This window comes from Nomascus leucogenys, chromosome 19 (assembly GCF_006542625.1).
Source record: "Nomascus leucogenys isolate Asia chromosome 19, Asia_NLE_v1, whole genome shotgun sequence".
Classification (NCBI taxonomy): domain Eukaryota; kingdom Metazoa; phylum Chordata; class Mammalia; order Primates; family Hylobatidae; genus Nomascus; species Nomascus leucogenys.
In genome coordinates this window covers 31209957-31349739 of record NC_044399.1, presented here as the reverse complement: position 1 = coordinate 31349739, position 139783 = coordinate 31209957, and the positions used below count along the sequence as shown (strand labels likewise).

The window sequence follows — 139783 nt, the reverse complement described above, 5'->3', positions numbered from 1 at the left end:
GTTCTGGAATTAACATTTCTAAGCAGAATATGTCACTGCCAATTGTGGTCTCACTGTAGAGAAAAGTGGGTTCTTGCTCCACTAAAGTTTCCTTTCCCCTGAACCATTATTATTATTTTTTGAGACAGAGTCTTGCTCCATCGCCCAGGCTGGAGTGCAGTGGCGTGATCTCGGCTCACTACAAGCTCCGCCTCCCAGGTTCATGCCATTCTCCTGCCTCAGCCTCCTGAGAAGCTGGGACTACAGGTACCCGCCACCATGCCTGGCTAATTTTTTGCATTTTTAGTAGACGGGGTTTCATCGTGTTAGCCAGGATGGTCTTGATCTCCTGACCTCGTGATCCACCCACCTCAGCCTCCCAAAGTGCTCGGATTACAGGCGTGAGCCACCACGCCCAGCCCTGAACCATTATTTTATCTATTTTTTCTTGAATGGCTTCTTAAAATTTTTTTTTAAAGAATGCTGCAATGCATGGAAGCACATAATTCAAAAGGATTCACTCACTCACACACAAAAAACCCTGGAGATCTGCAGAGGGGCCCCTCAGTCTTCAGAACTGATCAATGCACACGTGAGGAAATGGTCTACATAAGGGACCTGAAAAGTTGCCTAAAATTCAGGGCATAGGGCCGGAGCGATGGCTCACGCCTGTAATCTTAGCACTTTGGGAGGCCAAGGCAGGTGGATCACCTAAGGTCAGGAGTTCGAGACCAGCCTGGCCAACATGGCGAAACCCCCATCTCTACTAAAAATACAAAAATTAGCTGGGCGTGGTGGCATGCACCTGTAATCCCAGCTACTTGGAGGCTGAGGCAGGAGAACCACTTGAACCCAGGAGGCAGAGGTTGCAGTGAGCCGAGAAGGCGCCACATCACTCAAGCATGGGTCAAAGAGCAAGACTCAGTCTCAGGGAAAAAAAAAAAAAAAAAAAAGAATTTCAGGACATAAGTCTTCTCTGGCTTCCCTGCTTCTGAAAACAAACTCGGTTATAGTGCAGGGGCTGAAAGTCTGAGATTCAGCTGTGAATGGCTCTCATGAATAAAAAATCATTTCTATACTCCATCTACAAATAGAAAATGACATGGAAGCACATGTCAAGTGGTGGAGATGGGTGGAGGCCAAATACCTCAATGTCTTTTGCTAATTAGTAAAGCACCAACTTTTTATTATTTTTTTGAGGCTGGGTCTCGCTGTCACCCAGGCTGGAGTGCAGTGACATGATCTCGGCTCACTGCAACCTCCACCTCTTGGGTTCAAGTGATTCTCCCACCTCAGCCTCCTAAGTAGCTGGGGTCCAACTGATTTATATGTACTTTTATACTTAATATCTTTGTGAATATATCCTAAATGCCTTGAGTTGAGTTTATATCTATAAATTCTAGGAGGTGGTATTATTAGATCACAGGCAATGTAAATTTGCATGGTTTTTGCTTTGTACTGTCATTTGATTTTCAAAAAAGGCACTAGTAATTTACAGTGCTTGGCAATGAATGTATACTTAAAACAACTTCACCTCCACCTCTTCAGCACTGTCATTATGCTCCTTTACCAGATGCAAAATGGCATTTCAAAATCATATCAATTTTCATGTTTCTAAGACAGTAGGATACATTCCCCTTCACATATCCAACCCCTTTGTGGGTTATTTCCATCCTTTTACCCATTTGTCTATAGAAGGTAATCTTGATATAGTATAGACATTAATTAACATTTAATATAAACATCTCAGTTTATTTTACTGACTTCCTTCAAATTTTATTATTTTTATAGAATCGTATCAATTCTTTAAAAAATTAAAAGGTTGAAAATGTTGGCCGGGCACAGTGGCTCACGCCTGTAATCCCAGCATTTTGGGAGGCCGAGGTGGGTGGATCATGAGGTCAGGAGATCGAGACCATCCTGGCTAACAAGGTGAAACCCCATCTCTACTAAAAATACAAAAAATTAGCCGGGCGTGGTGGCGGGTGCCTGTAGTCCCAGCTACTCGGGAGGCTGAGGCAGGAGAATGGCGTGAACCCGGGAGGCGGCGCTTGCAGTGAGCTGAGATCGTGCCACTGCACTCCAGCCTGGGTGACAGAGCGACAGTCCATCTCAAAAAAAAAGAAAAAGTTGTTTTTTTCTACAATGGCTTCTATTTTTTAAAAAGAATACTGCAATTCATGGTAGGATTCACTCACACAAAGAAAACCCAAATACTGAAGAAAATCATGTTTCCTTATATGACATTTATTAGACAAAAACCAAATGTGCTATTTTTAGTCCATTCTCCAAATAACTTAGACACAAATCTACCTTGTCTTACACTAGAAAACTGAATTTAAAAAATTAGCTGGCATCAACATGGTAATAAATTATGTAATTCTCTCTCAAATTCTTATCTCAAGAGTTTTCTATAGGTTATATCCAAACAGAATCAAATTAACACTGTGTTTTTCTGTAAAACATAATTCATAGTTTTTGCTTTTGTTTTCTGAGACAGAGTGTCGCTCTGTCACCCAGGCTGGAGTGCAATGGTGAAGTCTCAGCTCACTGCAACCTCCGCCTCCCAAGTTCAAGCAATTCTCCTGCCTCAGCTTCCCAAGTAGCTGGGATTACAGGCACTCGCCACCAGGCCTGGCTAATTTTTCTATTTTTAGTAGAGATGAGGTTTCACCATGTTATCCAGGCTGGTCTCGAACTCCTGACTTCAACTGATCCCTCTGCCTTGGCCTCCCAATGTGCTGGGATTACAGGCATGAGCCACCGCGCCTGGCCGAATTAATGGGATTTCTGAAGATCAAATGTAATGAACATTATTTGAATTATTTCAGCAGATAGATTCTAATATTAAACTCATTTTAAAGATGAGGAAGTCAGGTTTAAAACTTTATAATTTGCCAGCCAGGCGCAGTGGCTCACGTCTGTAATCCCAGTACTTTGGGAGGCCAAGGAGGGCGGATCACCTGAAGTCAGGAGTTCGAGACCAGCCTGACCAAGATGGAGAAACCTGCCTCTACTAAAAATACAAAACTAGCCAGGCATGGTGGTGCATGCCTGTAATCCCAGCTACTCAGGAGGCTGAGACAGGAGAATGGCTTGAACCCGGGAAGCGGTGGTTGCAGTGAGCCGAGATCGTGCCGTTGCACTCCAGCCTGGGCAACAAGAGCAAAAGTCCGTCTCAAAAAAAAAAAAAAAAACCAAATAACTTTATTATTTGCCTAAAATCATCTACTTATTAAGTAGTGAAGCCAGAATTTGACGTCAGACAGTCTTGCACTAGAGTTTGGGCTCTTTCTTGACCACTCGCTAGTAAAGAATTACATTACAGATGGAATTATGTACAGGTTCTATGTGACCCTAATCCCAATCTCTAGGATCAGAACTGCAAAAGAAAAGCACAAGGCCAGGCGCAGTGGCTCATGCCTGTAATCCCAGCACTTTGGGAGGCTGAGGTGGGCGGATCACATGAAGCCAGGAGTTCGAAACCAGCCTGACCAAGATGGAGAAACCCTGTCTCTACTAAAAATACAAAATTAGCCAGGTGTTGATGGTGCAAGCCTGTAATCCTAGCTACTCGGGAGGCTGAGGCAGGAGAATCGCTTGAACTCAGGAGGCGGAAGTTGCAGTGAGCCGAGATTGTGCCATTGCACTCCAGCCTGGGCAACAAGAGTGGAAACTCCATCTCAAAAAAAACCAAAAACCAAAAAACTTTATTATTTGCCTAAAATCATCTACTTATTAAGTAGCAAAGCCAGAATTTGAAGTCAGGCAGTCTTGCACTAGAGTTTGGGCTCTTTCTTAACCACTCGCTAGTAAAGAATTACATTACAGATGGAATTATGTACAGGTTCTATGTGACCCTAATCCCAATCTCTAGGATCAGAACTGCAAAAGAAAAGCACAAGGCCAGGCGCAGTGGCTCATGCCTGTAATCCCAGCACTTTGGGAGGCCAAGGTGGGCGGATCACCTGAAATCAGGAGTTTGAGACCAGCCTGGCCACCATGGTGAAACCCCGTCTCTACTAAAAATAGAAAAATTAGCTGGGCGTGGTGGCGGGCACCTGTAATCCCAGTTACTCGGGAGGCTGAGACTGGAGAATCGCTTGAGCCCAGGAAGCAGAGGTTGCAGTGAGCTGAGATTGCGCCATTGCACTCCAGCCTGGGCGACAAGAGAGAAACTCTGTCTCAAAAAAGAAAAAAAAAAGAAATGCACGAACACCAGAAAGAAAATACATTTCAGAGTTTAAGATCTTAAAATGTAAAATGGAATGAAAGTTTAAAAGTAAAATAAAACAAAACAAGCTTTCTTGGTAGCTGGGGAGGAAGGAATAAATGGTATCTTTGAGAAAAATGATTTATTTAAGAAGGATAATTTATTTGGGCATTGATAATAGGGAGACCACAAAACGACTATTAATCCAAAAAATCATTTCTACGTATATCTTTGGAAAAGTCTCTAATAGTCTCATGTTAAAAAAAAAAAAAAAAAAAAAGGCCAGGCACGGTGGCTCACATCTGTAATCCTAGCACTTTGGGAGGTTGAGGCGGGCGGATCACAAGGTCAGGAGTTCAAGACCAGCCTGGCCAACATGGTGAAACCCAGTCTCTACTAAAAATACAAAAATTAGCCAGGCCTGGGCTATTGTAATCCCAGCTACTCAGGAGGCTGAGGCAGGAGAATTGCTTCAACCCAGAAGATGGAGGGTGCAGTGAGCCGAGATCGTACCACTGTACTCCAGCCTGGGCAAGAGAGCAAAAGAGCAAAACTCCATCTGGGGGTGTGGGGCAGGAAGAAGCTGGCCGGGCGTGGTGGCTTACTCCTGTAATACCAGCAATTTGGGAGGCTGAGATGGGCAGAACACTTCAGCTCAGGAGTTCAAGACCAGCCTAGACAACATGGCGAGACCCTGTCTCTATTTAAAAAAAGAAAACAAAAAACAAAACCTCTCAAGTTTTTCAAATCAAGCACTAAAAGACCCCCCATTAACTTGTGTCCTGTTAAATTATTTTTATTATTTTACTGTGGTAGAATACACATAAAATGTACTATCTTAAGTGTACAGTTCAAGTATTAAACACATTCATAGCATTATCAACCATCACCACTACCTCCAGAATTTTTTTCATCTTGTAAAACTGAAACTCTAGACCCAGAAACAGTAACTCCCCATTTCCCCTTCTCCCAGCCCCTGGCAATCACCATTCTACTTTCTCCACGGTTTTGACTACCTAATTATCTCATATAAATCGAATTATATATTTGTCTTTTTGTGTCTGGCTTATTTCACTCAGCATAATGTGTTCAAGGTTTATCCACGTTATAGCATGTGTCAGAATTTCCTTCCTTTGGCCGGGCGCGGTGGCTCACGCCTGTAATCCCAGCACTTTGGGAGGCCGAGGCAGGCAGATCATGAGGTCAGGAGATTGAGACCATCCTGGCTAACACTGTGAAACCCCCTCTCTACTAAAAATACAAAAAATTAGCCGGGCGTGGTGGCGGGCGCCTGTAGTCCCAGCTACTCAGGAGGCTGAGGAAGGAGAACAGCGTGAACCCGGGAGGCAGAGCTTGCAGTGAGCTGAGATCGCGCCATGCACTCCAGCCTGGGTGACAGAGCGAGACTCCGTCTCAAAAATAAATAAATAAATTAAAAGAATTTCCTTCCTTTTTAAGGCTGAATAATATATTCCATAGTATGTACATACCACGTTTTGTTTATCCATTCATCTGTTGACAGACAGCTGGGTTGTCTACAACTTTGGCCACTGTGAATAATGCTGTTATGAACACAGGTGTACAAATCATTCAATTCGTTTTTTTTTTTGTTTTGTTTTGTTTTTTTGAGGCAGAATCTTGCCTCGTCACCCAGGCTGTAGTGCAGTGGCATGATCTCGGCTCAATGAAACCTCCGCCTCCCAGGTTCAAGTGATTCTCCTGCCTCAGCCTCTCAAGTAGCCAGGATTATAGGCATGCGCCACCATACCTGGCTAATTATTCAGTTCTTTTGTTTTAATATCCAGAAGTGGAATTGCTCCATCATATGGGAATTTTTAATTGGTTGAGGAACATTATCCTGTTTTCCACAGTGGCTAATTTTTTTGCATTTTTAGTAGAAGCAGGGTTTCACCTTGTTGGCCAGGCTGGTCTCGAACTCCTGACCTCAGGTGATCCGTCTGCCTCAACCTCCCAAAATGCTGGGATTACAGGCGTGAGCCACTGCGCCTGGGCGAAAAGTGATTCTTAACCTTGAATTTTGTGAAACTAAGCAAGCAATGGACTAGAAGGCAAGAGATTCTAATCCCAGAATGTAATCCATGCACTTCAGGAATAAGTTCTTTCCATATCCTAATTTCTGAAACAAATGAAGAATATCAAGTTAGATGATTTCTAAAATCTCTTCCATTAACATTTGATGAAAACTATCTGAGTAAAATTCACCAAACTGACAAATTATGTGGAACTCAAAAGTCTAGGGATAGGAAAAAAGTAAAGTAACAGCAGTAAAATTAAACAATGTAACAAGATGTCAAAATTTTAAAAAGGCACTTCCCAAACGATCATTTCAGAAAATTTGCTGTTGGACTAAACTAAAAAATTTCAATATTGACTCACTGCAATGCCAAAGTAGGTATTAACAATCTAGGCATCCTAGCTCATGAGCTGAGCAATCCACTAAGAATCGTGCTAGTGACTCATACCCCTGAACGCGACTGCTTTATGTGCAGAGACCAGGAATCAATTAAAGGGTTTACAATGAAGTGTTGTTTAACTGGAACGTTTTAAGTGGAAGTTAATTCCACATGAGTGATAATAGATGTTTAATAACTAGCTAGTGACAATTTCTAAGCAAAAGCATTACAGCAGCTAAGTAGCAAATAGTAATCTATGTGCTACAAACATGAAAACAACTTGTTTTCAAAAGAGCTCTTGGCTATGAATATTTGAAAAACCTAAAATATAATTTGTGGTGAATCAAATTATAAAACCTCATGGAGAGAGAATAGTTTGAGATCTTGGCTGTATCAACCAATGAGGAAACAAAAGGCACCATTGTGGGTTGAAGTGCCAATTTTCGCTGGCAAAAAGCCATTCTATTTGAATGTAAGAGCCTTCAGGAACCAGCTGGAGAAGTATGAGGAACCTGAGATAGGGATAATATATTCATTCACAACATATCCTAAGTGGAATTGTCTTCATGCAAAGAGGACGATATTGGAACATTTGTCCAAAACAGCCTAAGATTAGGTCAAACCAACTGTTCCGAACAATGCTCAGTCTAGAAAAATGAACATGACTACGACAAAAATAAATGTATGATTTTCCAATATGACTATGTTTACAATACAAAATTTCTTTTAAAAAACCCAACCCATACCATCGGCTGGGTGCGGTGGCTCATGCCTGTAATCCCAGCACTTTGGGAGGCTGAGGCAGGCGGATCACCTGAGGTCAGGAGTTCGAGACCAGCCTGACCAACATTGGCGAAATCCTGTCTCTACTAAAAATACAAAATTAGTGGGCATGGTGGCGCATGCCTGTAATCCCAGCTACTCGGGAGGCTGATGCAGGAGAATCACTTGAACCTGGGAGGTGGAGGTTGCAGTCAGCCAAGATCGCGCCATTGCACTCCAGCCTGGGCAACAAGAGGGAAACTCCGTCTCAAAAAAACAAAAACAAAAACAAAAAAACACCCATACCATCATACACCAATAGTGTCATCTGGTACGACTTTTCTGGAAGGCATCTTGGCAATAGTTATCAAGAACTTTAAAGTGCTTAAATCCTTAGATCAATAATTCCACATTTAGTAATTTGCCCTAAACAAATACAGGGCATTTATTATAAGAAACATATAATTAGGCCGGGTGTGTGGCTCACACCTGTAATCCTAGCACTTTGGGAGGCCGAGGCAGGTGGATCACGAGGTCAGGAGATCAAGACCATCCTGGCTAACACTGTGAAACCCTGTCTCTGCTAAAAATACAAAAAATTAGCCGGGCGTGGTGGCGGGCGCCTGTAGTCCCAGCTATTTGGGAGGCTGAGCTTGCAGTGAGCTGAGATCGTGCCACTGCACTCCAGCCTGGGTGACAGAGCAAGACTCCGTTTCCAAAAAAAAAGAAACATATAATTTATGGTATAATCTCCATAATGGAATATTGTACAACCATTATGGGGGGAATTGGGAGGGAGTAACTGCTAATGGGTATCAGGTTTGTTTCTGACGGAATAAAAATATTCTAAAATATTCTAAAATTACGGTGTGTTGGCTCACGCCTATAATCCCAGCACTTTGGGAGGCCGAGGCGGGTGGATCACTTGAGGTCAGGAGTTCAAGACCAACCTGGCCAACGTGGTGAAACCCCATCTCTACTAAAAATATAAAAAATTAGCTGGGCGTGGTGGCAGGCACCTGTAATCTCAGCTACTGGGGAGGCTGAGGCAGGAGAATCGCCTGAAACCGGGAGGTAGAGGTTGCAGTGAACCAAGATCACGCCATTGCACTCCAGCCTGGGCAACAAGAGCGAAACTCCATTTCAAAAAACAAAAGAGTCCAGCCTCAGCAAATTGTGTGATAGAGCCACTTAATAAAATAGAGTACACTGAAGAAAGTCTAGGTGTGGGGCCAAGATGAAAAGCTCACTTTGGACAACGCAATTCAAATTACCTCCTCTGAGTATCTCTGTGGAGATGTTGAACAGGCAGCCAGGATAAAAAAAGAGGTCCGGCTACAGATAAAAATGTGGCAGTATTCAAAATATATATGGTAACCGAAGCCACAGAATGGATAATTTCTGGAAGGAAAATTTTGAATCCAAATAAACACCTACTCTGGATGGGCAATTAGGAATTCCAAGTCCAAGAATGACTCAAGGGGAATTCCTAAAAATAGAGTCCAGCTCTAATTTACTTTGAACGTTCCCAAAAGGAATGTTATAACTCATTAGTTAATAATAAATTAAGCCAAAACTGATAAATACTACAAACATGTGAATGAAAATAATCTCTATAACTATTTGGGAGTTGAATATAGTTTAGAGATTAGTTGAATATAGTTTAGAGATTAGAGGATAAGAATAGGGGTGTGTGAAGTTTATCCCATTTATATAGAGGAAAAACATCAAAACTTACTCTGAAACCCTATGCATTTCTTTCCCTCTTTTTTTTTTTTTTTTTTTTTTTTTAAGATGGAGTCTTGCTCTGTTACCAGGCTTCAGTGCAGTGGTGTGATCTTGGCTTACTGCAAACTCCACCTCCCGGGTTCAAGTGATTCTCCTGTCTCAGTCTCCCGAGTAGCTGGGACTACAGGTGTGTGCCACCAGGCCCAGCTAATTTTTGTATTTTTAGTAGAGACAGGGTTTCACGGTGTTAGCCAGGATGATCTCAAGCTCCTGATCTCATGAGCTGCCCACTTCGGCCTCCCAAAGTGATGGGATTACAAGGCGTGAGCCACTGTGCCTGGCCCTCTTTTCTTTTTTCGAGATGGAGTCTTGCTCTGTTGCCAGGCTGGAGTGCAGTGGCACAATCTCAGCTCACTGCAACCTCTGCCTCCCGGGTTCAAGCGATTCCCCTGCCTCAGCCTCCAGAGTAGTTGGGATTACAGGTGCGCGCCACTATGCCCGGCTAATTTTTTGTATTTTAGTAGAGACAGGGTTTCACCATGTAGGCCAGGATGGTCTCGAACTCCTGACCTTGTGATCCGCCTGCCTCGGCCTACCAAAGTGCTGGGATTACAGGTGTGAGCCACCGCACCCGGCCTCTTTTCTTTTTTCAAATAGAGATTGTCCCACTCTGTTGACCAGGGTGGAGTGCATCGTGTGATGACAACTCACTGTAGCCTTCAACTTCTGGGCTCAAAAAATCCTCCTGCCTCATCCTCCTGAGTAGCTGAAACCACAGGTGTATGCCACCACATCCAGCTAACTTTCAAATTACTTTTTGCAGAGACAGGACCCTCACTATGTTGCCCAGGGTGGTCTCAAACTCCTGGGCTCAAGGTATCCTCTAGCCTCAGCCTCCGAAAGTGCTCGGATTACATGTGTGCCACTGCACTCCAGAATGGGTGACAGAGTGAGGCTCTGTCTCAAAAAAAATAATAATAATAAAATAAATAAAATAAAATCAGTCAAATTAGCCAGGCGTGGCAGCATGCGCCTGTAGTCCCAATTACTTGGGAGGCTGAGGCAGGAGAATTGCTTGAACCTGGGAGGCAGAGGTTGCAGTGAGCTGAGATTGCACCACTGCAACTCCAGCCTGGATGCCAGAATGAGACTGTTGTCTTAAAAAAAAAAAAATTAGTCAAGTGCAATAGTGAGAAGGGGGGAAAGAAAGAGTTCAACTATTTTTTTTAATCAAGTGCTTATATGTTTTGGGGAAGAAAAAAAAAAAAAACGTTGGGAGCCAGGTGCCTTGGCCTGTAATCCCCGTATTTGAGAGGCCAAGAGGACTACTTGAGCCCAGGAGTTCAAGACCAGCCTGGGTAACAAAACAAGACCTTGTCACTACAAAAAAAAATTTTTAATTAACTGGGCGTGGTGGCGGTGTGGGCCTGTGGTCACAGCTACTAGGGATGCTGCGGTGGAAGGATCGCTTGAGAGCACCACTACACTTTAGCCTGAGCTACAGAACAAGACTCTGTCTCAATTACAAAAAAAAAGGCTGGGCACAGTGGCTCACACCTGTAATCCCAGCACTTTGGGAGACCGAGGCAGGTGGATCACCTGAGGTCAGGAGACCAGCCTGACCAACATGGAGAAACCCCGTCTCTACTAATACAAAATTAGCCGGGCATGGTGGTGCATGCCTGTAATCCCAGCTACTTGGGAGGCTGAGGCAAGAGAATCTTGAACCTGGGGTGCAGAGGTTGCGGTGAGCCGAGATCGCGCCACTGCACTCCAGCCTGGGCAACAGGAGCAAAACTCCGTCTCAAAAAAATAAAAAGGGCCAGACACAGTGGGTCACGCCTGTAATCCCAGCACTTTGAGAGGCTGAGGTGACCTGAGGTCAGGAGTTCGAGACCAGCCTAGCCAACATGGTGAAACCCTTTCTCTACTAAAAATACAAAAATCAGCTGGGCATGGTGGTGCACGCCTATAATCCCAGCTTCTCTCGAGGCTGAGGCAGGAGAATTGCTTGAACCTGGGAGGCGGAGGTTGCAATGAGCCAAGATCGTGCCACTGCACTCCACTGTGGGTGAGAGTGAGACTTAGTCTCAAAAGAAAAAAAAAAAAAAAAGTTGAATGACTTAACGGGCACCAGAAAGCTTTTGTCCAGATTGTGCTGGTATTACATGCAATATAGCCTCAAAGAACAAAGTTTCAACTGAGAGCTGGAGAAGAATTCATTTACCAGAATACTTCATTTCTTTCTTTTTGAGACAGAGTCTCGCTCTCTCGCCCAGGCTGTAGAGCAGTGATGCGATCTCGGCTAACTGCAACCTCCACCTCCCAGGTTCAAGCCATTCTCCTGCCTCAGCCTCCCGAGTAGCTGGGATTACAGACGCCTGCCACCACGCCCAGCTAATTGTTTGTATTTTTAGTAGAGATGGGGTTTCACCGTGTTGGCCAGGCTGGTCTTGAACTCCTGACCTCAAGTGATCCACCCACCTCGGCCTCCCAAAGTGCTGGGATTATAAGCATGAGCCACTACTCCTGGCCCCATTTCATTTCTTTAGAAGTAAAATGCTGACCATGGCTAACACGATGGTCCCTACTACAAATACAAAACATTAGCTGGACGTGGTGGTGGACGCCTGTAGTCCCAGTTACTCAGGAGGCTGAGGCAGGAGAATGGCATGAACCCAGGAGGTGGAGCTTGTGGTGAGCAGAGATCACACCACTGTACTCCAGCCTGGGCAACAGAGCAAGACTCCGTCTCAAAAAAAAAAAAAAAAAAGTAAAATGCTATCTGCAAAGAGATCATCATATCCTTGTTTTAGGAAAACTCTTTGGGCAACATATTCCACAGATCTGAAAGACAAACCTTTATTGCCAAGGAGTGCTCTCAGCCAACTACAGTACTTGTAAAATTCAAGAATGTATAACTGTATGCCAGCCAGTACTAACAGGTCATTCACTCTTTAGAGTTGCAGAAAATAGCAATGCTCAAATGCCCAGCTAGTTTTTTGTATTTAAAATTTTTTGTATTAAATCTTAAAAAATATTTTAAAAAATACATTTTACTAGGTTATTATTTCAACACAAGCTGAACTCATCAGCTGTAGTATAGTAGTATGTTGAAAAACAACTGTTGCCACTCAGCTGATATTAACAGCTCAGAACTGTTTTCTATGTCTAAATTTCAGGTTAATGATATCAGCCAAAATCTATCTTCTCATACCTATTCTCAAAGGAATGGTCTTACAAAAATAATAATCTGGTCGAGTGTGGTGGCTCACGCCTGTAATCCCAGCACTTTGGGAGGCAGAGGCAGGCGGATCACCTAAGGTCAAGAGTTGGAGACCAGCCTGACCAACATGGTGAAACCCCGTCTCTACTAAAAAATACAAAATTAGCTGGGCATGGTGGGGCATTCCTGTAATCCCAGCTACTTGGGAGGCTGAGACACGAGAATCGCTTGAACCCGGGAGGCAGAGGTTGCAGTGAGACAAGATAGCACCGTTGCAGTGAGACAAGATAGCACCATTGCACTCCAGCCTGGGCAACAAGAGCTAAATTCCATCTCAAAAAAAAAAAAAAAAACCCTACTTTTTCTTTGCCTAAATTTTTATCAAATATTTTGAACAGGAGCCACATGTATTTCTACATTACAAGAAAAGCCTAAGTTCAGAAATAAGTAATCATACTCCCTAGTCAAACTTAACTATAGGAAGGAAGGACAGGACAGGACAGGAAAGGAGGGGAAAAAAGAAATTAGCTGGGTATACTCAGGAGGCTGAGGCAGGAGGATGGCTGGAGCCCAGAAATTTGAGGCTGCAGTGTACTACGACAGCCTGGGCAACATAGCCATGTCTTTGGAAAAAAAAAAAGGATGGCTGGGCGCAGTGGCTCACGCCTGTAAATCCCAGGCTGAAGCGGGCGGATCATGAGGTCAGGAGATCGAGACCATCCTGGCTAACATGATGAAACCCCATCTCTGCCAAAAATACAAAAAAAAATTAGCCGGGCATGGTGGCGGGTGCCTGTAGTCCCAGCCACTGCACTCTAGCCTGGGCGACAGAGCAAGACTCCATCTCAAAAAAAAAGGAAAAGAAAAAAGAACACACCTCACCAATTTTGAAAGGTGAACAAACAGCAAATAAAGCAATAGTTTTTTGGAACTCATCACTTTGCATTGAATTAGGCATGAAACAAACACTAAGCATTTGTTAAGAGAATGATGCTCTGGATTTAAATTATATATCCTGTATTCTAAGATGCTCATTACTGAATTGATAGGCAAGCCTGGACCTGGGGGGAAGTGGACTAATCAGAAACAGAACCCTGCATTCTTTCCCTTTGGCTGACTTATACAAATATAAGAATAAAATTTAACTGACAAAGGATAACAGCATTTATAAGTAAGATTGTTATGTTGGAGATACGTTAACTTAAGTCCTTTGGATTAAAGGCTAAAACTCAATTTTACCTTCATGAATTGATTAGAGAGAAAATTACCAGGTCCTTTGCTCCTTTTTTAAGAGAACTGTGGTGGCTACCTGGTAGAAAACAATTCTTAAGTCACACAACCTCAAAAGTTAAAAGTGCTGACTGTTGAAGAGGTTGTTTGAAATGCTTTGGAAAAATGCACAACAGTTTAAGTAGTAAATAATATTAAGCCATTACAAATCAGGACAAATATTAACAGACCTTCCATATAACTTCTATGTATCTCTTCAATACGCCCTTTGCCGACAGCACTCTGGGCACAAAAATCTGGGGAAAACTAAGATCTGTTTATTGGAGCTTTTTACCTTCTACCCAGAAAAGTTAGTGTTTCTTTAATTCTGCTATTACACAGTACTTAAGACATTCAAAGCAACTGCAGTGATACAACTCTATGCTAAGTTTTTTTTTAAATCAGTAAACTTAACCTACAACTCACAATATTTTAATCAGGAGCTCTGGAAGTAAGGGTATTTTTCTGTTTTTTTTCCATACCCTCTGAGGTTGAAATTTTTTTGCTCTTTTACTCTGAATAATACCTAAACCCTCTCTAGGGAGAGAAATATTTTATTCCTAAATGACATTATTAACGCATTTTTCTACAGATATTAACGTACTGGAGATATGCTGTTTCCTGCTTATCAGGAAATTAAAATCCCTTTCATTTATGTAGTTTGATTTTTTTATAGCACTTTCACATATATTCACTTGAACGTGTACACGATACAAACATATAACAAATTTAGACTTATCAGGCATACAAGATAACCCTCAGCCTGAACTTATTCAAACTTAACTTACTCGATTTCACATCGTCTTGATGCTAACAAAATTAAGCATGAGCATAATGAAATCGGTATCACTGCCAGTTCTCAATGAACAAAAAGAAAACCAAATTCGCCCACTTCGCAAAGGAAAAGTACTCCCAATCGGACAATCGCAAAAAAAAGAAAAAAATCTAAACCATACATTCACGTATATCTTTTCAACTCAGAGCTCCAAACGCAGCCGCCCACAATCACAGCGGTAGCGCCTACTCTTAATTTTGAAGCTAGAGACTTAAGGAAACACACACACACACACACACACACACACACACACACACACAAACACACACACAAAACAGTTCTCTAAAGTTTGACAAAGTGGGGGAAAAGTCATTTTAAGTAAAGACAACGAGTTAATCAGGAGGCGATGAGCCCAGTCCTTCCGCCCCGCTTTCCCGCTTCCAGCCGTCCAACGAACCCTCCTCTAACCCCTGGGAGGCAGGAGTTCCAGCGCGGAAATGCAGAAAGCCTCAGACGAGCCCGCACGCCGCCTGAAACGCAGGGACCGAGGTCGGGAAGACAAAGAGCAGCCCGCGAAGAGCCCGGGCGGCGAGGGGCGGCCCGGCTCCGCCCTGCGCCCCTAACTGCCCGGGTAGTTGTCGGCACCGCCGGGGCGCCGCCGAGTGCGCGCCGCTTCTGCCCGGGCTCCCCGACCGTCCCCCGACCCCTCCGCGGCCCAGGACACCCCCGAGCCGTTTCCCTCCCGATTTGGGAGCCGCATGCCTGTGGACAAAGAGGGAGGGTGCGCCGGGGGCAGTGGCAGGACGCGGGCCGGCGACGCCCCTCCGGACTCGGCGGGAACCCCTCGGCGGCGCCCCCCTCCTCCCCCCGCTCCGGCCGCGCTCCTCCCCGGACCTCCGGAGGTCCTCCTAGGCCCCTCTCTGGGATCCCCACGAGTTCTCCCGCCTCCCCCTGGGACCCCGCCCCTGGCCCGCTTCTCCTCAGCCGGCCCTGCGGCCGCCCCTCACCCGGCGGCGGGTTCCCCCGGAGCCGCCTCCTCCGCCGGGCCTCGGCCCGTCCCGCCGGTCGCGGCCTCATGTGTCCAGCGTCGCCATCGCCTTCACCCTCGCCTCTCCTCCACCTCCTCCGCCGCTGCTGCCTTCGCCTCAGTCTCCAGCCGAGGCAGAAGCCGCTCCCGCCGCCGCCGCCGCCGCCGCCTCCCTCTCCCGCTCCCGCCGCCGCGACCCGCGGGAAGGCGCCTGCGCACTGCGCGCTGCGGTGGGGGCGGGGGCGTCCCGCCGCGGCCCGGGAGCGGGGGGCACGCGGCACGTGGCGCTCGAGTGGGAGGGGGCGCCCCGGGACGCGCGGGAAGCTACGCGAGCGCCAACTTTCCGCGGTCGAGTCCTCGCCGCGCTCTCGGATAGTCCGGGACGCGGCGGAGGCGCGGCGCGCGTAGGAGTCACCCGCGTGGAGTCTGGACCCCGGGTGGGCGCAGACTTCGCTCCGGACAGTTCATTCCTCCAAGCTGATTTTCGGGCGAGAGTCCCCTGCCAGCCGCGCCTCAGTATGAGCGAGCCGCTAACGGCGCCGTGGGTTCTCGCCTTACCTGGGTATCCTGGGTTGGTTTAGCGGGCCCAGAGTTGTCTTCTGCGCGCTCCGCCGAGGCCTTGGTCCATTGTAGCACGGGATGCTAATGTCTCCTCCTAGGTTCTGCTCTACAATTCCTCGAGGATCTGGCGGGCCCTGCGTCGATCTAGCTACCCTAGCGTCTTTGAGTCGGGGCTCTTAGCAGTGCTCTAGATACTTTTCAGGTCCTGAACTTCTCGGATTAGCAAGACCCTAATAGGCTATTTCCTCTTAACTCTTTGCATCCCAGCAGGATCCCATTCAGAGGACTTGGGAAAATTTTTCATGCATAGGAATCCCCAGTTTTAAAATGCCCAGTAGGAAACCGAAAATTCTCCAAATGCTTTAAGTAGAGTGAGACTTTGGGTAATAAAGGAAGGCATAGTAAAGAGATGGGCGACCTCTGGAATTATCTCATCTGAGCATCAGAATGCCGATGGATAGGCTTTTATTATTTTGCCCTTTCGACCAGAGGGGAAATTAAGCGCTAACAAGTGAGGTTACTTGCTGCAAGTCAAACTCCCCCACCCAAAGCCAAGCCCTAAGGGGTAGCCCCACAGTGGAAAACTTGAAGGCTAGGCATCTAATGCACTGACCAGTTTTGTGTGGCCAGTATGTTTTCCAAAAATATGAATTAGTTACCAAAATATTAAAATCCAGATTTCTGGCCTCCCTAAAAAGTCAAAACGTGCTTACTTTGAGCTTCTCTTTTCACATGGCAGCTCCTCTTGAGTCACCTTGTCCGGGTAGACAATGTCCCCACTCAGCTGCTTAAATCATTTCATGACCTGCTTGGCCTCGGAGCATTTAAGTACTTCTCCCTGTGATTGCTGTAGTCTGTCCCCACGCCTTATCACATTGCCTCTCTACAGATGTATTTAAAATGACAAGTGTGGGATGGGCGCGGTGGCTCACGCCTGTAATTCCAGCACTTTGGGAGGCCTAGGCAGGCGGATTGCTTGAGCCCAGGGGTTCCAGACCAACCTGGGCAATATGGCAAAACCCTCATCTCTACAAAAAATACAAAAATTAGCCGGGTGTGGTGACGCGCACCTGTGATCCTAGCTACTCCAAGCATGAGGTGGGAGGATCGCTTGAGCCCGGGAGGTCAAGGCTGCAGTAAGCTGAGATCGCGCCACTGCACTCCAGCCTGAGCGACAGAGTGAGACCCTGTCTCAAAAAAATAAGTGAAAAAAATAAAATGACCAGGGTGAAAACTCTGAAAATACCTGGAAATAATAAATAACATGTAACTAAAATAACACAGGAAACATCATTGTACCTGTTGAATAAAATATTAAAATTCTCACAGCCTGCAACTGTAAACTAGTACAAATAACTTTTTTTTTTTTTGAGGGAGAGTCTCGCTCTATCGCCAGGGTGGAGTGCAGTGGCGCCATCTAGGCTCACTGCAAGCTCCACCTCCCCGGTTCAAGCGATTCTCCTGCCTCAGCCTCCTGAGTGGCTACAGGCGCGCGCAACCACGCCCAGCTAATTTTTGTATTTTTAGTAGAGACAGGGTTTCACTATGTTGGCCAGGATGGTCTCGATCTCCTGCCCTTGTGATCCGCCCGCCTAGGCCTCCCAAAGTGCTGGGATTACAGGCATGAGCCACCGTGCCCGGCCTAAATCACTTTGTTGTTGCTTTTGCAACAGAGTCTCACTCTGTTGCCCAGGCTGGAGTGCAGTAGGGTGATCTCGGCTCACTGCGATGTCCGCCTCCCAGGTTCAAAAGATTCTACTACCTCAGCCTCTGGAGTAGCTGGGAATACAGGCGCCCCGCCACCATGCCTGACTAATTTTTGTATTTTTAGTAGAAACGGGGTTTCACCATGTTGGCCAGGCTGGTCTCGAATCCTGACCTCAAGTGATCTGCCCGCCTTGGCCTCCCAAAGAGCTGGGATTACAGACATGAGCCACCGCGCCCAGCGGACTTTGCAAAACTGGCAATATCTACTGTTGAGGCTCAGAAAATGATATCCCAGGGCGTGGTGGCTGTAGTCCCAGCTACTCAGGAAACTGCAGTGGGCTATGATTATGCCACTACACTCCAGCCTGGAAGACAGAGCCAGACTCCGTCTCTTTAAAAAAGAAAGAAAGAAAACAATATCCCAAAGTATGGAGCTTTGGCATGCTGAGTGCTTTGAACTAAAGGAGACTGGAAGTCCTCAGAAGCAAAGTCTCTCTCTGACCTTCTCCTGCCCTCCTGTCTCCCGCCCCTTTCTCCCCTGAAGCGAGTCATAGAAATAAAAATTCCTCTTCCCTAAGGCAGGTCATAGAAACTAGAACCCCTCTCCCCCAAAGCAAGCCATAAAACCAGAAAGGTCACTCTCCCCCTTCTCTCTTCCCCCTTGAAGACCCTCATTCCAGAGGAACCAGGAAGGAATACCCTGGAGGAAGGAATGTTACACTGGAAAGCCAAGAAGAATTTGAACCGACAAGCCTTGTTGGGTTCCCCGCTCAGTCTGTTAAATTAGATCATACCCCTTTTGTCTGATCACATTCTGCTTGTCCATTCTGCATTGAACCTAAGCATAAAAACCGACAATTGTCCTTGGGTATTGAGGGTTTGTGTGTGTGTGTGTGTGTGTGTGTGTGTGTGTGAGAGAGAGAGAGAGAGAGACAGGGTCTCTCTCCATCACCCAGGCTGGAGTGCAGTGGCATGATCTTGGCTCACTGCAACCTCCGCCTCCCAGGTTCAACTGATTCTCATGCCTCAGCCTCTCAAGCAGCTGGGACTACAGGCGCACACCACCACGCCTGGCTAATTTTTTTTGTATTTTTAGTAGAGACTGGTTTTCACTATGTTGGCGAGGCTGGTCTTGAACTCCTGACCTCATGATCCACCTGCCTTGGCCCCCCAAAGTGCTGGGATTACAGGTGTGAGCCACCACACTCGGCCCTTTGAGGTCTTCATTTCCGAAGGCTCTTGTGTTACATAAAACTTTGGTTAAATAACTTGGTTATGCCCTTCTCTTGTTAATCTGGCTTTTGTTACAGGAGTGTCAGCTGTGATCCTTATGATGGATGAGGAAATGTATCACACCTTTCTGCCACTACACTACTGAAGCTGAACCTATGAATACACTATGACTTTGGAATTCCATGGCAATTCCACAAAAATGTGTACAAATGTTCACCAAAATACTTGTACTAGAGTATTCATAGCAGCACTATTTATAATACGTCAAAAAACTAGAAACTACCCAAAATGCCTGTCAACGGTAGAATGGCTCGATAAACTGTGTTACGTTCACCTAATAGTACATTATACTGCAATGAAAATGAATAATCTACATTTACACACAAGATGGATCTCACACAGTTTCCATTTACAAAAACTTCAAAAACAGACAAAACTGGCCAGGTGCTGTGGCTCACGCCTGTTATCTCAGCGCTTAGGGAGGCCAAGGTGGGCAGATCACTTGAGCTCAGTAGTTCAAGACCAGCCATGGCAACATGGCAAAACCTTACCTCTACAAAAAGTACAAAAATTAGCCAGGCATGGTGGCACGTGCCTGGAGTCTCAGCTACTCCAGAGGCTGAGGTGGTGAGGTGGGAAGATCACTTGAACCTGGGAAAGTTAAGGCTGCAGTGAGCTGTGATTGCGCCACTGAACCACTGCACCACTGCACTCCAGCCTGGGTGACAGAGCAAGACAGTGTTTTAAAAAAAAAAACCACAGGCAAAACTAATCCATGCCATTAGAAGTAGGGCCAGGTGCAGTGGCTCATGCTTGTAATCCAAGCACTCTGGGAGGCCGAGGCGACCAGATCACCTAAGGTCAGGAGTTCGAGACCAGCCTGGCTAACATGGTGAAAACCCATTTCTACTAAAAATACAAAAAATTAGATGGGCGTGGTGGCGCACGCCTGTAATCCCAGCTACTCAGGAGGCTGAGGCAGGAGAATTGCTTGAACCCGGGAGGGCAGAGGTTGCAGTGAGCTGAGATCGTGCCATTGCACTCCAGCTTGGGGCAACAAGAGTGAAACTCAAAAAAAAAAAAAAAAAAAAAAAGAAGAAGTAAGGCGCAGTGGCTCACGCCTATAATCCCAGCACTAAATGCCATCTCTACTAAAAATACAAAAATTAGCTGGGCGTGGTGGCACATGCCTGTAATCCCAGCTACTCGGGAGGCTGAGAAGAGAATTGCTTGAACCAGGGAGTCGGAGGTTGCAGTGAGCGGAGATTGTGCCACTGCACTCCAGCCTGGGTATAGAGCAAGGCTGCGTCTCAAAAAAAGAAGTAAGGCCAGTGGGCTGGGTGCAGTGGCTCACGCCTATGATCCCAGCACTTTGGGAGGGTGGGGCAGGTAGATCACCTGAGGTCAGAAGTTTGAGACCAGCCTGGCTAACATGGTGAAACCCCATTTCTACTAAAAATACAAAAAATTAGCCGGGCGTGGTGGTGTGAGCCTGTAATCCCTGCTACTTGGGAGGCTGAGTTGGAGGTTGCAGTGAGCTGAGATTGCGCCACTGCACTCCAGCCTGGGGACAGAGCAAGACTTGGTCTCAAAAAAAAAATAAAATTAGAAGTAAGGATAGTAGACTGGGCGCAGTGCCTCACACCTGTAATCCCAGCATTTTGGGAGGATGAGGCAGGTGGATCACCTGAGGTCAGGAGTTCGAGACCAGCCTGACCAATCTGGTGAAACTCTGTCTCTACTAAAAATACAAAAATTAGCTGGGCATGATGGCATGCACCAGTGAGAACTGCTTGAACCCAGGAGGCGGAGGTTGCAGTGAGCCAAGCTCCCACCACTGCACTCCAGCCTGGGTGACAGAGCAAGACTCTGTCTCAAAAAAAAAAAAAAAAAAAAAGAAGGAAGGATAGTGGTTACTTGGCAGGCAGGATAGTTACTGGAAAGGAGCATGAGGGGTTTTTGAGGGGCTGGCCCTGTTCTGTTGAAACTGCCTTTGCAAAAATCATGACAGTGAGAAAAATCTGACACAGGCTGGGGATGGTGGCTCATTTTGGGAGGCTGAGGTGGAGGATCACCTAAGGTCAGGAGTTCGAGACCAGCCTGGACAACATGGTGAAACCCTGTCTCTACTAAAAATACAAAAAAAGGCCGGGTGCAGTGGCTCACGCCTGTAATCCCAGCACTTTGGGAGGCTGAGGCAGGTGGATCACCTGAGGTCAGGAGTTCAAGACCAGCCTGGCCAACGTGGTGAAACCCCATCTCTACTAAAAATACAAAAAATTAGCCGGGCGTGGTGGTGGGCGCCTGTAATCTCAGCTACTCAGGAGGCCGAGGCAGGAGAATTGCTTGAACCCAGGAGGTGGAGGTTGCAGTGAGCCAAGATTGCGCCATTGCACTCCAGCCTGGGTGACAGAGCAAGACTCTGTCTTAAATAAATAAAATAAAATAAAATAAAATAAAATAAAATAAAATAAAATAAAAAAGTAGCCAGGAGTGGTTGCACATGCCTGTAATCCCAGCTACTTGGCACGAGAGTCGCTTGAACCCAGGAGGTGGAGGTTGCAGTGAGCAAAGATCTCGCCACTGCACTCTAGCCTGGGCAAGAGAGAGAGACTGTCCCAAAAAACAACAACAAAAAGAAAAATCTGACACAGGAAAATTATAGCAGTGAAAGAGATCTGACCTAACCGACTCCATCTTACTTTTAACCTCCAAGCTGCCCTTGTTCATTCCTGGGAATAGGCTGACTTCTCCATGGGACGAACTGACTTTATAATTTAATTTGGAAACAAAGATGATAACAGTTCCTTCCCAAAATAAATCCCCTCTGCCTGGGGACCACAATGCCTTTGTAAAACTAGCAAATCAGCTATAAATTAGGGGCCAGGCCGGTGGCTCACACCTGTAGTCGGAGCACTTTGGGAGGCCGAGGCAGTCGGATCACCTGAGGTCAGGAGTTCAAGACCAGCCTGACCAACATGGAGAAACCCTGCCTCTACTGAAAATACAAAAAAAATTAGCTGGGCATGGTGGTGCATGCGTATAATCCCAGCTACCCGGGAGGCTGAGGCAGGAGAATCGACTGAACCCAGGAGGCAGAGGTTGCCGAGATCACATCATTGCACTCCAGCCTGGGCAACAAGAGTGAAACTCCATCTCAAAAAAAAAAAAAAAAAAAGATTAGAAATTAGGGCTCAGGAGTCATGCAGCCAGAGGCCATAAGATCCCTAACCTCAGCCGGGCACGGTGGCTCATGCCTGTAATCCCAGCACTTTGGGAGGCCGAGGTGGGTGGATCACGAGGTCAGGAGATCGAGACCATCCTGGCTAACAAGGTGAAACCCCATCTCTACTAAAAATACAAAAAATTAGCCGGGCATGGTGGCGGGCGCCTGTGGTCCCAGCTACTCGGGAGGCTGAGGCAGGAGAATGGTGTAAACCCGGGAGGTGGAGCTTGCTGTGAGCCAAGATGGCACCACTGCACTCCAGCCTGGGTGACAGAGCGAGACTCTGTCTCAAAAAAAAAAAAAAAGATTCCTAACCTCTCCAATTGCTCCTTTGCTCCTATGGATGACATTACTATTATAAAACCCAATATTGGCCAGCATGGTGGCTCATGCCTGTAATCCCAACGCTTTGAGAGGGTAGGGTGAGTGGAGCACATGGGCCCAGGAGTTCGAGACCAGCTTGGGCAATATGGTGAAACGCTGTTTTTACTAAAAAAAAAAAGTAGCTGGGCGTGGTGACACACATCTGTAGTCCCAGATACTTGGGAGGCAGAGCAGGGAGGATCTGCTAAGCCCAGGGAGGCTGAGGCTGCAGTGAGCCATGATCACACCACTGTACTCCCGCCTGGGCGACAGAGTGACAGCCTGTCTCAAAAAAAAAATAAAAAAATCCTGAGATTGGTATATTTTTTCAGATCCTGCATTCTGAGGCACCAGCTGGTGCCACCCAGATCAGTAAACTGGCTCAACTAGTTCTGGATGCCACCCAGGAATGGAAGACAGCTTCAACCCCCTATGATTTCATCCCCAACCCAACCATCAGCATTCCCCACTCCCTAGCCCCCTGCCCACCAAATTATCCTTAAAAAACCCTAGTCTCTGAATTTTGGGGGAGACTGATTCAAGTAATAAACTCCAGTCTCTCGTGTAGCCACCTCTACATTCATTAAACTCTTTCTCTATTGGGAAAACCTGCTGTTTGCAGTGCATCAGCTTTTCTGGGTAGCAGGCAAGATGAACTCTTCGGGCAGTTCACTGTTCTTGAGCTGGGAGCTGAATACGCAGGTGTGTTCAGTTAGTACATTGACCTGCATACTTGGTTGATTTGTTTTTTCTTTTTCTTCTTTTTTTTTTTGAGATGGAGTCTCATTCTGTCGCCCAGGTTGGAGTGCAATGGCGCAATCTCAGCTCACTGCAACCTCCGCCTCCCAGGTTCAAGCTATTATCCTGCCTCGGGCTCCTGAGTAGCTGGGGGCTACAGGTGCGCACCACCACACCTGACTAATTTTTGTATTTTTAGTAGACGGGGTTTCGCCATGTTGGCCAGGATGGTCTCAAACTCCCGACCTCAGGTAATCCATCTGCCTCAGCCTCCCAGAGTGATGGGATTACAGGCGTGAGCCACCGAGCCTGGCCTCTTTGTTTTCTTGAGACAGAGTCTCACTGTGTCACCCAGGCTGGAGTGCAGTGGCACCATCCCGGATCACTGCAACCTCCACCTCCCAGGTTCAACTGATTCTCCTGTCTTAGCCTCCTGAGTAGCTTGATTACAGCTGTGTGCCACCACATCCGGCTAATTTTTCTATTTTTAGTAAATACAGGGTTTCACGATGTTGGCCAGAGGTGATCTTCCCCCTGCCCCACCGCTGCCCCCCCTCCCAAAGTGCTAGGATTACATGAATGAGCCACCACGCCTGGCTGAGCTGCATACTTTTGATAGTGTGCTTTTCTGTAGCATATTAAGACAAATGAAAACCTTTAGGCCGGGCATGGTGGCTCATGACTGTAATCCCAGCACTTTGGGAGGCCGAGGCGGGCAGATCACAAGGTCAGGAGATTGAGACCATCCTGGCTAACACGGTGAAACCCCGTCTCTACTAAAAATACAAAAAAATTAGCCGAGCGTGGTGGCGGACGCCTGTAGTCCCAGTTACTCGGGAGGCTGAGGCAGGAGAATGGCGTGAACCCGGGAGGCAGAGCTTGCAGTGAGCCAGCCTGGGTGGCAGAGCGAGACTCCGTCTCAAAAAAAAAAAAAAAAAAAAAGAAAACCTTTAAGGTCAGGCACAAGGCGGTTGTATCACATGAGCTCAGGAGTTCAAGACCAGCCTGGCCAACACAGCAAAACCCTGTCTATTAAAAATACAAAAAAGTTAGCCAGGCATGGTGGTGCATGCCTGTAGTCTCAGCTACTCGGGAGGCTGAGGCAGGAGAATGGCTTGAACCCAGGAGGCAGAGGTTGGTTGCAATGAGCCGAGATCACACCACTGCACTCCAGCCTGGCAACAGAGGGAGACTCTATCTCAAAAAAAAACCTTTAAAATGGTTATTAAAACATTTGATTTTATATATATATATATATACACACACACACATACACACATATATGTGTATATATATAAAACTATAAATATATAAATGTATTTTTATATATACAAATGTTCATTAGGTATTATTTTCCTATAGATTCATGAATGAATCTGGAAGGGAAAACTCCCCATCTTTTATTGTTGCCTATTTCTTTTTTCTTTTTCTTTTTGTTTTCTTTGAGACAGGGTCTCACTCTGCTGCCCAGGCTGGAGTGCAGCAGCATGATCACAGCTCACCACAGCCTCAACCACCTAGGCTCAAGTGATCCTCCCACCTCAGCCTTCTGAGTAGCTGGAACTACAGGCATGCGCCACCATGCCCGGCTAATTTTTTTTATTTTTAGTAGAGACAAGGTCTCCCTATGTTGCCCAGGCTGGTCTCGAACTCCTGAGCTCAGTCAATCCTGCCTCCCCCTCCCAAAATGCATTGCCTGTTCTTTCTTCCTAGAGACTGGGAACAATACATTCATTTACTTTTCCTTTTTTTTTTTTTTTTTTTTTGAGACAGAGTCTCACTCTGTCGCCCAGGCTGGAATGCAGTGGCGCAATCTCGGCTCACTGCAAGCTCTGCCTCCCGGGTTCACGCCATTCTCCTGCCTCAGCCTCCTGAGTAACTGGGACTACAGGTGCCCGCCACCACGCCTGGCTAATTTTTTATATTTTTAGTAGAGACGGGGTTTCACCGTGTTAGCCAGGATGGTCTCGATTTCCTGACCTCCTTGGCCTCCCAAAGTGCTGGGATTACAGGCGTGAGCCACCGCACCAGGCAATACATTTACTTTCTAATTTGTTACCTTATTACCGAGCCACCAAGCCTGCAGCTCTGTCTCTCTTCTGATAGAGCAACATTTCTTTTTTTCTTTTTTTTTGAGATGGAGTTTTGCTCTTGTTGCCCAGGCTGGAGTGCAATAGCGTGATCGAGGCTCACTGCAACCTCCACCTTCTGGGTTTAGGCGATTCTCCTGCCTCAGCCTCCCGAACAGCTGGGATTACAGGCACGAGCCACCACGCCCACTAATTTTGTATTTTTAGTAGAGACAGGATTTCGCCATGTTGGCCAGGCTGGTTTCGAACTCCTGACCTCAGATGATCCACCCGCCTCAGCCTCCCAAAGTGTTGGGATTACAGGCGTGAGCCACCATGTCTGGCCACTTGTAGATACTTTAAAAAACAAGTAGGCTTGGCCAGGTGCGGTGGCTCACGCCTATAATCCCAGCACTTTGGGAGGCTGAGGTGGGCGGATCACAAGGTCAGGAGATCGAGACCATCCTGGCCAACATGGTGAAACTCCGTCTCTACTAAAAATACAAAACATTAGCCGGGCGCAGTGGCGGGCGCCTGTAGTCTCAGCTACTCGGGAGGCTGAGGCAGGAGAATGGCGTGAACCCGGGAGGCAGAGCTTGCAGTGAGCCGAGATGGTGCCACTGCACTCCAGCCTGGGCGACAGAGCCAGACTCCATCTCAGAAAAAAAAAAAAAAAGGCTGGCCACGGTGGCTCACACTTATAATCTCAGCACTTTGGGAGGCCAAAGTGGGAGGATTGCTTAAGCCCAGGAGTTTGAGACCAGCCTGGGCAACATAGTGAAACCCTGTCTCTACAAAAAATGTAAAAATGAACAGGTGTGGTGGCCTGCACCTGTAGTCCCAACTACTTGGGAGGATCGCTTGAGCACAGGAAGTTGAGGCTGCACTCTAGCCTAGGCAACAGAGCAGAGCAACTCCCTGTCTCAAAAACAAACAAACAAACAAAAAACCCAAAAAAACCCCCCAAACCGAAAATATAACCTAAAGCTCTTGTCTTCTAGTCAAGACTTCTTTCTCTCCTCTACCACCTTGGCAGCTAGTGATTTCCTTTAATCCCACTACTCGTGGGGAAACTGAGGTCAGAATTCCAGGCTAGAGGCTCTTGGGCCCAGGCATTCGCCAGGATATGGGGCAAACCAGGGTGTCTGCTACAATGTGAGCTCCCTGAAGGCACGGGCACTGCGTCCCAGCTCCTGGAACAGAGGCCAGCAAACTGTAGGTACTTAGGAAGTATATGCTGAGTGATTAAGTGAATGAAGTCTCACCATTCCTAGAACAAGAAAGACCACTGCTGGAGGGAAGGGGAAAAAAGCTGTAAGTTTCAAACAGGGAAATGGATCTCATTTCCAGCCTTTGGCAGAGAGTGGTACAGCTGGGTGCTGTGAGAACCACATCACTTTTAATCCACATGGGGCTCAGGCAGGAAAGGATCAAAACCCAATTTGAGAACTTGAGAGTCGCCCTGGGGCTCTGTGGTTTGGGAACAGTAGGGTCAATCTGAAGGCTGCAATGTGTCACTATTTCCATTACACACTTTCCAGGGTCCCCACTTAGCTGGTAAACTCAGAGCAGATTCTTCTGTCTTGGAAGATGGAAAGAGGCCCAGAGAGGTAAATTTTTTTTGTTTTTTTGAGATGGAGTCTCGCTCTGTCACCCAGTCTGGAGTGCAATGGCAGATCTCGGCTCACTGCAACCTCCGCCTCCCGGGTTCAAGCGATTCTCCTGCCTCAGACTCCTGAGTAGCTGGGATTATAGGTGCACACTGCCACACTTGGCTAATTTTTTGTATTTTCAGTAGAGACGGGGTTTCACCGTGTTCTCCAGGCTGGTCTCAAACTCCTGAGCTCAGGCAATCCACCCGCCTCAGCTTCCCAAAGTGCTAAGATAACAGGCGTGAGCCACTGAGCCCGGCCCAGAAAAAGTTTCGAGAATGCTGCTTGTTGGGAACAGGGAGTCCTGCCTGCCCCAGACTGGATAGTAAGAATTGTTAAAGAAGTTATTGATTACTCTTGCCGGGCACAGTGCCTCACACCTGTAATCCCAGCACTCTGGGAGGCCGAGGTGGGTGGATCACGAGGTCAGGAGTTCAAGACCAGTCTGTCCAATATAGTGAAACCCCATCTCTGCTAAAAATTGAAAAAAATTAGCCGGGTGTGGTGGTATGCACCTGTAATCCCAGCTACTTGGAAGGCTGAGGCAGGAGAATCACGTGAACCCAGGAGGCGGAGGTTGCAGTGAACTGAGATCACGCCACTGCACTCCCACCTGGGTGACAGTGTGAGACTCTATCTCAAAAAAAAAAAAAAAAAAAAAAGAGAAGTTATTGATTACTCCTGCTAATGGGAGAGAGGTATTAGTGGTATTAGTGGGAAACACCACCCTCCCTCTCCACTAATCCCAGCAGTTTCAGTTAACCTGTGGGACACATTATACTGCTTCTCCCTGCCCCTGCCCACAGGGATGTTGACTGAACCAGATTTTTTTGTTGTCAAAAAAGTTCTTTTGGCCAGGTGTGGTGGCTCATGCCTGTAATCCCAGCACTTTGGGAGGCCAAGCCGGGTGGATCACCTGAGATCAGGAGTTCAAGACCACCCTGGCCAACATGGTGACCGTCTCTACCCAAAAAGACAAAAACTAGCTGGGTAGTCTCAGCTACCTGGGAGGCTGAGGCAGGATAATTGCTTGAAGCCGGGAGGCGGAGGTTGCAGTGAGCACCACTGCACTCCAGCCTGGGCGACAGTGAGACTCTGTCTTGGAAAAAAAAAAATTAAATTAAAAAATATGTGAAGTCTTCTCAGAAAGATTAGTGGATACCAAAGGTACTTTCTGGCTTCAGGCCTGTGGCCCTTGGGGCTGTCCTTGGACAAATGCTAGGAGGTCCTTGGAACTCAATGCCTGTTTATAAAAGGGTGGGTGGTGGGGGGTGGGGGTGTTACAGACTGCCTCCACCAGGAAGCGGCCTCAGCCTAGCCATATTATCTGGAAACTTTCACTGCCTGTTCCTGTTACTCCACTCCTTACCCTTCAAGTGCCCCAGACACAACTATATCCCCTAATGTTTTCTCCCAGCCTTTCAACCTCGTTTCTTCCCATTCCAACCCCAACTGGGAGCATCCTCTGTCCCTAGTCTAGTTTATTCTCCATCATGCCCTCACTTACAGCTCCCATTAGCTCAAGGCAAAAGCTGCGTGTCCCTCCCCTCCCAGTCACTGGCTCCCTTGGGCTATAAATAGCATAGCTGTGCCTTAGATCGTGTTGAGAGCTTCAAGACTTAGTCCCCCTTCCCCCCATCCCTTCCCCTTTAACACAACAGGGAGAACAAGCCTAAAGCTTCCAGTTGGGGTGGGCAAGCCCAAGAAGGAGGGGGTCTGGGGGAAGGGAATGAAAAAAGCTGTGCTGAATTCGGAACCACACAGAATATGGTAACTTTGCCATCTGTTGTCAGGGACTCTCCGCTTTTTCCCCAGCCTGCTACCCATTCCCTGCCACTTGCTCCTGGAGGAAGAGGAACAGCAGGAGTTAGCAGAATTCTAACAATTCTCTTTTAACCCTTGCGATCATCCTATGGCCAGGTGCTACCTTGATTTTACCAACGAAGCCAAAGACTCTAAGAGATTAAATGGCATAACCCAATATTTAGAGTGGTTGGTCTGTGGGCTAACTGATCCCACGTCTGACTTTGGCCTACACTAAGTTTGTCCGCATCATTGATTTAGGCCCCTCTAAATCAGAATTTCTATTGATGTGACCTGATTTGGAAGAAAAAGAGGTCTACTAAACAAATTACTAATGTAGCAATGCATAAATGGAAAACATTAAAGACTCGGCATGTTCACAAAAATGATGCTATCATAATTTTATCTTATCTGTTTACTAAAGTAGGACTCTACAAAAATCTGTTCCTTTAAGTTTTTTTTAGTTACTGTATGTTCTCAGAAGTTTTTGAAATACAAAGCAATTTGACTTCTTCTATTTCAAGACTTCCCCTCCACTTTACATTCTCTCAAGTTAGTCCTGAGTAGTGAGTTAGAAGTCTGGTCTTTTTTCTGTCGCTTACTGTTGGGCAAAATGCTTAATGGAGCCCCAGGTTTTTGCCTGTGAAGTGGGGATAATAATAGCACCTACCTCATTGCTATCGTGAGAATTAATCTACACAAAGGAGGCCAGGCATGGTGGCTCACGCCTATAATCCCAGCACTTTGGGAGGCCGAGGTGGGTGGATCACTTTGAGGCCAGGAGTTGGACACCAGCCTAGCCAACAGGGTGAAACCTCATCTTTACTAAAAATACAAAAATTAGCCAGGTGTGGTGGCGCGTGCCTGTAATCCCAGCTACTCAGGAAGCTGAGGCTGGAGGATCCCTTGAGCCCAGGAGTTCGAGGCTGCAGTGTGCTTTGATTACCACCGCACTCCAGCCTGGGTGACAGAGTGAGACTCTGTCTCAAAACAAAACAAAACAAAACAAAAACAAAGCAATTAGCACACTGCTTGGCCCATAGAAGGTGCTCAGTAAATCATAGTAATTATTATTATTTCTCAGCTCCGGGCTGAGATGCTGTGGGAACATCACCATCATTTCAATAGGGAGAAGCTGAACTTCATTATCCATGGTTTGGCTCCTGTTCTTCAAAGGACTTGGAGCTGATCCTGTTTCCTGCCTTGTCTTATCCAGACATTTTCATCCCCCTTCTTCTGGCCTAGACCAGTAAGGGAATATACCGTCCATCTCCTGAGAATTCAGGCCACTGCTGGAACCTGGAGAGGCAGCAAAGGAGGGTGTGTGTGAAAGGCTGGGAGGAGAGTTCCCATGGACACTGGGGACATGTGAAGGCCCTGGGGAGTTGCTGTGACCCTGGGTCTCTGCCTAGAGCAGTGAATGCTGGGGAGAGAAAAGGACATCAGCTGCCGAACAAATTTCCAGTGCTGCAAAGCCCCTTTAGGATAAACACACAGGGCTGAGTAATCTAGGGAAGGAACAAAGGCCTGGGATGGAGTGGGATCTCCCTAGCACACCCTATCTTTTTCCATTTGCTTAGCACATACTTTTTCTTCTCCTAAACAAGGGTGCCAGGATATACTAGCATTCCTAAGCTTCAGTACTTATCTGGAAAGGGTTTCCATTTAACCAGCCCCCTGGAGGTTAGCATTGCAGTTAGGAGTGCAAACACTGGAGCCAGCCTGACCTGGGTTCAGATGACAAAACTGCTCAGGTAAGTCATTAAGCCTCTCTGAAGCTCCATTCGTCTGTGAACAAACTGCTACTTACCATATAGAATAGCTGAGAGTTTTGAAATATGCTGAGTACAGGGCTGGGCACGGTGGCTTATGCCTGTAATCCCAGCACTTTGGGAGGCCGAGATGGGCGGATCACCTGAGGTCAGGAGTTGGAGACCAGCCTGGCCAACATGACGAAACCCCATCTCTACTAAAAACACAAAAATTAGCCGGGCGTGGTGGCAGGCGCCTATAATCCCAGCTACTCAGGAGGCTGAAGCAGGACGATCACTTGAACCCGGGAGGCGGAGATTGCAGTGAACTGAGATCGTGCCATTGCACTCCAGCCTGGGCAACAAGAGTGAAACTCCATCTCAAAAAAAAAAAGAAAAAAAAAAGAAATATACTGAGTACAGAAGAACCCTAATCCTGGTCCTGTCATCCCTGCAACCTGAGTGAGCATCACTCCATAGGTAGTATAAAGAGTTCTGGAAGCTGGGCCCTGTAGCTTCCACCTATAATCCCAGCACTTTGGGAGGCCAGTTCTGAGACCAGCCAGGGTGACATGGTGAAACTATCCCTACCAAAAATACAAAAATGAGCCAAGTGTGGTGGTATGTGCCTGTGGTCCCAGCTATTTAGGAGGCTGAGATGGGAGGGTTGCTTGGGCTGGGAGTTTGAGGCTGCAGTGAACCAAGATCACACAGCCTGGGTGACAGAGGGAGACCCTAGCTCAAAAACAAAACAAAACAAAAAACCCCAAAAACTGGCTGGGTGTGGTGGCTCATGCTTGTAATCCCAGCACTTTGGGAGGCTGAGCCAGGTGGATCACAAAGTCAGGATTTCAAGACCAACCCGGCCAACATGGTGAAACCCTGCCTGTACTAAAAATTTAAAAATTAGCTGGGTATAGTGGCACATGCCTGTAATCCCAGCTACTTGGGAGGCTGAGGCAGGAGAATCACTTGAACCTGGGAGCGGAGGTTACAGTGAGCCGAGATCGTGCCACTGCACTCCAGCCTGGGTGACAGAGCAAGACTGCGTCTCGGGAGAAGAAAAAAAAAAAAAAAATCCCAAACCAAAAGACAGCCCAGAGAGTCTGTCTCTCACAACTAGGGTATTTTATTTACATCCCACATTGTTCACAAGAGTATCTGAGGGAGTGTAACTTGGGGGACCCAGGCTTTCTGCTCATCCTTGTTCCTGTATCTCCATCTCCGTTCTCCTCCTCAAGCCTGTCTCTGATCCAGCCACTTAATTCCATGGGAATTAGAAGACTGAATCTAGTTAGGGGCTCCCCTCCATTTGGTCTTTCCTTACTTTCCAGTGCCTGGAGCTCTGGCTTGGGACTCAGCGGATTGGGGGTTAAGACCGATCCCCTGTCCTTTCCCCTCCCCTCTCCATCCCTGACTTCAAAGTTTTCAAAAGCCCAAGTCACTGCTTCCCTGACCCCATAGTGGCAGCTCCATCTCAGCTTTTGGTCGGTTCAAAACAGCAGACACTGAGCCCTGGCCTGGCTGCTCGTTCTCCTCGTTCTAGCCATCTCCTAGGGTAAGCACCAGCATGCCAACGACCTGGGGGGCCACCAGTCCTTGCTCCTCCAGGAGAGGAGGGCTAACTAGGATAGAAGCTGACTCAAGGGCAGGCACAGTGGTTCATGCCTGTAATCCCAGGACTTTGGGAGGCTGAGGTGGGCAGATCGCCTGAGCCCAGGAGTTCAAGATTGGCTGGGTGACATGGCAAAACTGTCTCTACAAAAAATACAAAAATTAGCTGGGTGTCGTAGCATGAACCTGTAGTCCCAGCTACTTGAGAGGCTGAGGTGGAAGGACTGCTTGAGTCTGGAGGGTCAAGGCTGCAGTGATTGACACTGCACTCCAGCCTGAGTGACAAAGTGAGACCCTGCCTAAAAAAAAAAAAAAGATAAGAAAAAGAAAAGAGAGTTTGCCCTATGGTTAGGCTTAGAAGGCATCCCATTGGACAGGGCACAGTGGCTCACACCTGTAATCCCTGCACTTTGGGAGGCTGAGGTGGGTGGATCAAGAGGTCAGGAGTTCAAGACCAGCCTGGCTATCAGGGTGAGACCCTGTCTCTACTAAAAAAATACAAAAAATTAGCTGGGCATGGTGCACACCTGTAATCCTAGCTACTTGGGAGGCTGAGGCAGAATTGCTTGAACCAGGACCCAGGAGGCGGAGGTTGCAGTGAGCCGAGATGGCACCACTGCACTCCAGCCTGGGCTACAGAGTGAGACTCCGTCTCAAAAAAAAAAAAAAAAAAAAAAAAGAAGGCATCCCATTGGCAGCACCCGTTTCCAGCCCAGGGATGAAGGTAGTCAGTTGGTAATTGTGAAGAACCTGCCTGGAAAGAGATGGACCTGGAAAAACGGGAGCAGCTCAGGAACCAGAATGTGTTCCTTTAGTACTCATGTGCAAAATATATGCTAAATTACATGCAAATCAATGTCCAATCATTATAATCTCTGGCAATTTGGTAACTAATGCTGTGACACTATCTGGTCTAGGACGGTTCTGGCTCCCTGGGGCCAGATCCTGCTCTGTAGCTCCCACAGGAGAAACCATCACAGACCAAAGGCCAGCGGGGGCCCCAACACTCAAGGACTGTTTCTCCCACCACCATCTGTGGATTTTTCCAGCTGTTTTTCTTGGCCCAAGGATCACACCCATAGGGATGCAGATGGGGGAACGGGAAACTGAGAAAGCGGTGAAGACAGAATGAGCTGGGGAAGAGGCAGATGGTAGGAAAGGGAGACGGAGAAACGGCACTAGTGGCCCGGGCACCTGAGATGGGATACCTGGGAGGGACATCTTTTCAAGTAGAGGCTGTGTTGGGGCATGGTGAGAGAGGGTCTTAGCAGGTAACCTTCCTTTCCTCTCCAGACTGAGGAATCAGAGTTCTGATTGTGGAGTGCCTCTCTCTAGGACAGGGCTGCAGCATAGGAGTCTCAGCTGCTTACATCCAGGTCCAGGATTATGTCTGCTAACAGACGCTGGTGGGTACCACCTGACGACGAAGACAGTGTGTCTGAGAAGTTCCTGAGGAAGACTCGGGAATCTCCGCTGGTACCTATAGGTAAGTGAATAAAGGAATGGGGTGCGAGTAGGAGGCCTTCTCTGAGCAGTCATGTCTCCTGGTACCCTCCAAAGAGAATGAAGCAGAGGTCAGAAAACTCAAGTGGTCCTACTCACGGAAGAAGGGAAACAACAGCAAGGGTTCCAAGGGCAAACCCTTACAATGAAATCAGGACGTCTGGATGGGTGGAGGTGGCGGCCAACTGAGTACATGGGATATGAGGAACCTGGAGCACCAACACTGAAGTGCGAAGGGTCAGAGGAACACCTTGGGGTCCCCCAGGGCTTCCTTCCTGATGGCCCTGGTAGAGGAGGAAAACAGCTGTACCAGGAGGTGGGAGCCAGCAGTGTGGCTGGAGAAGGGCCCAGGGCGGAGCAAATTGGTGGGGAGGGGCTGTGTCGTGGTGATCAGCTATTTGTATATGGTTATACATATGCAGGAGGGGTGTCACTGGAGGGAGGCAGCCACTTTGAAAATGCCATTGAAGGGCAACAACTCAATATATATATATATATATATATATATATATATTTTTTTTTTTTTTTTGAGATGGAGTTTCACTCTTGTTGCCCAGGCTGGACTGCAATGGCACAATCTCGGCTCACCACAACCCCTGCCTCCTGGGTTCAAGTGATTCTCCTGCATCAGCCTCCTGAGTAGTTGGGATTACAGGCATGCACCACCACGCCCGTCTAATTTTGTATTTTTAGTAGAGACGGGGTTTCTCGATATTGGTCAGGCTGGTCTCAAACTCCCAACCTCAGGTGATCCACCTGCCTTGGTCTCCCAAAAGTGCTGGGATTACAGGCGTGAGCCACCACGCCCCGGCAACAATTCAATATTCTAATGATCCCCCTAGGTCCCCCACAACTCTCCCCCACCACCACCAGATGCTGCATAAAACCAGCTGTTTATCCAGGAGCCCAGCCTGCCTGGCAAGGTATCTCTCATCAGGGGAGTGCTGTGCATTGTGGCTGTGGCCCAGGGGCTGTGTTCTCTGCCCACAGGCTTAGGAGGCTGCTTGGTGGTAGCAGCATACAGGATTTACCGGCTGAGGTCTCGTGGTTCCACCAAGATGTCCATACACCTGATTCACACCCGAGTGGCAGCGCAGGCCTGTGCAGTGGGTGCAATCATGCTAGGTGAGTAGCTTTGTGGGGTCGCAGGAGAATGAGGGCAAAACCGATCATGCAGTTTGTAGGTCTTTAAGTCCCAACAGTTAAAAGTACTGTGCTTGGCTGGGTGCAGTGGTTCACGCCTGTAATCCCAACACTTTGGGAGGCCGAGGCGGGCAGATCATGAGGTCTGGAGAGCAAGACCATCCTGGCCAACATGGTGAAACCCCGTATCTACTAAAAATACAAAAATTAGCTGGGCGTGGCAGCAGGTGCCTATAGTCCCAGCTAACTCCGGAGGCTGAGGCAGGAGAATTGCTTGAACTTGGGAGGTGGAGGCTGCAGTGGGCTGCGATCCGCCACTGCACTCCAGCCCGGGTGACAGAGTGAGACTCCGTCTCAAAAAAAAAAAAAAAGAAAAGGACTGTGACTTAAGTTCCTGTTCTGGGCTCCACATCACATCCTTGGTGAAGCCCCTATACTGAGCCATCTTCCCTGTTTAGGCTCCTGTCCCAGGCCTATGGGGACAGTGTCTCATGACAGTTTGCCCTAGGGGTGAGAAAAATCATGCAACAGAACATATGTTGAATTTCTCTTCCTCTTGAGATTAAAAAGCAGACAGCCACTTGCTAACTGTGTGACAGTGGACAAATCTTTCTCACTAAGCCTCAGTTTCCTGATGTGTAACATGACAATAACCACCCCTGGCTTGCCTACCTTGCAGGCTGCTGTGAGGTTTCTCAGATACACAATACATGTGAAAGTGTTCTGTGAACTGTCAGATAGGTGGTTTCCCCAGGCTGTGTGGTCAGATGCTTGAAGCAGCTGTTCGGACCTGGGGCAGAAAAATGAGCGGGAAGCTGGACTCTCAAGGGAGCAGCTACAGGTGAACCCCTGGGATGCCTGAGAGAGCCAGAGGACAGGTGAAGGGGTTGATGCCAAAGGGCATTATTTCTTTTCTCTCACACAGGTGCTGTGTACACAATGTACAGTGATTATGTCAAGAGGATGGCACAGGATGCTGGAGAGAAGTAGGACTCCTATAAGAGCCGGGGATGTCCGACTCCCCTAAATCAATCTCTGGTACATTCCTAATAAAGCAGTTTTGAGGAAAATCAACAGACTCTTTTTCACTGGGGGAGAACAGAGTAAGGGACTGGCGGTAGCTGGGGAGAGGACTTGGAGTAAATGGCTGGAAATCAAAGTGCTCTGGCCCCCTACTCCAGGGCAAGGGAGATTCTTAGGGGAGGCAGCAGTTTCCTGAGGAGGTGGTGGGGTAGACCTCTGATCCCATGAACCCAACAACTCCCAAGCCATCTTAGGTCCCACCCAGAAGCAGCATGGAGTGGGAGCAAGGGGGCAATAATGGGGCCTTGGCGCTCATGGGAACGCTGAATTAAAAGGCAGGCGGCTTCCCTGGGGACCCAGGCAGGAAGGAGGCTGCAGCTGGAAGCACAGGCAGTGAAGCCTCTTGGGAGATGACATATATTCACAGTGTAAGCACCAGACGGGGCAGGGGAGACGAGGATGAAAGGAGCAGAGCAAGACAGAGGTCAGAATGTTCTGTTCACTTGCAAACCATGGCTAAGGTCAAACTTGTAGAAAATAAAATCCCATGTAAATCCCAAAGATAGTGCCCCTTGGGGTTTCATCCCCTTCTCTTTCTGTGAGCCCAAGCTCCTCTCTTTTCCTTGGGAATGGAGCCTGGCAGAGGCCACAGAAGGAAGCAGGAGGCCAAATGCTCCTCTCTCACGGGGGCTCTGGGTTGGAGGTTGGTGAGTTGTTCAAGATGGCAACAGCAGCTTCCAGACTCTGACAACACGAAGGCCACGTCATACGAGGTCTCAGCTTCAAGTACAGGAGTTGCAGCCCACTGTAGGGAGCAAAACCTCCCAGGAGTCCATGCACTCACATGGGGTAATTGAGTACAACATCCTGTTTGGCAAGTTCCAGCAACATAGGATCATCGAAGAATTTGCTGATGCTGACATCTTCACTGAGGCCCTGCAGGGAATGGGGCAAATACAAGAAAGCCCGAGGTGGTCGCAGACTGAGCGAGGAGACTATCCAAGACCTGTGCTCAGTGGGGAGGCTAGTGGTGGCTGGAATGTAGGTGGTGGTGTTTCAGGAGCCCTGCCTTTAGGGTACTATCACATGGGAGGATAAGGCTCTCCTTTCCCAACGAGATTGGGGCCCAGGTCTGGTTGCCTAAGGAGTATACAGATCATATCTCTACATTGGAAAAGTGTCCCTTAGGAAAAGGGGCCAAAAGAAAGAGAGAGAGATCCTGCTTCTGAGAGTCCTGGGGGGTTGAGGGATGGCAATAGGCCCAAGGGAGACATACCTTCCTACGGCGGGTTTTGATCATGAATTCCCGGGCCAGGTGAGGAGCTGGCTGTGGCTCCAGGGGGCGGATGACAATGCTCTTGTCCAGAGGATCACCAGGCACAATCTAAAAGGCAAAGGAATTTCAGATGGCCCAGGCAGAATTCTCAGAAGATTCAGGCCCAGAAGCAGGACTCTTCTTATTTATTTTCTTCTTAAATTTATTACTTATTATTATTTTTTTGAGACGGAGTTTTGCTCTTGTCTCCCAGGCCCGAGTACAATGGCATGATCTTGGCTCAACGCAACCTCCACCTCCCGGGTTCAAGCGATTCTCCTGCCTCAGCCTCTCGAGTAGCTGGGATTACAGCATGCACCAACACACCCAGCTAATTTTGTATTTTTAGTACAGATGGGGTTTCTCCATGTTGGTCAAGCTGGTCTCAAACTCCTGACCTCAGGTGACCTGCCCGCCTCAGCCTCCCAAAGTGCTGGGATTACAGGTGTGAACCACCATAGCCAGCCCTATTATTTCTTTTTTTTTTTTTTTTTAAACTGAGAGACACAGATTCAAGTTGCCCTGAATATATGCTCCCCAGAGGAGGACTCTTCTCCAGGATGCTGTACACCTCACTTAGGGCTTGGAAAGGGATCAGGACAGAAGGGGATGAGGCTTGCAGAGGTGGGAAGCCAAGTCCGCCAGCCTGCATTGCTTTCTCACCTGCCAGTGGTGGAAGACAGACAGAGAAAAGGCTTGTCCCTGGGTGTGAGTCCGGAGATCAGTCTCAAAGCCAAAAGAGTCGATGGCTGGGATAAAAGCTTTGATGGTGTACAGAGGAGAGCCTGGGATGGGTGCATCCTGAGTCACGTGCCCCCTGAGACAGAAAAAGAAAGGCTGAGCCTCTAGTCACACACAGGCCAAAAGCCAAGAAGCAATCCAGCATTTGCTGTTCCCAAATGCATTCCAGCCCAGAGTTACCATCAAAGAAAGAGTAACCAAGAATGTTCTACAAAAAGCAGAAAAGGCTCAGGGCTCTCAGTATAATTCCCTGTGGAAGTCAAAGTGGCAGCAACCTCTGGGCAGAGGACAGGAGTGGGACGGTGAAGGGACAAGGGCCCAAAGACATTCCCATCACTGATTTGCCTCAGCACTGCCTCCAACAGCTCTGTGAGGACGGGATCCCAAAAGAAATGTCAGTATGTCAGTTTTTTTGTCGCCCAGGCTGGAGTGCAGTGGCGCCATCTCGGCTCACTGCAAGCTCCACCTCCCGGGTTCACGCCATTCTCCTGCCTCAGCCTCCTGAGTAGCTGGGACTACAGGCGCCCGCCACCACGCTCGGCTAATTTTTTGTATTTTTAGTAGAGACAGGGTTTCACTGTATTAGCCATGGTGGAGAAATGTCAAATTTTAATCTGCAGAAAAGCTGGGGCTTGCCTTCCTCCGTTCCTACTTCCTTCTGGATAATCAGCTCACGGGGTTTCCTGAGTGAGGAGGGTAGAGGAGGCCAACCTCTCCTCCCTGCAGGAGCCGATGTGACTCCTGTTCTGCTCTTGCTCTCACCACTCTCCCTAATATGCCTGGGGCTGCTCACCTGCGCCTGGCCAGGACGGTATAAACTGCAGAGACGCAATCTGCAGGGGCCTGGACCTCTACAAAGTAGTAAGGCTCCATCAGACGAGGAGTAGCCTGCAGCAGAGCAAGAAGAAAGGCCCCTCAGCTTGGGGAAGGCTGGGGGCCTATAGTCCCACTTGCTCCTTCACTTAGTCCCCTGTCCAGTGAAGCAGATGGTCCCCTACCGCCCCATTCTCTTACCATGAGGAAGGCAGAGTAGACAACTCTCCTGGCTGTGGGGATAATCTGGCCCCCGCCCCGGTGCAGGGGCTCCTGGGCAACCACTGCATCCAGGATCTTAAACTTGACATTCCGAATCACTGTAAAGGAGGTGGAGGGAGTGACTGGGGAGAGGTTCTGGGCCTGTCATGGGGCCATGGCGGAGTAGCAGTCTCCTGCAACACTGCAGCTGTCTTGCAGTCATGAAAGACATGGTACAGAAATCACATGGGAGGTGGGCGTTCTAACTGAATGAGCAAGGCCCATGGCAGAGGTCAGAAGTTAAGCGTATGTTCTTAGTGTTTGCTTCAGGCCATGCGCAGACTTAGAGCTTTCCTAGAAGTTTATTTCCTTCTTCTGCACATATTTACATTTTTGTGGATGTAGAATAAATTCCAGAATTGTACATTTGGTCCATGAAGCCCAATCAGGTCTATAAACCACTCCAATCTCATCATCCTCTTGATATCTCTTCTCAAATACATCCAACACCAAACCCTTCTCAGAAATGAGGAGCAAATGACAGTTTAGAAATGACTTAAATTTCCAGGTTATACCACCAGGATAAGGAAGGAGAAGGGAAGAAGCTGGCCCAGGACATGGGATGGTCCTGTGTACCCCAAGCTGCTTCTCCTGCCGGGTCCTAAAGATGGTGAGCCCATCCCACCCATATGCCTGGCTGCAAGAACCCTCGAGGACTGGGGTGGGGGAGTGCTGGTGGACTTACATTCATCACAGAGGGGGCCCTCCCTGGTTCCCCACTGGAAACCTTGAACGATGCTGTCCTTCACTGAGCCAAGAAGAGCCTTGTCCACCTACAGAGAAACATGAGGCCTCCTTAGCAGTCGCCCTGGCAACAGCTGAAGCATTTAGAGGGAGAAGACAGATGTGCCTGTAAGGGGATACTGTCCTTCAGCAGAGGACACAAGATACTTTTGGGAAAAGAACACTTTGTAGTTTCTTCCACTCCAGAGGTTAGAGACCGCCACCCAGTTCCCATCAGTTCTGCTGTACCTCGGAGGGCAGAGTATCATCCACCAGAATGTTGGGGCCGGTCGCATCAGGGCCAAAAGCCCAGATGGAACGGGCAGCCAGCAGATCCCAATCGTACTTGGTCTGGAAGAACTCTCCCAGCTTCTTCCTGGGGAAAGGAGGAGACAATGGAGCTGTTGGCCAGCTCTGTGATTGCTGGTCCTGGAGCCACAGACCCTCCCTTCCTGGAAGACAGTCACTTCATCCTACCCACTGTGCCCAGAACAAGAGCAAAGGCAAAGACATAAATGCTTCCCAGAAAGATGTGTGCTCTTAGAGACCCGGCAGGTAAACTGTGGCATCCCTGCCTCCTTTTGACCCTGGCGTCAGAGCCCTGTTCTCACCTGTTCCACGTAATCTGGACCACCTCATTCTCTATGTCCTCTGCCAGGCCCTTCTCAAGAGGCTCAGCAATCATGGTGATCTTGTTCCTGGTCAGAATGGAAATGGGTGGTGAGGACGGCTAACAGAACAGAAGAGGCATTCCTAAGAAAATGATAACAAGATGGACAGCTGAGGAAGTGACATCAGTGAAAGCCACAGGGGCCAAGTGTGGTGGTTCAGACCTTTAATCCCAGCACTTTGAGAGGCCAAGGCGGGAGGATCACTTAAGCCTGGGAATTTGAGGCTGCAAAAAGTGGAGTGCTCACACCACTGCACTCCAATCTGGGTGATACAGCAATACAATGCCTCTTAAAAACAAACAGCCGGAGGTGGTGGCTCACCCCTGTAATCCTGGCATTTTGGGAGGCCGAGGTGGGCGGATCACGAGGTCAGAAGATCAAGCCTATCCTGGCCAACATGGTGAAACCCATCTCTACTAAAATACAAAAAATTAGCCGGGCGTGGTGGCATGCACTGGCGCGTGCCTGTAATCACAACTACTCAGGTTCAGGCAAGGGAACCACTTGAACCCGGAAGGCAGAGGTTGCAGTGAGCCGAGATTGTGCCACTGCACTTCAGCCTGGTGACTGTGCAAGACTCCATCTCAAAAACAAAACAGAACAACAACAAAAAAAAACCAACCAAATAAACAAACAGAGCCTGGGCAACAAAGCAAGAGACCCCATCTCTATAAAAAATTAGCCAGCCAGGCATGATGGCTCACACCTGTAATCCCAATACTTTGGGAGGCTGAGGCAGGCAGATCATGAGATCAGGAGTTCGAGACCAGCCTGGCCAACACAGTGAAACCCCATCTCTATTAAAAATACAAAAATTAGCTGGGTGTGGTGGCACTCACTCCCTGTAGTCCTAGCTGCTTGGGAGGCTGAGGCAGGGGAATTGCTTGGACCCAGGAGGCAGAAGTTCCAGTGAGCCGAGATTGAGCCACTGCACTCCAGCCTGGGCTACAGAGACTCTGTCTCAAAAGAAAAAAAAAAAAAAAAAAAGCCAGGTGTGATTAGCACACCTGTAGTCCCAGCTACTTGGGAGGCTAACTAAGGCAGGAGGATCACTTGAGCTTGGGAGGTTGAGGCTGCAGTGACTCATGGTGGCACCACTGTACTCCAGCCTGGGTGACGAAGTGAGACCCTGTCTCAAAAAAATAAAAAAATAAAAAAAAAGTAAAGCCACAGTATCAGGGGCAAGGTAGACCAAAAAGGGCAAAGGGCTCATCTTTCTTTCATTTCAATCTACTGGTCTTTATAAAAGTAAGGTTTAAGCTGGGCGTGGTGGCTCATGCCTGTAATCCCAGCACTTTGGGAGGCTGAGGCGGGTGGACTGCCTGAGGTCAGGGGTTTGAGACCAGCCTGGGCAACATGGCGAAACCCCATCTCTACTAAAAATACAAAAAATTAGCCGGGTGTGGTGGTGCGTGCCTGTAATCCCTGCTACTGGGGAAGCTGAGGCACAAGAATTGCTTGAACCTGGGAGGCAGCGGCTACAGTGAGGTGAGATCGTGCCACTGTACTCCAGCCTGAACGACAGAGCGAGACTCTGTCTTAAAAAAAAAAAAAAAAGTAAGGTTTAAGCTGGGCGTGGTGGCTCACACCTGTAATCCCAACACTTTGGGAGGCCAAGGTGGTAGGAACACTTGAGCCCAAGAGTCCAAGATCAGTCTGGACAACAAAAAAATAAAAAAATTAACAGATGGCCTGGTGTGTGCCCATAATCCTAGCTGCTTGGGAGGATTGCTTAAGCCCAGCAAGTTGAGGCTGCACTCCAGCATGTGTCAAAAACAAAAAACAAAAAACAAAAAGTGAGTAAGGTTTGGAGTAAACTTTTAAGATAGTCATTTTATAGAGACAAAGTGGCAGTTATGAAACTCCTCTTGGGAATACCCAAGGCAAATAATCCCATGTCATTGTGTTCAAAGGCAGAAGGGCTGAGAGGGCTGGAGTGAAACTCAAGTATTGTAAGCACCCCCCACTCTGAGCTGTAGAGGTCTCTATGTGCATAGTGCTCACGGTGGGGGTGGAGGTGGAAGATAAAGGAGAGAGAGTGTCCAGGAGGGTGCAGTCCCGGGGACACTGTGCTCCCAACTTACTTCTTATTTGGCGTTTCAGCAAAGCACTTGAGGGAGGATGTTTCCACCACCGTCTCACAAAACGTTACAACTGGGTCAGCCACCTAGGAAACAGAAAATAAATTACTGAAGCGAGGTCTAATTTTGTTGGAAGGGCAACCATTTACCTAAGGGAATTCAGAAGCTCCCTTGACACTACCTCTATGAAAATCCCAACTGCCTTAATCAGCACAAGTGACAAGTACAACAGCATGTTAAAAGAGCTGTCCAAACCATCACCAAAAAGCCCGAGAAAACTGAACTGTAGTAAAGAAATTAGATTCCTGAGCCAAGAGTAAGTGGGGTATCAAACTAGGGCCTTAATTCTAGTCTTCAAAGGTAGCTCTCAGCATCCGTTCGGCCATCCACCACCATTCACTGAACAACCCCTACGGGTCTGACAGAGCTGGTGCTAGAGACCCACTGGCGTGCACCCATGCCATTCTCAACCCACAGCATCTGAGTGAAGCTCTGCCCTGAAGCCCCAACATCGTCTGCTGCCCAGGAAACCTAGTGTTTTCTTTTTTTTTTTTTTTTTTGAGATGGAGTCTTGCTCTGTTGCCCAGGCTGGAGTGCAGTGGCATGATCTCGGCTCACTGCAAGCTCTGCCTCCCAGGTTCACGCCATTCTCCTGCCTCAGCCTCTCCGAGTAGCTGGGACTACAGGCGCCCGCCACCACGCCCGGCTAATTTTTTTGTATTTTTTAGTAGAGATGGGGTTTCACCGTGGTCTCGATCTCCTGACCTCGTGATCCGCCCGCCTCGGCCTCCCAAAGTGCTGGGATTACAAGAGTGAGCCACCGCGCCCGGCCAAAACCTAGTGTTTTCTATGACACCAATCCTTCCTCCTTCCTAGATACATCAGTAGAGGAGTCTAAGAAGGGTACTGAGGGTCTCCACAGGGCCTTGGAGAAAATACATCTCAACTAGGACAAGGAGGCCAAGCAACACATGGTTTGAGGGGCTACATCAAGGCTTGACAAAGAATCTGGGAGACAGTCCCCACTCTCTCCTTGAAACCACCCACTCTGAGACCTAATCACCACCCATGGGTTAATTGTTTAATTGTGCAATTATTTCCCTAACAAAGGACCAAGAATAACTTTGGCTTGGGAGCCTTTATTTTCTTTTTCCTTTTTTTTTTTTTTTTTTTTTTGAGACAGAGTCTTGCCCTATCACCCAGGCTTGAGTGCAATGGTACGATCTTGGCTCACTGCAACCTCTGCCACCCGGTTTCAAACAATTATCCTGTCCCAGCCTCCCGAGTAGCTGGGATTACAGGTGCCCACCACCATGTCTGGCTAATTTTTGTATTTTTAGTAGAGACGGAGTTTCACCATGTTGGTCAGGCTGGTCTTGAACTCCTGACCTCAAGCAATCCAACCGCCTTGGCCTTTCAAAGTGTTGGGGTTACAGGCGTGAGCCACCGTGCTCGGCCTGTTTTATTATTTTTCAATGCATTTATTTTTTGAGACAGGGTCTTGCTCTGTCACCCATGCTAGAGTGCTGTGGCATGATCATAGCTCACTGCAGCCTCGAACTGCTGGGCTCAAGCAATCCTCCTGCTTCAGCCTCCAGAGGAGCTGGGACTACAGGTGCAAGCCACCACACCTGACTAATTTTTATTTTTTAGTTTTTTGAGACACGGTATGACTCCATCTCAAAAAGGAGAGCAATGGCACAATCATTGCTCATTGCAGCCATGACCTAGGCTCAGGTTGGGGAGCAATGGCACAATCACAGTTCATTGCAGCCTTGACCTTCTAGGCTCAGGTGATCCTCCCACCTAAGCCCCCCAGTAGCTGGACTACAAGTACATGCCACTGCACTGGGCCAGTTTGTAGAGACAAGGTTTCACTATGTTGTCCAGATTGGTCTCAAACTGGGCTCAAGCAATCTTCTCACCTCAGTCTCCCAAAGTGCTGCGATTACAGGAATGGACCACCACGCCCAGCCTGGCTAATTTTTTTATTTTAATTTTTGTAAGGACAGTGTCTCACTTTGTTGCTCAGGTTGGTCTTGAATTCCTGGCTATAAGCAATCCTCCTACCTCGGCCTCCCAAAGTGCTGGGAGTGAGCCACCAAGCACGGCTGAGCCTTGATTTTAAACGTATGACACGGCAGAAGGGGGCAAACCAGTTCTCAAAAACCTTCCCATATAAGGAGCAACAAATCATGGTTTTCACAAACACATGTACTCTCTCTTCCCTTGGAGCTTCCCAGGAATTCAAGGATTTGGTCACTTGTGAAAGTCTGGACCGTGAACCCAGCTCCTAGCCAGAGATACTGCTCTACCTTGATGTCTATCTCCGAGTACATCTTCCGCAAATCATGCATCACACAGTCCAGGTAGAGCTCCCCGGTGCCCAGGATCACATGCTCACCAGACTCCTCCACCTGAAACACAACAGGCAGTCACAGCCTGGATTCTCTTATGCCAGCAAAAGCACATACAAACAAAATCAAGGCCAGAGCAGACAAGAAGGTGCCTATCAGAAACAGCTACTACTTAGCATCTGTTCCAGCCTCTTCAAGAAGGTTCAGTGAGGAGCATCTGCCTATGAGTGGGTCCTCAAGGTACCAGGACCACTCAGCATGGTGCTACTAGGTGTGAAGTCAATGATTTAATTCCCATCTTAATGATTTAGGTCAAACTCTACCCTATATCCATGGACATAAGCTAGCCCTTTAGCCCTCCTGGCCTGCTACCTGGAAAGGTACACTGGCAGGCTCATAGTGTACAAGGATCAGAGTAACAACTCACTTTTCCTTCTCTTCTCGAGAAAATCAATTCAAGGTATACTCGTTAAGAAATGTATTTTTTCTAGATAAAGACATCTGGGGAACACAAATACACACACACACACACACACACACACACACACCCCTTGTCCTGTACCCCCCACCACTGCCCCCTCCTGCACAAGTCTTGTTTTACCACACACACACACACACACACACACACACACACACGTCTTGTTCTGCCTTCACATGACAGCCATAGGCTGGGCTTGCTCCTGACACAGGTTCCTGGAAGCAGCAGATCACGAACACCTGATGGATGTGAAGCGGTGTGCAGCTCTGCCCATTCAGCTGGGGACAGTGGGGCTTGGCAGCTGCTGCAGGCCATGGGCATACCTTGGTGGTGAGGGATGGATAGCTCTTGTTGACCTTGCGCAGGCCATCAAGCATCTTGGGCAGCTCTGAGGGGTTGACTGGCTCCACAGCAATCTTGATAACAGATGTGGTATTGAACTTCAAGGGCCGGAAAATCTGAGCCTGAGATCCAAAGCACAACGGATTGAGGGCAACTGGCATGAGCAGGCACAGAAAGTGCAGAGGTATGAGACGAGAAGAGGACTCGCTTAGGATCAGACCATGTATTCCCCAACCAGGAGCCTGGTGCTGAGTGGGGGTAACCTGAAGGGCCATTTCTTCCCAGGTATTCTGGCAGAACAAAGAGAGGAGGAAAAGAATAAAAGGCACCCGTCCTAATTCCTCGTATCTGAACTGAGTACAGGGAGAATCCAGCAGGGTCACATCTAGAAGGCTAAGCCTGAAACTAGGACATGGCAATGACTCTGGATTAGTCTCCTGTTTGTGCTCATGTGTGTCCCTGGGACCATCTAGCTTAAGCCAACCCAGTTGGTCTCTTCAGAAACTCTACCTCCTCATTGCCTCGGGGTTCGGTTATGGTTGCTGTCTTCACAATTGGTTGATCAACACCTTCAATCAGAACCCAGTTGCCAGCAGGAACACGGTTCACCTCGATATGGTACCTGAAGCAATGTCCAATAAGCAGCAGTGAAACTTAGGCAGAGCATTCATTCCCTAATTTTTTTTTTTTTTTTTTTGAGACAGGATCTCACTTTGTTACCAGGCTGGAGTGCAATGGCACAATCTTGGCTCACTGCAGCCTCAAACTTCCAAGGTTCCAGTGACCCTTCTGCATCAGCCCCCTAAGTAGCTGGGACTACAGGCACGCACTACCATGCCCAACTAATTTTTGTATTTTTTGTAGAGACGGAGTTTTTTCATGTTGTCTAGGCTGGTCTTGAACTCCTGAGCCCATGCGATCCTCCTGCCTCAGCCTTCCAAAGTGCTAGGATTACAGGTGTGAGCCACCACATCCGGCCTATTCCACAAAAATTTACTGAGTACTTGCTGCATGCCAAGAGCATGCACACACACACACACACACAACCTTGTCCTGTACCCCCCACCACTGCCCCCTCCTGCACAAGTCTTGTTTTACCACACACACACACACACACGTCTTGTTCTGCCTTCACATGACAGCCATAGGCTGGGCTTGCTCCTGACACAGGTTCCTGGAAGCAGCAGATCACGAACACCTGATGGATGTGAATGTATAAAAACATATACATTCTAGCAGGGTAGAGATACAGTAAACAATCATTATCCACACACGTATGTGGTTACAAACCGATGGGCATTATGAAAGAAAAGTACAAGGTATTTCTGTGAGGACATAACAGGAAAATCTTATTCCAATTGCAGGCTCATGGTAAAAAGCTGCCCAAGGTGTCGATTGTAAGGGGCTAGCAAAAGCATCACAGAAGGCCGGGCGTGGTGGCTCAGCCTATAATCCCAGTGCTTTGGGAGGCTGAGGCAGGTGGGTGGATCACCTGAGGTCAACATGGTGAAACCTATCTCTACTAAAAATACAAAAAATTAGCCGGACGTGGTGGTGCACACCTATAACCCTGGCTACTCAGGAGGCTGAGGCAGGAGAATTGCTTGAATCCGGGAGGCAGAGGTTGCAGTGAGCCACAATCACGCCATTGCACTCCAGCCTGGATGAGAGAGAGAAAAAAAGAAAAACAAAAACAAAACAAAAAAAACGGCTGGGAGCGGTGGCTCATGCCTGTAATCCTAGCACTTTGGGAGGCTGAGGCAGGTGGATCACGAGATCAGGAGATCGAGACCATCCTGGCTAATACGGTGAAACCCATCTCTACTAAAAATACAAAAAAATTAGCTGGGCATGGTGGCGGGTGCCTGTAGTCCCAGCTACTTGGGAGGCTGAGAAAGCAGAATGGCGTGAACCCAGGAGGTGGAGCATGCAGTAAGCCGAGATCACAGGCACAGCACTCCAGCTTGGGCGACAGAGTGAGACTCCATCTCAAAAAAAAAAAGCATCACAGAAAATTTCAACTTTCCCAGCTCTTCAATATTCTGCCTTTTGGCATTTAGGGTGGATTTGACAAAAGGGGCCACCATTGAGGCAGAGTAGCCACCTTAGGCAACATGAATGCCTTGGTTTAACTTGTCAACTGGGAAACCAAACTCATAAACTGACAAGTAGCCCAGAGGCCCAAGCTAAGTTTGACTCTGCAGATTGGGATGCTACAAGGGATCCAGTGAAGCCTTCTCTCTTGGTCAAAGAGTAGACAGTGGAGTTGGAGAACAATTTCTTTTGGGAAGAAACACAAAGATTATGACTTAAGGAACACAGGAGAGGAAATGAAAAGAGGATTAAGATGAGTAACAATGGAAATCCTGCTACAAAAGTTCATACAAGCTTCATGCTTTCCAAAGGGCTTTAAGATGGCGTGTGGTGGCTCACACCTGTAATCCAACACTTTTGAGAGGCTGAGGTGGGAGGATCACTTGAGCCCAGGAGTTGGAGACCAGTCTGGGCAATATAGTGAGACACTGCCTCTACAAAAAATTTAAAAATTAGCCAGACATGGTGGTGTGTGCTTGTAGTTCCAGCTACTCGGGAGGCTGAGGTGGAAGGACTGCTTGAGCCCAACAGGCGGAGGTTGCAGTGAGCTGACATTGTGCCACTGTACTCTGGCCTTGGAGACAGAGTGAGACCCTGTCTCAAAACAAACAAACAAATAGGGCTAAAAAAAAAAAAGTTCACATGAGTGAACTGGCAATGGCAGTTGCAATGGCAAAGCTTCTGGCACTATTCCAACAGTAGCTACCTTTGGCCCCAGCAAACCTGGGACAGGAAGAACTAGAAGTCAATAGCCCTGCGGAGGGAGAGTCACTTTATCCCCTCTTGCACAGAGCCTTGCAACTACTTCCAAGGAGGATCACTCCTTCCAGCTCCATGGGGGCAGCCCCTGGATAGACACCAAGGCATACCCCTGGGGCTCTGGCTGGCAGTACCTGGCCACAGAAATCCAAAGGCGGCCCACGGTGCATATCTGGGAGTCTTCCTCATCCTCCAGGGTGTAGTTCTCCCCCAGTACCTTCACAGGCTGCCCAGCATGAATGGTGCCACTCAGCACCCGGCCAAAGGCGTGAAACTGGACTCCATCATCTGTGCTGTACATCTTAGTAGTGTGGCACATCAGGGGGCCCTGGAAGAGGGGACAGGATGCAGCTTCAACCACATCTACGCTCCGGGGAAGTACTACTCCCCGCCATCTTCCTTGACAGCAAGGACATGAGCTCTGTGAGGAGCTAGAGAAAGATGAGGCAGTCTCATCTCCAAACTATGTTCTACCCCATCCCTCTAAGGAGGATGAATAGGAGACATCGCAGAGCAAAAAATAGTCTCCTCTTTTTTTGGGGGGGAGGAGAAGGGCATTGAGCAAGAGACATAGATTTAGATGGCAGACCGGCACTACTGACAAAATTACTTACTGTCCCAAATTTCCTCTTAAGATGTAAGTCAATTCCAACTGGCTGTGTATTTATGATAAGAAACTAGACGGCCTAAGAAATGGCTGGGAAAGATGTTTTTAAAAGCCAGGACTGACAAGATTAGCTACCATTTGTTGAATCTTTAGTATCTGCCAGGCAACATGCTGAACACAACCGTAACACTTCCTTAATCTTATTTAAATCTCATAACAACCACTCACATTTTATTATGCTTGTGTTATAGACCAAGGCCTTGAGGCTCAGGAAATGTGAGTAATGTTCCCAAGGTCATAGCACTAGCGGTTGCAACATCAGGCTCTGCATTCAGGCCTGACTGTGCTCATGGGGATGGGGAGGCAAGGGTGGGAAAGTGGGCATTACTCCTGTGACCAGAAATCAGTATCCCCACACAGGAAGGGGAAAAAAAACTCAGAGAACCGGGGAGCCATGTGCCCTTACATCAGGGTCACAGTCACTCATAGCCTCGCCGAGGTCGGAGTCCACACCGCCGGTGTAGGTGTGCTCAATCTTGGGTTTGGCGCCCACCTTTGGAGAAGGGATATGCTGCACACACATGTCCACAAAGCCTGTGGATGGAGAAGAGAAAGCCATTACTACATGCCTTCCCAGGGAGCACGAGCAGGAGTTACTGAACCATTCACAATGGTCAGAAAGCTCAAAGTGCGGGGACTGATTGTTAGCTCTGAAAGCTCTGGCACTATAGATAGTGATAGCCTGCTTCCTGGGAATGTGCTGCTAAAAGATTTGGAGTCACCCTGATGCCAGAAAAGAGCAAGAAGCAGGTATCAGCGGTACAGGTTCCTTGGAACTCAGCTGACAAAAAGTTTAAAGTACATCGGTCTATGAACTTTTATTGGCTATACGCATTTACATGGAACGAAATAAGCACCCCATCTAACATCTACTTAAAACAATTCCTGACCTGACTCCCACTGAGAAACACTGCATGCATCTCTATTCAATAAGTTACTCCGTTTTCCGAACACATTAATAAACCACACAAGAGGGAGACCCCATGAGCACATTGGGATAGGCCTGTCTGCCTTCAATGATATCTGGTGTGTCAGACTGATGGGCAGACCAAAATAAACTATTAAAACTACGTACCTTGGGGGCCCAGACACCTAATTCCCACCAGACTTAGAATCAGAGACTGCTGAGAAGACCCTCAGCCATCACCCTTTCCACTTCCCTGATTTTACAGATAACAAATCAGAGTCATGAAGAATTAGGTGGCTGGCCCAGGGTCATCTCATGGAATGGACAGGGCAGGATCGAGACAGACTCAGGTGGTTTTTTTCAACCAGTCCAGCGTCCTTCTGCTGTATCACGTGCCTTCTGTGTAACTAACCAAGTCTCCCAAGTCCTAGCCTAGCGCTTTTTGCACCATTTCACACCACCCAAGCATCCACCTTCCCGGCTGCCCCCTGGAAAATATACCAGAACCACAGAGCCTGACTCCCCATCTCATTTACTTGAACACTCCTCCTGGCAGGAAAATGTAATTCCTTTTGGTTCCCAAGACAGAATGTGTGCCATAATCCACTAAGGAAAGCAGCTAGAAAAAAACACCAGTGTTTTGTATCTCAATCTGTGGTTTGTTGAAAAGATCCTCAGATTTCTGACCTCCATCGCTGGGTGAGGAAAAATTGCTGTGATACCTGTGGCAGGGCACGAGGATGACAGAGTTAAGGGGCCACGAGCACGTTATTACCTGTGAACTCGCCAAAGAACTTTTTGCAGACCAGCCTGAGCAAGGGGCGGATGTTCAGCTTCAGCTCCTCCTTCGTCAGGTGGATGCCAAGCTCGTCTAGGGTCCGTGGGAGGCTGGTGTCCACGTCACCTACAACCTGTGAGGGTGTAAGACACCATGTCAGCTGTAGTGAGAGCCTGAGCATAGTGCTAGAGGGAGACAAGGGAAGTCCAAAGACATATCTGAAAAACTCCTTCACAAGGCTCTCTTCTATGGAGACAACGCTCTTGGCAAGGACAAAAGTTTGGTTTCAGCGGCATCTCTGCTACCTACCCTTCAAACCATAGGCAAAGCCAACTTGGTTACATCCCCATCCCAGCCTAAAAACCAAGCACTCAGATTGATTGCTCCCAGTGCTGCCCCCTGGTGTCTGAAAAGCAGCATCTCAGCCCACTCAGAAACTCCGTCACCTATTAAATAGAAGTCTATTTACAGACTTCTCACATTTAGAGGATCATTGTGCACTGGAAGGAACCAAAAAAGGTCACCTCGCTGTGGATCCTGTCAGGGCAGGGCCAAGCTAAATCACCCTCAGCAGACTCAAGGTCTCTACTGAGGCAGGCTCTATAAATTTTTTTTATTAATCCATTCCAGTCTGACATAAGGTATTAAGTATTTTTCAGCACTAATAAATTTTAATCGCTATTTTATCTTGTTGCTAGGTTGTGCTGTTTTGTCCACTGGAATGGCCACACACATTTTGTGTGTGTGTGTGTCCACTGTGCTTATTAAATACCTGCATATTGTATTACTGTCTTGGGAGAAAGGTCTGTATGAAAATTCCTATAATTTTTACTCCTTTAGTCCTATCTTTTAGGGAGTACAAATTCATATAAATGTCACGTTATATTCCTTTTTTTAGGGACAGGGTCTCACTCTGTCACCCAGCCTGGAGTGCAGTGGTGTGATCATGGCTCACTGCATCCTCCACCTCCTGGGCTCAAGTGATCCTCCTGCCTCAGCCTCCCCAAGTAGTTGTGACCACAGGCACACACCACTACAACAGCTAATTCTATTTTGTGTGGGGATATAGGGTTTAGCCATGTTGTCCAAGCTGGTCTTGAACTCCTGATCTCAAGCGATCAGCCCACTGGGACCTCCCAAAGTGCTGGAATTACAGGCGTGAGCCACCACATCCGGCCATGTTATATTCTTTGCTTCTCAGCATTCCACATGCTTAATTAAATCCTTACCATTTCCTGACAAATGATTTCAATCTGACAAGCATCACATATTGTGCAAACAGTTATGAAAGCAAAGTTCATACGAACCTGCTTTGTTTTGTTTTTTTCTCAGACAGGGTCTCACTCCATCACTCAGGCTGGAATGCAGTGGTGTGATCATGGATCACTGCAGCTTTGACCACCAGGGTTCAAGCAATCCTCTGGCCTCAGCCTCCTGAGTAGCTGGGACCACAAGTGCACACCACCACTCCCAGTTGATTTTTTTTTTTTTTTTTTGAGACAGTGTCTTGCTCTGTCACCCAAGCTGGAGTGCAGTGGCACAATCTCAGCTCACTGCAGCTTCTGCCTCAAGAGTAGCTGGGATTGCAGGCATGAGCCACCATGCCTGGCTAATTTCTGTATTTTTAGCAGAAATGGGGTCTTGCCACGTTGCCCAGGCTGGTCCTGAACTCCTGGACTCAAGTGATCCTCCTGCCTTGGCCTCCCAAAGCGTCTGGATTACAGGCCTGAGCCACTGTGCCCAGCTCAGACATACTTTTAGTGGTTGCAAAGTGGTTCATTTCATGGGATGTACCATCACTCATTTAATCAGATTAATGAGCATAACTGACAAACATTTAACTTATTTCCAGTTTTTTCCCTTTTCCTGCTGTTACAAACAATGCTATAAGCTGAGGTGGTGGGCTCCTGCCTGTAATCCCAGCACTTTGGGAGGCCAAGGCAGGAGGATCACTTGAGGCTAGAAGTTTGAGACCAGCTTGGGGATAATGGGAAGACCCTGTCTCTACAAAAAATTTTTAAAAAGTTAGCCAGGCATGGTAGCTTGCACCTGCAGTCCCAGCTTCTCAGGAGGCTGAGGTGGGAGGATTGCTCAAACCTAGGAGTTTGAAGCTGCAGTGAGCTATGACCATGCTATTGCACTCCCACCTGGGCTACAGAGTGGGACCCTATCTCTAAAAAACAAAAACAACCAACCAAAAATGCTATAATAAACACTTTGATTTATATGAATAACCAGGAGGACTTTCACAATTATATCTGTAAGTTAAATTTCCATAACTGAAACGATTAGTTCTAAGTGTCACATTCCTCTCAACAGTCAAGATCTGTTCATAAACCTGCTCCAGGAGAAGCCTTTTCTTTCATACCTTCTCCCTTTCCTTTGATTTTTTTTTTTTTTTTGGAGACAGAGTCTCGCTCTGTCGCCCAGGCTGGAGTGCAGTGGCACGATCTCAGCTCACTGCAACCTCCGCCTCCCAAGTTCAAGCAATTCTCTTGCCTCAGCCTCCCGAATAGCTGGGACTACAGGCACCCGCCACCATGCCCAGCTAATTTTTTGTATTTTGGTGGAGACGGGGTTTCATTGTGTTGCCCAGGCTGGTCTCGAGCTCCTGAGCTCAGGCAATCTGCCCACCTTGGCCTCCCAAAGTGCTAGGATTACAGGCATAAGCCACCGTGCCCGAGCCCCTTTCCTTTGATTTTAATAACATTGAGAGTAGTGTGGTGTTCTGGATCCAGAAGATTACTTCTGGAACAATTAGTGACCAACAACCACCCTTATACTTAACATAAAACTGAGCAGGTTTAGGGACAGAGGGAAGTGTGAGTTCACCAGCTCTTCCACAGTGCTTGTAAGAGCAGATCTGCCCAGTGTGACCTGACACACTCACCTGGGCGAGGATCTTATAAAGAGGCTCCAAGATAAACTCCACGAAACTTCTCTGGGAGCTGCTAGTTGGGGCCTTTTTGGTGAACTTTCGCCTAAAAGGAAAAATAAGTTCTGAGTGACCCGGAGGAAAAGGCACTATCACTGATCCCAAGAGGCATTGTCTAAGTGCTGAATCTGAACAACAGCCCAGGGGAGGAATGTGTATGTGACTGTAAAGCTTCCAGAGACAGATTCCTGGAAGGATACATGGTTATGACCCTCCTGGATGCCTGAGCTGGGCTGTAAAGACTTCAGGAGAAACAGCTTCTCGCCAGATCAGAGCTTAGGAAGCCAACCCATTTAGGGGAGGAAAGACGGTAGTTTACATTAAAAAAAAAAAAAAGTAGGTATTTAATCTTTGAACTCTGAGAATTTCACTATCTGTTCTCACTTACTGGGTAAATGATCACCCCTCTGGAAAGTCACGTCCCATACTCTACTTACGTCTTAGGGTTGAAGTAGATGTCACCCCAGAGTCTTTTAGCAAATTCTTGGTAATTAATGTCACCTATGGGAGAAGCCACACGATTATAATCTACCTAGCAAAGTGTTGTTCAAAATTCTGTTTGAGGTGCCACAGGTGGTTCATAGCTGAGAACTTCTAGCACTTTCCTTTCCGGAGTCCAGGCATTTCCTTCTAACCAGACAGGAAAACAGGGACACTGAGGCACGAAGAAGGACAAGACTGGTCCAAAGTTGACAAGGCTGTGCTGGAGCCAAAATGAGAACCCAAACCTCTCCATCTCCACCAAGCACTAGGATTGAACTATGGACAAGAGCATGGGTTACATGTTTTCCTTTGATGGAACAGGGTCACCTACTGTGTGGCATCCTCTATCTGCATCTAAACCCTGTCCCTTCTGGAAGGGAAATTTAATGGTTCTTTCACCCTTTCCTGATGTAGACAAGCTCGACTCTGCTGCCAGTGTGGGCCACCTTCCAACTGCAGCGTCACCATAAGGTTCTGGCTAGCCCTAGGCCTCAGGTAAGCAATTACTCAGCCCTCTCGAGAGAAAACACCAAAGCCAACCTTTGGCTCATCTTTTACCAATTAATATTTTTAGTTTGACTATAACTGCTAATCCTAGTCAGACTATACCAAACAACTATGGCTTTTAAAAGCCAAGACTTGAGTAACATTCAGTTAGATAACTGATATCACCAACTACCTCCTGGATATTTCTACCCAGATGTCAGACTGTCCCCTCTCACCTTGTATGGGATAAAGGGAATGTATCCGCTTTTTCCGAAAGTCACATTCCCCTTCAGACTTCTCTGTCTCCATCAGTATGGTTACCACCAAAATTGCATCTAAACTCAAAATCTTTTTCTTCCCTACTCTGTTAATTACCAAATTCTCCCCTTCTTTCCCACATTGTTAGTTACTGAAACTTTCCTTCCTCTGAACCACTGAATGTTTATGCCCTCTGTTAGTGCACTTACCATGTAGCATAATCACCGAACTTTTTTTCTTTGAGACAGGGTCTTGCTTTGTCATCCACACTGGAGTGCAGTGGCACGACCTTGGCTCCCTGCAGCCTCGACCTCCCTGGCTCATGCAATCCCCCCACCTCTGCCTCCTGAGTAGCTGGGACTACAGGTGTGCGCCATCACGGCCAGCTAATTTTTAAAATTTTTTATAGAGACAAGGTCTTACCATGTTGCCTAGGCTGGTTGTGAACTCCTGGCCTCAAGTGATCCTCTACTTTGGCCTCCCAAAGTGCTGGGATTACAGGCATGAGCCACTGGACCTAGCCTGAACTTGAACTCTTCTCCTTGGTTAAACATTCCACTGTTACCTGAACAGGCCATGACTAACACCACCTGCCTCTGTGCCTCTTTCTCCAGCCCTGCAAGTCTGGAATTCTTGGCTTTCTACTCTCTATCTGCCCAAGCCCCATCTCCTTCCCTCGGCTTTACCTGACTCCAAGCCATTGAGGCTGACCCCCACCCCACCCCTAAATTCTCTCAGCTGTATCTGCCTACAGCAGATACTCGGCACTCAGCTCACACTATCACCTCACATTGCCATTCATCACTCTGTGGGATTCTGTCCATCCACTGGATGAAGTTTCTAGAAGTCTGAAGTTGTTCATGATGCCTTATTGTATTATATTCCTAGCGAAAGCACATGGTATCAGTTTTGGTAGTAAGGTGTAAATGGATTCTAGTTCCAACTCTATTAATAAGTTCTGTGACCATAGGCATAGTTTCCCCCCATGTAAAATGAAGAGGAAGGACTCAACGAACATGGCTTTCCATGATAATGCTGCTGCAGCCCAGCCCATAGCTAGCTCTGGCATAAACGAACAGTGGGTTCAAAGGATGAGCAACAATCTCGCCCGAGGCTGAGGATCATTTTCAATCAAAATTGGAAGCATCTCTGCATTATAATTACAAAAGGGTTTTGGATTTTGCTTCACATGCTCATACAATGGACATTTAGAAACACATAAACTTCTACTGGAACCCTGTTCAGTTTAATTTCATTTATTGTTCAGCTACCCATTTTTAAAAAAGAGCCATCTAGAAATAACTGATATATACATCTAATAACAAGAAAATGGTCAATGGCCCAATGCTGTGTGAAAAACACAGATAACATATGTATACAGTTGACCCTTGAATAACATGGTTTGAATGTCTCGGGTCCAATTATACATGGATTTTTCTCCCACCTCTGCCACCTGAGACACCAAGACCAATGCCTCCTCTTCCTTAGCCTGCTCAATGTGAACATGACGAAGATGAAGACCTTTATGATGATCCACTCCCACTTAATGAACAGTAAATGTGTTTTTTCTCATGATTTTCTTTGTAACATCTTCTTTTTTCCAGCTTACTTTATTATGAGAATATAGTATATAGGCCGGGCATGGTGGCTCATGCCTGTAATCCCAGCACTTTGGGAGGCCGAGGTGGGCGGATCACGAGGTCAGGAGTTCGAGACCAGCCTGACCAACATGGTGAAACCCCGTCTCTACTAAAAATACAAAAATTAGCTGGGCATGGTGGCATGCACCTGTAATCCCAGCTACTCAGGAGGCTGAGGCAGGAGAATCGTTTGAACCCGGGAGGCGGAGGTTGCAGTGAGCCGAGATCGCGCCATTGCACTCCAGCCTAGGCAACAGAGTGAGACTCTGTCTCAAAAAAAAAAAAAAAAAAAAAGACCTAATTTTTCTTTTCTTGTTTTTTGAGACAGGGTCTTGCTCTGTTGCCCGGGCTGGAGTGCAATGGTTCAATCATGGCTCACTGTAGCCTTAACCTCCTGGGCTCAAGTGATCCTCCTGAGTTGGGACTACAGGCCAGTGCCACTATGCCCAACTAATTTTTTGTATTTTTTTGTAGAGATGGGGTTTCACCATGTTGCCCAGGCTGGTCTTAAACTACTGGGCTCAAGTGATCCGCCCGCCTCAGCTTCCCAAAGTCCTGGGATTACAGGTGTGAGCCACTGCACCTGGTCAAAAAAGACAGAACTTTAATCCCCCATTTTTTTTCACAAGAGCAAAGGGCTCCATGCTAAGAGTGCGGCAGGACAACTGACTGGCAAGAATAGAAATGATGATGCTCCACCGCCTACTGGTCATGAGACCTCTCATGGAGCCTGTCTGCTTGACTCTAAAAACGGGGTAACAGTGACTTCCCTCTAAGGAATTATAACATTGAACACAGAAAAGACTCTCAGTGCACAATTCCTATTGGAATCTGAGGTAACTGGGGAAGTGCAAAGATGAAGGGCCAGGGAGTCTCTCACAGTGGGAATCTGGTCTCAAGGATCTGGTGTTGAGGCTCCAGGAACCCATGATATGCGGCTGGGCATGTTAGCAGAGGCCTGTAGATGCTGGCTGCAAGGTCACCATGAGTTCTCAATTAGACCCATGAAATTGATGTCTGCCTCCATACGGCTGGCTAGAAGCACTAACAGTGAGGGAGATGCCACCTGTGAGAAGGTCTGAAAGTGCCTGTGGGCATGGATGATTCCTGTTTTACAAAACCTGTCTCACTCTAGGAGAGACTTTTATTCCTAAAATGACCTCCTTCTTCTCCCATGTCCTCCTATTCACTTTTATTTTTCTATTATTTAGAAACCACTTAGCCTGAAGAAAGGGTCTCAAGGCCAGAAAGACCCCCAAATGTGATAATAACAGGTGATAAAATGTTCCCCCAGCAGGGTGCTCTGATACGAAGCCAATTTCTGAGCCATTCAGCAGGAAAGGCACACAGAACTCAGGGGAAGCTGGTGAGACAGACTGCCAGCCAGCGCTTACCAAAGGTGTCGGCGTAGATCTTGGCAAAGGAGCCCAGCGTGAAGCAGATGCTGTACTGGGAGCTGGAGAAGCAGACGTTACCCAGGAGTGGGGAAAGGATCAGGTTCTCATCAGTGGAATACATGCTGAAACAGAGACAGTGGTGAGCATAGTGCCAGGCTGCAGCATCCCGGACGCACTGCCAAGGGGAAGGACAGGAACTCAGTATCACAGCCACTCTCCAGCCCTCGGAAGGGACTTGTGCAAGACACTCAGTTTTGCCAACAGCCTGGTCCAAGAAAGTGACATGATGGAGCTGTTCCCTAATTCCCAATAACAAGTTGATTTCCCAGAGCTGGGAACATTCTGCACAATCTTGGAAAAGCTAACTGCACCAGACAGACAAGGGGAAACCTAGAGGACAGAGACAAAACCCTCAGAACACAGGAAACGAATCTAATGTGATAAGATAGAAATACAGAAATACATTTGAGGAAAAACCTCGATTTCACAAATACAAGCAGACATAAATATCGTTTAAAAAAGAGAAAAGAGGCCGGGCGCGGTGGCTCACGCTTGTAATCCCAGCACTTTGGGAGGCCGAGGCGGGCGGATCACGAGGTCAGGAGATCGAGACCACGGTGAAACCCCGTCTCTACTAAAAATACAAAAAATTAGCCGGGCGTGGTGGCGGGCGCCTGTAGTCCCAGCTACTCGGAGAGGCTGAGGCAGGAGAATGGCGTGAACCCGGGAGGCGGAGCTTGCAGTGAGCCGAGATTGCGCCACCGCACTCCAGCCTGGGCGACAGAGCGAGACTCCGTCTCAAAAAAAAAAAAAAAAAGAGAAAAGAAAGGAAATGAAGAAAAGCAACTCTGCTCTTTACCCTCACTGCCATACTCTTTGTTCTTTTGTGTTTGGCTTTTACAGTGTTAAAACTTTCAATCTTAAAAGCCATGCAGAAACCACGAGCATCTGAGTTCACTAACATTTATAAGAGAACCAGTTGTACAAGGGGATCAAATCCACAACCCTAGCCTTATTGGCACATTATCTTATGGAATTTCCCAATATAGAAATAAAGGTATGGCTTATAAAGAACAGCCCCCTACCCCATTGCACTCTACTTCCAAGTTATGCTCCCTAGAGGCAACTGCTTTCAACACTTTTAAAGCTGCTTTTAGAGTATTTACCTTCAGGTTTCTAAGTAATTTGTTTATGTTGCTTTTTCTTGCTTAGAGGTTCCTTTGTTTTTGAGACAGAGTCTTGCCTTGTTGCCCAGGCTGGAGCACAGTGGTACAGTCACCATTCACTGTAGCCTCGATCTCTCAAGCTCACACAATCCTCCCTCCTCAGCATCCCAAGTAGCTGGGACTGCAGGCATGAACCACCAAGCCTGGCTAATTTTTTGTAGAGATGAGATACAAAAGCCATATTGCCGAGGCTTGAACCCTGAAATCCTGGGCTCAAGCAATCTCCAGCTTGGCCTCCCAAAGTGCTGGGATTCTAGGTATAAGCCACTGTGCATGGCCTCTTGTTTAGAGGTTTGAAACATGACCTCTTGACTTCCTATTTTAGTAAGTCAGGTTAAGTTCAGCCCTATCCCACCTCCTACTTTTTTTTTTTTTTTTTTAAAGACGGAGTCTTGCTCTGTTGCCCAGGCTGGAGTGCAGTGGTGCAATCTCGGCTCACTGCAAGCTCCGTCTCCCGGGTTCACGCCATTCTCCTGCCTCAGCCCCCTCAGTAGCTGGGATTACAGGCACCCGCCACCATGCCCGGCTAATTTTTTTTGTATTTTTTAGTAGAGATGGGGTTTCACCGTGTTAGCCAGGATGGTCTCGATCTCCTGACTTCGTGATCCGCCCGCCTCGGCCTCCCAAAGTGCTGAGATTACAGGCATGAGCCACCGCGCCCGGCCTTTTTTTGTTTGTTTAAGAGACAGGATCTCACTCTGTCACCCACATTGGAGTACAACAGCACAATCATAGCTCACTATAACCCTGAACTCCTTGGCTCAAGTGATCCTCTTGCCTCTGCCTCCTGAGTAGCTAAGACTACAAACACATGCCAGCACACCAAGCTAATTTTAAAATTATTTTTTGTGGCCAGGCGCGGTGGCTCACGCTTGTAATCCCAGCACTTTGGGAGGCCGAGGCGGGCGGATCACGAGATCAGGAGATCGAGACCACGGTGAAACCCCATCTCTACTAAAAATACAAAAAAATTAGCCGGGCGTGGTGGTGGGCGCCTGTAGTCCCAGCTACTCGGAGAGGCTGAGGCAGGAGAATGGCGTGAACCCAGGAGGCAGAGCTTGCAGTGAGCCGAGATTGCGCCACTGCACTCCAGCCTGGGCGACAGAGTGAGACTCCGTCTCAAAAAAAAAAAAAAAAAAAAAAAAAAAAATTATTTTTTGTAGACACAGAGTCTAGCTATGTTGCCCAGGCTGGCCTTGAACTCCTAGCCTCAAGGGATCCTCCCGCCTTGACCTCTCAAAGTGCTGGGATTACAGGCATAAGCTATCACGCTTGGGCTTTTTATTAAAATATATTTGTCATTTCATCCTTTGGACTCATGATGTCACACTGGGCTCTAGTCATTCTCAGTCCTTGCAGAGATGGGGTGAAGACACTCCTTTTGAAAAATAGTGCTACACACTGGGAAGGCTCCTGAAGGTAACCGTCTCTAGCCACACAGGTTCCATCCCCAATCCTCAAATGGAGAGGCATTCTTTCAGTTGGAGAGGCATTCTTTCAGTAGGACGGCCCCCTCACAGGCCCATTTGAGGGGCTGCAGGAAGTCATCTAGCACATCTTTCAGCCTGTAGTAAGACTGTCTTTAAGATATATTTAACCTCTCTTTCAGAGGCCCTTTGATATTATATTCTAAGGTATCATAACCATCACTCATATGTATTAATGCAAGCCCTAAATCCATCTTGTTGAGAAGCAGGTATATCCACAGAAACACAGCAAACAATTCTTAATTTATTTAGACTGTGTTAATTATAAGATAATAGCAGCTAACATTATTCAGCACATCAGCTGCTACATTGCAAGCACTGTGCTGTGTTCCATCAAATATCTATTTAATTTCTTATAACATCCCTGGTAAGTTATTATGTTAACTTATACTATAAATGCCTAATAATATTTGCCATTATTGCTATTAGGCAAATATTATTCCTTTTTTACCAAAGCAGAAAATGAATTTAAGTAATCTGCCCAACTTTACATGGTTGGTATGTGGTGAAGATGAGGCTGATTCTAGAGCCCAGGCTGGGTGCAGTGGCTCAAATCTGTAATGCTAGCACTTTGGAAGGCCAAGGTGGAAGAACCGCTTGAGGCCAGTTTAAGACCAGCCTGGGCAACATAGCAAGACTCCATCTCTACAAAAAATAAATAAATAAATAATAAAAATTAAAATTAAAAAAAAAAACTGGCCAGGGGTGGTGGTTCACGCCTGTAATCCCAGCACTTTGGGAGGCCGAGGTGGGCGGATCACGAGCTCAGAAGATCGAGACCATCCTGGCTAACACAGTGAAACCCTGTCTCTACTAAAAATACAAAAAATTAGCCGGGCGTGGTGGTGGGTGCCTACAGTCCCAGCTACTTGGGAGGCTGAAGCAGGAGAATGGCATGAACCCAGGAGGCGGAGCTTGCAGTGAGCCGAGATCATGCCACTGCACTCCAGCCTGGGCGACAGAGCGAGACTCCGTCTCAAAATAAATAAATAAATAAATAAATAAAATATATAGCCAGGTATGGTGGCACATGCCTGTGGTCCCAGCTATCAGGAGACTGAGGTGGGAGGATTGCTTGAGCCCAGAAGTTCGAGGCTGCAGTGAGCTGTGATTGTAACACTGCACTCTAGCTTGGGTAACAGACAGCCTATCTCTAAAAAGAGAAGAAATTAAATACAGCCCAAGAATTGATCATAATAGTAAAATGAAGATGTGTTAAGCATCACGAGTGGTTAAGACACAGAGGTAATAGTATGGAGTCAACCCCTGCAGAGTCCCAGGACGTGCCTCTAGTTTTGCCCAACAAATTCATCAACACATACTTAGAAATAAATCAGACTTGTTCCCAGAGGTATTCAGGGTTAAAACCCAGAGTCTCCGAGGACAGGAAATCCACTCCCAGGGGTTTTCTACCTTATTAATCCATTGACCTCATCCACAATGTGGCGCAGCTTGTAATACGCATCAGTTGGAGGCAGCTTCAGCTCCAGGATCAGCCGGTCAATCTTGTTGATGCACACAGTGACCGCCAGCCTCTCCTGCACCGCATGCTTGATCAGCCGCTCTGTGTTCAGCATCACCTGAGAAAAACAAGGCTCAGAAGGTGGTAAGAAGAACAAGGAGGGCAGAAAGTTCAAAGCAGAACCAAAGAAGGCACTATTTCAAACCATGAAGCCTGGGGAGAAAAAAAGACCTGGCGAAATATTACTGGGTGGAAGCAGAGAGCATCCTGCCCGAAGATAGACACAAGAACTTTAAGAGGGCACCTTGCAGGATTGAGAAATGAATAAACCCACGAACAATGATGTTGGGAGCCAGGTTTCTCAGTGCTAGAGAAGGAATTAAGAAGGCTGGGAAGAGCCGGTGGTGCTGAAATGGAATTGGGGGTATTAGGATTAATGCATGATTTTTAATATATGTGTGTAGAAATAGTTATAGATATGTGCGAGTGTACATAACCTAGCTGTGCTCAGTGAGAGGGCCTAGAAGCAATGTACCCCAGTAGCAATGAGCACATCCAAACCTTTGTTTCTAAATACTAATCCCCACTGGCTGGGCACGGTGGCTCATGCCTGTAATCCCAGCACTTTGGGAGGCCGAGGCGGGCGGATCACGAGGTCAGGAGATCGAGACCATTCTGGCTAACACGGTGAAACCCCGTTTTGACTAAAAATACAAAAAAATTAGCGGGGCGTGGTGGCGGGCGCCTGTAGTCCCAGCTACTTGGGAGGCTGAGGCAGGAGAATGGCGTGAACCTGGGAGGCGGAGCTTGCAGTGAGCCAAGATCACGCCACTGCACTCCAGCCTGGGCGACAGAGCGAGACTCCATCTCAAAAAAAAAAAAAAAAAATACTAGCCCCCACTATAAGCCAGAGCTTCTAGGCTAGGTGCAGTCACTCACATCTGTAATCCCAGCATTTTGGGAGGCCAAGGCAGGAGGATTGCTTGAAGCCAGAAGTTCAAGACCATCCCAGGCAACAGAGAGAGACTTCATCTCTCAAAAAAATATTTAAAAATAAGCTGGGCATGGTGGCACATATCTGTAGTCCCAGCTATTTGGGAGGCTGAAGTGGGAGAATCACTTGAGCCCAGGAGCTCGAGGCTGCTGTGAGGTATAATTCTACCATTGCACTCCAGCCTGGGCCAGAGGGCAAGATGCCATCTCTTTGAAGGAAAAAAAAAAGGCAGAGCTCCTTGAAGAAATGGCTGAGTTCAGGACTGGGACAAGGAAAGATACGTCTAGAACATCTTTTTGTGCTTGAAAGTAAGGAAGTGCTCAAAAAACGATGAGATGTGAAAAGGATGATGGAATCAGCCTGAAGGAGCTCTCAGTAGCCACATCTGGGATGACAGCACTAGAGCATCGGAATGCATAAGGACAGTAACAGATTACAATTCACTGAATAAAATGCAAACCCAAACATCCATAGTGATAATAAGCAAATGGGGGAGAAACAAAAGCACTTCTTTACAACATAATTCCAACCAATAGGCCAGGCGCGGTGGCTCGTGCCTGTAATCCCAGCACTTTGGGAGGCCGAGGCAGGTGGACTGCTTGAGGTCAGGAGTTCAAGACCAGCCTGACCGACATGGTGAAACCCCATTTCTACAAAAAATACAAAAATTAGCCAGGTGTGGTGGCAGGCGCCTATAGTCCCAGCTGCCTGGGAGGCTGAGGCAGGAGAATCACTTGAACCTGGGAGGCAGAGGTTGCAGTGAGCCAAGATTGCACCACTGCACTCCAGCCTGGGTGAAAGAGCAAGACTCCATCTCAAAAAACAAAACAAAACAACAACAACAAAAAACAACAATGGCCGGAAGCGGTGGCTCATGCCTGTATCTCCACACTTTGGGAGGCCAAGGTGGGCAGATCACCTGAGGTCAGCAGTTTGAGACCAGCCTGGCCAACATGGTGAAACCCTGTCTCTACTAAAAATACAAAAATTAGCCAGGTGTGGTGGCATGCACCTGTAATCTCAGCTACTTGGGAGGCTGAGATAGGAGAATCGCTTGAACCCAAAAGGTAGAGGTTGCGGTAAACCGAGATCGCACCACTTCACTCCAGCCTGGGCAACAGAGCAAGACTCCATCTCAAAACCAAAACAAAACAGAAGGAATAAGAAGAGTTAGAAGACTCATTATTTGCAACTATTGTAGAAATAAGCCAAGAATCATCAATGGATGACAAAACTAGTAGATAAAGTTTGATAAGGAGAAGAATAACCAGATTCTAATAACCAGAGCCTAATCACGAAGAAGTATTAGACAAACCCAAATTGAAAGACATTCTACAAAATAAGTGCCCTGTACTTTTCAAAAGTGTCAATGTCATAAAAGACCAAGAGAGGCTAAAGAACAGCTTCAATTCAGAGAGACTTGAAAATCATGAAAACTAAATGCTATGCATCACTCTGGATTAGGGGAAAAAATTCTATAACGGAAACTGTTGGTATGATTAGTAAAACTGAATAAGGTCTGTAGAAAAAGATCTGTACAACAGGACTGTATCAATGTCAAATTTTCTGATTTTGGCAACTACTGTGGTTATGTAGGTGAATGTCCTTATTCTTAGAAAATACATTCTGAAATATTTTACTTTCAAACGGTTCAAGGGGAAAATATACACACCTGTCTCTCTGTGTGTGTCTGAACGTGTACAGAGACAGAATTACGAAGTAAACGAGAGTGGGTTCTTTGAACAATTCTTGCAACTTTTCAGTTTGCTGTTATTCCAAAATGAAGTCAGTTTAAAAAAAGACAATTCTGGCTCCCTCTGCTGGCTGTCTCACCAATGATAACACGAATAAGGTTAGCCAAAGTGTTCCATTTCTCAATTGAGGAATACAGAAGACACCCTGGTCTTTTAACTCCAACCTCTTGGAAAAATGCAACTAATATGAAAAATCCACTTGCAAGAACATACACTCCTCCCTTCCTTTTATTTACATTTGTCATTTTATCTTTGTGTTTTCTGAATAGCAATGAGTCTTATCATTTTGAGCTTCACTGAGCAGGCAGCAAGGGCACCCACATTGATAATTTTTTTTCTTCTTGTTTTGAGAGAATGTCTCACTCTAGCACCCAGGCTGGAGTGAAGCGGCGCAATCTCGGCTCACTGCAACCTCCAACTCCCAGGCTCAAGTGATTCTCCTGCTTCAGCCTAATGAGTAGCTGGGATTACAGGCATGGGTCACCACACCTGGCTAATTTTTGTATTTTTGGTAGAGACGGGGTTTCGCCATGTTGGCCAGGCTGGTCTCGAACTCCTCACCTCAGGTGATCCACCCACCTCAGCCTCCCAAAGTGCTGGGATTACAGGTGCGAGCCACCACACCTGGTGAGAATTAATTTTGAACTTCATTTGCTGCTTTAATTTTAGAGCAAATTTGAGCCTTAATCCCAGAGAGTTTCAAGTTCTCTGGCTCCCAGCTCACTCAGTGCTCTGGGTATTGTTGGGGGGTGGGGGCAAACATAACAGGTGGATGAGATTCTGGGAGCTGAGTCTGACTCACCCCCTCAGCAGCATCAATGAAAAGGACCACTCCATCTGAGATGCGCAAGCCAGCTGTGACCTCATCAGAGAAATTCACATGTCCTGAAAAGCAAATGCTAAGTAAGTCATCAGCTGGTGAAGGATAAAGCACAATTAACTGGTAGGGTGAACTGAGGGGGCACTTCAAAGCCGTGCACCTCCGAATATCCCCTTTCCCTGGTAAAAATATCCCCCATTAGAGTCATATCCTTGCATTAAGCTTTTCTACGAGAGGCTCCCTACATAAAAAGAGGGAAGTACCCAGGAGGGCATGAGTCCACACACACACACCAGCTTAGCCTAATCAGCAGTAAGCAGAGTTCTGTGGGACTCAAGACAATCTGGAGGCAGGAGAAAGGGCAAAGGAGGGCCTGGGGCACAGTGTGCTGTTCGAGGAAGGCAGTTCCTGGCGAGGTGCTATGGGGGCAGGGGCTGAGAGATATCAGGACACTGGGCATCAGATGGTGCCAAGAAGGCAAATCAGCCAAAACCTAAAACCTTCCAGTTTTTAAAAACTCTGCCCCAGTTCGTCCTTTCCATAGGAGGAAGAGTCAGCCAAGGTGCGCTGCTCCCAAGGTCATCAGTATGTTCGCCAGTCTCCTTCAAAAGACTGAGAGTACTCAAGGCCAGGGACTGGCTGTGACTCACCTTTAGCTCCCCAGCAGATAGCATGGGGCCTGACAGGCTGAAATGAATAAATGAATACAATTCCCTAACATTTTTAAATATTCGAAAGAGTAAAGACATGAATAGGAGGCCTGGAGTATGATGCTTGCTAAATTAACAAGTCAGAAACAAAGGAGAGGGTCAAAATGGAAAATGGGTTCAATGAAGGTGAGGGAATATAAAAACAAAGATGCACTGCTCTGTTCTGCTCTGGAAAGTGAGAGGACACACGCAAAACCAAGACAAAGTTCTAATAATCAAAAGCCGAAGGATGTCCTACCTGGAGTGTCCATGATATTGAACAGATAAGATTTTCCTTTGGTGTCTGGCAAGACCACTGTCACAGGAGTGCTTTTGATGCCTACACCTCTCTGAAAGGAACAAAGAGTGGTCAAGACCTCTTCCTATGCAAGAGAGGTTCATTTTGTTTTTGGGGCTCCCCAATTGCTAGTAAATTACACTGATGACTCTCCTTACAGTGGGTGATTTTTATCTAGGCCTCTAGCCAGCATGACCTTGAAGATAAAATATCTTGTTGTTAGACAGCATTTTTGGGGGGCTTGCTTCAAATATGAAAAGATGAAAATGAATTACTGCAAACAAAACAGTATTAAGCCTTATCAGAGAATCCAGGGTCCTAGAATCTCATCCTCTTTATACATTTAGAAACAAAAACAATAGCCGAGCACCTTGGAAGTAAAAAGAAACAATCTGGGGTATTTTAGTTTTTTTTTGAAAAAAAGAAATATAAAAGCTATGACAGGAATAAACATTTTTTTAAAACTCCAGTCAAACAAATATATAAATACATTATAAAATAATAACAGCTAACATTAATTGCCTATCTATCTTTACCAATTCCAAGTGCCTTTAGTTAACCATACTTATTTATACTTAAAACTTCCATTAGGAAAAAGGGACAGAAATAAGAGGGGGGAAGAGAAGGGGTCAGAGAGTAGAGAGAAAGATCCGGATGGAAAGACAAAAAGAGAAACACAAAGATATAGGAACCCATTTTCAAAGAGAAGCTACTCCTAGAAAGAGGTCATCATATGGATGGAGTCATCCTGTGGATTTTAAAGGATGATGTCATTTTAAAAAAATCACGTTGAGCTTCTGCATAACTTACAGCACAAATGCAGACATCGCCTCTTAGTATTTCCCCTATATTAGGCCAAATTTAATCTAGTCAAGAAAAGGAGGGTTCCCCTCCTAACCTACAGCTTGCCTACCCAGTTCTTTTTCAAGTTATAACCCTGGAGTAACTGGGGGAAGAAGGAGATGGGATGTGAGAAGTGGAGAGAGAGGAGTAGGGTATGAACTAAAATGCTATCATAAAGGCTCTTCCACATTCCCTACAAAACTATTACTGGTGGGTCTGGTGTAGGCGACAATCAGATTCCCCAAGGCATGCTTACCTCTTGCTCTGTGAAGAGGATGTCAGTATAGCACAGCTGAAAAAAAATTAACTGTTGTTACCACCTGAGTTCAGACTCCTCTCCCACAAACGAGCCATCAATCACTTTCCCTCACCACCTCCCAGCTCAAGGGTTTCTTTGAGATTAAAGAGAGAGAGAGAGCAGGGTGTCCCCACAACAATTCCAGACAATGAGACCAGTGCCCTCCCAGCTGGAAATGCTCCTGGGTGTGTGGAGGGATTTTTTTATTTTTACTTTTTTGGAAACAGAGTTTCACTCTTGTTGCCCAGGCTGGAGTGCAATGGCGCAATCTCGGCTCACTGCAACCTCCTTTGCCTCCCAGGTTCAAGAGATTCTCCTGCCTCAGCAGAGATTGCACACATGTGCCACCATGCTCAGCTAATTTTGTATTTTCAGTAGACACAGGGTTTCACCATGTTGGTCAGACTGGTCTCGAACTCCTGACCTCATGTGATCCCCCGCCCCTCCCCGCGGCTCAGCCTCCCAAAGTGCTCGGATTACAGGTGTGAGCCACCACACCTGGCTGGGTTTTTCCTTTTGGTTTTGACTTTGTCTTTTTTTTTGAGACGGAGTCTCACTGGGTTGCCCAGGCTAGAGTGTGGTGGCGTAATATTGGCTCACTGCAACCTCCGCCTCCCAGGTTCAAGCGATTCTCCTGCCTCAGCCCCTCGAGTAGCTGGGAATACAGGTTCACACCACCGTGCCCACCCAGCTACATTTTGCATTTTTAGTAGAGACAGAGTTTCGCCATGTTGGCCAGGCTGGTCTCAAACTCCTGACCTCAAGTGATCCTCCTGTCCTGGCCTCCCAAAGTACTGGGATTATAGGCATGAGCCACTGCTCTTTTTGAGTTGGGGGAGGTCACTAAAGACCAGGTATAGCTGAGAGCTAATTTATATCAAATGCACAGAATTCTTAGTGTGGTAAAGGGAGACACATGTCAACCTTAATGCCAGAGTGTTAAAACAATCAATCTGGCAGGGTTTGAACATTTATTGCACTGAGACTTGCAGACACAGTTGGCCTTGTTCACAGGCATTTAAATTTACCATGAAAACCAGGTACAATTGTACCATATTTATAGAGCAGGCTATTAATACTATGACAGGAAAGAATAGACTATAAAAGTCAGGATATATCATAACAGAGGAGGGATCCCAAGTGCAAAATGGATCATCCAAAAATACTGCAGCTCAATATTCTCTATGCTCCTGAGAAAGTTGAAATTATTTTCTTACAGCCTATTAATAGAGATCACAATTATAAAGCTGCACTTTGGAGGCGTCATTATTTACAGAGAACAGGAAGGGTGAAGGAAGGAGGAGAGAGACATCTCTATTTGTTCTGAATGGTTCATCCTAAACCCTCAACAGAAGTTCTACTTACATCTTGGTCATAGCGCTTTCTGATTTCCGGGTGAGTCTGCTCAATTAAACAATCTACAAAACATGTCTAAAAGGGAAGAAACAGTTAACATCTGCCAACCACAGAGGAAAATTTACTGTGCCCTTCCCCCAGCTCCCAATACACCACATAATTTAGGGATAAGGAGAGAAAAAGGAGAGCAAGGAGGGTTATGGGACAGCAAAGAATTAACACTGAAGCCACAGGATTCTTTTCAAATAAAAGATGAAGTCTTTCTTAGACAGGCATCCCTCAGGAAATGAAAACTTATAAAAATCAGAGTAAGGCTCAGTTTCCCATCTTCTGTCCAGATGTAGACACAAGGCTCAGGCATGCAAGTGGCTTAGGAACAGGCTCCATCTGCTGCTTGGGAAAAGCCAGAATTTCACAGTATGACTTCGTTAACAGGCATTCAGCACTCCTAGTCAGGAGGTTGAGCCTTGTGACCTCAAACCTCAACCGCTGTGACTCTAAGGGCTAAAACATGAGCAGGCACAAAAGAGAAATCCTGTTCCAAGTAGCTGAAAGTTCTGTCTTACCTTGCCATGGTGCAGATGTCCACAAAGGGTCACATTTCTGATGAGCTCTGAGTTATCCATCAGATCCGCCAAGAAACTGAAAGGACAAAGGAAAAGAGAAAAGAGACATTGGCAAACGTTTCCAAATGAGGAGTGGTGTAAAGGTGTTTCAGGTATTTTTGGCCAGGAACAACTTTCATACCAACTGGAGAGTGCTCAGGCAGATGTGAATGTCTATACTTACATAGCTCTGGCTTTGGGAATGCAAGACACTTATCCAAGAGGTAACACAATCTGTGAATGGACTATCACGGGGATTTCAATAGTAAACCAGCAAGACTAAAAAAGGAAGAAGAGGCTGGGTATGGTGGCTCATGCCTGTGATCCCAGCACTTTGGGAGGCCGAGATGGGTGGATCACCTGAGGTCAGGAGTTCAAGACCAGCCTGACCAACATGGTGAAACCCTGTCTCTACTAAAAATACAAAAATTGGGCCGGGAGCAGTGGCTCATGCCTGTAATTCCAACACTTTGGGAGGCCGAGGCCACCAAGACCAGCTAATTTTTGCATTTTCAGCAGAGACGGGGTTTCACCATGTTGGTCAGGCGGGTCTCGAACTCCTGACCTCAGGTGATCCACCTGCCCCAGCCTCCCAAAGTGCTGGGATTACAAGCATGAGCCACCACACCCAGCCAGGACTTCCAACATGGTGAAACCCCATCTCTACTAACAATACAAAAATTAGCTGAACGTGGTGGCACGCGCCTGTAATCCCAGCTACTCGGGAGGCTGAGGCAGGAGAATCACTTGAACCTGGAAGGTGGAAGTTGTAGAGAGCTGAGATCACGCCACTGTACTCCAGCCTGGGCAACAGAGTGAGACTCCGTATCGGAAAAAAAAAAAGAGAGAGAGAGAGCACCTAAATGATCCTACACATATATCTACCTATTTACCTGCTTTTGCTCTCCTTTTCAAAATAAAGAGTTGAGGGCCGGGCATGGTAGCTCACGCCTGTAATCTCAGCACTTTGGGAAACTAAGGCAGGAGAATAATTTGAGCCCAGGAGTTTGAGACCAGCTTGGGCAACATAGTGAAACTACAAAAAAAACACAAAAATTAGCCAGGCGTGATGGTGTGTTCCTGTAGTCCCAGCTGCTCAGGAGGCTGAGGCAGACACACCTATTGAGCCTGGGAGGTCAAGGCTGCAATGAGCCGTGATTGTGCCACTGCACTCCAGCCTGAGCAACAAAACAAGACCTTGTCTCAAAACAACAACAACAAAAACAAAATAAAGAGCTAATATATTCCTAAAATACTCAGCAGTCTTACTGAGTCCAAACAGGCTCTGGTGGACCCAACAGTGATAACTGTAATACCCAGATCTGTCTTAAAGGCTGGCTTTTAACATCAAACTAAAGATCTGGAAGAGGAAACAGCTAACATTTGGATGAACACCAAGAGAAAAGTTAAGATTGAGCCCAAATATCCCAGCAGCCACACAAGCTGAAGGAGAATTTGAGAGCTATGTACGGCCACAATTTACTGGCTATTTCAGCCACAAGCCACCTCCTATCTCTACAAAAACATGAACCCACAGCATTCCTGCAGAGAAGCTGAGAAACCTTGTAACTTACTCCATCTCATACACTGTAACAGGTAATGTCTGCTCCATCAGAGTGAATTTCTTAGTTTTCACTGGCTTAATAATAGGTTCTAGAAGAAAAAAAAAAAAAGGTAGTGATGTGTAGGTGGGCATAAAACATAAAAATACAGAGCACTATTCCATTAGATTGACCTTTCAGAATGTATGATGTATGACATCAATTTATTTTACTCTCAAGGATCACTCATATGTTGAGAAAGTTTTGGAAATGCTGTTTGGCATGAGACAGTGAAGGACCTTGAATTGTGGAAAGAGGAGTCTGGGCTTCATTTTGAGGGACAGTGGGAGGGAGGGAGAGGGAATGGATGTAGGTTGAGGTCAATGTCAGTTCAAGATCTTTCTTTGCATTTATAAGATGCAATTACTTTCCAAAAGATCAATGAAAACTTTTTTTTTAGGAGACAAGGTTTCACCCTGTTACCCAGGCTGAAGCGTACAAATGGCGCGATCAAGTGATCCTGCCGCCTCAGTCTCCCGAGTTGCTGGGAGGCATCCACCACCATGCCCAGCTAATTTTTGTACTTTTTTGTAGAAATGGGGTTTCACCATGTTGCCCAGGTTGGTCTCGAACTGCTGGGCTCAAGCGATCCTCCCGGTCTGGCCTCCCAAAGTACTGGGATTATAGGCATGAGCCACCACTTCCAGCCTATGAAAACTATTAAATGGACAATAAGGCTGGTTGCAGTGGCTCACGCCTGTAATCCCAGCTCTTTGGGAGAACAGGGCAGGCAGATCACTTGAGGTCAGGAGTTCAAGACCAGCCTGGCCAACATGGTGAAACCCTGTTTCTACTAAAAATACAAAAATTAGCCAGGCCTGGTGGCAGGTGCCTATAATCCCAGCTACTAGGGAGGCTGAGGCAGGAGAATTGCTTGAACCAGGGAGGCGGAGGTTGCAGTGAGCCAAGATTGTGCCACCGCAATCTAGCATGGGCGACAGAGCAAGACTTCGTCTCAAAAAAAGAAAAAGGAATGAACAATACATATTATGAGAACTGGTTAAAAGGGTTGGAGTTATTTGGATGGAAAAACATATCAGCCCACAGGGTAAATAAACTTAACGACAGTCTTCATGCACTTAAACTGATATCAGGTAAATAAGAAATAACTCTTACTTGCTTAGAAACTAGTTAAGAGCTTTACTGAATATTAAAAGAGTATTAACTCTTTTTTTTCCATTTTTTTATTAATTTTTTTTTGCACACAAAACAATAAACACTTTCTAAAAATACATACAAACAAAAAGATGCATATCAAACACATTAGGAAGGTTGCACATGGGAAGACGGGGAATAGAAATGGGGGGTGGGGATTAAAGAAAATAAACGAGAGAGGGCCTTTGTATGGATCAATGATAATAACTCAATCCTCTATTTGACAAAGAAGAAGGAGAAGGAAGAGGAAGAAAAAGAAAGTGGGATAAAGGATCAGAAAGGGAGGAAAATAGAAAAAATTAGAGTATGACTCCAGGGTAGACCTGTTTTGTTGTTGCTGGGTTGGTTGGTTGGTTTGTCTGTTGTATTTTTTATATGTTTTGCCATGTTGGCCAGGCTGGTCTCGAACTCCTAGCCTCAAGTGATCAACCCGCCTCGGCCTCCTACAGTGCTGGGACTATAGGCGTGAGCCACCACGTCCAGCCTCCACATTGCGTCTGGCCTCCGTGGTAGACCTCCCAGACGGGGCAGACGGGCAGAGGCACTCCCCACATCCCAGATGGGGCGGCCGGGCAGAGGCGCTCCTCACTTCCCAGACGGGGCAGCCGGGCAGAGGCGCTCCTCACATCCCAGACGATGGGCCGCCAGGCAGAGGGGCTCCTCACTTCCCAGATGGGGCGGCCGGGCAGAGGCACTCCTCACTTCCTAGGCAGGCGGCTGGGAGGCGGAGGCTGCAGTGAGCCGAGACCACGCCCCCGCACTCCAGCCCGGGCAACACCGAGCACCGAGTGAGCGAGACTCCGTCTGCAGTCCCAGCACCTCGGGAGGCCGAGGCGGGCAGACCACTCGAGGTCAGGAGCAGGAGACCAGCGTGGCCAACATGGCGAAACCGCGCCTCCAGCCAAAGGACAAAAACCAGGCAGGGGTGGTGGTGCGCGCCCGCAATCCCAGGCAGGCCGCAGGCGGAGGCAGGAGAATCCTGGGAGCCGGAGGCAGGGAGTCTGCAGTGAGCTGACTATACTCCAGCCTGGGCCACAGAGGGAAAAGAAAGAAAGAAAGAAAGAAAGGAAGGGAGGGAGGGAGGGAGGAAGGATTAACTAAATCTTAAGCCAGAAACAGTACCTGAAGGTAGTAAAGAAAAACTGATCAATTCATTCACTGAACTTTTAAGGTTTGCTGAGAGCTATGAAATGAAGTTTCCAGGTTTCAATTTCACCTCCTCACAGCCCAGCTCCTCCTGACATACCTGTGAGAGGCTGAGTGTCTTCCTCTTGAACTATGGTCTCCACCTCAGGGCCGTACACCTCCTCAGCTGTTGGGTAGTACTTCTTGTCCTCATGCAGAACCACCTCCATCCCGGGGTGGTCATCGTCATGATCTCCTATGTCATCGTCATCGTCATCATCATCCATCTGAAAGCAAGAGGGAGAAGGAGAATCGAAGAGGCACACGCTTTTCCTGTATGATGTCTGACTACCTCCATGAGTGAGAGCACTGACTGTACATGCTGGCCAGCTTCTTATTCTGAGTTCTATGCCAGTGGGGCAGGTTCCACTCCTTTGAGACCCTTCACAAAGAGAAGACTCTAAGCCGAGGCCATGGACAGTGCTCCTGGTTCAAACTTACCCCTTCCTGAATGTGGGCCACTGGTCACAGTGGGTTGATACTGGAGAAAATCACAGCACAGCCCTTTACAGGGAAAAAAGCAACTTTCTCCAAAGGCAGAAACCAAAAGCCAGAGGTAAAAACTGGAGATAAGCCCATACCTTTAAAATTTTCACTTATATCCACAGAATTGTTTTTGGAAAATAACTTTGTGAAGATAATAACAGGTGCTGGCAAGGATGTGGAGAAACTGAAACCTCACACACTGCTGATGGGAAAAAGGTGCAGCTGCTTTGGAAAATAGTTTGGTAGTTCCTCAAAATGTTCAACACAGGTTACATATGACCCAGCAAGTCCACTCCTAAGTATATACCCAAGACAAATGAAAAGTTACGGCCACACAAAAACTTAGAAATCAATGTTCATAGTGGCATTATTTATAATAGCCAAAAAGTGGGAACAACCAAATGTCGATCAACTGATGACTGGATAAATGAAATGTGGTACATCCATACAAAAGATTATTTGGCAACAAAAACAAACAAAATACCTATACTTGCTATAGGTATATACATGCTACAACATAGATGAGCCTTGAAAACATGATGCTGAGTAAAGAGGCCAGAAGGCCAGACTGAAAAAGCTGCATATTATTCCATTTATATGAAAATATTCAGAATAGGCAAATCTATATAGACAGAAAGCAGATTGCCCAGGGCTGGCAGGGTAGGTGTGGGTGGGAGGGCAATGGTTAAGGGGTGTGGAGTTTTTTTCTGAGATAATGAAAATGTTCTAAAATTGATTGTGACGACAGTTGCATGACTCTGTGAATACCCTAAAAGCCATTAAATTGTACACTTTACAATTAAATAACTTCAAATCTACCTCCTTACAAATTAACCCATAGTCATATGCAACATTAACGAAGCCACTCTCGCTTCTGCTAAAAAGTCTTCCAAATAATCTAAGGTGACCACCAGATCACCTTTTATGTCCTAAAACACTTACTGAGCACTTAATATGTGCTAAGCACTGTTCCAGGTGTTAGTAAGAAAGCAATGAAGGAAAAAGAGGTGGTACTGAAGCAAAAAATCTGCAGACAGAGAATAAGCTCTACAGGTACCTGGGGAAGAGCATTCTAGTCGGCTGATGAAACAGTGAATGCAAAGGCCCAGAGCCAAGAGCATGTGGCAACTTTGAGGTTTAGCAAGGAAGCCAATATGGTGAGAATGGAGCGAAGGATGGGGGAACAGGAAGCTGCAATCACACGGGAGGCAAATAGACAGGATCTTCTGGACCACTCTAAGAATTTGGACTTTACTTTTACTCTAGAGCAAAAGTAGGGGGGCAGGTGCCATTAGCATCCAGTGGGTAGAGGCCATGGATGCTGCTAAACAGCCTACAACACACAGAGTCCTCACAGAAAGAATTATATGGCCCCAATGTCAATGGTGCTGAGATGAAGAAACTCTGCACCAGGGGTTTGGAGCAGAGAAGTGATATGATCAGACTTCTGTTTTAAAAGAACCACTCCAGCCCCTATGCTGAGAATACACTAGAAGCAAGGAGATTAGTTAGGGGGCTACTGCAGTAATTCAGGAAAGAAATAACAGTGGTGGTGGCTTGGAGTAGACAGGGTAGGAACTGGGAAGGTGGTGAGGACAGGCTGAATTCTGGATACATTACAAAGGTAGAGTCAAAACTGTTTTCTAATGAATTGAAAGGAGGTGTGAGAAAAAAGAGAAGCAGCAAGGTTTTTGATCTGAGCATCGGAAAACAGCCTTGCCTTTACTGAGATGAGGAAGAAAGACTGTAAGAGCAGGTTGGGGGAGCAGGGCGGGGAAAGCTCAGTACTTATGTGTGAGATAACGCCAGGCTTGAGATTCCCTGTTAGACATTAAGTAGAGATGCCATGTAGGAAGGTGGACATACAAACTTGACATTCAAGGGGAAAGTCCAGATTGGAGATACAAATCTGAGTCGTCATGAATAAAGTTATTTGATAGACTGGATGAGATCCCCAGAGGAGTGAGTGTAGACAGAGAAGAGGTCTGAGGAATGGAGCCCCGGGCCTGCTGACATTTGGAGGTCAGGGAGATAATGAGGAAGCAGCAGCAAAGACTGAGAAGGGATGGTCAGTGCGGAGGAAAACCAGGGGTTCTCTGAAAGCCAAAGGAAGAGAGTATTTTAAAGAGGAGGGAATGATCGGCTGGGACAGACGGATGCAGGCAGGTCATGTGGGCTGAGGGCTGGGAACCGACCTTGGGATTTAGCAAGGCAGAGGTCAGTGGTGACCTTGACAAAAGCAGTCTGTGTAATGCGAGAGGCAAAAGGATGGAACTGGGTTTGAAGGAAAATGAGAGGAGAGGATCTGGAGACAGCAACTATGATCAACTAATTCGGGATGTGCTGCGTTGGAAAGCAGGGAAAATCTGGAGGTAAATGAAGGGAGATATGGGGTCAAGAGAGAGTTTTAGGATGAAATGACATTTTATCTGTGTATGCTGATGGGGATGATCTGGTAGACAGGGAAAACTGATGGCACAGGAGAGAGAGGGCAAAATTGCCAAAGGTCTTGAGTGGTGAGAAGGGATGGGATTAGTTTCTAGTAGTCAGAAACGTGAACAAATCATTTGTAAGAACGGAAGGGAAGGCGTCGTATATTGAGTACAGATGTAGGCAGGTGGGTAGAGGGACTGCTGAGTGCTTGTTTTCCTTCACACAAATTCCAGCATGCCAACCTCTTCCTTAAGAACACAAAACCTTCCAGTGGTGAGACCGGCTACCTCCTACCATCTTACACTCTACTTCTACTAAAGTGGCCTAAGATTACATTATTTCTTTTGGCAGCCACATATATCCTGCTGGTGGTGGCTCCAAATAGCTATCAAGCCAGTTTTCTCCTGCCCCATATTGCTGAATATATTATCAATCTAACTGCAGGATTTTATATAATAATTTCTGACTGCCTGTAGTTATCTCTACCTGAGTCTACAGTAGCTCAACAAGTCTAAAATAAAACTAAACAAAATATTCTTTTATCATTGCTTTTTTTAATTTTTAATTTTTTTATTTTTTTGAGATGGAGTTTCACTCTTGTTTGCCCAGGCTGGAGTGCAGTGGTGCAATCTCAGCTCACTGCAACCTCCGCCTCCTGGGTTCAAGAGATTCTCCTGCCTTAGCCTCTGGAGTAGCTGGGACTACAGGCGCATGCCACCATGCCCAGCTAATTTTCGTATTTTTAATAGAGACAGGGTTTCATCATGTTGGCCAGACTGGTCTCGAACTCTTGACCTCAGGTCATCTGCCCACCTCAGCCTCTCAAAGCGCTGGGATTACAGGCATGAGCCAACGCGCCCAGCCTTAGAATGGACATCTTTCTTTCCTGTCTCCATTACCAAAATCTATGCATCTCTACTGTTATATACCTCAATATAATTAAAAAAAATCTGTCCAGGTGCGGTGGCTCATACCTGTAATCCCGGCACTTTGAGAGGCTGAGGCGGGCAGATCACCTTAAGGTTGGGAGTTCAAGACCAGTCTGACCAACACGGAGAAACCCCATCTCTACTAAAAATACAAAACTAGACGGGCATGGTGGCACATGCCTGTAATCCCAGCTACTCGGGAGGCTGAGGCAGGAGAATCGCTTGAACCCGGGAGGTGGAGGTTACAGTGAGCCGAGATTGCGCCATTGCACTCCAGCCTGGGCAACAAGAGCGAAACTCCGTCTCAAAAAATAACAATAATAATAAATCTATGCATCTTGTGGATTAGGAGGCTATAACCCTCATTCTGCTGGAAAGAGGGTAGACCAGTACAGCCATTTTAAAGGGCAATCCGACAGTACTTAGTATAAACATATTAACTAAGTATAAATGCAATAAGCATATATAGATAGAGATACATATAATATCCTACAACCAGCAACTCTGCTCTTGGGAATATAACCCAAAGAAATTTTTCCACATTGCATAAAGGGACACATCTGAGAATGTACACTGGATTATTAATTACGGTGAGGGAAGGCTGGTGACAGGTAACCTGGGTGTCTATCACTAAGAGAGGGATGTCACCAGGGCCAACTGAGTAGCAGTCAGTTGCCACAGACTAGATGTACACACAGCAACAGGGAGAAACCCTAAAATGCACCACTCATCATGATGCTGAGTGGGAAAAGAAACAGAACAACGTAGACAATGATACCACTTACTTAAAATACACACACATTATGCAACTCATAGAAAATGAAACATACATAAATTACAAACAACTGTGGTGGCATGTATGGGAATAAGATAAATGGGAATTAACGAATTAATAAAATAACAGCAGAGCTCTGCACAGCAATGACACTGAGGAGTAAGAATTAAAGAGTATGAGTGACTCAACTGTCTGTACTGAGGTAAAAACCTTCATAGGGTCTCACTCTGTTGCCCACACTGGAGTGCAGTGGCATGACCATAGCTCACCACTACCTCAAACTCCTGGGCTCAAGCCATCCTCCCGCCTCAGTCTCCTGAGTAGCTGTCACTACTGGCATGTACCACCATGCTTGGCTAATTTTTAAATTTTTTGTAGAAATGGGGTCTCACTACATTGCCCAGGCTGGTCTCAAACTCCTGGGTTCAAGTGATCCTCCTGCCTTGACTTTCCAAAGTGCTGGGATTATAGGTGTGAGCCACTAAGTGTTTAGCCCATTATTCTTTATTTTTAAAATTTTTTTGTTAATAGCTTTATAGAGATATAATTCACATTCCATACAATCTATCTAAGTGCATAATTCAATAGTTTTTAGTATATTCATAGAATTGTGCAACCATCACCATGATCAATTTTATATGATTTTCATCACCCTAAAAAGAAACTCTGTTACTTACCAATTCCACCTGCCCTCACTCCCAACAAAAAAATCCTGCCTCAGCCTCCCGAGTAGCTGGGATTACGGACACGCACCAGCACACCAAACTAATTTTTTGTATTTTTAGTAGAGACAGGGTTTCACACCATGTTGGCCAGGTTGGTCTCGAACTCCTGACCTCAAGCGATCTGCCCGCTTCAGCCTCCCAAAGTGCTGGGATTACATGTGTGAGCCACCACGCCTGGCCTATTACTGGGCTTTTAGTCCCGAATTCAGGTATGTTGGGATCACTTTGAATTTAGATTCTGTTATCCAATATTAGTTTTATGTCATGTGCAAATTAGATAAACCTCTGTTCTCTATCTTTACCCAAGTCACTGATAAATAGGCTGAATGACGGGGCACAATGGTTCACCTCTGTAATCTCAGCATTTTGGGAGGCCAAGGTGGGCAGATTGCTTGAGCCCAGGAGTTCAAGACCAGCCTGAGCAACATAGCGAAACCTTGTCTCTATTTAAATATTTTTTTTTTAAGTTGAAAAGGACAAGACCAAACACAGATGCCTAGGACATGTCACAAGAGCTCTGCTGGTGACCCATTAATCAAAAATCTTTGTGTCCCACTGTTCGACCAGCTGTGACCTCCTCTAATCATATTATGATGCAGCCCATGTTCTTTTCACTAGGACATCAAGAGTTACAGAGGTTAACTGGGGAAGAAGAGTAAATGGAATGAGGACAAAGGAAACCTTTCTATCAACATGGTTTGAATGAGAATGTATTCGTGAATTACCTATATAATTAAAGAAAAACACACCGTAAAATCTTTTTTTTTTTTTTTGAGATGGAGTCTCGCTGTGTCACCCAGGCTGGAGAGCAGTGGCTCGATCTCAGCTCACTGCAACCTCCACCTCCCGGGTTCAAGCAATTCTCCTGCCTCAGCCTCCTGAGTAGCTGGGATTACAGGCATGTACCATCACGTCCAGCTAATTTTTGTATTTTAGTAGAGATGGGGTTTCACCATGTTGGCCAGGCTGGTCTCAAACTCCTGGGCTCAAGCGCCTCAGCCTCCCAAAATGCTGGAATTACAGGCGTAAGCCACCACATCTGGCTGTAAAGCTTATTTTCAAAAAGAAAAAAAAAAGCTGGTTTATAAGACATCGATAAAAAACTTCAAATGTCTTGCCCAAATCAAGATACATCACGTTGGCCGGGCACGGTGGCTCACGCTTGTAATCCCAGCACTCTGGGAGGCCGAGACGGGCGGATCATGAGGTCAGGAGATCGAGACCACGGTGAAACCCTGTCTCTACTAAAAATACAAAAAAAATTAGCCAGGCCTGGTGGCGGGCGCCTGTAGTCCCAGCTACTCGGAGAGGCTGAGGCAGGAGAATGGCGTGAACCCAGGAGGCGGAGCTTGCAGTGAGCCGAGATCGCGCCACTGCACTCCAGCCTGGGTGACAGAGCGAGACTCCGTCTCAAAAAAAAAAAAAAAAAAAAAAAAAAAAAAAAAAAATAGCCGGGCGTGGTGGCTGGCGCCTGTAGTCCCAGCTACTCGGAGAGGCTGAGGCAGCAGAATGGCGTGAACCCGGGAGGCGGAGCTTGCAGTGAGCCGAGATTGCGCCACTGCACTCCAGCCTGGGCGACAGAGCGAGACTCCATCTCAAAAAAAAAAAAAAAAAAAAAGATACATCACGTCCATAGCATGCCCCTGACCTGTGTCTCAACCTAGTAATCCTATCAAGAGAAAATTATTTTTATAAAACTCATGCTAGCTTCCTAAGTATTCAACAGTCATTCTTTTTTTTTTGAGACTGAGTTTCACTCTTGTTGCCCAGACTGGACTACAGTGGCATGATCTTGGCTCACTGCAACCTCCGCCTCCTGTGTTCAAGTGATTTTCCTGCCTCAGCCTCCCAAGTAGCTGGGACTACAGGCATGTGCCAACAAGCCCGGCTAATTTTTATATTTTTAGTAGAGACAAGGTTTCACCGTATTGGTCAGGTTAGTCTTGAACTCCTGACCTCATGATCTGCCTGCCTTGGCCTCCCAAAGTGCTGGGATTACAGGTGTGAGCCACCGCGTCCGGCCCCTTTCTATTGCTTTTACGCATCTCTGAAAATCTGAGCTTGTAAGGGAGCTCCCAGTGCAGCTGCAGCTGGAAGAGTTGAGTATCTTTTCCAAGTGGGAATTATTCATGACTGTTAAAAGACACTTCAGGGAAATGGAAGAACTACTGATCAACTAGAGCTCAGATTACAAAACCATCTCATCAATGAAACTACATATTCCCTTTTGGAACCTTAGTAGCTAAGCTTTGCTGGAGCAGTATGAGATCTCACTAAGTCATGTTATAAAAAGGACAATCTCAAGACACGTACCCAGGGTATTACTGGAACACAGAGGATTCAAAATTTCATTGCTTTTTAAAAAAAGGTGGGGGAGCGGGGGGCAGGCATGGTGGCTCATGCCTATAATCCCAGCTCTTTGGGAGGCCGAGGCAGGTGGATCGCTTGAAGTCAGGACTTCAAGACCAGCCTGGACAACACAGTGAAACCCCGTCTCTACTAAAAATACAAAAAAAATTAGCCGGGCATGATGGCACACACCTGTAATCCCAGCTACTCAGGAGGCTGAAGCATTGAGAATCGCTTGGATCTGGGAGGCGGAGACTGCAGTGAGCCAAGATGGTGCCACTGTGCTCCTGCCTGGGCAACACGGTGAGACTGTCTCAAAAAAAAAAAAAAAAAAAAAAAAAAAAAAAAAAAAAAAAAGAGGGGGCTGGGCATGGTGGCTCATGCCTGTAATCCTAGCACTTTGGGAAGCCAAGGCAGGTGGATTGCTCGAGCTCAGGAGTTCGAGACCAGCCTGGGCAACATTTTGTCTCTACGAAAAATAAAAAAAATTAGCTGGGCATGGTGGTGCATGCCTGTAGTCCCAGCTACTCGGGAGGCCAAGGTGGGAGGATCACTTAAGCCCGGGAGGTGGAGGTTGCAGTGAGCTGAGATTGCACCACTGCACTCCAACCTGGCAACAGAGTGAGACCTTGTCTTAAATAAAATAAATAAGAGCGAGATGAAAAGAGCAATATATTTGCTTTACCTCATCAAGATCTTTGGTCTCTCTACCCAATTCATCATCATCTTCATCAGAATCAAGCTCTGGTCCAATATAATTCCCAAACTCATCATATAAGTCGGTATCCATGATGCTAAAATTCAAGGAGAGAAGAATTAGATTCTGGCAAGGTAATCAAGGCCTCCATGTGGTGGCCCCACCTGTCTAGTCTTAAGTCTTATGGTTGGCCATACCCCTTTCACATGCCTCCTCTCCAGTGACATCAACCTACTGAATGCTCCTCCCAGAGCCCAGTACTTTCCCCAAGTCTCTGCCCTACTTGTCTCTATTTATGTAGTCGTCCCTCCACTTTTTTTTGGGGGGGGGGGTTTAAGGAGCAGAGAGTTGAATAGGCAAGAAGGAAGAAGACAGAAGGAAGAAGCTCCACCGTACAGAGATGGGGCGTCAGGAGGGCGCTCCAAAGCCGAAAGAGGAGAGCCCCCTCTCTCCACTTTTTTAATACTAAATTTAATTTTAAAATAACTTAGTATCAAAAAATGGCAAGAACAGTACAAATAACTTACTTTTTCCTAAATTATTTGAAAGTGAGCTGTTGACACAATGGCTCATCACCTCCTAATACTTTAGTGTAAGGGTGGGCAAACTCTGGCCTGTGGCCAAATTTGGCCCCTCCAGCTGTTTTTAAATGGCCCTCAAGCTAAGAATGCTTTTTCACATTTTTAAATTGTCAGGGAAAAAGTCAAAAGAAAAATATTTCATGATACATGAAAATTAATTATAAGGAATTCAAATGTCAGTGTCTATTTAAAAAGTTTCATTAGGAGGCCGGACGCGGTGGCGCATGCCTGTAATACCAACACTTTGGGAGGCCGAGGCAGGCAGATCACCTGAGGTCAGGAGTTCGAGACCAGCCTCGCCAACATGGCAAAATTCCGTCTCTACTAAAAATACAAAAATTAGCTGGGTATGGTGGTGCACACCTGTAATCCCAGCTACTCAGGAGGCTGATGTAGGAGAATCCCTTGAACCCAGGGGGTGGAGGTTGCAGTGAGGCGAGATGGGGCCACTGCACTCCAGCCTGGGAGACAGAACAAGACTCCATCTCAAAAAAAAAAAAAAAAAAGTTTCACTGGAAAACAGCCATGCATATTCATTTACATCATCTACAGTTGCCTTCACACTGTAATAGCAGAGTTGAGTAGTTGGGACTGAAACCATATGGCTCACAAAGCCTAAAATATTATCCAGTCCTTAATAGAAAAAGTTTGCCAACCTCTCCCTCACCATGTGTGATTCCTACAAACAAGAACATTCTCCTACATAACCACAATACAACCATCAAAATCAGAAAATTAATATTCACACATTACTACCACCTACTTTACAGATCCCATTCAAGTTTCACAGATTGTTCCAATAATACCTTACATGCCTAAGGATCCAATCCAGGATCACGTTTGCATTTGGTTGTCATGTCTCTAGTCTCTTTGGATCTACAATCTTCAGTCTTTGGATCTACAATCTTCAGTCTTTCCTTCCAAGGACTGTCGTGACATCCTTAAGGATGTCCCTTGATTTGAGGTTGTCTGATGTTACCTTATGATAATATTCAGGTTATGCGTTTTGGGCAGGAATATCACAGAAGTGATGCTGTGTTCTTTTCAATGCATTTCCTATCAGGTGATACATGGTTTCAATTTGCCCCATTAGTGGTAACGTTAACTTTGATCACTTCATTAAGGTGATGTTTGCCAGGCCTCTCCATTGTAAAGTTACTCATTTTCCCTTTGTAATTAAGTAGTGTTTTGTGGGTTTTCTCCACTTCAATTACTGAAATTCTATTCAAAGAAACAGTTCAAATGCCACCACCTCCTTCAAGCTTTCCTAGCTCCTCAATTTCTCATTCCTCTATCCTACTAGAGCTTTTTGCACCTTTATCAGTATTTAATTTTGTCTTAAATAGTAGTTAATTGGCTGGGCGCAGTGGCTCATGCCTGTAATCCCAGCACTTTGGGAGGCCAAGGTGGGCGGATCATGAGGTCAGGAGACAGAGACCATCCTGGCTAACACAGTGAAACCCCGTCTCTACCAAAAATACAAAAAATTAGCCAGGTGTGGTGGCACACACCTCTAGTCCCAGCTACTCAGGAGGCTGAGGCAGGTGAATCACTTGAATCCAGGAGGCAGAGGTTGCAGTGAGCTGAGATCGCACCACTGCACTTCAGCCTGGCCAACAGAGCGAGACTCCATCTCAAAAAAAATAAATAAAATAAATAAACAAATAGTAGTTACTAATTACCATCACCAACTATAGTTTATAAGCGATAACAGACTAGAGCATCAGGGCTCTGGAGTTGGAAGACTTAGATTCAAATCCTAACTTTGTCACGAACAACTATGTAACTTCAGGTAAGTTACTTCATCTCTTCGAACCTGATTCCTATTCTTCAACTGGAAAATGGAATTAATAATCTTCACTGAATAAATGGTTATGAGGATTAAATAAAACACCCTGTGTAAAGAATTTACCAGAGTCCAGCTGGGCGTCGTGGCTCACGCCTGTAATCCCAGCACTTTGGGAGGCTGAGGTGGGTGGATCACGAGGTCAGGAGATCGAGATCATCCTGGCTAACACAGTGAAACCCTGTCTCTACTAAAAATACAAAAAATTAGCCGAGCATGGTGGTGGGCACCTGTAGTCCCAGCTACTCGGGAGGCTGAGGCAGGAGAATGGCACGAACCCGGGAGGCGGAGCTTGCAGTGAGCCGAGATAGCGAGTGAGACTCAGTCTCAAAAAAAAAAAAAGAATTTACCAGAGTCCTAGGCTCAATAAACGTTAGCTAGCATTATTTTTTGCCATCCTTGATCATGAAAACCCTGTGTTCCACGCACCCGCTTCTTCCCTTCACTTCTTTTATGATACGAAATTTAATTTTAAAATAATACCAAAAAGTGGCAAAAACAGTACAAATAACTTTTCTTTTCCCCAAATATTTGACAGTATGCTGTTGACACAATGCCTCTTCACCTCCTAATACTTTAGAGCAAGAGCTGACAAACTCTGACCTGTGGCCAAATCTGGCCCCGCCACCTGTTTTTGCATGGTCCTCCAGCTAAGAATGCATTTTACATTTTTATTTTTTTGAGACGGGGTCCCGTTCTGTTGCCCAGGCTGGAGTGCAGTAGCACAATCTCAACTCACTGCAACCTCCGCCTCACAGGTTCAAGAGATTTTCCTGCCTCAACCTCCCGAGCAGCTGGGATTACAGGCACCCGCCATCACACTTGGCTAATTTTTGTATTTTTAGTAGAGACGGGGTTTCACCATGTTGGCCAGGCAGTCTCGAACTCTTGACCTCAGGTGATTAGCCCGCCTCGGCCTCCCAAAGTGCTGAGATTACAGGTGTGAGCCACCGCACCCGGCCGCATTTTACATTTTTAAAATAGTTGAGAAAAAAGTACCAATGCCAACACAGCCAATAGCCAAGACAGCACCTTGCATAAGTAGGAACTGGATAAATGTTAACTGAATGGGATGTTTAATTTTAAGATGCTGATATTTCTTGGATTAGATTGATATCTCCAACTCCCTCAATGCCACCTGCTGGGTGCTGAATGTAGAGAGAGAATTGGAGCTCCAAGGACCAATAATTAAATGTAAATTATTATGGAAACTTTCACATGCATATTCTTTTTACTTCTAAAAAGCTATTATCGCATTTATGCTTATCTCATTCTCCCAAGACCCCAGTCAAGTGATTGAAGAAATTATTTATTTTAGATATATTTTTTGAGACAGAGTTTTGCTCTTATTGCCCAGGTTGGAGTACAACGGCACGATCTCGGTTCACTGCAACCTCCGCCTCCTGGTTTCAAGCGATTCTCCTGCCTCAGCCTCCCGAGTAGCTGGGACTACAGGCGTGCACCACTACGCCCGGCTAATTTTTTTGTATTTTTAGTAGAGATGGGGTTTCACCATGTTGGCCAGGCTGGTCTCGAACTCCTGACCTCAGGTGATCCGCCCGCGTCTGCCTCCCAAAGTGCTGGGATTACAGGCGTGAGCCACCGCGCCCGGCCGATTGAAAAAATTTTTATAGAAAGCTGTTCATGGAACAAGCCAAGCTCATTTCTGCCTCAGGGCCATTGCACTTGCCATTGTCTTTGTCCAAAACGCTCTCCCCTTTGACATTTTTCACCTTGTTCCTTTATTTCAATCAAGTCTCCGCTAAAATGTCATCTTCTCTGTCACTCTAAAAAGTCCCTCATACATACTCTCCAACTTCCCACTTTCAGTGTTTCCTTGTTATTCACAAATGTTATACATTTATCACTAGCTGACTTGTATCTAGTTGTTTACTGTTCATTTCCCCAACTACAATTTAAGCAAGGACTTTGTTCACTTAGTACTGTGCCTAGCATAGACTAAGCCCTCAATAAGTATTTACCGAACTAATGAATGGCTCTAACAAGGTACAGAGAATATAGCTGATTTGCCCACGGTTACACAAAACTAGCGATTCATGGTAACAAACCTCACTGCCGCTTCCCGCTACAATGCAGGCGCTCAAAGAGAACTTCGGAGGGAACCTGGCAGAGAACGGCTGAAAGTGGTACGGATAGAAGAGGGAGTGAGCAAGGGGACTGGACAGTTAGAGCACCACTCCTACCTAGCGATACGATTTTACGGACTGAGGCTACAGAGGCAGCCCCGAAATCGAGGTGTGTGCGCGCTTCGGCAGGCTTGGGGAGGCACGCGGACGACAGGGTCTTCCATTCTTTTTCCCGCTCCAGGCCTCAATTTACCCATCCGTAAAGCGAAAGGGGCAGATAGCATATAAGGCCTCTTCCAGATCTGACGCTCTTTAATTTCCTATCGCACCTGAAGCAACCCTTCCGTACCGCTGACCCGCTTCAACTTACCTCTCGCCTGCTCAGCTAAGAGTTCCCAGGCCGCCGCTGGAGATCGTGCTTCCGCCCCACGCCGAGGAAACGTCTGCGCCCGCCTCCAGGAAGGACCCCGCAGACGCCGTTGTCGCCTTTCTGCCCGGGAGGACAACCCTCTGCCTGAGGACCAGTTCCGAGGTATGCCCGCCGCGGACCGGCAAGGCGGAGTAGCGGGTCCCCAAGACGAGTAGCCCAAGCCATGGGCTGCTCCAAAGAGGGTGAGAGCTGAGGATGAACGAACCTGATCAGGCGCCTCGGGACCACCCTGAAAATGGAGGGCCTTCAGGCAGGTCACGTGGTCAGGCTGTTAGCGCAGTTGCTGGGCAACCACAGCTGCGGGCGTGGTCTGCGCGGTGCTGCCCTCCTGTTCTGGCTTATCAGGGGATCCCTAAAGGAAGCAAGGGGACCAAGGCCGGGGCTGCTGGGGTGAAGGTCCGGGAGGCTGAGTAAGGGGACGGAAGGGTTAGTTCTATGTATTAAATGCCTGGGGAGGGCTGAGAACTGGACACCTGAGTTCGGTTACTGGCCAGCCCAGCCCCTTCTTGGCGTTCAGATTCCCCACGTTGGGGTAGGGTGGCTATGGGATTGGTTGGGGACTTCCTGCTTCCTTGCGCTAGGGCTGTTGGTGATGACCCCGCCACAAAATCTAGCTCAACTCACTAGGAGTTTGCAGTTCAGAGAGGTCCCACAAGTAAATGCCAGAGCCACGACTAGAACCCACGTAGAGAATCTCTCTGCAAGTGGCTCACGCCTGTAATCCCAGCACTTTGGGAGGCTGAGGCGCGCGGATTACTTGAGGTCAGGATCCAAAATTGCTTGAACCCCGGAGGCAGAGGTTGCAATGAGCCAAGATCGCGCCACTGCACTCCAGCCTGGGCAACAGAGACAGACCCTGTCTAAAAAAAAGAAAATATCTCTGTAGAAATGATCAGTCAGCCTCAGATATGCAGAAGCTACAGAAGTACAGTGATGGAACTAAAGGCATTGCCCAGGTACCTAGAGACCTCTGTTCCAGCCCTGGGCTGGACAGAGGGATTTGGGGATGGGGTCACTGAGCTCCTTCCTTTGCCCCTTCTGCTTGATTTCCTGCTCAGTCATTGCATCTGGTTTGGGTGAAAGTCTCCTTCCTCATTAAAGACATTCAATGAAGAATGAAACTTTATCCCTGAGCTCAAGGGTAACTAACAAGAGTTCTGCCTTTGTGTGAGGTCCCCTGTCGAAACGACTTGCTGTAGAACAATCCTATGGGGGAAGAGTGAAGAAACTGAATTCTGAGATCCAAATGCCTCCTCGACTGAAGCACCAAAATTAAAAAGATTTTTAGAGGCAGAGAGCAAAATTAAGACAGAACTCCAAATTGGAAATCAGGACTCTCTATTCTATTCTCAGGGACAAGTCTTGTGTAAGTCCTCACTGTGAAATTCAACTTGTCATTGTAAAATAGAAAACCAGATTTTTGTAACACCTCCCAATGTGAGTGACATGATGTCCAGAGTGCTTTGGGGTCATTTTGTGTTCTGGCGAATAATCCAGAGGCACCCTCTTTCCCCTGATATTGACCGTCCACTGACATGTATTCCCTTTGCCTTCCCAGGCACAGGCCATGGAAAGGAATGACATCATCGACTTCAAGGCTTTGGAGAAAGAGCTGCAGGCTGCACTCACTGCTGATGAGAAGTACAAACGGGAGAATGCTGCCAAGTTACGGGCAGTGGAACAGAGGGTGGCTTCCTATGAGGAGTTCAGGTTGGCTCACTGCCATTTTTCTCAGGCCCTCCTGTTATGGTGGACTATAGTAGTTAACTCTGAAATCAAACCATTCTGGGCTTCAGTCCTGGCCCCACCCTCTACTATTTGATCGTATGCCATTTCCTTAACTTCTCTGAGTCTCAATTATTTATCTGTAAAACAGCAACTGTTATAATTAAATGAGTTCTTGCACGTAAGACTAAGCAAGTGTCTGATACATGTGAAGTGCTTGAAAGCAGTCAGCTATTGCTGTTGTTATTATTAGGGTCACATTGGTCTGTAACAGGTTCATCCTATACCATGCAAAGTCTAGCTGTCTCACACCTGCAGACACAGCATTAAGTCCATTGCCTAATTTCTGTCCTTTGCCCACAGGGGTATTGTCCTTGCATCACATCTGAAACCACTGGAGCGGAAGGATAAGATGGGAGGAAAGAGAACTGTGCCCTGGAACTGTCACATTATTCAGGGTAGGACCTTCCAGGATGTGGCCACTGAAATCTCCCCGGTAGGTGAGGCCCTGCCTCTTTAGTCCAGCAGGATTCTCTGCCCTAAAGCTTCAATCTTGTTTTTTCATTTGGTTTTGTTTTTTTAACCACACATACCTCGTCTTTATTTGTCATGTTAAACCAACAGAGATAGGTTTCTGCCTCCAATCCCAGAAAGAAAAACAAACGGCAGATGGCGAAGCTGAGTTGAACTGGGCAGAATGAGTCAGAAAGTTGGGCTAGGAAGGTCCACTTCCCTTAGTCCTTTGACTTTCATTCTCAGATCAGATTTGGGTTGCTCTGCCTCTGGGTTGTATTGTGTCTAGTGTAATGATCCTGTGGCAGTGTTGAGAGAGAGACCCCAACATTCAGATCCTTGAGTTCCTTTCTCTCTTCCTGAGATTTCCAATCAACCCATCTACCTGACTTACAGTAAACCCTGACTTACTCTTGAAGATCAGAGCTATGTCTCCATTCCAATATAATGAGAATCTCAAATCATGGCATGGATTCCTTGGGGCCCTCCCTGTCTCATCCCCAGTTTCCTCATCTGAAAATGAGGCCCCCAAGGACCACAGCTTTCCCAGTGCTCAGAGAGTAGTACGATGAAGACAGTAAGATGAAGAGCTACAGGCTCCCCTCACTGTCACTGTTGCAGAGCAGCTGGAAGAGCTCCTGACTCCCTTTCCTTCCTTTGTGATCCAGGAGAAAACCCCCCTCCAGCCCGAGACCTCTGCTGACTTCTATCGTGATTGGCGACGACACTTGCCAAGTGGGCCAGAGCGCTACCAGGCTCTACTGCAGCTTGGGGGTCCAAGGCTGGGCCGCCTCTTCCAGACAGATGTGGGGTTTGGACTTCTTGGGGAGCTGCTGGTGGCACTGGCTGATCACGTGGGGCCGGCTGACCGGGCAGCGGTGCTGGGGATCCTGCGCAGCCTGGCGAGCACCGGGCGCTTCACCCTGAACCTGAGCCTGCTGAGCCGGGCAGAGAGAGAGAGCTGCAAGGGCTTGTTTCAGAAGCTGCAAGCCATGGGCACCCCCAGATCCATGAAGGAGGGGCTCAGCTGGGAGGAGCAGGGTCCGGAGGAGCAGTCTGGTGGGCTCCAGGAGGAGGAGAGGCTCCTGCAGGAGCTGCTGGAGCTGTACCAGGTTGACTGATGCGACAAGCTACCCTCAGAGGTCCCGGTGGTCACTGGAGGCAGTTATTTGGTTGTTGTCTTGGGGGTTCTGCAGGACCATAATAAGAAACCCACACTTAGTTCCCTTCTCAACTTGGAATTTTCAGAGCAAAAACAGGAATCAAGTCTTCCCCACTTCTCCAGTCCCTCGGTGTCTCGTTATTTTGAACTGTGTGTATCCATGGGACAGTCAAGAGCTCAGGAAGTTGAAAGTGGTTTTGTTTCCCACCCTTGGAGTCTGCCAAGCCTCTAGCCCACTGGCCTTGAGAGATGAGTGTGTGCCCAACCAAATGCTGGCTATACCAGTTACACAGCTCTTAACAAGAATGTTTATAGCCCCAAACCAATGAATGGACATGTAATCAACAAATGATCAAATGCTACCTCATTTGAGGTGTTGAATTTTCCCCTAGAGACTCAGTTCTTGTGCAGGTTAGGCCTGGGAAAGTCCCAAGCCATCAGCTCAGGTCCAGCCAGCCTCCCGGATGGCCAGATACGCAGGAGAGTGGGTTTCCTTCATCCCCCAGGTTGATGAAAGGGAAGACTTTTCCACCAGACCAGCAGGGCAGGGCCTGGAGCACTGAGCAGAGATCTCCCTGCCGAGCACCTCGGTCAGCCCTTCTCATTCTGGTTTCCTTTGACCCATTCTTGGGTGAGTGCCAGTGTTCTAGAAAGGGGAGTGAAAGCCAGGTTCTAGAATGGGAGATCAGGTCTGGAATGTTAGAAGGGCATCTTGTACATCCACTGGGAATAAATTGCCTTGCCCTTGACGGCTTCCTCTGCAGATTGTTGCTGCTTTTCCTGGCTGCATAATCCTTTCTCATCCAGAGGCCTCCGCTTAGCAGTGCTTTCTAGGAGCCCCATGAGCCTTTAATGCCTTGGTTTTGCCCTGCCCCTCTGACCCCTACCTCCTTCAGGCATGCATCTGGCCCTCACCACTGTGCTCCTGTGGGCATGGGGGAGTCCCCAGGCCTTCGAAATTGTGGAGAAGGAAAACATTTTTCAGAAGACCCCCTGCCCTGCTTTCCTGATGTTTGAAAATGCAGCCTACCTGGCTGACATGAGCTTTGAGCTTCCCTGTCACTGCAAACCTGAAGAGGTGACAGCTGTAGTCTGGTTCTACCAAAAGCACCTAGGTAGCAGCCACACCAAAGTGCTGACGGACTTTGATGGGCGGGTGCTGACAGAGGCAGCCCAGGTACGTGTGGGCAGCGACATGCTGACCCGCTTCAGCATCCGCATGTTCAGCCTGTTGGTTTTCAGGGCTCAGCCTGAGGACTCAGGTCTGTACTTCTGCGGCACCCGCAAGGGGGACTACTTCTACGCCTACGATGTGGACATCCAGAACAGTGAGGGAATGGTGGCCACTTTCCAGGACGAGGGCCAGGAGCCCTTCGCAGATGAATACTATGGGCATCTCCATGTCTTCACCACCTTCTGGGAATGGACCCCCTGTGACCGCTGTGGGGTGCGTGGGGAGCAGTGGCGCATCGGCCTGTGCTACCTGCAGAGCCCAGACCTCTCCCCACGCTACCTCAAGGCGGTGCCCGATGTGGTGTCTTGTGGCTCAAGGGCTGTGCCAAGGAAGCTGCGGACCAAGGCCAGGGACCACATGCCTGAGCTGCTGGTTCGGAGCTGCTTAGTACCCTGTGAGAAGACGAAGACCATCCGGGAGGGCGTGCTGGCCATTGTTAACTATGTGTCCAAAGTGGGCAGCCGGCCCTGGGTGCCCCATGTGCCCATTCAGTTCCATCAGCAGAGACTGGGCCATGGCCTCATCATCTCCTGTCCCGGGGCCCGGCCAGAGCATGCGGTGGCCTGGGACAAAGACCGCCAGCACCTCTACCGCACACAGTACCTGAAGGGTGTCAACAGGTCCATGAGAGTGTTCATTGACCATGGCAACCAGCTCCACATCCGCTTCACCCAGCTGGATGACCGGGGCATCTACTATTGCTGGAGGCAGGGTGTGCGAGTTGCTGGCTTCCGGCTGGGTGTGACATCTCGTGGGCGCTACCCAGCCTCGTTCTCGGATCCTGAGACTCGCTCGGCTGTGGAGCTCACCCTGATAGGCTACCTGCTCATCACGGCAGTCTTTGTCACCATTCACCTCTGTCGTTGCTGCTGCTACTTATTTCACTGTTGTCCCAACTTCTCCCCCTAGGATCTGTCTTCAGCTCTGAAGACCACTTGTCCTTCAATGTGTTTGTTAAATGATACCAGATGTCTCTGGGTGGGTACCCTGGGTTGGGACGTGTGGTAGGAACATGTGGACAAATCTGTTAGTTACAGCCTGCTCCCCATTTTCATGGGCAGGTCTGGGACCTGATCTGAGAAGTGGAGGGGCCTGAGGCTGGTGGGAGATTGGGGACTGAGGTCAGGATGGAAGTAGGCCACACGTGTTTCCTGACTTCACACTTAGGTCAGAGAAGGAAGGCGTGAACTCAGATTTATCCAATGGTAAACACTGATCAGTGTTGAATCGTGTTTGAGCTGCTTTACATTCTTGCCTATGAGGATTGTGCTGGTTGAGTTGCAGGTAGCAGGGAGAGGAAGGAAGAAAAGAGTGGAGGGAGCTGGTGTATGTCCTCTTTGGCTGTGGGTGGAATTTGGTGAGGGCATGGGCCCCAGAGATGATCGGTAATAAGAAATGAGTTGCTCTTCTCAAAGGCTACATTTCGGCCCCAGTCCCGCCCTCTCATGAACAGATCAGAGTCCACTCTGGGGAAGGGCGCAGCATTTGTCTTTATTTTTCCTCAGCGACTAAAGGCAGCAGCAGTGCCCTGAAGATTAGCAGCAGCAGCAGCAGGTGGCAGGAAGGAGCGGAAGGAAAGGACACCAAGTCCTGGGGAGAGGGAAGGACCCTTCTTCGGCCTTAGAGGGGAGAGGAGAACCCTGAAGTGGGCCCTCCCAGTCCGGTTTCTGGGCACAGATCCCACCAGTCTGCTCAGTCAAAGCAGAGGAGGTGCACCGGGGTGGACATGCCAGCCCTGAGCACCCAGCCTCCAGGCTGCAGGAATATGAGCCAGTGTCTTCACTTTGCTCGTGCCTCAGTTTTACAAATTGTAAAATAGGGCACTACCTAAAATGCTGGGTACATTTTGTGCGTGAGTAAGAAGGGACCGCAAGAGGCCCTTGGCTTAGGGAAAAGCAGCCGGTCACTATGGAGTGGAGAGGGTCAGACGTGTGGCAATGGCTTACTGGGGTTAAGAAGCAGCAATCCCAGGGGCTCAGAGGCTGGGGCGGTCTGGTATGACACAGCAAGGAAGAGGCCTTTAGAACTGGGACAAAGTCATGCCCTGCCCCCATGGATACATCCCCTTTCTCTCCTGTTTCAGCATCTTCAAGAGGATGAGTCACTTCCTTAATTCCCACAACCCAGAGGCCAAGTGCAACTGGTCACCCACAACCCCCACTTGGATGCCTAGCGCCGTCCCAATTGCCTCCTCCACCATCTCTACTAGCGTCCCCTCCAGTCTGCACGGGGCAGTCCTCCTGGGCTTGACCTCTCTGTACCCACAGCTGGGGGCCAGGCAGCCCCCCTCTATCTCTCCCAGCACCCCATCCCTCTCCACGTACACGACAGATCCCCCAAGTGCTGAGAATCGAGCTCCCACCTGCCCACACGTGCCCACAGATGGCGTCCCTGGATGGCAGCTCAGGTGGACTGAGACAATTGAGTCATCGCTCAGGAGGTCCTTCTGGGATCTGGGCAGGTGACTGCCCCAGGTGGCAGGATGTCTCCACCCATCTTAGACTGATCAGGGTCAGTCTAGAAGAACAACCCTCTGAGCTGGGCATGGTGGCTCGAGCCTATAATCCCAGCTACACAGGTGGCTGAGGTGGGTAGACTGCTTGAGCCCAGGAGTTCAAGGTCAGCCTGGGCAGCACAGGGACACCCCGCCTCATAAAAACCAAAAAACAAAACAATCCTCTGGCCAGGGCTACCTTGTCTGTGGGGCCTTCCCTTTCCTGTCTGAGTCTCAGTTTTCCTCCAGCAGCCTGAGGAAACTCAAAGGCACAGTTCCCAGATACCCCGAGAGAACCTCCATCTCTGACAACAGTTGCCATAACAACAGGAATCAGGGATGTGGAGGGCGATGTAGTAGGTACCCCCCGCCCTCCTCCCCTTCTCTCCTTCCTCCTCATTCTAACCCAAGCTGCTGGCCATGCCCCTCCAGACTGCCCCTTGGGGGTGAGTTTCTTGTTAGTTGGAGTTGCTGGGTGCTGGGTGGGTGCTGTCTGGCAGGCTTGATACTGACAGAGCCTAGGGCAGCAAGCTGACCTAGGGACAGAGGAGGGAGGGGAGCAGCTGGGGTGGTGGGGAGCTCAGGTCTGGGGAAATGCGCCAGCAGAGGCGGAGCAACTATCCTGCTTCTGCTCGGGCCCCTCATGAGACGGGGCAGAGGCCACCAGGTGGGTCCTGCCTCACATCACATCCTTGTGCTCCTGCTTGGACTCCTTAATGACCTGCAGGGGACAGGGAACATGCACAGTGCAACAGTTAGGAGTTCACAGAGACCCCAGGTCCACTACCACGAGGCTGTGTAACCTTGGGAAGTCCCCCACTTCCCAGGTCTTTCTTTTCTTGATAGTAAACACAGCTGCCTTGTGCGGTGGTCAGAGGGGGTGGTGAGATAACACTGGGAAAGCATTTAGCATCTTGCCTGGTGCGTGGTAAGCTGCTGGAGTAAGATGAGCTCCCACTGTGGTTGGATGGTGTGGGGGATATGCCAAATCCCCTCTTCCCATTCCCCTGGTAGTTTCCTTTTACCAAGCTGGAAATGGAAAGCCCTCCCCATCCCCAACTGTGTCTGCTAGAGTTGGAAGTGAAAGCTGCTAACTTTAATTCTCTTTCTCTCCCTGGCAAGCAAGGCCCCTGAGTTTGAGGGTGAGAAAGAGAGAGCGTGTATTAGGATCCCATCTAGTGGCTTTGGTACCAAGGCTCCCCTTAGAACAGCCTATGGAGGGACTGAGGAAACGGAATTACATTCAGCTTCCTTGCTCTCCTCCAGAATTCCCTGGGGAGCTCCTGGGAGTTACTGGGGACCTTCTATGTGCCAGCCTCAGGCTTTCCTCCACGGCCTGGCCTTGAGAATCCCTGGGGCCAGCCACAGCCTGACTGGGCCCGAATCCCTCCTTACCTCTCCATCCCGCATCTCCACGGTCTTCACCACGATGTTCCTCTTGAGGTGGCCTTCTGACACAGACTTGGTGTCCAGGCTGGTTTCTGCAGATGTGGGGAGAGGAGGCCTCTCATGGACTTTCAGGGCATGAGTCATCCTCTCCCATGCCCGGCTTCCCCATCGCACCCCCCCATCATGAGTATGAGAACCTATGCAACCGGACAGAGAGAGCCTAGGCTCTTCCAAATGGGCTGGAGAGCCCCCAAATCCCAATAGTGCTGCTGCCCAAGTCCTGGCTGCTCTGTCCAGTTAGAGTCCTGGCTGCTCTGTCTTCTGGCCTGGCTTCATTTCAGCCCCTCTGCAAGCCCTGGCCTGGCACCTGGCTTTCTGAAAACCCAGCATGGCATTGAGGAAGGATGTGCAGGCTTTGAAATCAGGAGACCAGGCGGGGCACGGTGGCTCACACCTATAATGCCATCATTTTGGGAGGCTGAGGCAGGTGGATCACCTGAGGCCAGGAGTTCGAGACCAGCCTGGCCAACATGGTGAAACCTCTACTAAACATACAAAAAATAGGCCAGGCATGGTGGCTCACACCTGTAATCCCAGCACTTTGGGAGGCCGAGGCAGGTGGATTGCATGAGGTCAGGAGTTCGAGACCAGCCTGACCAATATGGTGAAACCCTGTCTCTACTAAAAATACAAAAATTACCCAGGCATGATGATGGGTGCCTGTAGTCCCAGCTACTCAGGAGGCTGAGACAGGAGAATCACTTGAACCTGGGGGGTGGAGGTTGCAGTAAGCTGAGATCACGCCACTGCACTCCAGCCTGAGCAACAGAGTAAGACTCCGTCTCAAAAAAAAAAAAAAAAAAAAAAAGAAAAAAGAAAAGAAAGAAAGAAAGAAAAATTAGCCGGGTGTGGTGTCTGGCACCTGTAATCCCCGCTACTCGGGAGTCTGAGGCACGAGAATTGCTTGAACCTGGGAGGTGGAGGTTGCAGTAAGCCGAGATTGCACCACTGCATTCCAGCCTGAGTGACAGAGGGACGCTATGCCGAAGGAAGGAAGGAAGGACGGAAGGAAGGATGGAAGGAAGGAAGGAAGGAAGGAAGGAAGGAAGGAAGGAAGGAAGGATGGATCAGGAGACCAGAGCTCAAGAAGTCCCAACTTAGCCACCAACCAGCCACACAACTCTGGGCAAGTTAATTGACCTCTCCCAGCCTCAGTTTCCTCATCTGTAAAATAAGGATGATCGGGCTTACTTCTCTAGGTGGGAGAGAGGAGACAACTAAAATAAAAGCTGTTAAACATGTGGCACATATTAGTGCTCAATACACTTAGGTCCCTTTCCTGTCCCCTTTCCTCTTTCCTACTTCTCTCTGCCACTTATCTGTACTTTAGTGACCTGTGACTATCTAGGATTTGGCAGTATTACCTCTACTAGTCAGCCTGGTTAGCCTTTCTGATGCTGAATTAAGTCCTGAGACATGCATATCTAGTGGTCCTAAATATTCTAGCCCAGAAGAAGAGGAATTTTGTTCCTTAGCTAAGAATCATTTGAGGGCCAATGCAAGCAAAAAGTAATTTAGCTCTTCCCCCCCTCAGAGAAAAATATAACACGTCACATTCACTAATATTTAACATTAAGAGCAGGGAACATAAAACTTTATTCACTGCAAGCGGTCCTGAGGGAAGAATCTTCTGGATTGAGTCAGCACTGAGCTGAGCGATGGAGCCTCAGGGATGAAAGAATAAAGCAGAGAGCCTGGCCCCCAGGCACAGCGAGACCTAAGGGGCCCTCCTGGTGACGGGAAGAGGTGAGACAGAGGCTGCTGCTTGCTCAGAGGCCCCAGAGCAGCTCTGCTGCGCACCCAAGGACTCACCACCTTTACCGCTAACCAGCTCTGCCAGTTTAATGTACAGTTACTCTGTACCACGTCCTGGGCTGGGCACCGCAGTTCCTGGGAAAATGACTCAGGCCAGGCCCTTCAGGGGAAGCCTGGGAGGAGGGAGCTCAGGAGGACTGGGAGGATGGGATGGGTGAGGCTCACTCCCTGTCAAGCTGGGCAAAGCGCCGTGTCTGAGAGGCAGGCAGCTAACCGCGAGCCGGCGGCGCTCCATTTACAATGTGGTGGGCCTGTATTGGTATAACGCGTATTGTGAGGCTTTTGAGATGTCTTGTGACCTTGTGATTTTCCCCGTCTTTGGTGCTTTTGCCCCCTGTAGTGACAAGCAGTTAAAAAAAACAAAAACAGAAAACACTCAGAAGGGCAGTGCTTGCTCAGGGATTTGCAGACAGGGCAGATGTCAAGATCTCACCCACTTCTGCTGTGGAATGGGGTGCAGGGAGGGGAAGAGGGACCCAGGGCCTAGCAGGACAGGGGCAGCTGCAAGCCCCGCCTAGAAGTACCCTGGTATGATAGGCTCTGGCTAGGAGCGCTGCGGTGTCATGAAGGCCCCCAGGGAAAGCTGGATCCCTTTGCCCTGATCCTCAGTCCCAGTCCGGAGCAACCTACAGGCCCTGGAGGAGGGGGCAGGACTCCAGTGCCCTTCCCACGAGGCCCTGCTGTACTGACCTCGAATCTGCAGGTTGGAGAAGGTCTGCACGGGAATGGTGATCCTGAAAGAAAGCAGAGGGAAAGGGCTGCCCAGGCTGCCTGGGACACCCCTAGGCTGGGTCTTGGTCCAGGGCCATTATGACAACTTGAACGCCCTTTTCCTTGCCAGGGAAGTCTAACTCCATCTCCTAGCTTTTTCTCCAGCAGCCAACGTGCTATCTGGAGTTCCAAAAGTCTGCAAGGGGCTTGAGTATTACCTGGGAGGGGCACATGTCTATCTGAAGGAAGATGGAAAAGGGAGGGGAAAGTGGTGAAGAAAGTTCCAAGGAGGCAGAAGAGATGGGTGAGGTGAGGAGTCCAATCTTGGCTGGGAGGGTGGGGAGTAAGCCTCTTAGTTTGGAGGGTGACCCAAGTCCTTGGCCTTGAGGCCTAATCAATCAGTATTGGTTGAATCCATCCATCCATTCATTCATCAAACATCTAGTGACTGCCTGCTATGTGTGAGGCAGGCACTGTGCTGGGCATTGAGGTGGGAAGGGATCTGGACACAAGGCTGAAAAAGACTCAGTCCCTGAAGGGAGCAAGGTGAGCTCTACGGCGAGGCAGCAGGGAGACTTCGCCAGGGCTGTCATCAGGGCTCACCGGTTCTCCTCGCCCTCCAGCAGCTTCCTGTAGGTGGCGATCTCGATGTCCAGGGCCAGCTTGACGTTGAGCAGGTCCTGGTACTCCTGCAAGTGGCGGGCCATCTCGTCCTTGAGGCTCTGCCCCTCTTCCTCCAGCCGCGCCAGCGCCTCCTGATAACTGGCTGCCTCCCGCGCGTGGCGCTCCTCCTGCTCGCGCATCTGCCTCTCCAGGGACTCGTTCTGTGGGATGGAGCCGGCCGGTCCCGCGGAGCCCGGACCCCACTTGGGGAGGCTTCGAGGCCCGGCCCCCGGCCCCAGACCCCGCCTCTAGCCCGAGAGTAACGTTCGGGCCCCGCCCTCGACCCAGGTCCTCGCCCCTGGCCCTTCTCCCCTGGCATCTCCTGGGGTGGCCGTCCCCGCTCCGCCCGCCCTCGTCCTGCCCTGGCCGCGCTCACCGTGCCGCGCAGAGACTCCAAGTCGCAGGTCAAGGACTGCAACTGGCGCCGATAGTCGTTGGCCTCGTGCTTGGCCTGGCGGAGCAGCTCCGCGTTGCGGGCAGCAGCGTCTGTCAGGTCTGCAAACTAGATGGGGAGAGGGGCCATAGGCTGAGGGCGGCCTGGGGCCCTGGGACTGCGGGTGGGGGACACATATAGGAGGGCTGTGTGGGCCCATGGGCAGGCACGGGCTCTGGGAAATCAGGGAGGTGACCAGCACCCCAGTCAACCCCAGGAGGCTTGCCCTGGCTGGGACTTTTCCTAACAACTGTGACCCATGGATGCGGGCAGGGTAGCCGCTGCCAGACTTCAGTACCTAGCGCAACACCTGGTCAGCAAGCGAATGAATGAACAGTGCCACAGAATCCAGAACCTTCCACACTGACAGCTGCATCTGCGGGACTGAATGCTGTCGTCTGCCACAGCGGACAGTGGGTTTAGGCGAGCGGAGCCCTGGGTGTTTTGTGTGTTTTTGTTTTTTTGAGATGGAGTCTTGCTCTTGTCGCCCAGGTTGGAGGGCAGTGGCACAATCCCGGGTCACTGCAACCTCTGCTTCCCAGGTTCAAGCAATTCTCCTGCCCCAGCCTCCCAAGTAGCTGGGATTACAGGCGCGTGCCACCACGCCCGGCTAATTTTGTATTTTTAGTAAAGACGGGGTTTCGCCATGTTGGCCAGGCTAGTCTTGAACTGCTGACCTCAGGTGATCCGCCTGCCTCAGCCTCCCAAAGTGCTGGGATTACAGGTGTGAGCCACCACGCCCGGCCTCACCCTGGGTTCTAATAGCCCTTTCTCCCCCACCTGCAGGGAGGTCCTCCCAGCCCCATCGGGCCCTCCCCCTGCTCAGACACCAGTGGCTTCTGCCACTCACACTCCTCAGCTAGGTGCCCTGGCTAGGCCAGCATCTTGGGGCCCTGCCTCTCTGTGCTTTTCTGCCTCCAGGCTCTGCCCTCCACCAGGAATGGCCCTCCCTTCTTCTCTTCCTGTCCACAGCCTGCGTGTCCTGCCTAGCCCAAATGCCCCCTCTACAGCGTCTTTCCTGGCTCCCACACTGCATATAAGCTCTGAGCTGTGGTGTTCTCTACGGGCACTATGTTTGGGTGCACGTCAATATCACACCTTCCAGGTCAGACAGCTCTCTGTGTCCTGGGGGGTGCCTGGCATATGGTAGAGGCTCAGTAAGCCAAAACAGACTGGCAGAGGCATGGAATGCAGGCTCCCAAGTGAGATGGGCTAGAGTTGGAAATCCAACTCTACCACTTAGGAGCTGTGTGACTTTGAGCAAATTAGTTAGCCCCTCTGGTCTTCAGCTCTCTCATCTGTCAAAGAACAGCATCTACTTCATAGTAAGGTAATCCATGAAAAGCACAGGGCTTAGAACAGAACAGTATCAGCTACTACTAATAATAGCAATAGTAGCAGTAATAATAATGGGTACTTTTGAAAGCAATAGTGCCTGTGTGACCCTGGGCAAGCCATCTCACTTCTTTGGTGAAAGTGAGTCACCTGGAGAGAATATTCTCCCAGCTTCCTCCACCCTCCTTCCCCCATTCTCTTGTACAGAGCAAGAAGGGCTGCCTGGAGGAGGCAGGCTGGCCCACAGGCAGGGCTACCTTGGAGCGGTACCACTCCTCGGCTTCATGCATGTTGCTGGACGCCATTGCCTCATACTGCGTGCGGATCTCTTTCAGGGCTGCGGTGAGGTCTGGCTTGGCCACGTCAAGCTCCACATGGACCTGCTGTCGGGCCAGCTGCTCCTGGAGTTCCCGAACCTCCTGACCAGGGTGGGAGAAACGGTGCCAGGGCTCAGGGTACAGGCCACAGCTGGGGTTCCCCACAGCATCGTGTCCTCTTCTGCCTGCCCCTCGGCCAGGGGTTCGAATGCTCTCTTGTCTCTTTCCGTCTCCCTTAGTGTCTTTCTGTTTGTCTTTCATTTCCTGTCTCTACCTGCCGATCTCTGTTTCTGTCCTCTCTATGAGTGTCTCTGTCAGTATCAGCCTCTCTGTCTCTGTCTCTCCCTCTCTCAGTTGCAATCTCTGTGTTGAGCTTTCCTCCCTCTGCCCTGGCCTCACCTCCTCATGGATCTTCCTCAAGAACCGGATCTCCTCCTCCAGCGACTCAATCTTCCTCTCCAGATCCAGACGGGCCAGTGTGGCTTCATCTGCTTCCTGGAGTGGCAGGAGGGGTGAGGAGTAGAGGGCCACTGGGGCCCCAGGCTCCTTCTCCCCATTCCTCAGCCTTGCCTTACCCCTCCTTCTGGAGCAGTGGGGAGCAGCACATTGCTCTGGAGGGCTGAGCTTGGGGGCTGTGTTTGGGTGGGTGGCCATCAACCCTTTCCTCCCTCCCCTGCCCCTCCCTTCCACCTCCCTGACCTGTCTATAGGCAGCCAGGTTGTTCTCGGCCTCCAGCCTCAGGTTGGTTTCATCCTGGAGCCTGGAGTGGGGGGACACATTCCTGGGTCCAGGCTCTTCTGAGGACACTTGGATACCTGCCTCAATCTCCCTGGAGGCAGCTGTCACAGACACCACCCCCACGCAGGACCAGTAGAGCAGCAGGAGGAGTAAGGGTTGGGGAGCCTTAGACAGAGGACTTGTCTAGAGGATGAGCAGATGTGGGCTTTTGTCTTAACTCATTACTAAGGTGCCTTATCGGGGTTGGTGCACCTGCTTCTGCTCACACAGGCGCATCCACCAGCGTACACTCACTGCTGCACGCATACACACACACACACACACACACACACACACACACACACACGTCCTCCTGTACTTGAAGGCACACATGCATGTCCTGTCAGCTCAGCGAAGCGCCATGCCCCTGGGAATTCCTCTGATCCCAGGTAACCACCTTTTGAAATGAATCTTATTATGAGCACCACTTCACAGCTGTGCAAGTCAAAGTGACTTGACGGGGGTCACAAGCTGGTGGCAGGCAGTCACCTGTGCTCTGCGCCCAGGCCTGCCTGCTCTTTCCCTCACTTCCTTCACCCCAGAATCCAATCTCCCTCATGGACACCAACCTTCTCCACTTCCAACTCCTCCTTTATATGGACACAGGCTCAGAATAGGTGAGCTCGCTGCCCACAGTCGCAAAGCCCAGCCATGAATGAAACGCAGGGGCCCAGCTGCTGGGGGCCCAGCTGCTCCTGCACTGCTTTCCCAAGTAGGGAGGTGCTGAGGGGACCCTGGATGCCTGGCAGAAGGCATGTAGGAATCAGATCCCCGGGGCCCTGGGCCTGTTTCTGGTCCCTCCCATCATGCTGGGGGGCAAGGATAGTGCCCCATCAAGAGGTAGGGAGACCCAGGGAGCAGGGAGGCTCCGCCCCTGCCTGAGACTTCTTGGGCATTCCCTCTTGGGGATTCAGCCCCTTCTGCTCACAAAGCCCCCCTTCTCCATCCCCTCCTCACTTCTGCCTCACGGTGCCCAGGTCCTGTGCCAGATTGTCCCTCTCGACCTCCAGCCGGGCGCTGTTGGCAGTGAGTTGATCGAGCCGCAGCCGCAGCTCTCGCAGCTCAGCCTGGTAGACATCGGCCAGCTTGGTGGGCTCCTTGGCCCGCAGCTGGTTCAGCTCAGCAGCCAGCGCCTTGTTTTGCTGTTCCAGGAAGCGAACCTTCTCGATGTAGCTGGCAAAGCGGTCATTGAGCTCCATCATCTCTGCCCGCTCACTGGCCCGGGTCTCCTTGAAGCCAGCATTGAGTGCCCCGGCCAGGGAGAAGTCCACCCGGGTCGGGAGTGGAGGGGGCATTCGAGCCAGGGAGAGACGGGTGCCAGGACCCAGACGGCGGCCAGGAGCCAGGCCCCCCACCATCATCTCCCCCGAGGAGACGTAGGAGCGGCGAGCAGCGGAGGTGATGCGTCTCCTCTCCATCCTGCCCTGGCTCTGCTCGCTCCTGGGATGTGAGGGCTTTATGAAGGAGTGGGCTGGACTGGCGATGCCCGGGTGCCCCTGGCAACGCCCCCTGGCATAGCCTGAGGGGGTGGGGTTGGGCCGCAGCCCAGCTATGGGGAGAGCTCCCCTCACCCCATTGAGGTCACTGTGCCCAGAGGCAGAGCTTCCTGGCACGCCAACTCCTGCATGAGGCAGGTGGTGCCTGGAACCAGACCATGGGTTTGGGGCCCTGACAACTGAAGTAAGAGGACCCTCTCTCTAGGAAGGTGGGTCAAGAAAGGGTTGGTTGGACCACGATGAATACTTACAATTGTTATGCATCAATTAAAAAGGAAGGAAAGGGCTGGGTGGGGTGGCTCATGCTTGTAATCCCAGCACTTCGGGAGGCTGAGGCTGGAGGATTGCTTGAGCCCAGTAGGTTGAGGCTGCAGTGAGTTGTGTTTGTGCCATGCCAGCCTGGGCAACAGAGAGAGACCTTGTCTCAAAAAAAAAAAAAAAAAAAAAGGAAAGAAGGGCTGTACCAGATGACCTCTGACCTGCTTTCCACCTTTTTGATTTCATAACCCAGGCCTTATCTCAGCTGTAAGTGCTTACAAGGTGCTGGGAATTTGGCAAAGAACGAACCTGTTCTGTACCCTCAAGAGGCGCCTATATTATCATTTCCTACTAGGCCCCATTCCCAGCAAACTCCTGGAGTCCTTCCCTCGAACACAGATGTCCCACATTCCTGCTCTCTGCCCATTCATTCCCTGGAGTTCTGGGGCTGGGGGCTGGGATTGGACACCAGCCCCTTGTCTAAGGGTCAATCATGGCCTCTATGTGGCAGTGGAGGTTCTGATAGGGCAAGAGGGGGCCGGCACTCTCTTGCCCTATCAGGACTTTAGCCCCTGGATCTGTCCCTCCAGGTCACCCCTTCCTTGTCTGGCCTCCCTGTGCCTCTCTCCCAGAGACTGGGCCTTGACAGCTGCACAAAGCAGTTACGCGTGAGCTGGCTGTGCTGGCTCGTCTTTATTCCTGCAGCGCCCCGTTTCCCTGGCCACTCCTCCGTCTCCCACTGGAGATTTATTTCCTCGAGTTCCCACACATCAGCCTGGGGAGATGGGAAGGACCCCTGGGGATGGATGGGTTTGGAAATGCAGGAGCCACTGGGCCCAACTGGGAGCCTGAGACCTGGGCCCTGTTGTCCCTGGAGATTTCAGGTCCATCTACGCCCTCCACTCTGGTCCCAAAGGGTCAGAACCCTGCCCAGTCCCCTCACCCATTTGTGTCCTTGGACTTCTGGGAAGCAGACAGCCCTCCTCTCCCCCCCTGCCACCCACTGTCCATGCCTGGGCATCTCCTGATCCCCTTTCCCGGGCACTTGCTGAATAGAGCCTTGTTCTCCACCGCCGGTGGCGCCACACAGCAAGGGCAGCCCCTAGGGGGCTGTGCTGCTTTTATCCCAAGATGCCAGGCTGTCAGGCTGGGGTGCAGTGCAAGCCCCCTGCTCAATGGCCTTCTCGGAAGGCATTTGAGGGGGGCTGGGGTGCGGCGGGAAGCAGGCAGTGTGCCCACCCCTGAACATTGTGTCTGTGCCAAGGTGAGTCATTCACTGGGCATGAAGAGGAGGCCCTGGGGGGCAGCCAGCCCAACGCTGCCAGGTCTGCTTGCAGACAAGGCCTGGCTGTCTGCCTGCCTCCTCCCCAGCTCACAGAGCCAGCTCAGGCCCCTGAGCCTCTGTCAGAGCAACGTCCCCTGCTCCACACCAGGATATGTTCTTTTTTTTTTTTTTTTTTTGTCTTTTGAGACAGGGTCTCACTGTTGCCCAGGCTGGAGTGCAGTGGCGCAACCACGACTCACTGCAGCCTCAACCTCCCAGCCTTAAGAGATCCTCTCACCTCAGCCTCCTGAATAGCTGGGACTACAGGCGTGCGTCACCACACCTGGCTGATTTTTTAACTTTTTTTGTAGAGATAGGGTCTTGCCATGTTGCCCAGGCCGGTCTAGAACTTCTGGGCTCAAGTGATCTTTCCGCATCAGCCTCCCAAAGTGCTGGGATTACAGTTGTGCGCCACTGCGCCCAGCCCAGGGTATGCTCTGCATTTGGGCATGTGATGGACAGACTGCCTGCTGAGCTCTCCCTCTGCGAGTCCCAGCACAGAGAGGGAGGTGAGAGCTCCTTAGGCTCTAGTCACATCTGACCTGGGCCTGAGTAGTGACATAGGGAGGGGAATCTTGAAGACGGCGCGAGCGCCCAATGACCTTTGATCCTGCTATGAATTGGGGACCTGGGGAAGGACAGGAGGCTTTAAAGGAAGAGCAAGGCTAGGCATAGTGGCTCATGCCTGTAATCCGAGCACTTTGGGAGGCTGAGATGGGCGGATCGCTTGGGTCCAGGAGTTCGAGACCAGCCTGGGCAATGTGTTGAAACTTTGTCTATACAAAAAATACAAAAAAATTAGCCAGGTATGGTGGTGCACTACTGTGGTCCCAGCTATTCGGGAGGCTAAGGTGGAAGGATCACCTGAGCCCAGGAAGTGGAGACTGCAGTGAGCCAATGTCGCATCACTGCACCACAGCCTGGGTGACAGATACTCTGTCTCAATAAATAAAAAAATAAAATAAAATAAACAAAATAGAAAAGGAAGACTGGGGATGAGCTCTTGTCTGAACTCTCTCTCATCTCTGTGGCTAGGAGTGGCTCGCCTTTCCAGGCTGCCCAGCAAGTCACAGCATGTAGCCTTCCCTTTTGGTTCAAGGGAAGTCTAGTTAAAATAAGGGCAAAGCTGTCCTGGAGAGAAAAGATGTGACGAGCAGGAGGTGCCTGTCATTGAAGCTCAGTGAACTGTCCCTGTGTATGTGAGACACAAGCCTGTTTCAGCTTCAGCAGTTGGAGTCCCCCAGCCTTTGCCATCAGCCACCTCTGTGGGCCCCTGTCACAGGCCCAGGTGCATCCTCCACCCCCTCTCAACCCTCAGACCTTTCTTCACATTCAACCCTTAACTATCTTGTTTTGTTTTTTTGAGACAGGGTCTTGCTCTGTTGCCCAGGCTAGAATGCAGTGGTGCTATCACAGCTTACTGCAGCCTCAACCTCTCTGGCTCAAGCGATCCACCCACCTCAGCCTCCCTAGTAACTGGGACCACAGGCGTACACCACCATGCCCAGCTCATTTTTGTATTTTAGTAGAGACAAGGTTTCACCATGTTGCCCAGGCTGGTCTCAAACTGTTGGGCTCAAGCGACCCTCCCACCTCTTCCTCCCAAAGTGCTGGGATTACAGGCATGACCTATACAACCGGTACATACAGATCATGCCTGGCCAACCCTTAACTATCTAAAGGTGTCTGCACAGAGAATCAAAGATACACACAGATTTGGTCATGGTTGTGTTCCAAACTTTCATTATCTTTTTAATTAAATATTCATTGTAGAAAGGTCAGAAACTATAGATAAGCAATACAAAAAAATGTAATTAGCCATCATTTTGCCACTTGGAGATAAACCCTACCAGATTTTTTCCACACATATATAATCATTTTTTTCAAAATGGGCTCATGCCGTGCAAATTATTTTGTAATTTGCTTTTCTCAGTCAACAATATGTTGTGAACATCTTTCCATATCAATAAATATTTGTCTGCATCATCATTTAACAGCTGCATGATTTTCCACTATATGCATTCATGTACCAAGCCCTAGTGGTGGACAGTATGACAGTATGTTCTCTCTCTCTCTCTCTTTTTTTTTTTTAGAGACAGGGTGTCACTCTGCCACCCAGGGCCAGAGTGCAGTGGCGCCATCATAGCCCACTGCAGCCTCAGACTTCTGAGCTCAAGCAATCCTCCTGCCGCAGCCTGCCAAGTAACTGGGACTACAGGCACATGACACTGCACCCAAATAATTTTTTTTTTAAGAGACCAAGTCTTGTTATGTTGCCCAGGCTGGTGATGAACTCCTGGCCTCAAGTGATCCTCCAGCCTCAACCTCCCAAAGTGCTAGGATTACAGATGTGAGCTGCTGTGACTGTCCTCTTTCTGTTCTAAACTGCACTCTGATTTGCGTCTGCTGCAGGCAGACATAGCAAACAGAGAAGGGTAGGACTTCAGCCCATCCAGCCTCCTCCCAAACCCCCCCATCCTCCTAGCCTGGCTCAGACCCCATTCTCTGGGGTGCCTCCTCTCCTGCTTCCCCAAATGGAAGGCCGCAACTTCTAAAGCCTCTGGCCAAACCCTAGACTGGCTTCTAGACTGCACAGCAGGGTAATACCAGCCATGGAGAGAGATGCCTGGATGCCCTTTCAAGGAGCCTACAGCCAAGCTGTGCCTGCTTCAAGCTGAGGTGGGGACAAGATGACCTCCCCGAGCCCCTCCCTCACATCAGAATCTGCTAGATGACCTTCTGCTTACAGGGTAAAGCCCGGATGCCTCCTGGGACAGACCAGCCCCACATGTGGCATCAACCCACACACAGGGTGCCTGGTGTTTGCCAAATAGGCCAGCCTCTAATTCAAACGGCAGTTTTGCCACTTGACTGCTGCCCGCTGGTTCTGCTTGGGCCCTTGGCCCTGGCCCAGTGCCTGGCACAGCGTGGTGGTCAGCAAGCTGGGTGAAGAGAACACAGTCTCTCTGGCTGAGCCTTGGTGACCAGCAAGTCTGTTCATCCATGGCCCGTCCCGAGGAAGGGAACTGAGCCTGTTGGCCACTAGATGGCGGTGCTCAGCTGGTCAGGTGTGAGCGGCCACAGCCACCGCAGTTTAGAGGCAGGCAGAAAGCCTGTGTGGTAGCTGTAGGCAGAATTTTCTAAAACCCAAATTTGTTTCACCCAGAGGCATCACCCCCTTTGTTCTCTAGACTTGACTCTGACTGCTATAGCACTGTCCTCAAGGAGAGGGAGCAAAGCCTTGGCCACTCAGTAGCTGTGCAGCCTTTGATGACTTTAAGAACCTTGCCTGAGTATTCATTTCCACGTCTGTAAAATGGGGATTCAACCATGCCTGCTCCCCAGGTAGTTGTAAGAATAAAATCAGTGAAAGCTGGACACAGCAGATGCTTGACGAATTAGAGCTTCCATTTCATAACACCTACCAGGAGCTTTACCTATCGACATGTTAGCGGATCTGCGATGGGGTTGGCGGAGGGGCAGGAGCTGGGGCCTCTGAAGGGGCTTCTGTGGCCTGTTAACTCCTTTGGGAGTATGTGGACATCCCTCCCCCAAGGGCAGTTACTTGGCAGTGTGGACGGGACAGAGGGCAGCAGCTAGTGAAGCATGGGGGAGAGCCAGCACTGTCTACCCTCAGACCAGGAGTTGGTGGTGGCTTCATCTCCCAGGGGACACAGGCAAGTTATCTCCGCAGGCCCTGGAGACTCAGAGTAGAGACTGCTTTCCCACCTGCTTTCTTGGCTCTCTGACTCCCCCAGTGGGTGCTGCTTTCTCCATCCTCACCCCTCCCCATCCGTAGACTTGAGCCCCACAACTGTATCCAGTTTGAAAAGCTCTGTGTGTCACCTCCTCTCGGGTGTGGGTCTCATTTGCATCTTAGCCTGAAACTTTATAAGGAGAGGGGCCATGCCTTTCCCCCAACAGATGAGGACTTTCTGCTGCTAGGACCTATGTCTTCCCAGCAAACTGGGGTCTCTCTAAGGACAGTGTTTCCCCCAACCCCAGGCTAAAGCACCCACAGGACAGGAGTCATCCTCTTCCCTTTGATAGGGGCTCCCCAATGCTAGAACCCATGGCTCATTGTCAGATGGGAGCTCCTTGAGGGCAGGAACTGTCTCCCATTCCGTTGGAGAGGGCATTACCTCAGAGTAGGGCCCATCATTCCTTACCCCCATCCTCAGCCTGTGCCCAGCCAGGCTCTGCTGTCTAGAACTGACTCCTGTGGCTGCAGAAAGGTTCCTGGCTGAACCCCGAGTCCCTTCCCCTTGCACTACCCTGGCCTTCTCAGCATCGGTTCACTGACCTTCACAGACCCCAGGCTGCTGCGCTGGGGTTAATAAGCTCAGGCCCGTTCTTCCTTGCTTCTCCCCACCCCAGCCAGGGCCCGCTCTAGCCTGCCCCCCACCTCCCAGCCTGTAACCCCGAGAACAGCTTTTTAATTGCTTTCCCTGATCTGCTCTGTTCCCCACTCCCCTCTGCCTCCCTGATTGGCTCCCTCTGGAGGGTGAAAGGCGAGGACCACATGTGGCCCTGGTGGGAGGAGCGGACCGGAGGGTGGCCTGTTATTTCCGACCCAGCAGTCCTCCAAATGGATAGGATGAGCCGGAAAACGGAGGCAGGAGGGCTGCATGCGAGCTGGGGGAAGCCCTCGGGGTGAGCTGGAAAACACAGCCACCATCTCTGGGCCCCTGGGGTGATTCCCCTGCCCCGCATTCTTTTTTTTTTTTTTTTGAGACGGAGTCTCACTCTGTCGCCCAGGCTGGAGTGCAGTGGCACGATCTCAGCTCACTGCAGCTTCCGCCTCCCGGGTTCAAGAGATTCTCCTGCCTCAGCCTCCCGAGTAGCTGGGATTACACCACGCCCAGCTTAATTTTTGTATTGTTAGTAGAGATGGGGTTTTACCATGTTGGCCAGGCTGGTCTTGAGCTCCTGGCCTCAGGTGATCCGCCCGCCTCAGCCTCCCAAAGTGCTGGGATTACAGGTATGAGCCAGCACGCCGGCCTCCCCATTCTTTATCTCAAGCCCTCCTGGATCCTTCTTCACAAAGAACCATGGAAGAAGGGAGGATGACCATGAACCAAATTCTAGCTGGGAGCCAGGATCCCCCAGACATGACCAAGAGCCAAGGGGACATTCCTGGGGGGAATCTGGGGGTCTGAGAGGCAGGACTCCTGAGTTAGTAGCTACCACGGAGGCTCCCCAGGTGGTGACGAAGTCCCCTTTGTGGGCCAAGCTGATGGCCGTGTGTAAGGGGTACCCAGAGAGAAAACCAAACCCATTCTCCTTGGCAGATACCAACACTGATGGAGATTTTGGCTTACACTCAGGTGATAGGAACAGGTGCTATCCTGATTCCGTGCATGGAGGGACCATGTCTTGTTCTGTTTTCAGCCCCTGGCACTGAGCGTGGTTCTCTGAACTGGGCAGGATTTGTACCCCAGGGTGGGGGCCCAGGTGTGAGCCATGGGGACTGAGTCAAGCAAGGAGATGGGCATAAAAAGCCTGGGGCGCGAGGATTTCTAAACTCGTAGAGGTGGAGTGAGAGGCTCTGCCAGGCCTTTGAGGTGGAAGAGGCAGGATGAGGCGGGGAGAGGGGGCCGTTAGACCAGGCTGGGCCCTCAGCGGATAGAGAGCCATCGATCGCCACATTTCGTGGATGACTCTCTTTATGTAAGAACAATCCAATCTGAGTCTCATTGCTGCCCACGGAGGTCAGCTGGGAGCTGGCTGTCAGCTTGCTGCCCCCTGGAGCTCCTGCCAGCTCCCTGCGAAGCTCAAAGCTCAGACCAGCCAAGCTGCCTCCTGGCGTGGGGACGCCACACCGCGAGCGAGCACTCTCAGGCCGACCTCCTGTGATTGAGGGCAGGAGCCCCATGTGCTTGACTCCATCCGCACAGAGTCATTGTGAATTTAATGGGTCACCTGGGAGCACATTTTGCACCACGGAGCCACAGATGTTTGCCGAGTGAATGACCGGCTGTAGAACATGCTTGTCAAGAGTGACCTCTTCCACTTGAGCTGCCCCCGGCTCAGGCAAAACTCTGCCTCGTGCAGCAGACCCTACTGGGTGAAGGTTGCCCTCCTGGCCATCATTACCCGCTGCCTTGCCCTGTGCCTGCTGCCTCTGCACTTGCAGGGGTGATGGTGATGATCAAATAAGATAATATATGTGAAGGCCCCAGGAAATGGGGGATGTTACTCAATTTGAATCCAACCAACACTCAGCAAGGACTCCTGAGGTCAAGGCACCATGCCAGGGTGCTGGGGGCTACGATGATGTGAATCTGTGACTGCTTCTCTGGAAATCGTGGTACACAGTGGGGGAAAACCTCATTAAGACTAATTGGAAAGGAGGGAACCCCATGCACACGAAATGTCTGTCCTTTTCACTTCCCTCTGGAAGTGAACAGACATTGTTCACTTCCGGAGAAAAGCAGCTTGGTGTGATGCAGAGAAGCAGACCTCAGATCCAGAATGTTTGAGTCTAGCTCTGGGCAAGTTTTGTGACCCTTTCAGAGCCTATCATTATCTCCCATATGAGGTAGCGCAGCTCCGTGAAGGGCCTGGCAGCCAGTGGGTGCTTGATGCTCCTGGCTGTTCTTTCCTCTACTCCAAAAAGGGCTCAGAGGCCGGGCACAGTGGCTCACGCCTGTAGTCCTCGCACTTTGGGAGGCCAAGGTGGGTGGATCACTTTAGGTCAGGAGTTCAAGACCAGCCTGGCCAACATGGTGAAACCCCGTCTCTACTAAAAATACAAAAATTAGCCAGGTGTGGTGGCCCAGATCTGTAGTCCCAGCACTTTGGGAGGCTGAGGCAGGAGAATCGCCTGAACCCAGGAAGCAGAGCTTGCAGTAAGCCAAGATCGCACCATTGCACTACAGCCTGGGAGTTGCAGTGAGACTCTATCTCAAAACAAAACAAAAACAAAAAGGGCTCAGAGCTGAGGGGCTGACCTGGTAGAGGCTGCTCCCCGAGGCCAGGACTCACTTGAAACTAGCAGCATTTATTTACATGCTACTCACAATGCTCTAAATGCCTTTAACATGTTTGTTATCAGAAGCAGGTTAAACACAGACTCCTGTAATTTTGTTTGCACTATTAATTCATTCAGCCAACCATGTCTTCATGGGGAGAACGGAGGGAAACTTATGTGGCACTGTCACACAATCCAAGGAAGTGGAGATGGAAGTCACAAGCCAGGTGGGTGGGTGTCGGCAGAGCAGACTGCACTGGACTTAGGCCTGCGGGGCTTAGTTTGGAGCCTCACCTAAGACCTGGGGGCCACTAAGAAGGTAGAACTCCTAGCAACCCACCCCCAAGGCTGTAGAAGGGTGGAACAGACCTCCAGGTGCAATTACTCCCAAACCCACGGAGAAGAGGAGGCCCTTTAGGGTGTATTGGGCTGTGGAGTGAAGAGCCAGGCTCAGACCTCAGGCTCCAGGAGGATGCAGAGTGAGAACTGTTTTCTGTATATACTCAGAAGTTTCCTGAGGTCTTAAGAGTAGGAAGGTGAGAAAGGGAAGGTGTTGCTATCCTATCTAGGTGTATAGAGAGACACACACACCAAGGATGGAGACGGTTTATTGTTATACCAAAAATATACGTATATATCTATATACATATGTAGAAATAAAGGGTCAGAAGGCTATAAACCCAAGTATCATTAGCATTTATATCCAGGTGCAGCATTAAGGCTGAATTCCCCTTTCTTTACACTTTATTTTACACTGAACGTGTATCCTATGTACAATAGAGTGAAACAATAAAGCTGTCTTCATTTGGAAATCAAGGCACCATTATCATCCACATCTTCACCAGGACTGTGGTTGGGGACTGAGGGGAGTAGGGATGAAGATGTCCCTCTTGGAAACCAGGAAGAGCCGAGCTGCGACTCCCCACTCCCCAACCCATCCTCATTCCTCCTCCACTGCCTGTGGCCATCACCGTGGGGCCTGTGTTAGAGACAGGTGGGGAAAAGAGCCCAAGAGCCATCTGCCTGCACAGAGGGCATCAAAAATGAGAGGGGAGGCCAGGCGCGGTGGCTCACGCCTGTAATCCCAGCACTTTGGGAGGCTGAGGTGGGTGGATCACGAGGTCAGGAGATCGAGACCAGCCTGGCTAACATGGTGAAACCCCGTCTCTACTAAAAATACAAAAAATTAGCCAGGCGTGGTAGTGGGCGCCTGTAGTCCCAGCTACTCGGGAGGCTGAGGCAGGAGAATGGCGTGAACCTGGGAGGCGGAGCTTGCAGTGAGCCGAGATCGCCACCACTGCACTCCAGCCTGGGCGACAGAGCGAGACTCCGTCTCAAAAAAAAAAAAGAGGGGGGAACATGGCAGCACCTTTAAAACAGCAACACAGGCCAGGTGCAGTGGCTTATGCCTGTAATCTCAGCACTTTGGGAAGCTGAGGCAGGTGGATCACCTGAGGTCAGGAGTTCAAGACCAGCCTGGCCAACATGGAAAAACCCCCTCTCTATTAAAAAGACGAAAATTAGCTGGGTGTGGTGGCGGACGCCTGTAATCCCAGCTACTTGGAAAGCTGAGGCAGGAGAATTACTTGAACCCAAGAGGCGGAGGTTGCAGTGAGCCGAGATCGTACCACTGCACTCCAGCCTGGGTGACAGAGTAAGACTCCATCTCAAAAAAAAAAAAAAAAAACCACCGAAAAACAAAAAACAGCAGCATGTTAACACTCACAAATGAATATGTACATGCCAAGAAGCTGAGTGTAACAGGAGATTAACAGAGGGTGAGTAGCAGGATGGATGTCTGGGGAGGGATGTTAATACAGCAAAGGTGTGTTGGCACTAATTGCTCCCAGGTAAGGAAGGCAGATCCAGCTCCTGGTGCAGGTGGCTACAGGTCCAAGAGGGGTATCCAGCATAGAGGGGCCGGTAGGTTAGGACACCTTGGCGGTCAGGACATTCTGGCGATCAGGACACCTTGGTGATGCCGTTCCCTGCTGAGAGAGCTCTCCCCACCTTGATGAGGTCCTTTCCACTCCTCCGGTTGCTAGGGCACAGGGGACTCAAGGGCAACTCTGCAGGCCAGTTGGATGGGTGGTGGGGAATGCAGCGAGGAAGGAAAGTGAGGCTCTGTCCCCGTCCTCCAGCCTACCTCCCACCTGTCTCATCAGCAGCGTCCCTGAGATGCTTGGCAATACCCTAGGCCCTCCTTTCTTCTGGGTCTCAGCTCCCCCGTCCCCTCCTGCTTCTTGTCTTCATCGGCCCCCATGGCCCAGGCTATCCCTGTCCCTAGTGCCAGTCACCTGGGAGTACAAGGGGCCCAGCTGGCCTCTTCAAAGTGCTGCTGGGGAGGCAGGCGATGCGGCTGCGGCCACGGGAGACTGAGGAACTAAGGGAGGAAAAGAGGGAAGGTGGAAGGTTACGGCCCTGTCTCTGGACTATGGGTGTGCATTGAGTGGGGCATGTAAGTACTTGACACTAAGCCCTGAGAGCAAAGGATGCTGGGCACCAGCAGGAGCTTCCAGAGCTGGATCTAAGGGCGGGAGAGGCAGTGTGTAGGGTTGGGGACACGAGAGGGAAGTAGCAGTGAGGATGGAGAATCCCTTTGCTGGATTAATGGTGTGCAACATCTGCCTCATGGATAAATGGGTGCTGAGAGCCTCCCTCATGGATCAGCTCTGGGGTGATCCTGGGATAGCAAGTGCCAAGGAAACCTCAATTGGAGAACTAGATTCGGGCCCTGCTCACAGGACCTCAGCTGCTTGCTCCGGGGATGCAGAGACAGAGACACTGGGGGCCCAGAGTCGGCCCAGGTGTCTACTGCCCTAGCAAGAGCGAACTCCTTCTCCCAGACAGCTGACACCTCCCAAACCTCACCTCACAACGCGCTTCTTCTTGCAGGCAGAGGTCCCAGGGAGGGAAGATGTTGGCTTGGGGCCCTTCATGGTGAACAGGGGCACGGGTACCCTGGGGAGGGAGGAAGGGGAAGGAGGCTGATCAGCAGGGAACCAGAAGCAGGGCCCGTCACTTCCTCCCTCCAGCCCCCAGCTCGGGCATGGGGGAGGGTGGTTGGACAAGATGACCTCTGAGGTTTCTTCTACAAAGAGGTGGATTCCTCTCCCTGCCTCACTCTGCCTGGCTGACAGCTGAGTGACAGGCCTGCTCTGGGAGGACATCCAGATGTCAGTTTCTGGTGCACCCAGGGAACTGGAGTTCAAACAATTTCACCCTTCCACCTGCCCGGCTCTGCGCTTGTTACCGAGAGCTGCTTCTCGGGCTGTGGAAGGGGCGGGGGCGTGGGTGGGCAGAGCCTGCCAGCCTCTGCCCCACAGGTGCAGGTCAGTCTGCCACTGGTTCTTGGCCTTGGACTGTCCTGAGCAGGCTGCTGTTCCCCTCCCCTGCCATGTGTGTGGAAAGGGGGAGTGACAGCTTCATCTTCTCACTGGAAAATACTGCACTGAGTTTTCTAAGGACCCCCTTTCCCGTTCCAGATGCTGGGCTGGAGGCCAAAATCTGGAGTAGAAGTGGCAGAAAGAGTTATTTCCCAGTGGAACACAGAATGCAGCCCAGGCCAAAGAGCCTGAGTAAAGAGAGGAACAGTAGTGTTGGGCTCCCCTAGTACATTCTTGTTCCCTGCTGACTCTTTCCAAGTTGGGGTCCCATTAACTACTCATGAGCATGCTACAAACCAGCACAGAGTGGGTGGCTTTGCAGCATGGACAGACCAGGCAGGGGCCCCAGGAGAAGTGACACCTCCCTGGCAGCTGTATATCCTGCTTTCTTGGGCCTGGGGAGCAAAGCAGATCACAACCAAAGGGGAAAAGATAGGAACCGTCCCAGCTCCAAGAGTCAGGCTGTCCTCCATACTTCTCAGCAGCACCAAGAAGTCCCTTGCTGACCACTGACCTCCGGACAGGAGGGGTGGCACAAGACTGGGAGACCCACCTGGGGATGAAGGGCTGGTCTAGCCTGCTCAGCTCCTGGGGGATTTTGTCCCAGCCAATGCATTCACGGAAACTGGGCTTTGAGGGAGGCTCCTCAGAGAGATCAAAGGTGGCATTGAGGTCTCGAGTGGGCAGGGCCAGCGGGGTAGAGCAGTTCTGCATGGCGGAAGGGCCCAGGGGCACCCGGCTTTTGATGACTGTGGCTGGGCAAAAGCGAGGGGAATGGCAGGGGGAGGAGGCCCTTTCTCCTCTGGGGGTGCTGGGCCCCTGTGAAGGTTGGGTGTCAGGCAGAGACCCTCTCCTCAGGCAGGGCAGGAAGGACTGGCGCTGGCGCTTGGTGCCCCGCTTTGGGGCCATGGGACTGTCTGGCTCCAAGGTGCTTGGTCTCCTCCTCTTCTTCTCCATAGGCCATCGGGACCCCTGGGCTGGGGTGCAGTTAGGTCCAGGCGGGATTCCCAGTGTGTGCAGGGGGCCACTCAGTTGCCTCGCCATGGTCCGGGTCACAGGGCCAGTGTATCCTGGAGGCTCTGGGCGGAGAGGAGACTGCACAGGGTCTGCACAGAAGGAAGGAGAATTTGTAGAACTTGGGGAGCCAGACACTGGAGACATGAAGGAGCCCATAACCCCTCAGGTCTCCTGGGGCCTCTCTGTGTGCAGAAGTCTAGGATCCCAGGGGCCCGGCCTCCTACAGCAGCAAAATCCAGCAACTGAGGCCCCCGGACGCCCCTTGGCCCCAGTGGGGCCTTGAAGACAGCACCTTGAAGACAGGCAAGGGGGAGCAGGATGAGACTCACTTGACTCTGAACACAGCTCCTGAGCCAGAGGTGCCCCTCTGGCCAGGCCAGAAGTCCTGGAGGCCTCTGCCCCAGGCTCAATTTTTTCCTCTTGTACCAGCTGCTGTAGGGTCTCAAACTCTGTGATCATGTCAGGCGTCAAGAGGTTGGCTGCTTGGAGCAGGGAGAACTGCCGCTGGGCCAGGCACAGCACCTTTAGGGCCAACCTGGAACAGAAGAAAGGGGATTCCCAGCCCTGCTCAGACTCAGCCTGACCAGGAGCCTCTATGCCATGCACCTGTCCTCATCACTCCAGCTGCGGTTGAGGAGCCTGAACTGGTCCCCTGGCTCCCTCCTGCCTCGCCCCAGACAGGCTAGCCAGACTCACCACCCTCTCAGCCATGGATTCTGCTCTGCTATTGCTGAAGGCCAAGGCCAGCCAGGATGGCCACAGGTAATGGTGGGAAGTGTCACCCACTAAACACGCCCCATGACAAAGACAGTGATCTGAGAAGTAGGGAAAGGGCACTAGGTGGCCCTGGACTCAGAAGGTCTGAGTCTCCTCTTGGCTCTGCCACTTACTAGCGTTGTAATCATGAGTTCATCTACCCTAAGGGCAGTGCAAGGGGGCAGTTAAGAGCCCAGCTCAAGTCAGACTGCCAGTTTCCCGCTCACATCCTGGCTCCAATACCTCCCAGCTGTGTGATCTTGGATGCACTGGTTAACCTCAGTCTCCACAACCTTAGAATGGGGATAACAAATGCACCCACCTCATAGAGTTATTGGAAAGACTGAATGAGTTACTTTACAGACAAAATGTTTTAAAGAATACCTGACATGTAATAAGCACTGTAGGTCTAGCTAACTATTGTTTCCTGTAAGATGGAAATAATACCATCTTGCTGGTTAGGATAAGAGGAGATTTATGTAAGATAGAGTATGTTCATCGTGGTTCTAAGAAGGCCCTCAAAAATGCATTCCGTCTGTTTCTATTTAATGATTGGGATCCTGAAAAAGTATGTGTGAATCAAGGCGTATTTCACAGGCACTGGGGGGCTACTTAAAGGAAATTATGAGGGTAATGAGATTATTGATGGTTGTAAATTTAGGTTCTAATAAAGCATATTTTCTTTCTGTAAGGCACACCTATGATAAAAGAATAAACACAATTATCTCAGTGGGAATTATCCATGGAAAATGATTTATCCTCAGGTAGTTCCACCGGCCTGGACATCTCTGAAGCCCCCTCCACTGTCCTCAGTCAGGGTGTGCTCAGGGAACACAAACTCATTTTATAAAGCAGCCTCAAGGCCTTTTTGAAAAAAGGCAGGATATAAATTAAAATGGACACAGAGGAAACTCATTCTACATCTGCACGAGCCACACATTACAAGGAAGATTAGACAATTGTGAAGCGTGGGCGTTTGGGGGAAATATCCAGGCTCTGGCCCCGTCCCTCTTGCTAGGTGAGCCTGGACGAAGGCTTCAGTGCCCCATCTGACAAATGGGGAGCTGGTCTAAATCAGGAGTTTTCAAATTAGGTTTCAAAAACCCATCGGACAGAGTAACTCTGTTTTGACTGTTCTATGCATTAGACTTCAGCATAAGATTTCATTTGAAGAAAGTATTTTGTAGCTAAAAACAATTAAAAAAAAATCTGGAAAACCACTGAACTGGAAAATCTAAGATCTACTCAGTGCCCTAGTGGTCCAAGATTCTAAATTTTAAAATCAAAGGGAAATTATTTTCAACGATCTGGTTGTTAGGACGTTTCCAAACATGGAGATTTGTCATATTTTATTAGTACTTCATCCCCAAGAAGTAGGGAGACCGGGGGCTATGATCCCCAGTCAAGGCCAAGGTTGAAGCAATTTGTTGGAGACCACAAAGCCAGGGCAGAAATAAGGACCCTGGTGTCCTCTCTCCTCATAACAGGGGACCCCTAGCAGAGGGGCCCTGGGTCATCGGTAGGAGCTCATGGTTGTTCCCTGGGAGATCAGGGGGACATCCCACCAGCACATCCTTTCCTCTCCAGGGCCCCAGGCAGGACCTGATAGCAGGAGACAGATAATGAGCTGCTGATTATTCAGACTGCGGCATTTTTGCTGAGTCGGGAACAGACACTCCCCAACAAGAAATAAAATTAAGCAGGCCCTTCTGTCCAGAAGCTTTAAATACACTGCCTAGCGTGAAGCATGCTGGGGAGGGAAGAGTGGGATGGCAGTAACAGAGCTAAGTGGCAGGGGATTTAGGAGCTGGGGGGCCAAGGAGAAAAATATTAGTAGCATCTTTCTATGAAGCATAGAAAGAACGGTCCAAAATCCATTTTTCTTTGGCTTTGATTAGTGGTTTGTATTTACTTCTGAGAAAAAATAGCCACAATCAATCTGTTGATGAAGATACACGAAAAACACTGGCTCAGGAGGGCTGTCCCTTCCCCAGCCTGATGTTCAGCTTCCCTTGGCTGTCCCCTCCTCGCTGTGGAGGGGCAGCCTGGCCTCAGACTGGAAAGCAAAGTGCAAGCCCCAGCCGCCCTGCCCTGACCCAGGGCCTGCTGGCTGCCTGGATGGACTCTGGCATTTTGCTTCCCTCTCCTGCTGGGCAGTCAGCTATGTAGAGGAATACGTAGAGGTGATAAGTTAATCGAGTAGGTGATGATAATAACAAGGAGGTGAAACCAGGTAAAGGACGGTGCTGATGAAGAGACAGAGCTTTTGTGATGTGCTTAACACCAATTCCCACCCCCAGGGAGGCTGAGCCCGTTGCTTCCCACCTTGATTCCAGAATACAGCAAGAAGATACCTACTGCTTAGAACGGTCCCCATCCAGTTCCTGTGCTGAGAGGTGGCCCATGACTGGCTTGGGCTGCAGGGTCACGCCAGGGGACTCTGGCAGTGCATGTGTGGGGTTCTGCTCTGGCATCTGGGTTGGAACCTAAAAAGGAAGGAGAAGGCACAGGTAGAGGGGCCAGGATGGCCTCCCCATCTTTATAAACAGCTTCTAAAATCCTTCCCTCCTACAAGAGTGGAAATGACAGCTCCTAGAATGACCAGATCCTGGTCACTTCCAAACACACAAGGATCTGATAGATTTCTTCTTCCTGCACAGAATCTGAAATCCTCCTAATGACTAAGGTGCAAGACATCCATGTAGAGACGGGACTGAAGGGACTCTGAGTCAGGCAGAGGCATTTTTTCCAATATCCCACCGGCTCCAAGCCCTCCCGATACCCAGGCCTCACACCCCCAAGTCCTACCTCCTCAGCTGGGCCTTCATCCTGGTCCTTTGGGGACTGCTCCTGGTCTGAAGAGTTCCCTTCCATGGCCCTCTCCACCTGGGCCTCCGTCCCCAGACTCTCCTCTTGAAGGGCTCTAGGCCCTGCAGGGAGCTCTGGGGTGCAGGGCTGGCTGGGAGGGTGGGGTGGCAAGGGGGAGCTGGGAAGGCTAAGTGGGAAAGGAGGGTTTGAGAGGCAGGATGTGGGCCAGGTGGGAGAGCAGGGAGTGGGTGGGATCTCTGTGGCACCCAGGTCGTATAGAGTCCATAAGGGACAGACACTTAGGTGACAAATGGGCAGTAGCTGAGGGTGGGAGGAGTCAGGGATTTTCTGGTTTGAGAGACAACGACACACACCCCTAAGTTCACCTTCTCTCGAATGGTAGGCCCTGCTCTTACGGGCTGGGGTGCCATTTACTCATTGGACACAGCACTCTAGGTGACAATCAGTTGCTGGGCGGGCACTGGGTACAAACCCTTAACCCTAGGGATTGGAGCAGAAGCAAGGAGTCCTAGTCCTCCAGAAACTGGAGAAGAGGGCCTGGCTCCCCATCCTGGCTGAGCTGCAGGGTGAGGGTGGGAATGGGCAGTGGAACTCACTGTTGCGGTGGTGGTCCTGACTTGGGAGATCCTGGGAGGTCCTGTGGTGGGGGCTGGCCTCCCCCCTCATATACTTGGAGCTTCTTCCTCAGAGCAGCTACCTGGAACAGAAGCAGCCCAGCCCCTGAGAGCCCCAGCTAAGCACAGGAGAGGAGGGGCAGACAGAGCCCCCGCCACACCCTCAAGCTCCTGCCTCTGGCTCTCGGCCCTCCAGCCTGCCCCCAAGGCAGGCTCCTCACCTCAGCCTGGAGCTGTTGGCAGATGGTAGCATACTGGCTGATGTGACAGTCCAGGCTGGTCACATTGCTCTTCAGCTGAGATGGGGAACAGGAGAGAGATTTATTTGTTCATTCAAAGCAGCTTTTATCAGCCACCGCCGACGGCCAGGCACTGCACTAGGTCTCACCCACGTCCCCATGACCCAGCCTCGCAAGTGGGGAGACACAGCAGAGAAGGTCAGTATCATGCCTGAGACCACAGCGAGGGGCAGAAGACCCCTGACTCCACAACTAAGACCTTCTTGCCAGGGTTAGGATGTTCTTGCGGTGGTCCCAGGAGAGCCAGGGCTCCCTGGGGGGAGGGAGGAAGAGAGGGGTCAAGCAGATGTGGCAGAAAGCATATATTGGTGTTTATATTTTGCTGAAAATATGCTCCTGCTGCTAAAAACAAGTCTGAACTAGACCACTGGCCAATGAGAGGCCACCCTCCTGCCGTCTCCCTTGGTTTTAGAGACCATCTTGCCCCTCTCAGCTGGTGGCTTCCCACCCAGGGATGGGGACTGTGTTGCTTCTATCACTAAAACTCTCTGAAGACAGAGGAACTGCTTTTTTTTTTTTTTTGAGACAGTCTAGCTCTGTCACCCAGGCTGGAGTGCAGTGGCATTATCTCAGCTCACTGCAACCTTCACCTCCTGGGTTCAAGCGATTCTTCTGCCTCAGCCTCCCGAGTAGCTGGGATTACAGGCGCCCACCGCCATGCCCAGCAGATTTTTGTATTTTTAGTAGAGACAGGGTTTCACCATGCTGCCCAGGCTGGTCTCGAACTCCTGACCTCTGGTGATCTGCCCACCTCAGTCTCCCAAAGGGCTGGGATTACAGGCATGAGCCGCCATGCCCAGGCCAGAGGAACTTCTTTCCTCTGCCTTGGGGACACTTGGCCCAGGGATCTGTGGGAGCTGCCTGGGTCCCGCCCCTTCCTGCTCCCCAGCTGGAGCTGCCCCACGCCCAAGCCGGCCCTGGCTGGCACGCACCGAGAGCCTGATCTCCTTGGCCCGGTCGGCATATTTGAGGGTGTTGTACGTGTCCTCGTAGGTCAGGCTGGAGGGGCTGATGGCAGCGATCATCACTGTGCGGCAGTTGCCCCCGAGGGAGTCTTTGAGCAGGCGGGTCAGTTTGCTGTCCCGGTAGGGCACGTGGGTCTTGCGGCCCTGGGGGGCAGTGAGCACGTGTGGGGTGAGGCAACTGATAGCACTGACCCAGGATGGGGCCCTGTGGCCTTTGGCCCTGGGTTCAGGTGCTCAGTTGCTATCCTGGGGAGAACGCTGGCCTGTGCCGCTTTACCTTTGCGTCGGCCAAGGCGTTGAGGACATTGATGAGCGCCAGCAGAGAGCGGTTGATGTTGGCCCCCTCCCGCAGCCGCTCCCCCTTCGCATGGGTACTGGATGCCCGCTCTGAGCCAGCCAGGTCAATCAGGCTCATCTTGGCCACCTGGACAGCCTGGGTCAGTCCTGGAACCCGGTCCTGCTGCTTCACGAAGATCTGAAGGCAGATGGCAGGGGTGAGGGGGAGATGGGTATCAGGAGCCCTGGTTTTCAGGCTCTGACCCATGACCTCACCTGGAAGATGGCATGGGAGCGGGAGGAAGTCGCGTTGGCATCAGTGGGGTGCTGCGTGCGGTTACGGTTCCCCCTGGTCAGCATCTCCAGCAGCTGCTTGGCTGAGGCTGGCTACAGAGGAGAGGCCCAGGAACGGGGCTGTGGGTTCCCCAATCGGGACTTTTCCCCTAACAGGAAGGGCTGCTCTTCAGAACCTACATCACCCCCTTGCTACCACCACCACTGCTACCACCATCACAGGACCCAGGGCATCCCCAGACGGTTTTGTGAGGGAACTCCGAGGACCCATGGGGCCGATCATCCTACCCGAGCCCAATCCCACACCTGGTGGAAAGAAAGTCCTTGCACCACCACCCCCTTGTCCGGGTCCTCGCGGATGGCAAGGGGCCCCTTGGGCTCCAGGAGGTCATGGATCTGCTCATTATACACCTGAGAAAGAAAGAAAGGAAGAGGCCTGAGGGAGAGTGGCCCATCAGGAAACCTCTCCCTAGTGGCTGGACAGGGGAGCTGAGGCCGGGGTGTATCTGAGACACCCACAGAAGTGGCGCTTCCCAGGACTGTGTTACATGACCACAGCAGGGTGAACGGGCGGGTGTCTCTAGTGCAGCATCTCACTGAGCAGTATCTATCTCCTTGAGGGCCGCCAGCTCTCCATTTCCCGCCACCCTGTCCCACACCAGCTCACTCCACCCCATGGGCTCACTCCCCACCAGGTGGTTGTAAGAAAAAGGCCCAGGGCAGGGGCAGCCGACCTCCTGGTAGCTGATGAGCACCTCGAAGCGCTTCTCCTGCTGGCGGGCCTCTAGGCGCCTGTACAGTTCCACGGTGGTCAGGTACATGATGCCAGGGTCCCCCTCCCTTCCCAGCATGGTGTGTGTCTTCCCAGCCCCGGTAGCCCCGTAGGCAAACACTGCAGAGGACAGAGTAAAGAGGAGGACCCCAGTGCCTTGCCACCCAGCTCAGCCCTTCCCTCCTCCCTCAAGCCCTTTTCCTTTTTCTCCTGTGTTCCATGTTCCACTGCTCCCACTAATCGCACCCTCCATGTTCCCGCTGCAGGGTTGGAGTTCTCTGTGTGTTTGTTCTGCTCCCCCATAGGCCAGTGGATTTGGGATGACCGGATCTCCACTATGGGTGCGGGCTATGCCTTCCTTCTGTAGGCGAGGCAGCTTTTAGTGTTGAAGGCCCACAGTTATCTCCCTTTTACCACTTACCCTGGTTTATCCCCACACACTGTGGCTGTGATCTGTGAGTGGTGTCTTCTCCCCTCTAGACTGTGAGCACCAAGTGGACAGGAACTGTCCTGTCTGATTTGCTGTTGCTGCTCTGGGCCCAGTAGAGTGCCTCCCCATAGACTGAATGAATGAATGAGGGTCCCACAGAGCATGATGGGACATTCTACAAAACTCCTTAGTAAATCGTGCCCTGCTTGGGGGAGGCAGGCACATGCCAGAAGACACATGAAACCCTTCCCTTAGGAGGAGGCAGGGAGGCCAGGCCACTGCCAGGCAGGGCTGAGGTTCTCACCTGAACAGTTGTAGCCCTGGAGGAAGCTGTCCAGGACGCTATGTGTGGTGTGCTGGAACACGTCCTGTTGGGTGGCCGCCTCGCCAAAGACCCGGTCAAAGACAAACGTCAGGTCTTTGCCCTTCTTCTTGGGGCCATCATGGGTGCCACCCCATTTCAGGCCAGGAAACCCTCCATCGGCCTCCTCAGGGTTAAACACCAGCACCCGCTCATCCACCACCTGAACCACTGGCCGCCGCTGACTGTCCAGCTCCCGAGGGGTGGGGGGCCGCACCCGTACCACCACTTGCAGCGTGCTGTCCTCCACTGCCATCACTGTGGCAACACCTGGGCGAGACATGGTGGAGCTGAGGACCAATCCCACCCCAGGCCTGAGCAGGTGCCCCCTCAGCACTCCAAGGTCCCCTCCACCCATTCCCAAGGACTGGTCTCTGTTTTATGCCTCAAGAGAGTAAAAATATCGGTGCTAAAACCAATTATATCTCCTTCTCACTTGAAATACCATCTTTGTCATACTCAAATGACTCTCTCTCTCTCTCTCTCTCTCTCTATATATATATATATATATATATATATATGTATATATGTTTTTTTGTTTTTGTTTTTGAGACGGACTCTTGCTCTGTCGCCCAGGCTAGAGTGCAATGGCATGATCTCGGCTCATTGCAACCTCCGCCTCCCAGGTTCAAGTGATTCCCCTGCCTCAGCCTCCTGAGTAGCTGGGATTACAGGCGCTTGCCACCATGCCTGGTTAATTTTTTTTTGTATTTTTAGTAGAGATGGGGTTTCACCATGTTGGTCAGGCTGGTCTCGAACTCCTGACCTCATGATTTGCCCGCCTTGGCCTCCCAAAGTGTTGGGATTACAGGCATGAGCCACCGTGCCAGGCCTCAAATGACTATTGTTGGAGGCCTCTTACTGGGCTTTCTAGTATGTTCCACGAATCCATTTGTCTATTCTTTTTTTTTTCTTACCTTTCATAACCCTCATGTATCTCTGCCTATTCTTGGGCCAGTGCCACACTGTTTCCATGATATTACTTTACAGTATGCTTTCCAGCAAGTAAGGCAAGAACCTTTTCATTACTCTTTCTTTTCTATAGCTTTCTTGGCTATTTTCAGGCATTTATTAGGCTACTTGATTTTAAGAAAATTTTATCTATTCTACCCCCAACCTGGAGCCCTCTCCTCCCTCAAAAACCCTACTGGGGCTACAGTTTGAATTGTATTACATTTACATATTTATTATACTCAGCCTTTTATTTTATTTTTTTACTTTACATAAGCCTTTAGCAGCCAAGTATATTAAACTCTTTCAGGCAAGATTGTGGCTACTGCCTTTCTTTTTGTTCAGATATTTTTTATGTCCCTCAATAAGATTTTATAGTTTTCTATCTCTTCAGTTAGTTCTGTAATTGTCCTTTTAATATATTTCTCAGGTATTTTATGTACTTAATTGCTCCTGTGAATGGAACACCTTTCCCCATTTACGTTTCCAGCTGATAATTACTAGTATGGAGGAACACAACTAATTTTATATATTCACACGATATCTACTACCCCCAAACTCTCTTATTAATTTCATTTATTTTTATTAGAACTTATTGGGTTTTCTAAGTATACAATTATGTATCAGAAGAGGAAAAAATTTTTACCTTTTCTTCTCCATATTCATACCCAATATTTCATTTCTTGTCTATTGCAGTCTCTAGAATTTCTAAAACAATGTTGAATAATAATGATGATAATGTGCATTCTTGTTTTGTTTCTGATTCTAAAGGAAATGGCTTTAGTGCTTCCCTATTTAGACATTAGTTTTATACAAGTAGTCTTTATCACATTAGCAATTTCTTCCATTCTTGTTTTACTTGGGGTTATTATTAGGAAAGTCTAGAATTTTATCAATGCTCTTTCAGCATCTCCATACACACACACACACACACACACACACACGTATATGTTTTTTTTTGAGATGGAGTTTCACTCTTGTTGCCCAGGCTGGGGTGCGATGGCACGATCTCAGCTCACTGCAACCTCTGCCTCCCAGGTTCAAGCAATTCTCTTCCCTCAGCCTCCCCAATAGCTGGGATTACAGGTGCCTGCCAGCATGCCCAGCTAATTTTTGTGTTTTTAGTAGAGACAGGGTTTTGCCATGTTGGCCAGGCTGGTCTCGAACTCCTGACCTCAGGTGATCTGCCCACCTTGGCCTCCCAAAGTGCTAGGGTTACAGGTGTGAGCCACTGCACCCGGCCCTCTCAATATATTTATGTGCTTTTTTCTCCCTTATTTTGTTGCTATGGTAATTTATTAGATATTATTCCTGGTATCAAACTAACCATGCATTCCTGGAAAAAATCCTACCCTGGCCATAGTGAAGTTTTTAACACTTAAATGGTCAGACATGTCAATCTTTTATAGCTTTTATGTCATACTTAAGAAGACGTTTCTTCTCCAAGGTAATAAACCCTCTTCTTGTATTTCTGTCTAATACTTTTTCTTTCTTACATTTAGGTTGTCATGGAGACGGAATTTTTTGTGTGTGTGAACTGTGTGATGAGGTTTCTAAATATCTTTTCTTTCTAATTGGTAAGCAATTATCCTCAAGGTCATTTATTGAATAGTGCATTCTTCCTCCACCAATTTGAAATGCCAAATTTAACATAACTTAAGTCTCATAGAAACATGAATTTGTGGCTGGGTGTGGTGGCTTAGGCCTGTAATCGCAGCACTTTGGGAGACCAAGGTGGGCAGGTCACCTGAGGTTGGCAGTTCGAGACCAGCTTGACCAACATGAAGAAACCCCGTCTCTACTGAAAATACAAAATTAGCTGGGTGTGGAGGCACATGCCTGTAGTCCCAGCTACTTGGGAGGCTGAGGCAGGAGAATCACTTGAACCTGGGAGGTAGAGGTTGCACTGAGCTGAGATCATACCACTGCACTCCAGCCTGGGCAACAAGAGTGAAACTCCATCTCAAAAAAAAAAAAAAAAAAAAAAGGAACATGAATTTGTGCCAGGTGCGGTGGCTCATGCCTGTAATCCTAGCACTTTGGGAGGTCAAGCCCGTAATCCTAGCACTTTGGGAGGCCGAGGTGGGCAGATCACCTGAGGTCAGGAGTTTGAGACCAGCCTGGCCAACGTGGTGAAACCCTGTCTCTACTAAAAATACAAAAATTAGTTGGGCATGGTGGTGGGCGCCTGTAATCCCAGCTACTCAGGAGGCTGAGGTAGGAGAATCGCTTGAACTTGGGAGGCAGAGGCTGCAGCGAGCTGAGATCACACCATTGTACTCCAGCCTGGGTGACAGAGACTCCATCTCAAAAAAAAAAAAAAAAAAAGAAATATGAATTTGTTTCTGGACTTTCTCTTCTGTTTCTTTATGTCCATTCCTTTTCCAGTACTTCACTGTTGTAATTACTGTGGTTTTATCATATATCACCTCATTGCTCTTTTTCTTGGCTATTTTTAGGCATCTTGTCTTACGTATGATTTTAGAATCAGCTTATAAACTTCTATGAAAAATCCTGCTAAGATTTTAATTTGGATTATTTTGAATTTATAGATTAATATGAGGAAAATTGGCATCTTTACAATATCAAGTGTTCCCACCTAGGAACCGATATCTCTTTCCATTTATTCATACCTTTACAGTCTTTAGTAAAATTTTATAATTTTCCTCACATGGGTATTATATATTTCTTGATAGGTTTATTACTAGTTATTACATGATCTTTGCTATATTATGAATAGGCTCCTTATTTTATTTTTATTTTTTTTTGAGACTGAGTCTCGCTATCGCCCAGGCTGGAGTGCAGTGGCACGATCTCGGCTCACTGCAACCTCCGCCTCCCAGGTTCTCTTGCCTCAGCCTCCAAAGCAGCTGGGATTATAGGCACATGTCACCACGCCCAGCTAATTTTTGTATTTTTAGTAGAGGTGGGGTCTCCAACTCCTGACCTCAAGCGATCCACCCGCCTTGGCCTCCCAAAGTGCTGGGATTACAGGCGTGAGCACTGTGCCCACCCACTCCTTTTAAAATTACATTTTCAAACTCCTTTTTTCCAGAAGATGGGAAAGCTACTGATTTCTGAATGCAGATCTTGTATCTGGACACATTACTGAACTCCCTTATTGGTTCTAATAGATTGTCATTGATTATCTTAAGTCTTTCAATTAAATGATGATATCGTTTGCAAATAATGACAGTTACTTTCTATTTTTAGCTCTTCTATGTTTAGTTCCCCACCTCCACTGCCCATTAGGAAGGTAGGAATGGATGTTGAATTTTATCAAATGCTTTTTGGCACTTGCTGAAGTGATCACACATATTTCTCCTTTAATCTATTAATGTAGAGGGTGACTCAACAGATTTCCTAATGTTGACCTGGTAATAATTCCAAACATATATTTACTTATTCACTCTTATATCTTCCCCAGACCTCTCTCCGTGGTTTTTCATTTCTCTTTTGAAACAGCGTACCAAGGGTAGGGATGGAATTTTTGGAATGCAGCGTACCAAGAGTAGGGATGGAATTTTGGAATGCAGCCAGGAAAAGTTCACCCCAACTCCAGGGATATATTGACAGGGGTGAGGAACAGGGGCTGTTCCTGGGCGTTATGAAGAGATGGATGCCTTCCACGTAAAGACTAGCTTCCACTAGTGGGTCACAAATACCAAGGTCATTCAGCAAAAAAAAGTGAGGTTTCTACCTGACACTCTAGCAAACAGCTAAGGTTTTCCTTGGAGAATGAGACAGAACTGAGCTGATTTGAAACTCCTGTCCCCTCATCCCTAAACTTCTTAACTTCGTCCCCAAATAAAACAAGAAAAAGATATCAACCAACCATAATCCTTTTACATGTATGTAATTCTATTCCTGTCCCAGCAATCAGATTGCCATAGTAAGCATATTAGCTAAGTGCTCACTGTGTCAGGAACTGTTCAAAGCACCTCATGCATATCATCTCCTTTTATCCCCATTGCAATCTCACAAGATGGATACTATTGTTATACTCACTTTTCAGTGAAGAAATTGAGATAGAGAGGGTTAAGCAATTTGCCCAAGGTCTCAATGCTAGTGAGCGATGGAGCCCCATTCCAATCCAGGCAGTCTGACTACACATCGGGCTATACTGCCTTATAGTGATATTATATATTATGCTACAATGATCACATCATTGTAATAGTCCCTTATGTTTGTATAATTATAATTCCTTTTATGAAATTAGCATTCTGTATTCTACAAACACTTTCAAATATATGGACTGTACCTAATATTTTCTTTTTTTTCTTTTTTTTTGAGACAGAGTCTCGCTCTGTCGCCCAGGCTGGAGTGCAGTGGCACCATCTCGGCTCACTGCAACCTCTGCCTCCCAGGTTCAAGCAATTCTCCTACCTCAGCCTCCCCAGTAGCTGGGATTACAGGCGCCCACCATTACGGCCAGGTAATTTTTGTATTTTTAGTAAAGAATAGGTTTCACCATGTTGGCCAGGCTGGTCTCGAACTCCTGACCTCAGGTGATCCACCTGCCTTGGCCTCCCAAAGTGCTGGGATTATAGGCATGAGCCACTGCACCCGGCTGTACCTAATTTTCAACAGAGAGGGTTCCTGTCTCCTACTCTTGCAGACCTACCCCCAGGAAACCCCACTTTGGCACCCGGGGAAGGGAAGGCAGAGGGTGCCTGGGTTGTCCACATTTCCTGGCAGTCCCTACTCCCCATGGGGAGGGCTTTAGCTGAGAAGGAGCCACAGAGCAGCCTAACATTCTAAGCAGGAAATTAAAAAGGGCACTGGCAAAGGAGTGCTCATAACCTTTACAGTTCTCTCCTCCCGCCTCCTGAGGGCCAGTGTGGCTGAGTCTGTTTGCCTAATGAGATGTTTTCCTTCTTGCTGAGATGGTGCTGGGGGCATGGGGCACAAAGTGTGGATGACACTTGGCATAGCCGCCACTAGGATGCCTGGGTCCTGGTCCCTGTTCGGCATCTGACCAACGGGGAGGTCTTTCCACAAGCCACACCAGGTCAATGTCGCATCAGCTTCCCTCTTTGAGAACCAGAGAAAACAGCTACCGATCTGCTCCCACCCCAGGGGATGGGGAGATTAATGAGAGAACGTGTGTCAAGTTTGCTTTGATCCTTGGTTGGAAAGAGCATTTCAGCCCAAAGTACAAGGGAGATGATTCCTTAATAAGATCTTCAGGATTCTCAGCCAGCCACAGTCACGTCCTGTTTCTAACCCAGGGCAGCTCATTAAAACCCAGAGGCTAGTGCTCTGCCAGGCTGGGGCTGGGAAGCCAAGATTCTGTTGTTTTGGGGATGGCCTGCTCTGCCCACCCTAGTAGAGACAGGCCCAGTGAGCCCAAGCTCCTCAAAAGTCCCTGGAGAAGAATTTCAGAGGACTTGAGGGAATCTCCCTGCAGACACTAGAAGCTGAAGAAGGTAGTAGGGGTGAGGGGGTAGGGGAAGAAGCCCAGCCCCTGGATGTCCTATTTTTACAGGCGATGCTGTAGCCCCCTTCATCTCTCCTTCACAACCCTAATACACTTGTTTTTTTGTCCTTAAATCTCAAGAGCAGGACCTTCTTCTGACATAGTCTATGTACCCCAGGTGCCTGGGCACCCGGCCCAGCATGCAGCAGATGCTGAATTTGTCCTATGAATAAATAAGGGCCAGAGAAGAGCAGAGTCTGAATCCAAAAATCTAAAAATAATTATTATTACAGCTAACATTTACTCAGTGCCTACTATGAATTAGACACTATGCTAAGTGCTTTACAAACGGTGTTTAACTTTCACAACAATTGTTATATCCCTACCGTACAAAAGGAACAGGAGGCACAGGAACTTGTCTCCCAAATGTGAAGTAGCAAGGCTAGAACTTGACCTTCTTCTGTCACCAGGGGCACTACCCCATCCTTAGGCTGTTCTTCCCTGCAGTTGGGCTTGGGTAGCTCCCATCTCCCCCTCACCTGGGTATCCACAAAAGAACAGCACCCCCAGTCCACTGGTTCTTCCTACATTGTGTTCTTTTGTTTGTTTTTTTTTGAGACGGAGTCTCGCTCTGTCGACCAGGCTGGAGTGCAGTGGTTTGATCTCGGCTCACTGCAAGCTCCGCCTCCCGGGTTCACGCCATTCTCCTGCCTCAGCCTCCCGAGTAGCTGGGACCACAGGCGCCCGCCACCACGCCCAGCTAATTTTTTAGCAGAGGCGGGGTTTCACCGTGTTAGCCAAGATGCTCTGGATCTCCCGACCTTGTGATCCGCCCGCCTCGGCCTCCCAAAGTGCTGGGATTACAGGCGTGAGCCACCACGCCCAGCCTCTTTTGTTTTTTTAAATAGACAATCACAAGGCTGTAATTGATGATAGTGTTGTTAGTTTCTTCCTAATCTTATTTTATTTTTATTTATTTTTCTTGTCTTACATTTCTGGTTCGGACCTCCAGCACAATATTGAATAAAAGCAGTAATAGTGAGTATCCTCGTCCCTTTCTTGATTTTAGAAAGAATGCTTCTACTATTTCACACTTTCTTGGTTTAAGGAAATTTGTCTCCATTTCTAGTTTACCTATATATATTTAAAAGTCATGAATGGATATTGAACTTTATTGAATTCTATTTTCTTTTTCTTTTCCTTTTTTATTTTTTTAGACCAGGTCTCATGTTGTTGTCCAGGCTGGAATGCAGTGATGGGATCACTGCTCACAGCAGCCTCAAACTCCTGGGCTCAAGCCATCTTCCCACTTCATCACATCACCTACCTCCCCAGTAGCTGAGACCACAGGTGTGCCATTATCCCTGGCTAATTTTTAAATTATTTGTAGAAATGGTGTCTCACTATGCTGCCCAGGCAGATCTCGAACTCCTGGGCTCAAGCAATCCTCCCACCTCAGCCTCCCAAAGTGCTGGGATTATAGGAGTGAGTCACCACTGCTCCTATTGAATTGTATTTCTGTGCCTAATGAGATATGTTTGCTCTTTAAATCTCTAAAAGTGTAAATTGTATTAATAGATTTTCCAATGTTAAACCATTCTTGCATTCTTGGGATAAATTCAACTTGGTCATAATCTAGTTTTTTTTTTTTTTTGAGACGGAGTCTCGCTCTGTCGCCCAGGCTGGAGTGCAGTGGCGCAATCTCGGCTCACTGCAAGCTCCGCCTCCTGGGTTCACGCCATTCTCCTGCCTCAGCCTCTCCGAGTAGCTGGGACTACAGGCGCCCGCCACCACGCCCGGCTAATTTTTTTTTTTGTATTTTTAGTAGAGACGGGGTTTCACCGTGGTCTCGATCTCCTGCCCTCGTGATCCGCCCGCCTCGGCCTCCCAAAGTGCTGGGATTACAAGCGTGAGCCACCGCGCCCGGCCCATAATCTAGTTTTTAAATACATAACTGGCTTCTGATTGCTAATATTTTCTTAAGATTTTTGCAACTACATTAACGAAACAGATTGACTTGTAATTTTTTTTTTTTTTCTTTTTTGAGATGGAGTTTTGCTCTTGTTGCCCAGCAGCCTGGAGTGCAATGGCACGGTCTCAGCTCACTGCAACCTCCGCCTCCCTGGTCCAAGCGATTTCTCCTGCCTCAGTCTCCTGAGTAGCTGGGATTACAGGTGCCTGCTACCACGCCCGGCTATTTTTTGTATTTTTAGTAGAGATGGTGTTTCACCACGTCGGTCAGGCTGGTCTCACACTCTTGACCTCAGGTGATCTACCTGCCTTGGCCTCCCAAAGTGCTGGTGCTGGGATTACAGGCGTGAGCCACCACACCTGGCCTGACTTGTAATTTTCTTTGTGTCATTTTTGATATCATAAAATAGACTCAACATGTTTTCTCTTTTTTATAGGGAGAGTTTGTGTAAAGTAGAATCATCTTTTTCAATTGCCTGTATGTTTCTGGTGGAATTTGGTATAGGTTTTTCATGCCTGTGAAGATACCTTTTAAACTAACTCAATTTCCTCTATGGAAAATTGAATTCCTCAATGGAATAGTCCTAGATCTAGTCAAAATTTCCATAACTTCTTGAGTCAGTTTTGGCAAGTTGTTTTTTCCTAGAAAATTTTCCGAAGGCATTGTCAAAAAGAATGTTCCATTGCCGTTTCTCTTTCTTTTAATCTCTGTAACTGAAGTATGTCCCTATTTTTGCTCCTAAGATCTTTTTTGTGTGTTTTATTTGTTTCTCCATCAGTATTGCCAGAGGTTTAATTATTATTCTTTTCTAAGATACAGCATTTGACTAAAATAATCCTCTCTATTATATGGTAAAACTCTCTTTCATTGATTCTGCTTTTAGCTTATTTATTTATTTATTGAGACAGTGTCACTCTGATGTCTAGGGTGGAGTGCAGTGGCGCGATCACGGGTCACTGCAGCCTCGACCTCCTAAGGCTCAAAAGATCCTCCCACCTCAGCCTCCTGAGTAGCTGGGATCACAAACACACACCACCACACCCCCCTAATTTTAAATTTTTTTATAGAGATGGGGTTTCACCATATTGCCCAGGCTGGTCTTGAACTCCTGGGCTCAAGCTGTCCACCTGCCTTGGTTTCCCAAAATGCTGGAATTACAGGTGTGAGCCACCATGCCCACCCAGTCTTATCTTCTTTTCTATTCTACATATGTTCTCTGCTGTTCTGTCTTACTAAAGTTTGATATTTGCCTCATTAACTTTCAGCTTCTTAAACAAAATGTTCTAATATAAGCATTTAAGACTATAAATTGCCCTCTAAGTATCGCTTTAACTGCATCCCACAAGTTTTATAAATAGTATTTTTATAATCGCTCCATGTTAATTATCTTTTAATTACAATTATGATTTCCTATTAACTGACTTAAGTGTATTTTTAAAAAATTTCAGGCCGGGCATGGTGGCTCACGCCTGTAATCTCAGCACTTTGGGAGACCGAGGTGGGTGGATCACCTGACGTCAGGAGTTTGAGACCAGCCTGGCCAACATGGTGAAACCCCATCTCTACTAAAAATACAAAAAATTAGCCGGGCGCGGTGGCGGGTGCCTGTAATGCCAGCTACTCCGGAGGCTGAGGCAGGAGAGTTGCTTGAATCTGGGAGGTGGAGGCTGCAGTGAGCTGAGGTGGTACCATTGCACTCTAGCCTGGGCAACAAGAGTGAAATTCTGTCTCAGGAAAAAAAAAAACAAACAAAAAAACAAACATGGGCTGGGCACAGTGGCTCATGCCTGTAATCCCAGGACTTTGGGAAGCTGAGGTAGGAGAATAGCTTGAGGTCAGGAGTTCAAGACCAGCCTGGGCAACATAGGGAGAACTTGTCTCTACTTCCAAAAAAAAAATTGTAAACGTGGTATTTATAACTTAATTGCTTGTGTTAAGAGATTATGTTTTATGCAACACTCTGATGATTGTTTAGATTTGTTTTGTGGCCAGGTAGAAAAACAATTTATAAATTTATAAAATATGCAACATGTATACTTTTTTTAACTTCTATTTTATTTTTTTGCAACAGTATACACGTATACTTTTTTGAAAAGGTATAAATGGAATTCGGTTAGATAATATAAAGACCAACATCTTAAAATAACTCTCTAGGTGTAGGGAAATTCAACAATGAAATAGGCAGAGAATGACTGGATACCTTTGTACTTTTTGAAGCATGGGATGCAGTGACTGGGGAAGAAATAGAATAGGGAGAAGATTGGAGAAAGCAATATAACATTGAGATGTTCTCCTCTAAACTAGGCTTAACTTCTCTGAGCCTCAGTTTTCCAACCTGTAAATTGTAAATAATACTAGTATCTACCCCATGTATTTGTGAAGATTAAATGAGTTCATTCAAACCTGGTAAGTGCTCAATAGATATTAGTATTACTGTTAGAATTATATGACATATGGCATTTTCTCATGACGATGGAGGAACCAGTGTCTTCAGTAAAATCCCTTAAATTCTGTGGCACAGACCAGGCTTAATCTTTTCCATGTCACTTTAGTTCCCTAAAAGGTCAAAGCTAAGGGGAGATGCATCCTAGGAGCAGTAACAGAGGCCTGGTCTTCTGTCATATAAATGTTCTTTCACTTGTTCCTTCATTCAATCAAACATCTGGCCAGGCGCGGTGGCTCACATCTGTAATCCCAGCACTTTGGGAGGCCGAGGCGGCGGATCGCCTGAAGTCAGAAGTTCGAGACCAGCCCGGCCAACCCTGTCTCTACTAAAAAGACAAAAATTAGCTGAGTGTGGTGGTGGGCGCCTTTAGTCCCAGCTACTCGGAAGGCTGAGGTAGGAGAATCGCTTGAACCCGGGAGGCGGAGGTTGCAGTGAGCCAAGATCGCGCCATTGCACTCCAGCCTGGGAGACAGATAGACTCCATCTCCAAAAAAAAAAAAAAAAAAAAAAAAAATTTTACTGCGTGCTACAGCCACCGGCACGTGCAGCTCTGCAATCGGTTCAGTAGATGGGTGAAGAGGGGCTCACCTACTCCACACTGACATGCAGGGAGTCCCAGGCCTTTAGTTCTAGTGTGCAGAAGAGCCCAATTCTTCCTCACTCGCGAGCAGGAGGACCTTTCACGGGGCCGACCTACAGAGGGCCAGGCCGTGGTGGCAGATGTGCAGGCCCAGTCTAGGTCCACCATAGATGAGCGGAGGGGTTCTGACCACCCGTACGGGTGTGTAAGGAAGCGCTCCACTTCCCGCCCAGTTTAAAGGGGTCCATGCAGAGCCTGCCGGGGCGGCAACAAAGCTCGTTCTCCGCGCCGCACCTTGACGTCCAGCACAAGAGGCCTGGCACAGGCCCCCGCCCGGAGCAGGTGGGTCTGCGCGTCCGAGACCTGAAAGCAGGCGTTCGCGCGGTCGGCTTCGCCGTGGGCCAGGGCTTACCTTTCGTCGGTTCTCCGCCGCTGGCGTCGCTGCTTGCTCGCGGGTCCCACAGCCACACCACAGACAGGAGTACCCACCCCAGGACAGCGCGCCCCACACCCTCCCCTGCCCGCGCCAACCTCCACCCGGCGCCTCGGGTTCAAATTAGCCGGGCGGGCCGAACCGTGCTTCCTATTGGTCAGCGTCCAGATCGCTGATTGGCTGTTTCCTAAGTAACAAAGTGTTGCGAGAGCCGTTCACAGTGCGCTTGCGCACTTCCTCTTCCTGGTGGCTAGGGGTTCCCAGGCGGTGTCTCCGGGGCAGGACTCACGAGAGTAGCGTGCAGAAACCAACGCAGGGTTGGGATACGTGGGGCCACAGCCAGTCTCTGTGGTCCCCAGGGCTAGGCTTAGCACCAGTTACAGCAACCAGACATCCAACAGGCGTTTAAACCTGTTTTTTCTGTAGGCTAAATTCACATCCGTTTGTCAAGAGGGGACTGTCAACCGCTGTCCAGCGTCTCTTTCCGCTGCGGGACCATCCCAAGATGAACTTAAAGGACAGCCTTGATGTGGCAAAGCCGGCGGACGCCAAGAATGGCAATTCCATCCGCTTGGCTTTGACAGTGTCAGAAGCATGATGCCTGATGATTGCGTATGAAGGTCGGCCCCTTACGGCAGCGGTGGGGTGCACTGCCTCCATAGCACACCGCTGCCCACTGCCTGGATTCTGGTGGGCCCACTTCGTGCTGATCTCCAACACCAGAGGTTGTGGGAGTTGAAGAATTTCCAGTTTTGGCTCAGTCACTAACTAGTGCTGAGACTGCGAGTCACTTCAGCCCTCTGAGTGTTGGTTTCCTCATCTATAAAATGGGGCCGATATCCTACCCTTCCTACTCACCTAGGAGAGCATTAGGTATGAAAGCCTTCCAACGTCCCCAGCATATGTAAGGGATAACTTTTATACATTTGATTAGAACCAAATAGGTGAAGGCTGCAAAGAGCCAGGTGCTGATTACTTTCAGTAAATCTTCAGTACATCTGTTCCCACACTGGGACTATGAGCAGGTTTGGGGCATGTAAGACAAGGGGGAGGCAAAACTCCCTCATCAGACTTGCCATCAGGATAAGGGGTTACTATTTAATACCTAGTTGACTTGGCCCAAACTCATTCACCTCCTTGGACCCCAACTGACCCCTACACAATAGAATAGCATTGCTGGTTTGGTGAGGTTAAAACCAGAAAATTATGTGGAGGTGCTGGTCATTGTAAAACCAAGAAATATGGAGTACTCTTGCCATCTCCACTACCCATGATAAATAAAAACAAAAAAATAAAGGATGGCTTACAGCATAAGGGTCTCTTCCTCTCCTACTGGGATGTGTATTTTAACAGAGGTTTTGGCTCCCCAGGAGCCATCAGGGGAGCCTCTTGTGTCCTATAAGCCAGGTCTTGCCCTGGTCCTGTTCTGGTTCACACAATTAACTGGAGGTTAGGTGAGCCAGGACAAGGCAAGGGGCAGAGTCCGGCCCTGCTGCAGGCAGGGGACAGGGGACACTTACTTGCTGGATAATCTTGGGTAAGTCACCAAGTCTCTCGGAGCCTCAGTTTTTGGAGTTATAAAACAGGGAACAAAAGAATACTTAGCTTGTTATGGGCCGGGCGCGGTGGCTCACGCTTGTAATCCCAGCACTTTGGGAGGCTGAGGCGGGCGGATCACGAGGTCAGGAGATCGAGACCACGGTGAAACCCTGTCTCTACTAAAAATACAAAAAAATTAGCCGGGCGTGGTGGCGGGTGCCTGTAGTCCCAGCTACTCGGGAGGCTGAGGCAGGAGAATGGCGTGAACCCAGGAGGCGGAGCTTGCAGTGAGCCGAGATTGCGCCACTGCACTCCAGCCTGGGCGACAGAGCAAGACTCCGTCTCAAAAAAAAAAAAAAAATACTTAGCTTGTTATAAAGATTAGAAAAAAAATGTAGGTAAAGCACCTTGCTGACATTCAATAAAATGGTAATGGGTGTTCTCATATTCATTTATTCAACAACTACTTACTAATATGAGACAGGTAGGCTCAGAGAATAGGCTGCTCAGTAATCAACACCCTCCTCCTAGCCTCGTGGAGCTTGCAGCCTATGGAGGAAATTAGACAATTAAGGAGGAACAATGATGTGAGACACAGACTATAATGAGAACATGCAGGGGGAAACGGGGCTGGGGAGTGGCATGCTAGCTGAGGGCTGAAGGGAGATTGGGAGCTTGCCTGGCAGGGGAGGCTCTTCCTTGGATCTCAGAAGACAAGGGAAGACAATCTCACAGGTGAGAGGGTCAACCTTGCCGAATAGTGCTGAGAGGTCTTGGTAGGGCCTGGCCAGGCCCACCTTAGTGAACACAAATGGAAATTTTCTGGGGCCTACCCCACAGATGCTGATAAGGGGAGATTGGTTTGGAAATGGCCCAACAAGAATTTCAAGGCCTAGAGCCCTAACTTGAGGACTGGGTGCAAAATTTTTTTCTTGTGTGGAGGCAGAAGGTGATTCTAGGCTGATATGACTGGGGTGTGAAAGGCAGCAGGCTCTGTCTTCTTAGGAAGTGTGTGGACATCTCACCACCTGTGAGTTCTGAGACCACCGACCCCAGGTGCTCAAAGGAGGCAGAGGGAAGGCACATCCTTCCATCCTCCCACCCTTATCATTGCAGAGGTTTTGCTGTACCCTTATCATTGCAGAGCCTTTGCACCACAGTGTGGCATTAGCTATTTTGTAGGGTTTTTAAAAATTAATTAATTTATTTTTTTGAGACAGAGTCTCACTCTGTCACCCAGGCTGGAGTGCAGTGGCGTGATCTCCACTCACTGCAACCTCCACCTCCCAGGTTCAAGTGATTCTCCTGTTCTCCTGCCTCAGCCTCCCGAGTAGCTGGGACTACAGGCGTGTGCCACCACGCCCGGCTAATTGTTTGTATTTTTAGTAGAGACGGGGTTTCACTGTGTTAGCCAGGATGGTCTCAATCTCCTGACCTCGTGGTCTGCCCACTTCGGCCTCCCAACATGCTGGGATTACAGGCGTGAGTCACCGCACCTGGCCCCGTTTTGTTTTGTTTTGAAACGGAGTCTCGCCCTTTCATCCAGGCTGGAGAGCAGTGGCGCGATTTCAGCTCACTGCAATCTCCGCCTCCTGGGTTCAAGCGATTCTCCTGCCTCAGCCTCCCAAATAGCTGAGACTGCAGGCACAAACCACCATGCCCGGCCAATTTTTGTAGTTTTAGTAGAGACGGGGTTTTGCCATATTGGCCAGGGTGGTCTTGAACTCCTGACCTCGTGATCTGCCCGCCTCAGCCTCCCAAAGTGCTGGGATTACAGACATGAGCCACCGCGCCTGGCCTACTTTGGATATAGGCCAATTTTAAAAGGTCCTTGAATCAAGTATCCACTTGGTTTAACAAGAGGTCATGGGTGGCTTTTTTTTTTTTTTTTTTTTTGAGACAGGGTCTCGCTCTGTCACCCAGGCTGGAGTGCAGTGGTATGATCTCAGCTCACTGCAATCTCCACCTCCTGGACTCAAGTGATTCTCCCACTCGAGCCTCCCAAGTAGCTGGGACCATAGGTACACTCCTCCATTCCTGGCTAATTTTTTTTTTTTTAAGAGATGGGGGTTTCACCATGTTGCCCAGGCTGGTCTTGAACTCCTGAGTGCAAGCCATACGCCCACCGCTGCCTCCCAAAGTGCTGGGGTTACAGACATGAGCCACTATGCCTGGCCTAGGGTGCCCTTGACAGGAGCAGCTTCAGAGGAGTGACAACAGCCAGATGACAGTGGGATATGAGGACGTTGTAACAACTTTTAAGGTAATTTGGTTGTCAAGCGGAGCAGAGAAATGAAGTAGTAGCTGTAAGGGGGGTGTAGGGTCAAGGGAGGACTTTTTTTTTTTTTTTTTTTGAGACGGAGTTTCGCTCTTGTTGCCCATGATGGAGTGCAATGGCATGATCTCGGCTCACTGCAACCTCTGCCTCCTGGGTTCAAGCGATTCTCCTGCCTCAGCCTCCTGAGTAGGTGGGATTACAGGCATGCACCACAATGCCTGGCTAATTTTGTATTTTTAGTAGAGATGGGGTTTCTCCATGTTGGTCAGGCTGGTCTTGAACTTCTGACCTCAGGTGATCCACCCACCTTGGCCTCCCAGAGTGCTGGGATTACAGGTGTGAGCCACTGCACCCGGCCTCAAGGGAGGAGTTTTAAGGATAGTAGAGTTTTAAATGATGATGGGAAGGAGC

General features: G+C 48.8%; 6 protein-coding genes across 15 annotated transcripts; 3 read left to right on the top strand and 3 right to left on the bottom strand.

Annotated features, from left to right (window-relative positions):
* The first annotated feature begins 30288 nt into the window (after window positions 1–30288).
* HIGD1B (HIG1 hypoxia inducible domain family member 1B) lies at window positions 30289–35826 on the top strand. 6 transcript variants are annotated; one of them, XM_030800669.1, is made up of 4 exons: window positions 30289–30499; window positions 33446–33596; window positions 34604–34738; window positions 35682–35826. In XM_030800669.1, exons 2-4 carry the CDS (start codon window positions 33497–33499, stop codon window positions 35744–35746), a joined length of 300 nt encoding a protein of 99 aa, XP_030656529.1. In that variant the 5' UTR covers window positions 30289–30499; window positions 33446–33496; the 3' UTR covers window positions 35747–35826. The 6 variants fall into 6 exon arrangements, 5 of the variants coding, with proteins under 5 accessions (XP_030656529.1, XP_004091423.1, XP_030656527.1 ...); XM_004091375.3 differs by lacking the exon at window positions 30289–30499 and adding an exon at window positions 31957–32054 and having other exon boundaries at window positions 33404–33596; XM_030800667.1 differs by lacking the exon at window positions 30289–30499 and adding an exon at window positions 31968–32054.
* A 356-nt stretch (window positions 35827–36182) lies between these two features.
* EFTUD2 (elongation factor Tu GTP binding domain containing 2) lies at window positions 36183–87273 on the bottom strand. Of its 2 annotated transcripts, XM_030800653.1 has the most exons (28): window positions 87017–87138; window positions 82121–82229; window positions 73800–73965; window positions 71372–71450; window positions 69759–69834; window positions 69202–69267; window positions 67795–67830; window positions 66657–66747; window positions 65691–65773; window positions 62092–62258; window positions 57963–58087; window positions 54139–54202; window positions 53657–53747; window positions 50764–50899; window positions 49488–49615; window positions 48549–48742; window positions 46072–46183; window positions 45543–45683; window positions 44700–44801; window positions 42388–42470; window positions 40244–40330; window positions 39882–40008; window positions 39595–39682; window positions 38850–38968; window positions 38629–38723; window positions 37758–37911; window positions 37056–37163; window positions 36183–36715 (listed from the first exon to the last, which is right to left on the bottom strand). In XM_030800653.1, the coding sequence occupies exons 2-28, from the start codon at window positions 82223–82225 to the stop codon at window positions 36620–36622; spliced, it is 2919 nt and encodes a 972-aa protein (XP_030656513.1). In that variant the 5' UTR covers window positions 82226–82229; window positions 87017–87138; the 3' UTR covers window positions 36183–36619. The 2 variants fall into 2 exon arrangements, with proteins under 2 accessions (XP_030656513.1, XP_030656514.1); XM_030800654.1 differs by lacking the exon at window positions 82121–82229 and having other exon boundaries at window positions 87017–87273.
* An 81-nt stretch (window positions 87274–87354) lies between these two features.
* CCDC103 (coiled-coil domain containing 103) lies at window positions 87355–91239 on the top strand. Of its 2 annotated transcripts, none has more exons than XM_003270733.4 (4): window positions 87355–87502; window positions 88635–88786; window positions 89165–89297; window positions 89983–91239. In XM_003270733.4, the coding sequence occupies exons 2-4, from the start codon at window positions 88644–88646 to the stop codon at window positions 90433–90435; spliced, it is 729 nt and encodes a 242-aa protein (XP_003270781.2). In that variant the 5' UTR covers window positions 87355–87502; window positions 88635–88643; the 3' UTR covers window positions 90436–91239. The 2 variants fall into 2 exon arrangements, with proteins under 2 accessions (XP_003270781.2, XP_003270782.2); XM_003270734.4 differs by having other exon boundaries at window positions 87361–87472.
* A 59-nt stretch (window positions 91240–91298) lies between these two features.
* On the top strand, window positions 91299–93741 carry FAM187A (family with sequence similarity 187 member A). Its single transcript, XM_012497611.2, has one exon. The coding sequence runs from the start codon at window positions 91375–91377 to the stop codon at window positions 92617–92619; it is 1245 nt and encodes a 414-aa protein (XP_012353065.1). The 5' UTR covers window positions 91299–91374; the 3' UTR covers window positions 92620–93741.
* On the bottom strand, window positions 93178–103285 carry GFAP (glial fibrillary acidic protein). 2 transcript variants are annotated; one of them, XM_030800665.1, is made up of 10 exons: window positions 102662–103285; window positions 101627–101687; window positions 101327–101422; window positions 100868–101029; window positions 99219–99344; window positions 98783–99003; window positions 98159–98202; window positions 97683–97802; window positions 95600–95685; window positions 93183–94925 (listed from the first exon to the last, which is right to left on the bottom strand). In XM_030800665.1, exons 1-10 carry the CDS (start codon window positions 103120–103122, stop codon window positions 94884–94886), a joined length of 1419 nt encoding a protein of 472 aa, XP_030656525.1. In that variant the 5' UTR covers window positions 103123–103285; the 3' UTR covers window positions 93183–94883. The 2 variants fall into 2 exon arrangements, with proteins under 2 accessions (XP_003270779.3, XP_030656525.1); XM_003270731.4 differs by lacking the exon at window positions 97683–97802 and having other exon boundaries at window positions 93178–94925.
* Window positions 103286–112347: 9062 nt separating this feature from the next.
* On the bottom strand, window positions 112348–135680 carry KIF18B (kinesin family member 18B). Of its 2 annotated transcripts, XM_030800651.1 has the most exons (16): window positions 135535–135680; window positions 123698–124024; window positions 122926–123083; window positions 122498–122602; window positions 122174–122284; window positions 121899–122096; window positions 121589–121765; window positions 120579–120653; window positions 120340–120440; window positions 119723–119873; window positions 119273–119400; window positions 116488–116693; window positions 115695–116247; window positions 114627–114716; window positions 114053–114138; window positions 112348–113824 (listed from the first exon to the last, which is right to left on the bottom strand). In XM_030800651.1, exons 2-16 carry the CDS (start codon window positions 124008–124010, stop codon window positions 113718–113720), a joined length of 2559 nt encoding a protein of 852 aa, XP_030656511.1. In that variant the 5' UTR covers window positions 124011–124024; window positions 135535–135680; the 3' UTR covers window positions 112348–113717. The 2 variants fall into 2 exon arrangements, with proteins under 2 accessions (XP_030656511.1, XP_030656512.1); XM_030800652.1 differs by lacking the exon at window positions 135535–135680 and having other exon boundaries at window positions 112351–114138; window positions 119723–119909; window positions 123698–124037.
* Between the last annotated feature and the right edge of the window lie 4103 nt (window positions 135681–139783).

Bases quoted from the DNA above. Each gene is read 5' to 3' on its own strand.
- HIGD1B (XM_030800669.1), top strand. From the start codon at position 33,497: ATGTCTGCTAACAGACGCTGGTGGGTACCACCTGACGACGAAGACAGT. The intron at 33,597-34,603 runs GTAAGTGAATAA...CTCTGCCCACAG, and splicing joins ATCTCCGCTGGTACCTATAG to GCTTAGGAGGCTGCTTGGTG. The intron at 34,739-35,681 runs GTGAGTAGCTTT...TCTCTCACACAG, and splicing joins AGTGGGTGCAATCATGCTAG to GTGCTGTGTACACAATGTAC.
- EFTUD2 (XM_030800653.1), bottom strand. From the start codon at position 82,225: ATGGATACCGACTTATATGATGAGTTTGGGAATTATATTGGACCAGAG. The intron at 44,802-45,542 runs GTATGCCCATGG...GTTGTGTTTCAG, and splicing joins ATCCATCCCTCACCACCAAG to GTGGAGGAGTCTGGTGAGCA. The intron at 38,969-39,594 runs GTAAGTCCACCA...CCTCCTTTACAG, and splicing joins GGGCCCCCTCTGTGATGAAT to TGATTCGGAATGTCAAGTTT.
- CCDC103 (XM_003270733.4), top strand. From the start codon at position 88,644: ATGGAAAGGAATGACATCATCGACTTCAAGGCTTTGGAGAAAGAGCTG. The intron at 88,787-89,164 runs GTTGGCTCACTG...CTTTGCCCACAG, and splicing joins GCTTCCTATGAGGAGTTCAG to GGGTATTGTCCTTGCATCAC. The intron at 89,298-89,982 runs GTAGGTGAGGCC...TTTGTGATCCAG, and splicing joins TGGCCACTGAAATCTCCCCG to GAGAAAACCCCCCTCCAGCC.
- FAM187A (XM_012497611.2), top strand. From the start codon at position 91,375: ATGCATCTGGCCCTCACCACTGTGCTCCTGTGGGCATGGGGGAGTCCC.
- GFAP (XM_030800665.1), bottom strand. From the start codon at position 103,122: ATGGAGAGGAGACGCATCACCTCCGCTGCTCGCCGCTCCTACGTCTCC. The intron at 101,423-101,626 runs GTCAGGGAGGTG...CTGCCACTCCAG, and splicing joins ACCTGGCTGCCTATAGACAG to GAAGCAGATGAAGCCACACT. The intron at 101,030-101,326 runs GTGAGGCCAGGG...CACCCTGGTCAG, and splicing joins TGAGGAAGATCCATGAGGAG to GAGGTTCGGGAACTCCAGGA.
- KIF18B (XM_030800651.1), bottom strand. From the start codon at position 124,010: ATGGCAGTGGAGGACAGCACGCTGCAAGTGGTGGTACGGGTGCGGCCC. The intron at 121,766-121,898 runs GTAAAGCGGCAC...ACTGCCCCCCAG, and splicing joins ACGCCTTGGCCGACGCAAAG to GGCCGCAAGACCCACGTGCC. The intron at 116,694-119,272 runs GTAGGTATCTTC...CTTCTGTTCCAG, and splicing joins GATGGGGACCGTTCTAAGCA to GTTGGCCCTAAAGGTGCTGT.